The following is a 144179-nucleotide window of genomic DNA, read 5'->3' on the forward strand; positions in this document are numbered from 1 at the left end:
TCATGAAGCTGACTTCGATCCATCCTGCTCTGACCAAACCAAAAGTAATGTTTCTCTTTTGACTTAACATCTCTTTTATTTAAAGTGGCAGGATGGGAAAGGAACACTGAGTTTGGTGACAGACACACCTTGTATGGTTTCACTTTGCTCAACTCTAAAATATGGTTAGACAGTACATACCTTTTGGGTGATTGCTATGAAAAATAAATGAGAATTAACTGTGTGTATACATAAAATACTTAGAGTAGGGAAACATCAAATGATTGTCTGAACACTTACTGCTTCCTGCCTTGTAGTAGAGCTATTTACTAACTCCATGAAAGCTGAGGACCAGTTACTTTGTATTGGGCACAGGTTCTCCAAAACAGGGAATGAATTGCTAGGCAAGTAGATGCCAAATGTTGAAATCAGATAGATAACTCTCCCTCCTTCAATCTTGTTTATATATTAATTTAATTGGTAATTTTTCATAGAGCAAAGAAATTTAGTCAATCCCCCATATCTTGATTATTTAAAAAACTAAAACTGTAGCATTTGAATTAATGTTACTGTACTTTCTGTGTTTTGTGGTCGATTCCAGTTTGAGTTATCTTCAAAACAAGGATAAATTATTGAACACTTTTGCATGACCGATACTATGCTAAGTACTTTATAGATCTTTTCATTTAGTCTTCATAGCCACTGTGTGAAATAGGTGCTCTTTATATTTTAGAGATAGGAAAAACTTCTCGTATTTTATAGATATGAAATGAGTTCATGATTACATAGCTAAGAAGTAATATCTTCGTAAACTAGATTTTTTTTCTGCTTCAAAGTATAGTATAGTGCAATCATTAAAATCTTTAGTTTCACATGACCAAAAAGTAGTTCCATTTCTATTTAGTGCTAGCATAAGATATCAACGTGTTTTCATCCTTATAGAAGTCCCTGCACGAAAAACTGAAATGAGTTGCATGTAGGCACACATGGTTCTCAGTGTCTTAATGGGTGAACTAGACCATCTGTGCAATATTCTTGCTTGTAGTCTTATGAATGGAAGTCTATTCTAGTTAATAATTTGTTACCTTGAGTGCCTTCTAGTATTTTAAAAAATCGCTGGGGTTTGGAATAGACTCATACTGAATTCTATGCTATCGTGGAGTCCATGGTGGTCTGAACATGTTGGCTAGAGTTTTTCAGATGATAAAAAATAGGAAATGAACCAGACTTTTGTCTAGTTTTATATTCTCTTGAGACTTCATAATGCTTCATTTAATTGGACTGTTTTTTTAGTTCTTAAAATGTTGAGTGGTAATCCATTTTTATTGTAATTTCTCTCTCTCTCTCTCTTTTTTTTTTTTTTCTTTTGAGATGGAGCCTTGCTCTGTGGCCCAGGCCAGAGTGCTGTGGTGCCATCTCAGCTCACTACTACCTCCACCTTCCGGGTTCAAGTGATTCTCTTGCCTCAGCTTCCTGAGTAGCTGAAATGAGTTGCATATAGGCACACAGGTGCATGCAACCAGGCCCAGCCAACTTTTGTATTTTTTTAGTGGAGATGGGGTTTCATCCTGATGGCCAGGCTGGTTTCAAACTCCCGGCCTCAGGTGATCCACCCTCCTCAGCCTCCCAAAGTGCTGGGATTACAGGTGTGAGCCCCCTGCCTGGCTACTGTAATCTTTTAGAGCAGGTTGAAATACCTTAAATCTTTAAATTAGTTGGCTCAGTAGACCCTGGTAAACAGTGGCTTTTGTGTTTCAGGCTGCAGTGTCTGGGTCAGTGCAAGCTTCAGATAGATTTATGGAAGAGCTCAGGGACATATACAGATCACAGAGTTATAAGACAGGGAAGGATCTCTAAATCCCTGCTCTTATTATTCTTTTGTTCTTTTCTGTTGTCAGATTATAAATATCATTTCTTAAAACTGGACAGAAATGGAAATGTTTACTAGCCTTATTTTGTGAAACTCAAATGCAATCAAGTTCCAAAAGATGTAGGACGCAAGATAGGATGAGTTTGCTTGTTTTTTGGATTTGAAGAAATTATTTTTGTAGGTCCATCGGAATTTTTTTGTCATCTTCCTGATAGAGTGAACATTTACATGATTTTTATCTTCTGGCAAAAAGCTTGAACAATATTGCCTGGTAAGTAAATAAGAGTAATATATTTCATTATACAGAGAATGATTGCCAAGTTGATTTTTGTGATTTTTCCACCCAGTTTTGAAAGCAACATAATCAACTCTTATTGTGGAGGTAGTTATGTTATTACTTTAAAAATATATAAGTGGAGTACACCTGTAGTCCCAGCTACCAGGGGTGGTGGGAGGCTGAGGCAGGAAGATCTTTTGAGCTTGGAGAAGTCAAGGCTGCAATGAGCTGTGATTGCACCATTATATTCCAGCCTGGGTGACAGAGTGAGACAGCCTGTCTCTTAAAAAAAAAGGGGGGTATTTGGGGTAGGATTCATATTGGACATATATATATAGGACAGTTGTAGAAAAATATCAATTTTTTAGTGATTTAGCTTTTGATAGTTCCGTCTATGGCAAATTTTTCTCCTTGAACATCTTGGCTTATAATACAAGTTTAGGAAAGCATAGTAAACTTTTTTTGAATTCTTGAGAACATTATATACATGTGACTGTTTTCCTTTAGAATGACTGCAAACTCTGAACCCCCTTATTAGATTAGATTTAGGCTATTATGATCTCTTTGGGACATTTATTCTAAAGGAGCTCGAAGCTATAATGGCCTCTATTTTTCCTGGGGATATACAGCAGCTTAAGATCTTCTCTTTCTGGAACTTACCCTAGGTGCTCTATTTTAACTTTCAGATTGGTTCATTTTTGAGTTAGTAAAAATAAAAAATCTCTTTGTATTTGAATTGTATTTTTGTTTTGTAATTCTTAGGGTTGACCCTGACAGTGCTTTGCACAGTGATCTTCAGATTGTAAAAGAAAAAGAAGGGATAGGAGACATTTTGCTCAACTTATCTTTTAAGGTAAGAAATTGTTATGGGACTCTATATCCTCCTAATGGAGGTGTATATTTGTACAAGTGTTTGGAAAACAACTTGGTAAAGGGAAGATACTCATACCCTATGGTTCAGGAATCTCGTGGATGTATACACCACAAGAAATGAGTACGTAAGCATTAGGAGACACAGGAATCTTCAGACAGTATCGTTTATAATAGCCCCAAACAGAAAATAACCCAAATGTTCATTCCAATAAAATGGAGAATTATGGTATTCATAGAATGGCTTACAGCTATGTGGGATAAGATAGGCGAATCTTGAACACTACGTTAAACAAAAGAGACCAGACCCCCAAAACCTAATTTGTACAATTTCCTCTATATAGAGTTCAAAAATAGGCAAAATGTTGTTTAGGGCATACATTCTTAGTAGAGGAAATATTGCCTGCAGTGGAGTGAAAACTGGTCCTTAGAGTGAAAGAAAATCTTACCTATTATAATGGTCTGCTGCCCTCCAAAGGGACGTAAACATAAATAGATATACAATATATCTGTGGTGTTAAAATTCCATGGGGCATGGGGGTAGAATTAGGAAGAAAACTTCTAAAAATGCTTCTTAGGGGGACAAAAATGAAAAGAAAACTGAGAAACACTCTTATGGATTCATACTTGGGCAGTAAAACTATCAAGAACAAAGAGGTGGTTACACACAGGGTAAGTAAAGAAACTGTTTTAGAATAAATCTTGTGACAGCAGAAGAGAATATGAGACACACTGTGCTCACAGAGCCATCGAGGTGGGAGGTAGGGAGGTGTGAACTGAAAGGTACAACTGTGGGCTTCTTGGATAGCGGCTGTAATATATTTCGGGACCAGGTTGGTGGGTATTTGGGCAAATAATTTACAATAACTTAAGCTATACCTTAAGGTATATTTTATGTACTTTTCTGAATGTATGTGTTATATTTAATAAAGTATTTTTAAGATACTAAAAATAAAGGTTACCAAAGAATAACAATGGAATCTAGAAAAAATGTTAATGATCTAATATGAAATCTAGATAAGATATAATGGTTTAAAATCTATGGCTATAGGAAGCATATTCATGAAAAAAAACAAAGACATAAAAGAATACTTTGTTGTACTTACTCCAAGGATGATAGTAGTTTTCTAAAAGCTTCTTACTTAGCTTTTTTGTGTGTGTATTTTTGCTTGGGGATATATCTTATGATTGAATTTTCTTGAAATGACCCTAATGTAGTATTTTCTATCACTTTTGTTATCATAGAAACTGTTGTGGTTGTCAACTGGATTGTCTTCCTAAAGTATGAATCCGGTATATATTGATTGAAGTTGTTAATGGCTACTTCTTTACGGATTCATATGGGGGAACGAATGAAGCACCCAGGCCTACAACAAAAAGCAAAACACAAAAAAAACAGGAAGGTATCTTTTTTTTTCTTAATCGTTAAATTATATGTCCAAGCGCGGTGGCTCAAGCCTGTAATCCCAGCACTTTGGGAGGCCGAGACGGGCGGATCACAAGGTCAGGAGATCGAGACCACCCTGGCTAACCCGGTGAAACCTCGTCTCTACTAAAAAATACAAAAAACTAGCCGGGCGAGGTGGCGGGCGCCTGTAGTCCCAGCTACTCGGAAGGCTGAGGCAGGAGAATGGCGTGAACCCGGGAGGCGGAGCTTGCAGTGAGCTGAGATCTGGCCACTGCACTCCAGCCTGGGCGGCAGAGCCAGACTCCGTCTCAAAAAAAAAAAAAAAAAAAAAAAAAAAAAAAAGAAATAGAAACTTTGGCTGGGTGTTGTGGCTCACACCTGTAATCCTAACACTTTGGGAGGCCGAGGCAGGCAGATCACTTGAGGTCAGGAATTTGAGATCAGCCTGGCCAAGATGGCAAAACCCCATCTCTACCAAAATACAAAAACTTAGGCAGATGTAGTGGCATGTACCAGTAATCCCAGCTTCTCGGGAGGCTGAGGCAGGAGAATCTCTTGAACTCAGGAGGCAGAGGTTGCAGTGAGCCGAGATCACGCCACTGTGCTCCAGCCTGGGTGACAACGATAAACTCCATTTAAAAAAAAAAAAAAAGAAAAGAAAAAGAAAAGCTAAGTATGGACTTAATTTCTCTGAGGTTTAAAGCTGCAAAGGTTGCTCTTCATGAAGTAGGTGGGATCTCAGGTGGGCAGTGAAATGTGAGTGGGGTTTGGTCAGCTGGTGGAGGTTGAAGGAAAATTATTTACGTAGGTGAAAAGGAAACACAATCAGGTATCTAGGAAAGAGAATGAGAGATTCAGAGTATACGAGACCAGTTTGAGCTATAACACAAGGAGGGTAGGATTCATATAGAAGAGTTGTAGGAAATAGTGCTGATGTAATATCTTGTACTCAAACAGTTCTGTGAATTGGTGACAGATTTTATTTCTAGTAAGTAAACTATTACCCCGGATATTCATCTTTCTATGTAAGTGGTTGAGAAACAGGGGAGTAACAGTAAAGAAACTGTTTTAGAATAAATCTGGTGACAGCGGAAGAGAATATGAGACACACTGTGCTCACAGAGCCTAGAAGAGTGTGACAGTAGTTGAGGGCCACGCTGTCATCTTAGAGTGAAGTGAGGAGAACCTACGTTGGTTTGGTAGTCCTAGGAGTGGAAGGAGGAATGAAATGTGAAAGCTCATTGGAGGCAGAATCAAAATGGCTTGGTCTTCATAGTCAACTATTAAGTGAGGAGGAGGAATTATTGGCTGACTTAGGAAGAAGTAAATAATGTGAAATGCCAATAAAACACAAAACTTGCCATTTTAGTCAGGGTAAAACTTAAGCATTGTGTGATTCTAGATAGACTATTGAGCAGTTTTCTTCCATTTATTTTATATCCCATATCTTTGAGCTATAATCCTATGTCTTTTTTTTTTTTTTTTTCTTAGATGGAGTCTCGCTCTGTCGCCCAGGCTGGAGTGCAGTGGCCAGATCTCAGCTCACTGCAAGCTCACCTCCCAGGTTTACACCATCCTCCTGCCTCAGCCTCCCGAGTAGCTGGGACTACAGGCGCCCGCCACCTCGCCTGGCTATTTTTTTTTTTTTTTGTATTTTTTAGTAGAGACAGGGTTTCACCATGTTACCCAGGATGGTCTCGATCTTCTGACCTCGTGATCCGCCCGTCTCGGCCTCCCAAAGTGCTGGGATTACAGGCTTGAGCCACCGCACCCGGCCTAATCCTATTTCTTTATTTCATAGCCAAACATTTTCTAAATGAACAGCTCTATTGTGATACAGTTTTCATATGATAAGCCTCACCCTTCAAAGTGTACAGTTCAGTAGTTTTTAGTATATTCAGAGTTATGCAGCCATTAGCACTACCTAATTTCAGAAACTTTTCATCTCCCCAAAAAGAAACCCTGTACCCATTAGCAGTCACTCCCTATACCCATATCCCCCACCATTGATCCTGGCAACCTGTGATCTAATTTCTATCTCTGTAGATTTGCCTATCCTGGACATTTCATACAAATAGAATCATACAAAATGTGGCATTTTGTGACTGCCTTTTCTTTACAGTGATTAAAAATCAAATGCCTGAAGAGGCTAAGCTTACCATAGTGTTTGCTGTACAACTTTGACAACTGAGCTTTTTTAAACTTGAAAATATTACTGTGTCTGTATATGTGGCATATTATACTTAGATGACCCTTACTTCGATTATTAAAATTTTTTTCCCTAGTATTCTTGAACTGTCTCAATATTTAGCAGGAACCCTTTGGAGACAAAGAGCAGTAAGAATTTGGAACACATATTGACAAAATGAACGTAATTTAATACAGTAGTAGAGTCAACCACTTTTAGGTGTTGATGCTGCTGATAGTGTATATTAAGGAAAAGTTTACTTATCTTAGTTTTTGTGGAAGTACTAGAACTACTTCTGTCTTGTGTTTAGATTTCAACCAACATTTGCATAGGTATTATGTGGTTGTACAAATGTACTTTCTTTTGACCTGAAAATGCAAAAACTTCCTTTCCCCACTTTCTGAGACTCTACAACTTTAAAGGAAGAGTGGGGTTCTTTAAAGGAAAGGTGGTGATGGTTGGATAATGGGTAACAATGTCTACCGTATGCTTTCTTTTCTCAAAACAAGTTCCTGTCTACCATCAGCATTTCCAAAATTTGAAGATTAAGTGTGGTATTAACTCATTAACTAATGACTAGACTTTGAGCAGTTGTGGAACCAGAATCTCAGTGAGTGCCTGGATGTTCCAATTCTGTTAAATCAATGAGCGCACATTATATACAATACTCTCTTAGCCCAGTGGCAGATTTAAGGAGTGAGAGATAGATTTCTATGTTTCAGAAATCAAATATACAAAGAATAAACATTTTTAATCCCGTGATTCTTTGCTCGAGTTTAATTTTTTGGAGTGTCTTTCTTTTAGATTTTCTTTCCTTTCCATTAAACTTTCACTTTGAAAGCTCCCAGGGTTTGGGCAAAGCAAATGGGAAAGACACTTGCTTGGATTCTCCAGGGTAATGGAGTTAAAGAGGACTTCTTTCCCTCATTTTGTTATTGAATAATGTCATGATAACAATTATTAAGGTGAATGGTCTACAGTAGAAGTTTTTAGATGCCTTCTCTGCAAAATAATTTGGGTTAGTCAATGCAAGGATGCCTTTGGTTATCTGGAATGGAAGATGTGCAGGCTACAGGGTCTTGGCAAGTCTTCTGGGGGGAAATAACAGTATTTGGAAGGGTAGGAAGCAGAAGGAATCTCAGGCAAGGGAAAGGTGTGGGCCGAGACCTGGAGGATAGAACAGTTCGTGGTGGACTTAGTGTCCACATAGACCTAATCAGTGGTCTTAGCTTTTGTGTTTTCAAAATTACCACAGTTTTTGTTCTAAAACGATCATTCCCTTGATTTTATTTTAGGCATGCTATTTGTGTATTTTGAAATTTAAAATAACATTAGGAGAATTGAAATTGTTTTGTTTGAGAAAGAGTTAAAAGGTTAAAACATATTGATCTAAATAATTTTCTAATGGGAGATTTGGTACATCCCTAGAAGTTGTCTTTGGTTCAGAGACCTAGAAAGGACTTGAGGAGTCCCAGAGAGGAACTGCATGGTCTGAACCGTTTGATTCTCACAACAGAATGCATAAAAACAATTTGAACCATGAAACCATGCAGATGTTCATATTTTGGATAGGGTAAGGTCAGTGCCATTGTCAGAGGAAAAACTCTTGGCCATCACAGGATGGGAGAGAAACTTTCCATTGTAAAGAATACTCAAATGCCATTTAAGGAAATGGGTTCTTCTGCCCCTATTCTTTGGAGTATTTAGGGCCAAGTTCTTAGTTTTTGAGATCATCAAAATTTCAAAGTATTCTGTTCTAAGCCATTTCAAACAATTGACTAGAATTTCAGAGCAATTACATGAGAGTGATAACATGAGAATTTTTAAATTAGCCGTAGTCCTATATCCCTAACAAGTATGTTCATGCTTGCATGTTCTCTTCTGATCTTTACTGTGTGCATACTTTCTTAGTAATGGCAGTAGAACTTGTTTAAGCAGGAATAATTCTCGAGATAATTTTGTATGTTTCCTTTTTTCTTTTTAAGGTATGTATTGGGTGGAGGAGCATTATATATGGAACTTCTCACAAAACAGGTGATTATTTTCTTATAATACTCAATTTTCACCCTCAATAGAGTGTTTTGATTATGTAAGTTAGATCATAAGTAGAAGGTTCTCTTAAAGACATTTTAGTGTTTTTGTTTGTTTGTTTGTTTGTTTGTTTTGTAGCTCCTACTTTCAAGAATGAAAAAGGTAAACCAGTAAAATGACATCGTACTTGGTGCTGAATCTATGCTTGGATAGGCCTTAAGAGTGACCTTTATTTAAGGTTCTAATTTGTTCATGTTGAGCACTTAGAACATTGGTTTATTGTTTTTTGTGAGATTCTGGAAATGTTCCAATTTTACTTTTTCCCCTTGACTCCAGACTTTTTAACACTGATCTGCTGCTGTTAAGTTATATGCCATTTTATTAGGGCTTCTCAAGTGGGAATCAGGAATGCTGCTGTGTTCTAGAGATGTTTTGTTCTTCCTGTAGGGCTGAAGCAGTGCCTACTCAATAGAATCAGTCATCATGCAAATAAATGCCACCTGAGTCAAAGGCAAAGCCAGTGTGCAGCTTGGAGCAAAGAAGTTACTTTTATTAAGAATTTTATAATATATGCACCCAATACAGGAGCACCCAGATTCATAAAGCAAGTCCTTAGAGACTTACAAAGAGACTTAGACTCCCATACAATAATAATGGGAGACTTCAACACTCCACTGTCAACATTAGACAGATCAACGAGACAGAAAGTTAACAAGGATATCCAGGAATTGAACTCATCTCTGCAGCAAGCAGACCTAATAGACATCTATAGAACTCTCCACCCCAAATCAACAGAATATACATTCTTCTCAGCACCACATCGTACTTACTCCAAAATTGACCACGTAATTGGAAGTAAAGCACTCCTCAGCAAATGTACAAGAACAGAAATTATAACAAACTGTCTCTCAGACCACAGTGCAATCAAATTAGAACTCAGGACTAAGAAACTCAATCAAAACCGCTCAACTACATGGAAACTGAACAACCTGCTCCTGAATGACTACTGGGTACATAACGAAATGAAGGCAGAAATAAAGATGTTCTTTGAAACCAATGAGAACAAAGATACAACATACCAGAATCTCTGGGACACATTTAAAGCAGTGTGTAGAGGGAAATTTATAGCACTAAATGCCCACAAGAGAAAGCAGGAAAGATCAAAAATTGACACTCTAACATCGCAATTAAAAGAACTAGAGAAGCAAGAGCAAACACATTCGAAAGCTAGCAGAAGGCAAGAAATAACTAAGATCAGAGCAGAACTGAAGGAGATAGAGACACAAAAAACCCTCCAAAAAATCAATGAATCCAGGAGTTGGTTTTTTGAAAAGATCAACAAAATTGACAGACCACTAGCAAGACTAATAAAGAAGAAAAGAGAGAAGAATCAAATCGACGCAATTAAAAATGATAAAGGGGATATCACCACCGACCCCACAGAAATACAAACTACCATCAGAGAATACTATAAACACCTCTACGCAAATAAACTGGAAAATCTAGAAGAAATGGATAATTTCCTGGACACTTACACTCTTCCAAGACTAAACCAGGAAGAAGTTGAATCCCTGAATAGACCAATAGTAGGCTCTGAAATTGAGGCAATAATTAATAGCCTACCAACCAAAAAAAGTCCAGGACCAGATGGATTCACAGCTGAATTCTACCAGAGGTACAAGGAGGAGCTGGTACCATTCCTTCTGAAACTATTCCAATCAATAGAAAAAGAGGGAATCCTCCCTAACTCATTTTATGAGGCCAACATCATCCTGATACCAAAGCCTGGCAGAGACACAACAAAAAAAGAGAATTTTAGACCAATATCCCTGATGAACATCGATGCAAAAATCCTCAATAAAATACTGGCAAACCGGATTCAGCAACACATCAAAAAGCTTATCCACCATGATCATGTGGGCTTCATCCCTGGGATGCAAGGCTGGTTCAACATTCGCAAATCAATAAACATAATCCAGCATATAAACAGAACCAAAGACAAGAACCACATGATTATCTCAATAGATGCAGAAAAGGCTTTTGACAAAATTCAACAGCCCTTCATGCTAAAAACGCTCAATAAATTCGGTATTGATGGAACGTACCTCAAAATCATAAGAGCTATTTATGACAAACCCACAGCCAATATCATACTGAATGGGCAAAAACTGGAAAAATTCCCTTTGAAAACTGGCACAAGACAGGGATGCCCTCTCTCACCACTCCTATTCAACATAGTGTTGGAAGTTCTGGCTAGGGCAATCAGGCAAGAGAAAGAAATCAAGGGGATTCAGTTAGGAAAAGAAGAAGTCAAATTGTCCCTGTTTGCAGATGACATGATTGTATATTTAGAAAACCCCATTGTCTCAGCCCAAAATCTCCTTAAGCTGATCAGCAACTTCAGCAAAGTCTCAGGATACAAAATTAATGTGCAAAAATCACAAGCATTCTTATACACCAGTGACAGTCAAACAGAGAGCCAAATCAGGAATGAACTTCCATTCACAATTGCTTCAAAGAGAATAAAATACCTAGGAATCCAACTTACAAGGGATGTAAAGGACCTCTTCAAGGAGAACTACAAACCACTGCTCAGTGAAATCAAAGAGGACACAAACAAATGGAAGAACATACCATGCTCATGGATAGGAAGAATCAATATCGTGAAAATGGCCATACTGCCCAAGGTAATTTATAGATTCAATGCCATCCCCATCAAGCTACCAATGAGCTTCTTCACAGAATTGGAAAAAACTGCTTTAAAGTTCATATGGAACCAAAAAAGAGCCCGCATCTCCAAGACAATCCTAAGTCAAAAGAACAAAGCTGGAGGCATCACGCTACCTGACTTCAAACTATACTACAAGGCTACAGTAACCAAAACAGCATGGTACTGGTACCAAAACAGAGATATAGACCAATGGAACAGAACAGAGTCCTCAGAAATAATACCACACATCTACAGCCATCTGATCTTTGACAAACCTAACAAAAACAAGAAATGGGGAAAGGATTCCCTATTTAATAAATGGTGCTGGGAAAACTGGCTAGCCATAAGTAGAAAGCTGAAACTGGATCCTTTCCTTACTCCTTATACGAAAATTAATTCAAGATGGATTAGAGACTTAAATGTTAGACCTAATACCATAAAAATCCTAGAGGAAAACCTAGGTAGTACCATTCAGGACATAGGCATGGGCAAAGACTTCATGTCTAAAACACCAAAAGCAACGGCAGCAAAAGCCAAAATTGACAAATGGGATCTCATTAAACTAAAGAGCTTCTGCACAGCAAAAGAAACTACCATCAGAGTGAACAGGCAACCTACAGAATGGGAGAAAATTTTTGCAATCTACTCATCTGACAAAGGGCTAATATCCAGAACCTACAAAGAACTCAAACAAATTTACAAGAAAAAAACAAACAACCCCATCCAAAAGTGGGCAAAGGATATGAACAGACATTTCTCAAAAGAAGACATTCATACAGCCAACAGACACATGAAAAAATGCTCATCATCACTGGCCATCAGAGAAATGCAAATCAAAACCACAATGAGATACCATCTCACACCAGTTAGAATGGCGATCATTCAAAAGTCAGGAAACAGGTGCTGGAGAGGATGTGGAGAAATAGGAACACTTTTACACTGTTGGTGGGATTGTAAACTAGTTCAACCATTATGGAAAACAGTATGGCGATTCCTCAAGGATCTAGAACTAGATGTACCATATGACCCAGCCATCCCATTACTGGGTATATACCCAAAGGATTATAAATTATGCTGCTATAAGGACACATGCACACGTATGTTTATTGCAGCACTATTCACAATAGCAAAGACTTGGAATCAACCCAAATGTCCATCAGTGACAGATTGGATTAAGAAAATGTGGCACATATACACCATGGAATACTATGCAGCCATAAAAAAGGATGAGTTTGTGTCCTTTGTAGGGACATGGATGCAGCTGGAAACCATCATTCTTAGCAAACTATCACAAGAACAGAAAACCAAACACCGCATGTTCTCACTCGTAGGTGGGAACTGAACAATGAGATCACTTGGACTCGGGAAGGGGAACATCACACACCGGGGCCTATCATGGGGAGGGGGGAGGGGGGAGGGATTGCATTGGGAGTTATACCTGATGTAAATGACGAGTTGATGGGTGCAGCACACCAACATGGCACAAGTATACATATGTAGCAAACCTGCACGTTGTGCACATGTACCCTACAACTTGAAGTTTAATAATAATAAATAAATTTAAAAAAAAAAACAAAAAAAAAACAAACAAAAAAAAAGAATTTTATATAAATTATAAGATATATTACTTTGTGGACCTTCTTCCTGCCTTAATTCTTTTTGAGGTAATTCATTTCATTTTCATTTGGCTTGTTTTCTTTTTGTTACAAAGATGATCTATAGAAAATATAGAAGTATAAGAAAATTAAAGATACTAACTGATAATCGCTTAATGATATAGTATCTGATTGTTTCGTCTTTATTATATTTACTGTAGACAAACATTTCTACAGTTGTTAATTTATTATTGGTATGTATATTCTAGTAAAAGTTATATGTACTTTGAAGTTTTACAAAATTGAGTTCATGTTATAGAATTAATTCATGATGAACTTTTATGTGCTAGGCACTAGTCTTTTTATTTATTTATTTTTACTTCTTTTCCCCCTCTGTGCCTATGCTTACCAAGTCTTTTTATTTTTTACTTTTTATTAACTATTTCAATCCTCTTAATAACTTAAAAATAGGGTATTATTAGTATCAGCATTTTATGGATGAGGCAACTGAAGGTAGGTAACTTGTCCAAGGTCACAGGTGGCAGATCAAGGATTGGAGCCAGACAGCCTGACTGCCCTAGGCCCCACCAAGAGGAGCTGAGAGCAAGCCATGAGGCAGAAGGATCTTGGTCAGGCTGGTTTTCTGTTCAGTTAACATGAAACGCGGGCTGTAACATTAATTCTAGGACATTACTGAAAAAGCTTTCCGAAGCCAGAGGTGTTTTTTTTTTTTTTTTTTTTTTTTAACCATAACCAAGACTTTTTAGCAAAAGTTTGATTTTGTTTAAAGGCAACATGGTGCTCTAAGAAGCTTCCATTCACACTCTTATGGAGGGATGGTAGTTGAGCTAAATAGTGAAATGCTGCAGCACACGGCCTTTAGGGCAGCTTCTGACCTATTTCTATGGTCAGGAAAGACACCTATCTTTCCCTGCTGCCCACAGCCTCCAGCTATTCACCTTTAGAATTTCCTAGTCTGTGATCACATTCCAATGAGAGATCTGCTTTGTTTTTTCCAGGGTAGCAGGAAGTGAGTCACCACCTGTACTAAGCAGTCTAGTCTTCTGTGTATAAATGAGTAAGGTTGGGGAGCCAAATTTGAGAACCTTGTGTAATCCTGAGATTCTCCAGGAGAATCCAAGAGCATGTTAGGATTATGCATGGTGGTAAAGTGGTCTCATGTTAGTTGTATCCAAAGCTCTCGTCAAAAGCAGACACAGATACTTTTTGCAGGAAGGCATCTCTAACTTAAGCCTGTAGGATTCCCAAAGATTAAAAGCAGGCAATTATGAATTCAGTCAAATGAATTCATGATTCATTCAAGTAGTCAACCCAATGTATTTGAGAATTGTCAGAAACAATGAATAATATGTTTCCCAAAGACTGTAGGTTTGGAATTATCAGATACAGAACACAGACTTCAAATATTAGAATTGTGAGAAAATAGTTACATGTGAAATCTAATACAAAAAAAAGATGAAGTCATAAAATTGAGCAAGCAGTAAGACCACCAAAAACGATGAGGGGTACCTGAAAAGAAAATGGATGAAATAGAACTTACAGAAATAAAATATATAGCTGGGTATGGTGACTCATACCTGTAATCCCAGCACTCTTTGTGAGGCTGAGGTGGGAGGATGGTATTAGCCCAGGAGTTGGAGATGAGCCTGGGAAACATGGTGAGAACCCTTTTCTACAAAAAAATACCCCACCACCACCAAAAAAAAAAAAAAAAAAAAAAAAAAAAGCTGGGTATGGGGGACATGCCTATAGTCCCAGCTAGCCAGGAGGCTGAGGTGGGAGGATAGACCAAGCCCAGAAAGCCAAGGCTGCAAGTTTGTGCCACTGCAGTCCAGCCTGGGTGACAGAGTGAGACTCTGTTTCAGAATACAATGAAACGAAGAAATAAAAAATGTGATTGTTGAAATAAGAAACTCAGTGGATGGATTAGACATCAGAAGAAAGAATTAATTGGTTAGACAATTATCTCCCAAAAGTAAGTCAGTATGTTACACAGAGAGGCATGAAGATAGATGATAGGGCAGAAGTTGGTGGGTTGAGAGGGGAGGGAAATCAGAATGAGGTCTAGAATATGTCTTAGTGGAATCCCAGGAGGAAATATTAAAATTATATTGGAAAGTGAGAGAAATAGAAGTTCTAAAGGTGATAGAAGGAAGTCCACATGAATCAGTCGCAACAAATGTAAATGGACTAAAGTTACCAGACAGATGGAACTAATAAAACAATATCCAACTGTTTTAATTGGTCATATTTAAAATATGAGGATATGAGAAGATTGGAAGTTTTTATAAAGGAGAGAGAGTGATAAAGATATGCCAGTATACATTAACCAAAAACAAGTGATGGAGCTTTGGTATCAAACAAAATAGGATTTTGGAACAGAAAGCATTAGTAAGAACTTGATGCTAAATGACTGTTAATTAGGAGGACGTGGCAAGTTTCATGTTTTATGTACCTGTCAAAGTAGCCTCAAAATACAGAGGAAAAACTGATAAAACCAGAGGGAGAAATTGACAAGTCTGCCATCATATTTGGAGATTTCAGCATACCCTGCTTACCATAAGTAAGTTACACAGAATGCCTATATGTAGATTTGAATAACCAGTGAACGGATGTGGTATAATGGACAAATACTGACCTCTGTACACAATAATTAGATTTTTCTATATTATTCTCAAGCACATGTGGACTATGGGAGAAAGATTATATATTAATCCATAAAGCAAGTCAGAAGATTTAAAAACAATTGGTACGATTCACGCCATGTAATTTATAATTTAAATATAAAGCAATTAAGATTAGAAGGCGATAATGAAGAGATTAACAACAAGCTCCATTAATTTGGAAAGTAACCACCCTGGTAATGCATGGTTTTAAAAAATCCAATGAAATTTTAGAATGCTTAGAATTGAACCATAGTTAAAATACAAAACTTCGGTCTATTCCTGTCTCTCGCCCTCTCCCTCCCTCTTCCTATCTGGAGCATTCAAGAAGCTAATCTTTTTCAGTGAAGGACACCCCAAATAATGAAAAATAGAAAAAGAACAGATGTCATTCTCTGATCTTAGTTAAATCTATAAGTTAGTAACAAAACCAGAAAACACATGTTGACTTGTGGAATTTTAAAATTTATGCAAACAGCCCTTAGGTCAAACAGGGATATGAAATTAAAACTGCAGAATATCTAGGGAATAGCAATAATGCAATCATTACTGATTAGAGACTGGAGGAGAACTCAGAAGAATGTTCATTGCCTTAAAATCCTTATGTCATGAAGAAAAGAATGAAAATGAATTAAGCCTCTAACTCATTCTTAGAAAGGACAGTCAACCTGAAGGAAAGCAGAATGGGGAAATTATTAAAGATATACAAGTAGAAAGCAGTGAGTTCAAAGAATAGGAAGGGCTAAATCCCCAGTACAGTAAATCCTCTGCAGAAACATTTCTTTAAACTGGGCTTTGAGTACCTTGCTACTGATAATTGAGAAAGGGAAAGGCCAACGTTCTTATTTTCTCCTCGTGTTTTGGGTGGTGAGCAGTATGGTTTGGAAGTGACTGCTTTACAATCATTTGGGAGCTTCAGGGTATATGTACTTTCCATATACAGTTTGTTTCTGAATCTTTTATTTTTGTCCTTTTTGTGAAAATATGGACTGATTAAAGAACACTTTTTCATTAATGTTAAGAAAAGCATGTTACTACACGTTTTATATCTTAGGTTTTTAACAGCATTATGGCAGGGCTTTACTATTTTAAAGAGCTCTTAGAAGTTGAAAAAGACTACCCTGTAAAAAATGGCAGAAGTGGCCAGGCATGGTGGCTCACGCCTATAATCCCAGCACTTTGGGAGGCCGAGTTGGGTGGATCACCTGAGGTCAGGAGTTTGAGATCAGCCTAGGCAACATGGTGAAACTCCATCTCTACTAAAAATATAAAAAATTAGCTGGGTGTGGTGGCAGACGCCTGTAATCCCAGCTGCTGGGGAGACTGAGGCATGAGATTGCTTGAACCCGGGAGGCAGAGGTCACAGTGAGCCAAGATCATGCCATCCCACTCCAGCCTGGGCGACAGAGTGAGGCTCTGTCTCAAAATAAATAAATAAATAAATAAATAAATAAATAAATAAATAAATAAATAAACAAAACCCTCAATGAGCTTGATAAACAAACGGAAAATGAAACTTACTTGTAATTAGAAGTTAACCAGGAGCTTTCAAAAACTTATTAGTTGACAACGAAGTCAAGAAAAAGGGAGAATCATGCATGTGATCCGTAATAGTAAAATATATAAAAACCAAGGTAAAATTAGAAATAGAGGCATTTTCTAAATTAAATTCAAGGCTGCCAGATTAGAAGGACAATATCGATATAATACAACCTCTTTTCCGTTAATGTTTAAAACTTGTCCTCTATTGACCTATAAATTTGCCCCACTGATGAAATGGAATCTGAAAGTCAGGATACAGATACTGTGGGAAGAAAGATAAAATTGAACTTAATTATAGTAACAGTGTAGTCCCTGGACCAGGCCCAAGGAAACAAAACAGAAGCATACTCAACTAGGATTAACAATTTATTTAGCAAGGAGTGGAAGGCCTATTGTAATCAAGTGGTTTTCAGTCACTGGAGTACATGGGATCACCTAGAAGCTTTTCCACACCCATACTTTTCAGGTATTCTGATTTGTTAGGCCTGATCCAAGGCCCAATTCTTATGTTTCTACTTGTTAATTTGCTATAGGTAATTCTGATATATGCAAAGACTAAATACTAAGAACAATTCCTTGAACATGGTGACAACCTCTACCTGGAATAGTCCAAATCCTAATAACCCTGATTCCTACACCAACAATTCCCAGACTGGTGTACTACAAAGTCTTGTGAGTGCTCTTTGAAAAAAAATAAAATCATGGCCATATAAATTCATTGTTCTGAGAAGTCTTATTGAATTTACCAAGCATTTCCCAAATGTATTAATTTGTTACCTCTATTACGTGTATTTATGACATTTTTAACCTAGTAACTATTAACAACCCCAAACTTATAGAAACAATGCCCCAAGGATGTTTTGTGATGTTGCTATTATTCTAGTGGAAATGTACAGAACAGTCATAACATGTACTCCATTTATTTATTTATTTATTTATTTATTTATTTATTTATTTGAGACAGAGTCTTGTTCTACCACCCAGGCTGGAGTGCGGTGGCACAATCTCAGCTCACTGCAACCTCCAACTTCCAGGTTCAGGCAATTCTCCTGCCTCAGCCTCCTGAGTAGCTGGGACTACAGGTATATGCCACCACGCCCGGCTAATTTTTTGTGTTTTTACTGGAAACAAAGTTTTACCATGTTGGCCAGGCTGGTCTCAAACTCTTGACCTCAAATGATCCAGCCACCTCGGCCCCCGCAAAGTGCTGGGATTGCAGGCATGAGCCATCATGCCCGGCCTTCCATAAGGCATTTAAAGGCACTTCCAAAGGCACAATCAACAGACTTGCCAAAGGTCAGTGGCAGGATCTCTAGACTCAGACCCGCCTTCAAATTCCAACTCCCCACAACCCAAAGCCAATCAATTGTCCTACCAGAATAACATCAAATAGCAATTAGCACGTGGTCCTCAACTTCTCCAGATCAGCTCCTAAAAGATATCTACTGTTAACAGGGGAAATATTGCGAACTGAAGTCTTTAACAGATAACATTAATCAAAAACATTCTCATGGGTAAATGATTATATATAAAATATGTTTCTCACCAACAAAAGCCTCTATAAATTTCAGACTGATCTGATGACAATTTAACTTATTTTTTAAATGCATAATTATGTCAAATAAATGCCATTACAAAGGCCTGAATACAATCTCTGAGTCTGAGGTCCTCCCCACTTTCTCCTCCATTTCACATTTGATTATACATATATTTGAGAGAACGTCACTCATTATTTGTTTTAGGAGTATTACTGGATATCTGATATTTTGGATATTATTGAAAGTAATTGATTAGAAGTCAATGGTACTGTTTATACTAAAAGAGTAGGATCCTCATCAGTAGATAGAGGCATATAAGTATAGTCCATACTACATCTACGAAGTGTCAATATCAGGCAGTGGCTTTAAAGCCAAAGTGGTGGTTGGATGTAAAGTGGAATTTTAATTGGTGAAGGAGGCAGATAGAAGATATTGGTTCAATAATAACATGAAGTCCATGAAAGCCTGTGGCCATAAAGAATGTTGAGCCATAGAGTCCATCAGAGATAGTAAAGGGGGTCTGGAAATATTCAGAGACTTGTAGAAGAGTAAAATAAATACTTAAGGTAGTTGTGATGGATAGTGCTTGAAGTATTTGCTTTTGACTGCCTTCTGTCAGGCTGTCTACAACCTTGAAAGTTTCTTGAGGACGAGAATCAAGTCTTTTACAGCTTCTAGCATGCCTCTGTGTACCCAACAGGTCATCAATAAATAATTTGTTACCCTACTTCATCATAAACTATAGGACATACTTAGCTATATAGGACGATGTGATTTTGTCACACCCAACCTATGAGTGGAGAATAACAGCACTGAATCTGTTTAAAAACAACACTCCCTATTCCCTTTTCACGTTCATAGTATATTTGTTTGGTTTCTAGTAATGTTGGTTCTATCCATATGTTTTTAGATAATAGTACACACTGTGTTGTGCCTAAGTAAAATTATACCAAGAATTTTATGGGGGAAAAGCTAATGCACTGCTCTTAGTTTTGATTAAGATTTTAGATGTTTGAAAATATAAACTCAGGTATTGGACAGTGAAGGGTTTTATTTTGGAGGCTGGAGGAGATTGAAGTGTTGGGGTAAGACTGATAGGCTCCTTTGGCTACTTGTGCATGGGGGTGGGGAGAATATGCAAGTTTACGAAATCTTGTAAATTTTCACAGAGTTTAGTTTTGTGACTGTACAATAACTGGAATTGTTTTTCCTAGGTCTCAGTGGAGAAATGTAAGCTTTGAGTTTAGCATCCTGTTTACTGTGTTTTGGCCAGGGTTTTGCAAGATTTTGTGGAGAAAATTATATTGCTTTCCTTATCCTGTTTGTAACATATATGTATATCAATATGCTTCCTTGTGTTTTACTATGGTAAAATTGCATCTTACATATACAGAAATAAGTCTTTTAGAGTGAATTTAAAGAAATCTTTACTCTGAGGTGGCAGCCTTTTCTAATGGACTGTATGTTTAAGCCTTGTTAATACATCACACTAGAGCCCAGCATGGTGGCATGTGCCTGTAATCCCAACCACTTAGAAGGCTGAGGCCGGAGGATTTCATGAACCTAGGAGTTTCAGACCAGCCTGAGCTATGTAATGAGACCCCATCTCAGTCAATCAACCAATCATTTACACTAAAAAGATCAAGATGTTTCTTGCTCTTTTAGAATGTCTTTCCCAGACATTTGTTAGAATGTCTGGGTATCTAAAACATTGAAAAGGGTTTATGACAGAGTTACAACAGTTCAAGGTGCTGAAATCAGACTCTTCTCAAGAAGCTCATGAGCAGTCAAGGGAGATGGATGGGTGAGCAATGTGACATGTGACAAGTGAGGTAATAGAGATATGACTAAGATGCTATCTAAACAAGAAGAAAGGAGTTATTCGTAATATGTGGAGGGAGTGCTAGGGAAAGATTTCTCAAATGAAGCTGGCCAGGCCTGATGGCTCACTCTTGTAATACTGGCACTTTGGGAGGTGGAAGTGGGAGGACCCAGGAGGATCTAGAATCTGTCGACCTGCCTGTCTCTGTATTTGAAAAAAATCAATAAATAAAATGCTTAAATGAAGTGATATTTGAGCACTCTAGAGCACCATATAAATATAGGACGAATGTATCCTGCTCTATTTGAATTAACATTTTTTGAAATTTTATACTTCAAAAATAGTACATATTCACTGTTGTGAAATTAGAAAGAATTGATACACAAGGAGGGCGGTCTACAAAACACTCCATAGATCCACCATACTGAGACAATGCTTAATGCTTTGATGGATCTATTATATACTTTCTATGCATATGCGTGTATTATATACATACATGTACGTGGTTAAATAGAAATGTTTCTCCTTGGTGTTCTGTTTATCCATTTATTGTTATGAAGTAAATTCCCAAAGAGTACATTTGCTTTGCCCAAGGGAGTCTTTTGCTACATACTGCTGTATATAGTGAAAACTAAAAAAGGGGCTAACTTTTCAGCCTTGTGACCTTGCGGTGATTCAAACAGAGGCTTCATCAAAGGCAGATTCAGAAATGAACTTGGTGTGTGTGGGTGGTTATGCTTGGCATTGTTGTTTGTAATAGTATGATAGGGATGACTTCAGTGTCCACCAACAGGGAACTGGTTAAGTAAACTGTGGTATATCCAAATGATGAATACTGTGCAGTTGTAAAGAAGAATGAGAAAGACCTATGTACTCATGTGGAAGAACTCGGATATATTGTGTGTGTGTTTTTTTTTAAAGGAACAAGGAATGGTATAGTATGTATTGTACGCCACTTTTTCTGTTGAGGGAGAAGAGTAGAATAAAGACATGTATGTATTTGCAAAGATAAATTCTGAAATGATATATAAGAAACCAATGAAAAGTTTTTGGCTATGGAAGGAGAGTAAGACTGTGAATGGGATTTTGCCACATACTTTTATAAATAGCTGTATTTAAAAATTTTCTGAACTATGTATTTGTACATATGACCTTTTTAAAAATAAACGAATGAAGGAATGAAGTAGGATTATGAGAAAGAGATAAGAAAAAAGGATCTAAGGGGCTGCCCATGTTTTTAGTACCCAGTGAATATTAATACATAACAATAGCAGCAAAAATTGGAAGAGTAGCCCCAGGAGGGTAGGGAGTCAGCCTTTCCTTTGTCTTTTCCTCAATTTCATATATTTAAAAAAGTACTCTGAGAACAATAAAACAATTTGAAACAAAAATGTCTCCAGATCTCTTAAAGTAAAGGAGGATGGGGCAGCTTTATGTAGTGCACTTCCCAACAACGGGCTGATTTACCTCAAGAGGCAGGGATTCCAGCCTACATGGGATACAAACAGGAAAAAAAATAAGAAAAAGAAAAGAGATTTAAATATAAATAAATGAAAATAACACTTCTCCCTGATTATAAAGGAAATCATATTCTTTTCATGATAATTTGGATGACAAATATTAAGAAAAATCTTTAATTTGCCACTCAAAGCATTCTGGTTTGTTGCTTTACATACTTTTTTATGCATATAAACCTTTTAAAAAGCAGAATCGTAATATATAGTCTTTTGTCACTTACTATATTTTGGGCATATTTCTGTGGCAGTAAATATATCCTGGCATCATCATTTTTAATAGCTGGATATATATTGTTAATCATTGCGATGCCAGAGGTGAATTTTCTTCTCTACACATTTTAATGGACTCGAGCAAGCATTTTTGGACCAAATTCATAGAAGTAGAATTTCTGGAGGAAAATAATTTTTAGGGTTTTTAATAGAAATTTTCCAATTATCCTCCAGGAAAAGTGACTCAGGTTATACTCCCACCAACAAGGACAGAGCTCCAGGTTCCCCCTTCCATTTGTCATCTTTGTTGCCTTTATACAGGAAATCTCATTGTTTTCATCACATTTCTTTGATTTCTAGTGCTTTTGAATCTTTTCTATATGCCTATTGGCCATTTTTATTCTTGAGAGAAGTGCCTGTTTCTCCTTTGCCAATTTTCTGTTGAAAATCACTTGTTTTTTTTTTCTGAGTAATTTTAAAAATTTCTTTACAGACTGAGGATACAAACCTTTTATCTGTCATTGAGGTTACAAAAACTTTCTCCCAGTAAGTAGTTTGTCATTTCACTTTTTTCTTCCTCCTTGCCTTGCCTTGCCTTTCCCTCCCTCCCTTCCTTCCTTCCATCTTTCTTTCTCTCTCTCTCTTTCTTTCTTTCGTTCTTTCATTTTTTCTTTCTTTTGTTCATTCTTTCATTCTTTATTTTGTCTTTTCTTTCTCTTTTCTTTCTTTTCCTTTTCTTCCCTCCCTCCCTCCCTCCCTCCCTCCCTCCCTTCCTTCCTTCCTTCCTTCTTCCTTTCCTTTCTTTTCTTTTCCTTTCCTTTCACTAGCCAAGCTCCAGAGTCACATTTCACTTAATTTTTATCTGCCAAATTTGAAAACATTTTAACTTAGTGATTTTAGTGTAAACAGGAGCAGGAGAGAATGTATTTAAGTCTCGCTCTGCCACTCAGGCTGGAGTGCGGTGCCATAATCATAGCTACTGCAGCCTCGAACTCCTGGGCTCAAGCAATTTTCCCACCTCAGCCTCCAAGTAGCTAGGACTACAGGTGTTGGAGATGTGAATTCGCTATGCTGCCCAGGCTAGTCTTGAACTCCTGACTTCAAGTAATTCTCCCACCTTGGCTTGCCGAAGTGCTGGGATTACAGCTATGAACTACTGCTCCTGGCCGAGGGTTTAGTTTTGTTTGCTAGTGGTGTTCTTGGTATCTTTTCATATTTGAGGCTTTGGTGCTAGTGTTGAAGTATTTCACTCACCATCTGAGGTTTACAGGACTTTTGTTTTAAAATTGAACAGATGGAACTGTTTAGTTCTGCATCTTCGCAGGTACACAAAATGTGCCTACTGGGAATCTGCTTCATATCCAAATAAATAATACAGAAATAATACACCAAAATTTTGCCTGGCTTTGAAAGAATGGTGTATTCTGGTTTAATTCTATGAACTTGGTGAAAAAAATGAAGGTGAAAAAAATTTCAAAACTTAAACTTCCTGTTGAATGCAATTTGAAAATATTGCCAGTGATTCCACTTTTCTTCTCTAGTAAGTTTGGACATTCTGATCTACTTGGTGTTTTATTATAGAACTGCTAGTGTGCCTGAGACTTACATTGTGAAGACACTTTTTAAAAACTTGAGATGTAAGAGGCTGTAAATGGTTTTGTATGAGATCAGGTTGGATGAGAACTGATAATTGTAAATATACATTTTAGACTTAATCTCTGCTTGCCACTTGTTTTCTTACTGAACTCATAAAAATAAAACACACTGGATGGAGGGTGAGTAGGAAGGAGATTTATGGGTTTTAATTGCATGTCATTGTTTCATATCAAGACAGAACATATGGTATCCCTGGCTTTGGATCTACAGAAGGAAACACATTTTTCTACCTGCTGTATGCCAGAGGTTCTTGAACACCTGGAGGGATTACTGCAGACAGATTGCTGAGCCCTACGCCAGAGTTTCTGATTCACCAGGTCCAGGGTGGGACCTGAGAATTTGTACTTTAAGGTGTCAGGTGCTACTGGTGCTGCTAGTCCAGAGACTACATTACTGAGAACCACTCTTGTCTATTAACTGTAAATCATAGAACTCTAGAAAAAAGCTTAGTTTGGTGTGGGATGAGAAGCACACGGGTTATGGAGAAAATCATGAAAGATTCAACCCTTGATCCCAGCCTATTATGGAATTCAGGTAACAAGCAATACACAGTGACATAACACAGTTCTTAGTTTTCATGGTTGCAAGTCACAGCCAAGTATCAAGTGAGAAATTCAGTTTCATTTGCAAGGCTTAGAGAGGCCAGGTGAGTCTAGAAAAATGGGCCTTGTATTCATTTTAAATTGGTAAAGAGCTTTAAGTGCTCATTAAGTTGAAAGCTTTCTGTTCTTATTTTTTATTTTATTTTATTTTATTTTTATTTTATTTTATTTTATTTATTTTATTTTATTTTATTTTATTTTTTATTTTATTTCTTTTGAGTTGGAGTCTTGCTCTGTCGCCCAGGCTGGAGTGCAGTGGCGTGAGCTTGGTTCACTGCAAACTCCATCTTCTAGGTTCAAGTGATTCTCCTGCCTCAGCCTCCCAAAAAGCTGGAATTACAGGCACCCACTACCACACCTGGCTAATTTTTGTATTTTTAGTAGAAGTGGGGTTTCTTCATGTTGGCTAGGCTGGTCTTGAACTCCTGACCTGAGACAATCCACCCACCTCGGCCTCCCAAAGTGATGGGATTACAGGTGTGAGCCACTGCACCGGGCCCAAAAGCTTTGTGTTTTTAAAGATATTAGACATGTTTCTTATTTTTAAAAAAATCTTAATAATGTAGGAGAATAAGAGAAACGTTTTTCCAAAAAAGAGAAATCATTGTGATTATTTTATCTTATTGGAATGTTGGATATTATAGTCTGCTTCATTAATCATCAAGCATGCTATGGATTTTCCATTTTTATAGGGTCGGTATCTCAGTTAAGGTAATACTGGTAATTGTTGTATTCCATTTGAAGATGAAAAATATAGGCCAAAATCATAGACCTTGCATAGAAGCTGGATAATGAAGACAGCTCTGGAAGAACACATAGATACACACACACAGACACACATATGTATAAAGTGTACCCACATATATTTTTTAAAGTTTATTTTTTACAGTTTTAAAGTTTTTAAAGCAAAAGCCAGCCCCTCCCCTCTCCCAGAGTGGGTGGCCCTGCCCCTCTCTCCAAGTGGGTGGGGACAGTGGTTGCATGGGCAGCTTTAGCATTGTGATGCCACAGGTCCCTCTGGACACACTGCTGCTTGACCACGCCTCCTTTCCCTCTCATCTTTCTCACTGACCAATGGGCTTGGAACATTAAGGCCATGCCCCTATTCTGCATTCTCCTGGGGCCCTGGTTACGCCTCTCTGGCTCAGTCGCACAGCTGCTAGGTAGGTAACTGGAGGCATTCAGCAGTGCTCACTGGGATTTTGCTGATGTGGCCCCAACCCCGCCTCCCTCCCCACCCTGCGATGTCAGAAAAAACACGACAGGACAAATTGGCTGCAGCAAAGAAAAAGGTAAAGCGCACCAGGTCATGGCCCCCAACCCAACCACAGATCCCCTCCGACAACAAGACCGTTGCCAGAGTCCATACCACTCCTGAGGCACACCAGACTGTGCCCCCCAACCCCTGCGCCTCTGGGTTCCCCCAACCAAAGTGTTGTCAGTCAGCCCCACACCTTCAGCAAGCAGCCCAGTCCCTGCCCTTGCCAATCACCCCAGCATGACTTTGGGTGGGTGACTCCTGGGGCTTCCTGCTCCATACTCAGCCCTAACCTCCTGCCGCCCCAAGCCCAACCTCCCTGGGCTCTTTGGGCTTGTGTCTCCCAAGACCTGGGTCCCCCAGCCCAAGGCCCCACTCCACCAGTCGTCCCTGGGTGACTTTGGGCTGGTGACTTCTGGGGCTCCCTACTGCAGACTCTGCCCTCGCCTCCTGCTGCCCCAAGCTCGACCTCCCTGGGCTTCTTGGGCTGGTGTCTCCAAGGACCTGGGTCCCAACCCTGTGTTTTCCTCCCCCATCCTGGAGTAGCAACTCGGGCATCGCACTGATGTGGTCCCCTCCCCTGGGAGGAGTGGAATCTAGTGATGTCACAGTCCCCCTAGGAACTGTCATTACTGCTGCAAGACTGGTCTTTGATCTTATGCCCCAGTCCCTAAGTGTTCTCACCCCATTTCTGGTTCCTCTGGTCGCAGCACAGATTTCCAGCTGGAAGGAGAATGGGGATTATGGGACCTAGGAGCAGGAGGTTTCAGGCTGCCTTACTCCCTTAACGTAGACATTGACAGTGGGAAAAGCCTACACTTCCCCCATGAACTCAAAATGTTGACAGTATCTCAGGGTGGCAATGGGAGAACGGGTTTGGTTTGGTTTTCTCCCAGGCTTCTACTTTCCAGAGAGACTTTAACATTTTTTTCTGAGTTCTCCACAGTTCTGGGACCAAACTGCCCTTCAGTCAGTGGTCTCTGAAGTGAGATTTGCTCATCTTCTGTAGAACAGATCTTGGGAAACTGAACTTGACAGCTTGAATCTTCTTCATATCATCTCAACTTGGGGTACTTTGAGTGCCACAGGATAAATGTGGGAGATCTTTCTGAAGCATCCGTTTCCCTCAATTCTCTTAAGAGAGAAAAATCATTAATGTACTTAGAGATGACAGTCACATAGGTTTCTAAGAGAGTATACCAGACTTCTCTCTGAAATGAGACTTGGATTATCTTCTTTCTGATAAATTCCTGGATTTAACAAAGAAGCTGCCTTCTGCCATGAGGACACATTGATATAAAAGTTTGAGAGGTACTGGTGCACTTCTTCACACTACCAGACATGTGAGGATGTATGACTCTAAACCACACAGAGTGCGGTTCCTGCCTACTTAATGTTTACTTTTCTACCTCTGCCTCTGGTTTTGGTCCCTGGCAGATGCTGATTCATGGCAAAACCCCAGAGCTTGGAGTCAGAAGACAATTGAGTTTAAGTTCCATTATTGTCCCCTCCCCTTTTTTGAAGCCATAATGTCCATTCCTCTCAGTCACTAAGTGATTGTGACAACACCTTGTACAGTTGTAGGTGGCATTAAATCAGATGGTGTATAAGAGTATTTTGCAAAAGCTGTTAAAGTAAAGGAGGATGTGCCTGTAGGGGCTGGTGGTTCTCATGAGTATTACTGCTCTTCTTTCCCACAGCTGAAAGAGTATCAGCAGAGGAACAGCCCTGGTGTTCCGGCAGGAGCAAAGACAAGAAAAAAACTGGAAGTAGCCCTGAGACAACCACTTCTGGTGGTTGCCACTCACCTGAGGATGTGAGTCTTGGCTGACCAGGCTCCTAGGGACAGGAGTCCCAAGGGGCAGTAAAGGGTAATTGTTGAGATTGCTGGGTACTGGTAGAGAATTCTCGGTTTGAATCCTGCCTCTCCGTCTGCTAGGCGTCTGATTTTTGGCAAATTGCTTGAGCTCTTTGAGCCTGTCTTTTCACATCTGTAAAATAGGGGTAGTAGTGTTTGACTTCCATTTGTGAAGTTGAAATGAGATTCCTTATTATTGTTGTTTTTATGTTAATCCTTAGTACATGGCCTGCTGTAAACAGCCAGTATACTCAGGAAATGGTCATTGCTGTTTGATTTTCCTCATCCCCAGTCTCAAGGGGAAGCTGGGCCAATGAGTACAGCCACTTGCCATCAGGCTGTCCCTTTAGGGTCACAGAAGGGGGCCCAGTGTGGTGAGGACAGCCCCAGGCACTAGAAATAATAGAAGATCTAACTTGCCACCAACTTGCTTGGTGATGACAGAAAAATCACTTCTTCCTGTGGACCTCAGTTTCCTCCTCTGTAAGATGATATTGGAGATCAGTGTCTTTCAAACTTGTTTTTTAGCTACAGCCCCCTTAGTTCAAGTGAACCCTTACTCAGAAGTCTGGTTTTTTTTAATGGATGTGGAGGTCTGGAGCTCTACCAGATTCATCGCCCATGTCCTGGGCCTGAGGGAGGGGGTCCAGTGAATGTATTAAGAGCTGCATTGATCAGGTGACTCCACTCTGTGACTGCATCGCTCAGGGGACTTTTCCATCTGTTTGTTCCTGCCCCTTGCAAGGCAGCAGGTGGCCATTTGGAAAAATGGCACAGGCCATGGTTTTAATCTCCTCTGCTCTTCAGCAGAGGAACCCACATCTTCCTCCTACCCTGACTTTCTTGTTTCTCTCTAAGCCACTTCTGTCTTTCTCCACTTGCCCTTGTTTTTCCCTTGTCACCTCCTGTAGATTCAGGACATTCTGAATGTGCTAGTGTCCAACCTTCACCATTCCAATGGGGATAGCGCTCCCCTATTGAACAAGTGGAAGATGAGGCAGTGCCAGGACCCCTCTCTGGCTTGCTGTCTCCAGCTGTGCATGCCCCTGAGGCTTCTCTGGTTTGGGGGACACTTTACCTCTGGCTTATTTTATGTTGCTGCCATTAACCTTCAGCCTGTTTATGGGAATAACGTACAGAGCAGGTATGTGGGATTTGGGGCTGCTTTTCTTTGTTTTTTTTGTTGTTGTTTTTTTTTTTTTTTTTTTTTTTTTTTTTTTTTTTTGAGACAGAGTCTTACTCTGTTACCCAGACTGGAGTACAGTGGTGTGATCTCAGCTCACTACAACCTCTGCCTCCTGGGTTCAATGATTCTCTTGCCTTAGCCTTCTGAGTAGCTGGGATTACAGGCAACTACCACCACACCTGGCTAATCTTTGTATTTTTAATAGAGACGGAGCTTCACTATGTTGGCCAGGCTGGTCTTGAACTCCTGACCTCAAACGATCCACCCGCCTCAGCTTCCCAAAGTGCTGGGATTACATGTGTGAGCCACCATGCTCGGCCCCTTGCTGTTTTTTACTTTCTTGATATCCATAACTGTTTCCCATGTCAGTTTCTGTTTTTCTTTTGAATTTGTCATTATTACTCCTGCATCATCTGTTACCCTGAAGGATCTGGAGGTAAAAGGCCCTGGGCCGAGGTGCGGTGACCCTGCAGGCCAGCCCTCCAACCTCCTCTCACAGCAGAGGCTGGGTGCCCCTCTACCAGCTGAGACAACCCCCACACACCCCAGCCCTAATGATTGTTCTCTCTACTTCTCCCTGCAGTCCTCCTCCAACTCATCCTCTCTATATGCGCCTCAGAGCCGGTACCAAGAACTAGCAGTAGCCCTGGACTCAAACTCTGCGACAATCAATCACCTTAATGAAAACATAGAATCATTGGTAAGAGTCCAGTGGGGTCCCCTGATTCCATGCTGCCAATCCTAGTCTTTAGTTTACCCATGGGGCCCTGAAGAAAGGGGCTGGGGGCCCCTGGTACCAAGGGCAAATGGGAAGCTGGAGCACCCAGGCCTCACCTGGAGGGACTCCAGAGCAAGGAGCATGTAGCATGGCTCTTCTGTCGCTGCCCTCTTTGCCGACTCTCTGTTCTCCAGACACCTCTGCTCCAGTCCTTGCCACACACACCCTAGGGTTGTCACCTCTCAGGGAAGCACTAGCCTGACTGGTTGTCAGGGGCCCTGTATTTCTGCCCTGACTCAGTCCTGAATTTGCTCTTTGAGTCTGGACAAGTCACCTCTCCTCCTTGGGCTCGTGTTTCTGGAGGAGGTAGAGCATCAAAGGCCTCTGTTAGCTCTGAGAGTCTGAGATTTAAAGGCCCCTAGAATGGAAACCTCATGGCCAAGGGCTCCTGTCTGTCCTTTTCCATCCTATATTTGCCATGGAGAACTGTACCTGGCCCGTATGTGCTCAGTAAGCGTTGAATGAACGCACCTTTCTAAATAACAAGCTGGCAGAAGGGTGGGCTTTTCTCAGACTCCGTCTCTGGAGATTTATGTTACTGTCCCTTCGAGAGAATCCAGATTCAGACTTTGAGTTCTGCAGCTGTGGGCAAAAACCAACAGAGACCCAAATCATCTGTCCTTGAGAGCTTGAGGAGAGTTGACCAGTTCCTGTTGCCATTGGGTCTGAGAACGTTGCCTTTAAAATGCATTCCTGGCCCCTGCCTACTGCTTCCTGGTCTGGGGAATAGAGTTGAGGGGGCCACCCTCAGTCACCTGAATCTGACTCTCCCTGCAGAAACAACAGAAGAAACAAGTGGAACATCAGCTGGAAGAAGTAACATGATTTCTTTGTTTGCTCACAACATGGCTGCTGGGTTTGAGGGGCACTCAGATGTAGAGGCTCCAGTCTCATCTCACCCACTCCCAGCCTGGGGAAGAAGGCTCACCCCTCAGATTCCATCCCATCCCCATAGGGTCCCTGATAACTTAGTCCCATGAGTGGACCTGTCCTGGGGCATGGGTGGCATTCTGGGGGCATGTCTCTTGCTGTGCCGTCTCTGCTTCCCATGGTAAGAGCTCTGTCTTCCTCTTCCTATAGGAAAAGAAAGCAAACAATGAAATACACAAAGCGCAAATGGAGCAGTTAGAGGTGAGTGGAGGGTGGGGAGTTTTCTCCTGTCCTTCGGAGAATGTTTCTTTCCTTCTGTTTCAGCACTTTCTTGAGTTTTCTCCCAAAAGTTCAATTCCAGACAATCAACATCCTCATGTTGGAAAAGGCAGACTTGAAGACCACCCTTTACCATACTAAACGTGCCGCCAGACACTTTGAAGGTAGGAATCTGGGCACCCGGTCATCCTTCAACCTGGCACTTTGACAGGTCTTTAGGAGGAGTCCTTTTGGCCCCATCTCAACTTCTGTCATTACAGAAGAGTCCAAGGATCTGGCCAGCCGCCTGCAATACTCCTTGCAGCGTACTCAAGAATTGGAGTGGGCTCTCTCTGCTGTGTCTACACAGCAGCAGGAAGAGGACAGGGTGAGTCCAACCAGCTGTCCCGTCCCCTGGCAGCCTGGCTTGCCAGATGGAGGAGGGAGCCTAAAGCTCCCTTCTGCAGGATGCAGTGTCCTGCCCAGAAGGCAGCAGGATCATTTCAAGCTGCTTTTGTGTTTGGTTGTTAGAGGCAGCCTGGGGCTGAGTCAGCTGCTGTGGGTGTGTTGGGGGCACTGTGGGCAGTGAGCACTGGACACAGAGCTCAGAGACCAAGTGCCTGCCCTGCCCTTACCTGGCTGTGGCCTTGGCCAAGTCTTAGGTGGGGTATTGGATACTTGTACTGTGAAGGTACGGAAGAGTACCTTTAGTATGTTGCCATTTCTATAGAGAGAGGAAAGTGTTCGTGTATGTGTGTGTGTGTGTACATACTATGATAATGTACATAAAACATGTCTGTAAGTGTTTGTAAAAAACTCAGGAGAGAGTAACAAGGTGCCTGGGACGACACTTCCCTTCTGTACCTTCTGAGTTTTGGACTATGTGAATGTATCATCCTTTCAAAAAGCAAACAAAAGATTAATTTCCCCTTTCCTATCTGTGCCCCCACCCCCAGCAAGAAAAATGGGCTTAGAGAATTGGACAGACCTGGGTGTTCAAATCCCAGCTCTGTCTAAGTGATCTTAGGCAAGAACTTAACTTCGAATACTCCATGCTTTTCATCTACACAATAGATGTTTTCCTAGTAACTGTCTCATATGGTGGTAGTGAGGATTAAATGGGATTGTTAGCATGGTACCTGGTGAACTCCGTAAAGTTTCAAACAGTGGTAGTAACAACAGTAACAACAATGGCAATATTATCTGATCTCTCTGGGCCTGTTAGCCAGCTGTAAATTCGATCTTTCTCTGTCCCTTCCAACTTTACTGAGTTCTTTTAAAAACCAGGCCATGGACTTGGAAATGCCTTGATCTTTACAGTCCTCGAGCCACAGTGAAGCAGTCCTCCAGCAGCAGTTACAGCAGTCCACAAAGGAGCGGGCACTGCTGATGCAGGTGAGGCTTTGCAGAGGAGGGATGTGGAAGGATGATGATCCCCACTGGCCAGGAGCAGGTGAGGACCAGTGACAGCCCTTCCTAACTTCTGTGCCCATCCTTGGAGGTGACAGAGTCACTTAAACAAGTCCAGCTAGAGAGAGATGAATATGCTCAACATATAACAGGAGAGAGGGCCCGGTGGCAGGAGAGGATGTGGAAAATGTCGGTGGAGGTGAGACCTGACCCTTCAGCCCCCACCTTAGATAGGTCACTGGATCTTTCTGGGCATCTGTAAAATGGGACTAGTACAGCCAGACGTGGTCATGGGTCTGGGCTTTGTGGAGGTGGGGGCAGAGAGGGAGATGGTAGCTTGTCCAGCCACCAGCCCCTCTCTCCAGGGCCCTTCCCCTCTGTGCTTTGGGCAGGCTTGCACATTGAAGGAGGAGAAGCATGACATACATCGGATACAGGAGCTGGAGAGGAGCTTGTCCGAATTCAAACCCCAGATGGGTAAAATGGGACTGGTGTGATGTGGGAGCAGGACCGGCATCAGAGGACTGTGGGGGTGGCTTAGAATGCCCCAGGGAGGTGGGTGGATGGAAGGGCTTTGAGGCAGAGGGAACGAGGTCTGTGCCAGGAGACTGCAAGTTTTGTCATCTCCATGAGCCTCAGGGTCCCCATCAGCAAAGAGGGAGGAGTGCCCATTGTCAGCCACCCACAGTGCTCTCTATCTGAAAGTGGCTTGGAAATTGGCTACCATCAGGTGCAAGGAATCATTAGCAGTGAGGCCAAGTTTGGGAAGCCTGAGAGGAGCTGTGCATCAAGAAGAGGGTTTTATTTTTTCTTTTTGGGTAGGGGGGTGGTGGTTGGGGAATCCAGAGGCCCTTATTGTCTGTTTCCTTTCTCAGCTGAGCCCCTGTCCCCAGCACCCCCAGCAGGGACTTCTGAGGTGAAGCAGCTACAAGATGAGGCCAAACACCTGAGGAAGGAGGTGGAAAGTCTAGAGGGAAAGCTGCAATCCCAGGTGGAAAACAAACAGGCCTTGAGTCTCCTGAGCAAGGAACAAAAGGAGAGCTTTCGGGATCAGGAGGAGAGGCTCTGAGAGCAGGAGGAGAGGAGGGTGCGGGAGCAGGAGAGGGTGCGGGAGCAGGAGAGGGTGCGGGAGCAGGAGAGGGTGCGGGAGCAGGAGAGGGTGCGGGAGCAGGAGGAGCAGAGGCTGCAGGAGCAGGAGAGACTGTGTGCGAAAAAGGAGAGGCTTCAGAAGCAGCAGGAGAGGCTGCGGGAGCAGGGTGAGAGGCTGCGAAAGCAGGAGAAGAGGCTACGAAAGGAGGAGGAGAGGCTGCGAAAGGAGGAGGAGAGGCTGTGAAAGCAGGAGGAGAGGCTGTGGGATCAGGAGGAGAGGCTGTGGGATCAGGAGGAGAGGCCGTGGGATCAGGAGGAGAGGCTACGAAAGCAGGAGGAGAGGCTCGCGCTCTCCCAGAACCACACGCTCGACAAGCAGCTGGCCGAGCCACAGTGCAGCTTTGAGGATCTGGTGGGTTGCCCCACCTGGGCAGCCTGCCCTCATCCGTAACCCTTCAGGCCTTTGTTTCCCCACCTGTAAAATGGGGCAGTGTAGCCCTTACATGACATGGTACTTCTAAAGGCACCTGTGAGCCAGAGCTCATCAGGCCCTGCTCTGATGGGTGTTGGGGAGAGGTGATGATTTTTCTAACCTGCCTCCACCCTTCCTGGTGATATGGGAGGCAGACACCAAGTTCTGGGTTCTCCAGCTGTAGTGGGTGGCCAATGATTGCTTCTCTCTGTCCAGAACAACGAGAACAAGAGCGCACTGCAGTTGGAGCAGCAAGTAAAGGAACTGCAGGAGAAGCTGGGCGAGGTGAAGGAGACGGTAACCTCTGCCCCATCCAAGAAGGGCTAGGAGGTGGGCACCAGCCTCTGGGGAGGGGAGGTGCCAGGCCAAAGGCAGCTCCAAGTGTGGGGTAGGTGACCCCAGAACCCTCCGGGGCAGCCCTATGACTGTTTCTTGCTTCCTGCCCTCTGACTTTTAGAGGTAGGTAGCCCTGGGTTCCTCCCAGCTCTGGACATCATTATCCCAGCTAGAGGCATGGATTCCCCCAATCACAGAGGAAGACACAGTGGTATAAGAGGCTCCTTATGCCAGGCAAGGTGGCTCATGGGTGTAATCCCAGAACTTTGGGAGGTCAGGAGTTTGAGACCAGCCTGGCCAACAGGGCAAAACCTCATCTCTACTAAAATTACAACAACAACAAAAAATTAGCCAGGCATGATGGCACATGCGTGTAATCTCAGCTACTCAGGAGGCTGAGGCATGAGAATCTCTTGAGCCCGGGAGGTGGAGGTTGCAATGAGCTGGCATTGCACCACTGCACTCCAGCCTGGGCCACGCATGGCACTCTGTCTCAAAACAAAACAAAAAAGCCTCCTTGGATTCAAACTGGATTCCAGCCTCCATTCCACTGGTCACCATTCAACTACTTTTCATCTCTAAGTCTCTGTTTCTTTAACTTCAAAAGGAAGTTAGCATTTTCCTTACGGAGGTGCTGAGGATTAAATGAGAGAATATATGGAAACATTAGGCATGTAGTACACTTAGCAGATGGTGGTTGGCTCCCTCTGCTTTTCCACCAGTCTGTGGCCTACAGTTTAAATGGTGGGAAGAAGGAGATGAGATTTGAGGCTGGGGGAAGAGGCATGGGGTTCTTGGCAAGGGAGGCAGTCTCTTAGGCCTGGAGCAAGGGGCCAGGGGCCTGGGCAGGTGACAGAGCCCCACAGTTCCCTTGCTACCCTATTAATGGGCCCAGAATCTGGAAGCCAGCCACCATGTGCCCTCATGCCCAGGGTCTTCCTGCAGGTGAAGCTGAAGAGCCAAGAGTCTCAGAGTCTGCAGCAGAAGTGAGACTAGTACCTGCAGCAGTACCTGGCCAGCTATCAGCAGCTGACCTCTGAGAAGGAGGTGCTGCACAGGCAGTTACTGCTGCAGACCCAGCTCATGGACCGGCTGCAGCAGTAGGAAGCTTGGGGCAAAGCGGGGGCTGAGATGGCCTACCAAAAGTTGCAGGAGACCCAGGAGAGGGAGTTGCAGAGGATGGAGCCCTGAGGGGGATGACCTGGCAACCTCCGTGCCTTCTCAGTCTGTTTTCTGTCCCCTTAGGAGTGCCTAGAAGCTGCCAGCCAGCAGAACCAACAGCTAGAGACCCAGCTGAGCGTCATGGCTCTCCCTGGAGAAGGTACAGGAGACCACTCAGAGGAAGAGGAGAAAGCCCCAGGAGGAAGGGACTGTTAGCAGCATAGGATTGAGGAGTTGGAAGAGACCTTTAGAATAGCTGGTCATTATGCCAATCAGGTGTTTGCACTAAGTTCGTCATCAATATGGTAACCTTCTGGGAGCAGGGGGCCACCAGGTTGCCTAAGGACGAGTGAACTGGCCCAGATCAGAAAAGGAGCAGGTCAGAACTCCTGCACCAACCGGTAGTGGGACTGTGCCTGGGCAATATAGCAAGATCTTGGTTCTTAAAAGGGAAAATTAAGAACAGCAGCTTATTCCCCTCTGGGGAGAGGCTGGCTCAGGGTTACGCAGTGAGGGTGGGGACAGACGTGGGCCCACAGTACTTCCCTTGTTGGGTTGTCTGAGGATCCCTCTGGCCACCTCACCACAGGAGATGGAGGAGGACATCTGGACAGTGAGGAGGAGGAGGCGCCTCGGCCCATGCCAAGTATCCCACAGGACCTGGAGAACCAGGAGGCCATGGTGACCCTGACTTTCCCTGCCTCCCCTTTGCCACCTGCCTCTGTGGTCCCTCCCAGACTCCCTTATGCTCTTGGTTTCCCTGCCTTCTGATTTCTCTGGGACCCTCACCCTTTCTGGGAGTCAGTGGTCAGACACCATTTCACCTGTGACCAACAGGCACATTCTCTGAGGCCCCAAGGGAAGGGGCTGCACTTCACCTCCCTGCCCCATTTGTTGTGTGTATGCCCCTATAAGAATACTCACCTCTTGCCTTCAAGTGGCATTCTTCAACTCCACTGGAGCCAGTGCCCAGGAGGAGCAGGCACGGCCATGTGGGCAGCGGAAGGTGCAAAGGCTGTGCTGCCCACACATGGTTTACCTGGTGGCCTCGGCTTGGAAGGAGCCAGAGGCAGAAGCCCCAGCCCCAAGGACTGGGGTTGAGTTTGTGTGTGGGGAGAGCTACTGGGCCCTGAGGGAGGCCATGGAGAAGGTGAAGGTGAGTGAGTCCTGGCATGGGCCAAAAAATGTGGAGGCAGGACAGGACAGGTCACTCTCGAGATGTGACCCCATTATTTTGGCTCCAGAGCGGCTTTATGGACCTCCCGAAGGAGAAGGCGGATGGGAAGGAGCAGGTGGAAAAACTAGAGCTTGGATTCATCCAGCTCTCTGAAGCAACAGACGGCATGAGTGAGCGGGAGACCAGGGCACGGCAAGGGGAGCTGCAGGGCCACTGGAGGGCCCCAGCCTCTGACCCCTGTCCTCTTGCAGGAGAGTACATCACAGTATATGAGATCCAAGGGGCAGTGCCAAACACGTGGCACCAGGATATGGAGGATGTCATTAGGCTGGCCCAGAACGAGGAGGAGATGAAGGTAGGGAGTGCAACACCTCTACAAGGGTGGGGTTGGGCATGGGTGGTGCTGGTGCCGCCTCCAGCTCCAGTGTGGCAGCTGAGCACCCCTCCATTCAGGTGAATATGCTGGAACTGCCGAAGCTGGTGTTGCCGCTTGTGGGCGACCACGAGGGGCATGGCAAATTCTTCGCCACTCCCCAGAACCCTGCTGATGAGCCCGCTCCAGGGGCTCCAGCCCCCGAGGAACTTGGGGCTGCTGGCAAGCAGGGTGGTGAGTAGAGCCCTCAGGTGGGGTGGGCAGGCAGGAGCAGGGGAGGCTGGCCCTGCACTGAGATCCCTGCCTCCCTCTCTCTGAAGATTTTTGTGAGGTGAGCCTGGACAACAGCGTGGAGCCCACACCAGGAGAGGCCAGGAAGGGTTCTCCCCATGACAACCCCACTGCAGAGCAGATCATGTACCTGCTTCCTGTAATGCAGGACACCCAGGAGCACCCAGGCTTGGCCACCAAACCCTGCATGCCATTCTTTTACCGGGCATCCGAGAACAGGGAGATAAACATCATCATCATCTAAGAGCTGGTCAAGAAATTGAAAAACAACAACAACAAAAAGTTATGGCGTTAATCTAGTACACAATTCATTTACTTCATCTGAATGTTAGAGCCACTCATGTTTATTTGTGTTTCTAATTTACAGTTTAAATTTATTTGTAGAAAGTTAGGGAGAGTGGATCTTTCCCTGATGTTCACTCTCGCATCCTTTAGCATTTTTGTTTTTTAATTTGATAATTGTAAGTCATTAACTCGCATATCGAGTTTGCCTTTACCTGGTGGGAGTTCAAGCACACAAAGGCCCACTATTTGTGCAAAATTATTCTTGCTGGTTTGGAATAGGCTGCCATGGTTTTTAAAATGTTTTTGCAGCATGTATGTTCATTACAGAATTCAGATAAAATTTGCTTATGTTCTGATATTATGTTTGATCGAATCCTAATCACAGTGAGCTCTTCATTAGCTCAATATATGGTTTGCCCTCAAGTGCACACTGTTTATTACTTTGTAATATGCCACTGTGAGTAGTGATGTTTACAGTTGTTTAAAGGCTGAGAACTGGAAACAGCCTTTCCTCTATTTTCTGTGTATTGGGGATGGGAGTAATAATATTTGGGGGAGCTTTTTAAATCTCACAGAAGAGGAAAGTGGCCTGCTTTGGCAGGTGCGCGCAGGATACAGTGTGTTTCCTTCGTTCTGGTGCCAAGAATGAACGCGGTACTATGGTAGTTCCCTCAGGATTTGTATGTGCTCTGGGCTCATGAAGATATTGCATTATGAGCTGTGGCCGTTGTACTCTTTCTCAATGACCTAAAAAGGGATTATTTCTGAGGAAGGAAAGGCTCCCATCTTTGACTGTGGGTAGGGAAAACCTTTTCTAGCTTAGCGCATTTATATCTACAATACATTTTAAAATCAGAGTCCATGTTACCTATTTCAATCACATGACTACAGGTCCCATCACACAAAAGGGCACTGGTTGGCATTCTTCTTTATGTAATTAGTAAAGATCATAAGAAATCCTTTCAGAGTTTAAATGTCCCTGGAACAGGCATACAGGCTTTAGTCAAGAATGAATTCTAGTGAAGGAAAGCTGTGCGACACCTGGCATTCCTCTATGTTCATGGAGCTTTTTTGAGGCTAGAATATTGATTTTACCATCTAGACCTCTCTGGCTAATACCTTTTCTTCAACCACATAGGTTACTCTCACATAGGAATTTACTTCTTTTCCTTGAATGGAAAACACTTAAAAAATAACAACCATTATTATAAACCAATATATGTGAGAGTACTTAGTTGAAGCAAAAAGAAGTTTTAGTAGACAGTATTCTACTACATTTGAAAATCAAGGAGATGTTTATGCAACTTAAAATGTGTACAAACTGCAGTGCAATCTACTGTTTGTGAATGTCAGAGTATTTTGAGGAAAAGTGTCTATACAATTACAGAGTTATATTTCCTCACAAAGTTCTTTATGAAGAGTGAAATATGTTTTTATACCTCTCAGTTTCAGTTAGAGGCATATTTTGTGTCATACTTATGTTCATGTGCCTGTACATGATGAATGAATTATTTCAGTCGTACATTGCCTAAATAATAACTTTATGATGCTTGGGAAAGAACAGCTAAAACTTCATGAAGTTCTAATGTCTCTGTTCCAAAATACGTCACATTATTAGAATGTAGGGATACATTATTAGAATGTATGCACACTCCCTGGGGTGGGCATTTCTAGTTACTAGACCGTCTCCATTTTTAGCATTTGGCATCCTCATGATACTTTTATAAATATGACATTAATAGGAGAGCAATAATACAATTTTACAGATGGAATAACAGATTTGCCTGCATTCACTGAAAGAGTGCAAATACTGGGTGCTTGTGACTTCAACTGACTCTTCCAAATTGTATGAGTTTATCAGTTTATTAGATAAGTCCAGTTTCAGAATGATAAAGAAAAACTGTTAGACCAAATAATGTGGTTAATTAGCAGTGGTACGATTTCTTGCCCGAGGGTTTAAAATAGACTTAAGGTCCTGTTCTTACCTTCTATTTTGTGAACTTGCCGCTTTTGCATTATTTGAGTTCACTTGAAAGACAGTTACTTTAAATCCATTTTAAACCCTCGGGCTAGAAATCGTACCACTGTTAATTAGCCACATTATTTGGTCTAACAGTTTTTCTTTATCATTCTGAAACTGGGTTTACCTAATACATTGATAAATTATTTTGAAGGAATTTTTATAGTTCCAGTCACTTCACTTTTACCCTGACACATATAAATGACTAGGAATGACCTTCAGATCGCATTTAGCATCTGTAACCAATCTGACAATAATGTGTTCATCAGGGACCTATGGATTAAATCACATATTGGCATATTTAAGCTGAATATCAGCCTGGAAAATAAATGCACTATATTAACTGAAATACCACTCTTTGTGTAGGTATTTTGTCATATGTTTAAGACAAAGCTAAAAAGAGTAGAAATCATGTCACAATAACTTAAGTCTTTCTTCAAAGTGCATGCAGTCTTTTGCAATACCTCATTCAGCAAGTATTTGTTCTCTTCTTCATTCAGTATAAGGCAGCTTTCAATTTGCTTAGAAGGCAACATTAGAAGGTTAGAGTTCATCAGAAATACAGAATTTTAAAATGTGAGTTCAACTGAATAAATTTTAATTTCTGTAGGAAGTAAAGAATCAAAATACCTGTTAAAAGATTGCAATATATGATAATTATTTTTAAAGTATCTGGCTGAACTTGATAGATTTTCTGAAAATGAATAAAATCAGTTCTAAAACCAAAGCTGATTTTTAGAAAATGTGAAAATATAAATCAGCCCTATCCATAATAGTTTCTCCAAAACTTTATCTTACAGAGTTACTTTAAAATAATATAACTATTCAAAAATGTAACTGCTATGTTAATGTTTTGAAATAAGTTAAAACATTTTAAAATATGAATACTGTAGTTTAAAACAAAGAAACTGGGGGAAGAAAAAGTAGAGAAATAAAGTCCAAAGCTTTATTTGCCAAGTTTTCTTAGAATGACTTTTAACCAATTTATGAATTCTTATTAACAGAATGTATAATGGAAACACTGAAAGACTTTTGTCTAAAGTGGCATTATTGACTGCTATCATGATATACTGTAATGTAATAAATTATGAAATTGTTGCAAAGTGTTGTTTTTGCCTTAAAATTTTGTGTATCTTGAAAACCATAGCATTAAAAGTATTGAGACTGTGCAAATGCTGAGCACACTTGGCATGAGATCATCGGTTTTTATTTTTACAAAATTGTAACTATGCAAGTGTATTTATTAAAAGAACACAAACTGAAATCCCGAAGTTATGGGAATTAAAAAGATTGTGCGGTAAAAAGTTATGAGATAAAAAATGCTGTGGAGAAGTTGTGGCAAAAAAAAGTAGAAAAAAGTTGTATGAAAATTTTTTTAAAAAAGTTATGAAAAACAAGTTACGGAATTTCAAAAAACATCATGGGATAAAATTAAAAACAAATAAAAGCAGGCCCCTATCAGCATAAGCCTGGAGAAGTGGGTCTGGAGTCTTCACCCCGACCATGTACCAACCAACCCTTCCCAGTTACCCCTTTAACATTAGGGTAGCAAAACAAGACCCCTGTCTAATGGAGGGAGACAAACAGACCCTTTCCCATGCTGACCAGGGCTGAGTCCTTACATTTCTGGATGGTGATGTTTGTTATTTAGGAGCAGAGGCTGGTGGAGCTGGTTTGTTTGGAGGTGGTCTGATGGCCTCTCTACTCTCACCAAAGGAACTTTTCCCTCAGGGGGGCTCCCATCTTATTCACAGAGGCAGCTGAGGCAGGACAATGGGGCTAACTGTGGACTAGGTGAGGGCACAGGCTGCTGGGGTGGCCCCCCTTCCCCAGTGTACATACAGTATCTGTGTAACATTTTGTATATTCCTGGGGTAGGGCCACCCCCTGTATCATGGAGGTTGGAGCTGGCATATGAGGAGAAGGTTCTAAGCATTTGTGGCTGGGAAACTTATTTATTGCTAGCATAGTACAGAGGAAGGAGGCAGGGATGGGGTTGTGGGTGATGCGACTCCTGTTTTTTTTGCTTTTCATTTTGGAATAAATGGATTTGGCCATACTGCTCGGCCTGGTGTGTTCCCGTTTCCCTCACTGGGTCCTGCAGTTTGTCCCACTGAACGAGGAGCCCCAGAGTGTCTGAGCATGTCCAGCTGGGCTGTTGGGGACCTTCCAGGCCTGTTACCTGTATGCTGCCTGGTGACACCTGGTGGATTTCACGGGGACTGCCATGGTGCCTATGGGGCACAGTCCGGCCCTGACAGCCAACAGGCTCAGAAGCCTGATCTAGCAGTAGCCGGGAAGACAGATTCCAGCACCCAAGGCCACTGACTTCCATCCACCCCAGGCATCTTCCTTTCTGTCCCCTTGCCTCCCTCTCCTGTCTGCACCTGGTAGCCTGTTGTGTCTGTCCCTGCAGAGTGCTGGCTACCCCGCAGGCTCCTCCAGGCTGAGTTCATGGCCATGCCCGCTAATGGCCAGAGTCAGCTTCACAGGATAAGAGTCAGCTAAGCTCCAGGGGCTTTCCAGGAAGTGTCCCTTGGAAAGGCTGTGGCCTTTTCACTGCTCCCAACAGCATCCTAGAAATGGCTTGGCCTTTTCCCTCCCCTGAGCTGCACAGAGAACACAACCAGCACAGGCCACATTCCCTGTCATCCAGAAACAGGTTTGATTCTCAGCTGATGGACAGCAGGACTGGTAGAGACTGTCAGGCCACACGGCTGCCTGCACAGCACCCCCATGCTTGGTAGAGGGTGGGAGGGATGGCGGGGGCTGGCTGTCCACAGGCTGGGCATGACAGGGAAGCTCACTGGAGGTGGCGCACTTTGGAGGGGCGATGTCAGGGGATAGCTTTCTCTTCTTTGGCCACAAGACTTCAAAAGGACAGCACGGGGACTGATTCCTAGTGCTAGAAGCAAGGTGATCGGCCACGTGTGTGTGTGTGTGTGTGTGTATATGTATATTACTATTTATAGCTATTTATAGAACAGGGCAGGGGCATACCACAGAGGGGGCACAAGTTTTCAGCAACGGTCACACCTGGAAATGTCAGCTCAGCACTACAACAGACTAAGTCACAGATGAAGGCTTTGGGACTGGGGATCCACTGTCAAGTCACAGGACACCCGCACAGGCAGGCTTGGAAAGGGAGGCCTCTGAGAAGAGAGGATCTGTTTAGAGGTCAAAGTGGGGCCCGTTCAGCGGGCGGTTGGAAAGAAAGCAGAGAGAAAATGGATTAAAGAAAAGCCAGAGCTGGTGAGGCAAGTGCAAAGCAGTGGTATGCTGCAGCAGCTGTGGGAGGGCTGGAGAGGGAAGGGCGCAGGTTGCGGGTGTGGCAAGGTTCCTGGAACACAGGGACTGGAAGGGAAAGGGGAGGAAGATAGAGGGAGAAGCTGAAGCTTCTTAGGCGGTGCCTGGGGGCTGTGTCAGCCGTCTCCACCCAACAAACGCTGGCCTCTCCCAAGGCACCCAGGCAGTGCACCCATAGTTCAGACCAATGCTCAGCCCTCTTGGGTTTCTCCCTTCTCTGGTCACCCTGTCTTCCAGCCCACGGCTCTTGGCCACCTTTTGCTTGGGGAGCCCCACCCAACAGCCACCAGGCTTGTTAGAGAAGGAGTGCTGCTTGGACCAAAATGGTGAAGCTATAAGGGATGGATGACTGGAGTGAGTGCCAGAGGCCCCTCTGTGTGGTCTGAAAGCCCAGGGTCCTCTGAGGGGACACTGGGGAAGGCAGGGAGGGCAGGCAGCCAGATGCCACTGGCCATAGACTTATAAGTCTAAGAGGGGAGCCTCAACTGGTTGGTGGAGGGGCTGCAGGTTGCATAGGTGAGGCTGGGCCCTTCCTGCTGGGAAAAGCGGAAGAGGGAGAGTCCATGGCAGGAAAGGCAAGTGAGTTCACTAGGTGGAGCTCAGCTGGGCCAGCAGGCACTGTGGTCCCCTTGGCTGAATAGCACAGGCGGCCTCTAGGAGCAACAGACCAAGGTGTGTGAGCCCACTGGCCAGTGGTAATGCTTCAGTGGGGGCCAGGGACCCTGCCTTTGGTCACACGCTAGCAGCTATGATGGTACCTGGGAGAGAGGGAAGGGGGCTGTGTGTCCTTACCTGGCCTGTGGAGTGTGTTGTGGGATGACCGTGTGCATGGGACTCTCACCTAGATCGCCACTGGAGTGCCGACAGATAGAGAAGGTGGGACCCTGACAATCACCCTTGCTCTGCAGTGGATTCGGCTTTCGGCACTCCCAGGGAGGCTGGGAGCTGGATACCCTGCCCTGGCAGCTTGACTCAGACTGCACGACAAGTACGGCATGCCCAGGATGATGTTCCTAGGCTCAGTGTGTGGGTCAGGAGCAAGTCAACAGGCCCTGCTCCCCACCCCTTGGAAGGGACTGCCACCCTTCTGACTTAGTTCTGACTAAGGCCTGGGAAGCCATGACTCAGAGCATGGGGCCCCAGAGTCTCTTTGGGCCAGCCGGGCTGCTGCAGACAGATAGGAAGCACGTCTGACGCTCCTCCAACCTCAGGCAGCACAGCGGGGCTGGGACTCATGCTAGCTTGCTGAGCGACTTGCTTTCCTGCGTGAACTCTGGCAGGCTGCCCTCTCTATGCAAAGTCACAGCTGCGGCCTGCTTGGGGCCCTCTCCCTCTTCCACCTGCTTAGGGTGGCCTGGAACTTGGAGGTGGGCAGTCAGAGCCTAGGAATTGACTGTGTCATCAAGGCATGTGCCCTTGGGCCAGTTACTTCCTCTCAGAGCCTTAGGCTCCTCCTCTGAGGATGGGGTGTGTTGGTGTGAAATGAGGTGAGCACGTTGAGTTGGGGAGCAGCAGGACACGCACCAGCAGGCAGCCACCCTGGCCATGCTCCCTCCTCCCAAGTCCTGGGACAGATGCTCATTGCCAAGGGGTTCAGCCTCTGATATTGTTTCTTGGTCTCAGTTCCTAAGGAGTAATTTATTTTTCTTTTCTTTTCTCTCTTTTTTTTTTTTTTTTTTTTTTTTAGATGCAGTCTCCCTCTGTCACCCAGGCTGGAGTGCAAACGTGCAATCTCAGCTTACTGCAACCTCCGCCCCCGGATTCAAGCGATTCTCCTCCCTCAGCCTCCCAAGTAGCTGGGATTACAGGTGCCCACCACCGCACCTGGCTAATTTTTGTATTTTTAGTAGAGATGGGGTTTCGCCCCATTGGCCAGGCTGGTTTGAAACTCCTGACCTCAGGTGATCTGCCTGCCTCAGGCTGCCAAAGCCCTGGGATTACAGGCGTGAGCCACCGCACCCAGCCAGGAGTGATTTTCAGTGGTGTCCACTCCGTCCCCAGCATACACCCAGCCCTGAGTGGCTGTGGCTGCCACATGCAGGCTCCAGGGCCACACTCCTCTTTTGTCCAGGGATGTCATATGCTGGAGAATAGAATGTGAGAGGTGACCCCTGTAGGCTGCAGGGTGACCTCTCTGAACCTTAGTGTCCCCACCTGGAGAAGGGGTGTAACACCTTTCAAGGGGAGGGCTGAGGAGGAAATTGTCAACGGCTGAGTCCAAGGCTCACAGACAGAGGGTAGGGTCAGCTCCAGGGCTGGGCCTGGGCCTGGGAGGACAGTGTCTGCCCCTTCCCCAGCCTCCTGCCCCTGGCCAGGACAGGATCCTTTTGAAAGCACATTCATGTCCCTCTGTTCCCTGCTGTGGGCACCACTGTCTGGCTCCATGGGACTAGATTTTATGGGAGGGGAAGGGGCTGTGGGTGGGCAGGTGCCTGGTGTTGAACCGTCAATCAGCATGGTAGGAACCTGTTGCTGGGGCTGGTGGTGGGAAAGGGGCCAACCTGAGGCAGTGGCAATTAGCCCGGCCCTATCTCTGGGCACAGAGATGAAGGGACACGTGGGGACACAGTAGGGCACAGCTGGCCAGCCTGCTTTTCCCCTCTCTGCCCGCTTTTTGCAGAAGATTCAACAGATAGAATAGACAGGGCCAAGGAGGTGCCCGTGGGGGTCCCAGTCCCCAGTACTCCAGGGGGCAGTCCCTGCAAGTGACGAGGTGGGCCCAATCCCTGTGTAACAGGTCTCTGAGGACCACAGAGTGGGGCCCCAGGGGAGGCTGGGAGCCTGAGCTGGAGGCAGGTAGCAAGAAAGGGCCAAGCTGTGCCCCTGCCCAGAAGACCTTCCTGCCCCCAGAACCCCACCCTCTGCAGACAGGCCTCTTTGGGCAGCAGCCACCCAGCTTCCGAGGACCAGATACCATGCTGTCATGGACTCGATTGCTGCTTTGCCCCCTGTAGACCTGCCCCAGAGGAGCAGGTGAAAAGCCGCGCCTACCGAGGTGCTGCTGCAGTGGAGTTTTGGGCAGAGGGGTTGGGGGAAGAGTTTCTGACTTTTAAGATTTGCCAAATCCAGGAGGAAGTCACACTGTGATAGATGTTCAGTTATGTAAAATAATAATAAAGGTTACACAAACTGTTAGAATAAAAAAATACTTTTTTTTGAGGGGGAGGAGGTTCCCCAGCCTGCCGCTGGGTAGGGAGAGGGTTAGCACCATTAGGGCGCAGGGGGCGAGAGCTTCTCCACAGCCCGTTGTGGGCACTGAGGTCTGTCGGTTGGTCTGTGCATCCTGGCAACGTCAGCGGTGGGTGGTGACCCACTGATGGCCTCAGGAGGGGGTACCATGGCTGGGCAGAGAGCATGAGCAGCAGCACTGGTGTGGATGGTGGACAGCTGGCAGCCGTCCAGTAGGTACAGCGTCTCACAGAACCCGAAAGACGGGGTCCCGCTCACAGTCTGGAGTCAGGGGACAGAGGGGCATCAGAACCAGTGGTTTACAGTACCCAGAACCTGGCTCCCCACTCCAACCTCCTTTAGGAGGCTCCAGCAGCTCCCCACCAAGCAGAGATCCCCGGTTTTTGGAGCAGCTCCCGAAGCAGAGTTGCAGGTCTCCAACTGTTGCTATCTCTCTCCCACCTACTCATGGCCAACCCCATGACATGAGAATGGGCACTGCTGGGCTGAGGTTTCTGGAGGAAAGGTCCTGAGACCCCACCCTGACCCCTTCACATGCCCGTGAAAGGGTCTGCCCAGGGCGATGCCCTGCCACCCCATCTCCATCCTTGCTCATCCCTGGTGTTCCCCAACAGATCCTGGCACAGAACTGTGGTCCTGGGGCCTCCTGCCAGCCTGCAGCGGCCTCTGGCCCCAACTCCCCCCACCGCCCCCTGCCCCAGTGCATCTGTCCTGCCAGGCCTCCGTGACTACCTCCAGCCACAGGGACTGTACTCAGCCTTGGGTTCTGCGTCACAGGGTCCCATCTCCCAGACCAGCCTCCCACTTCTCAGGTGGGCCACAAAGCCTAGAGAGAGTGGGCCTTACAGGCTGTCAGCGGAAACCAGGGACTGAGCCCAGGCCCACTGGGGAGGGAGGCCGGCTGTGGGCTGTGCTCGTCAGGGCTGAGGCTTGGCTGGGCCCTCCTGCCCCAGGTTATCAGAGCTATTCTGGGAAGTGGCTTGTTTCCAGCCTCCTGGCCTTGCTCCTGATGCCACTGCCACTGCTGACAGCCCCCAACTGCTGCCCGGACCCTGCTTACTCCAGCAGACCTCCCTGGGGAGGAGGAGCAGGAGGGCAGCAGACATCCCCCAGGCCCAGCAGAGGGCACGAGGCAGCAGGCAGGGTCCTCCACCAAAGCTCCAGGCAGAGCTCCAAAGCACACATCTGTAGGCTTGCATCTTGGTCGCCCAGGGTGACTTCAGGCAAGCTGCTTCACCTCTCGGGCTTGGCTCCCTCCTCTGTCAACCCCACCTCCACAGCAAACGGATGTGGCCATGCTGTGTCACTGCAGCGACCACACACTCTGGAGTTTCCCGGCTTTCCACATGTCCTGCCAACTGTCCCACAGACCAGCAGGACATCCTGGGAATTCCGGGTCTCAAAGTCCAAGACACCTTCTCAACCGCCCCTCCACTGTTCACTAGTGGCAGAAAACTCCTCACTTAGGACAGCTTCTAGTTCAGCCACCTAACCAGCCCCCATTGCCCACTCCCTGCAGCCCACTCACACCCACCCCTGGGAGACCTTGCAAGCCCAGAGCCTCCTGGGCCATCCGTCCTTGGTTCTAGGCCCCCAGGTGCTTCAGTTCCTGTTCTCTGCCCCATCTGGTCCTCACCCCCAGGGATCATAACCACCCCACCACCTTGGCCCTGAAAGTGAGAGACACGGCACCAGCACCCAGCTTAGGAGACACACAGGAGTGCTCTGAGATGCTGGCTGGGTGCATGCTGAGGGCAGGCAGGACAGGGTGGGTGTGCTGCCTGAGATAATGGAGTTTGAGGCAGGAAGGCCACCCTTGCCAGAGGCAGGGTAGCGAGGCATGGCAGGGGCCACTCTGAGCCCGAATGAGGGCTGCCCAGGAGCCAGCACAGGTAGAGAAGTCTGTATTGGATAAGGGGAGAAGGCAGACCGGGGAGATTGCAGGGGGCCCCGAATGCCAGCTTGAGTGCCCTGGCTAAGGCCTCTGTCCTAGGGGCAGAGAGTAGACAGTCAATAGCACAGGGGCCGCAGCTCCTCACACCACAGCTTCTGGATTCCTTAGATTGTCAGGGTCGGTCCCAGGCCCTCTCCCTGACCTTGCAATTGGGGATGACAGTGACTTTGGGGGAGGGGAAAAAGCCGCCTTCCCTGAGTATCACCTGGATGCCCACGCAGTGCTGGGCCCTTCATGCCCAGACCTCATTTATGCAAGGATGGGGCTTGGCGGCCCCTTTCTTCAGCACATGAAGGCCCTGAGAGGGAAATGGAGCCCAAAGCCACTCAGCTGGTGAGGGGAGCCTAGGTGAGACTCCAGGGCCACCCTGTTTCCTGCCATCAGCACTGCTGAGAGCGGCTGGGATTTCAGGAAGGAAGTGTGTGAGTGTGTGTGTGTGGGTGCGTGTATGTGTGGGGGGGTAGGCGGGGGGGTGGGGTATCCAGAACCACCTCTAGCTCAGGCCCTTCCACCAGGACTCAGCTGGCCAGGAAACCCCCCACCACTTGGATTATCAGGACCCTGGAAGGGAGGCCCTTCCTGCGGTTCCATTGCTCACTCTAGGCAGTCCTCTGGCTGGGGAATGGACAGGCCAGGGCTGGGGACAGGGACTCACCCAGGCCCAGTTTTCACACAGCCTCAGGGACATCCCTGGTCTCACTATGGGAAGACAGAGACCCAGAGGGGAAAAAGCTTACCCAGGTTCACACAGCAAATCAGGTGCCAGGGCCACTCCCTCTACTCCCCCGAGGTCAGACAGCTGCCTTCGGGATGTTGTGTGACTGGGACTCCCCTTGACTGACTCCCAGCACAGCCCAGCCTCCGGCATGGCATCCTGTGGCATCAGGATTTTCAGTGGCCACGTGGCTCCTGAGCCCAGACTACAGATGGAGCCAGCCGGTGCCGTGGATGCAATGGTTTGACGACCCCATTTCCCCATCGCCCTCCCCGCCCCACCTCACTTCAGCAGAGATCCTGGGGTCAGGGGACTCACAGTGAGGCTTGACAGGCTCACAATCCTTGGTGCCACATGGCTGGGAGCTCTCAGGCCAGGCCTCGTGGCCACACTGGTCGCTGTCTTCCTCGGGCAGCCCCGTCTGGGTGTTGACACACTTGATCAGGCACCGCTGGACACCACTGCCACAGGGGGCTGAGCACTGGGGAGAGTGGGGGAGGAATGAGTCTCTCCAGGGCCAGCCCTAGCAGTGGGGGCAGTGACACCTCCTCTGGGAAGCCATCCCTGCGCCCTGTGCCTGACAGGCCTGCCCTTGCTCCCAGCCGCCCCCTCAGTGCCTCCTGGAGGACCTGGTCCCACCCCTAGAACCCACTTGGTGCTGGAACCCCACTCTCACTTGTGGGATCGGCTCCTGAAGAGGGGAGGGGCATGAGAACAGTGGGACAGCCCTCAGGGCTCCTGGGCAGTGAGCCCCTCACACGGGACACACCTGAGAGGCCTGGGCAGGGGCCCCAGGATGGAGCCCTGACCCAGCAGTGGGCAGAGACGTGGGCAAGACAACGCTGTGCCTGAGGGACAGAGGACCTGCAGCAGCCCATGGGCAGGAGGGGAGGAGACAGGTTTCACAGCCAGGGCCCAGCCCACCAGGCTTCATTGTTATCAGTCCTAAACGTGCGCTGTCTGTGCCAGTGTTGTGCTGTGCCTGGTCCTGTGCCTCATTACAATCCTTCATTTAATCCTCCCGACCCTTGTCTCCTAAGCTGTTCCAGTTTTACAGATGAGAAAACAGTGACCCAGAGTCACTGGGCAGTCTGTTCAGGTAAAGCAACCTGCCCAGAGTCACTCAGCAGCCAGTGGGACAAAGACTCAAATGCTGGCCCAGCTGACTCCAGGACCCAGTTCAGGGCCCAAATCTGAGATGCCTGAACACCTGAGTTCCAAACAGGCCTGGCAGAAGGTGTCCTGCCCATCTGAGGCCCCTCTTCCACCCCCTTCTGCCGCTGGCCTTTGCTGGGCTCCCTTATAACCCCAAGCTCGTCATTCCCACCTCAGACTTCATACCTGCTATCCCCTTGATCCCTGTCCTTGGCATCACTGACTCCTCCCTCGGGTCTCAACCCCAGACCCCTCCTTGTAAGGCCTTCCCTGACATCACAACACACGTGCCCTTTCCTTGTCTGTTTCTCCCTGGCAGGTGTGAGCACCAGTGGGCGGGGCCTTGTCCAGTCACTGCTGCATGCGCAGGGGCCACAGAGAGCCTGGCTCACAGCACACACTCAAAAGATCCTTCACCCAACCCAGGACCGACCAGGTGCCACCACGCACTTGCTCCCCACCCCTCCACGCAGCCCGGCTCACCCGGCCCCAGGGCCCCACCACCCACTGCGTGCAGGGTTGGGTATTTCGGGGCCCTGTGGTATTGGGTCTCAGTTGCCTCATTGCAGAGGCCTGGCTCCAGGCAGGTCACCAGATGCTGCTGCTCACCACCACCACAGGCCTCAGGGCACTGGGTGGGCAGGGAAGGAGTCAGGGACAGCCAGGGTCTGAGGGCATCCCCTCCCCCCAACTGAACCCCCAGGCCTCACCTCCCTCCAGGAAGAGGTGTACCAGCTGAGGCAGGGCTGGGCCCCGCAGGGCCTGTGCGCAGGTGGCTTGGCAGGCCCGGGCTGACAATGGAAGGGCCGCAGCAGCTGGAGGTCCCGTGTGTCCACACACTGTACATCCCGCACTGAGGAACCTCCGCCGCAGCTGCGGGAGCACTGGGGACCGAGAGACGTGTGGGGACACGTCCCCAGGTGTAGGCCCACAGGCGTGACCCCATGAGGCATGTGGCAGGAAAGACATCAGGCCCACGCCCCAGCCCTGGGCAAGTCCCTGAAAAGCCCCAGCAAGAGGCCAAGGCTGGCAGGACCCAGGCAAAAGGTGGCGTGGCCAGGGGCTGCCAGGGGCTGGGACAGACAGAGAAAGGGAGGAACAAAGGCAAGCTGGTGAAAGATAAGTCCAGATGGGGTCAAAAATACAGAGGAAAGGAGACAGGCCAAGCCAGACACAGATGAGAAGATTCCCAAGAGATTCGGAATCCGGTGCAATCTGGTGCACAGACGTGCAGCCTGGAGCCCTCCCCTGTCCTGCTGCTTTTGGAACACAGGCCGTGGGGAACCAGGGCTCCACGCCATGCCCTGGGAATGCCTGTCCTGGCTCCATCCTTATGCACCTTACTCCAGTTGCCTGAGTGCCAGGTGGCACAGGGCTGCAGGTGGCAGTGACAGGCAGGCTGGGGCTGGCCAGCGGGGGCACAGTCCTCATTCGGGCCAGAGCTACAGCGCACCAGCCTCCAGATGGCACCCAGGCCGCAGGTGGTGGACACTGCAGCGCAGAGATCCATGAAAGCCAGGCAGATCCCATCCCCGCTAGGCCTCCACAGTCAGGAAACTATCCACCTAGGCTAGTGAGACCTCAGTAAGACAGGGCACTCTTCTGGGCCGCAGTTTCCTTATTTGCAAAATAGGCTCCTCCACCCATCTCCCAGGAAGACCATGAGAATGAAAAGTCAAATTCCCCCAGCAACCAACTGTCCCTGCTCACATGGGACAAAGGGCCTGTGTTCCAGTGTCATTGGTGCAGAGGTGGGGGAGGGGGCCCTGAGGGCACCCCTGACCAGCTGTCCTGACCAGCCTCGTTGCTTCCCAGAGGCACCAGGGAAGGAAGGCTGGGTCCTGGGACAAGCAGCCAAATCGCTGGCTATTGATGCGCAAAACAAGCCCTGTGGGCCTCAGCCTGCCCCTTCCCACCCCCAAATTAGGGATCTGAACAGAAGCTTGCTTCTCCTGCAGTGACCATCTGGGGACCCAGGGAGGGGGCCCTGGCCAGCTTCTTTCATGCAGCTCAGATGCCTGCAGGCCACTGTCAAAGGAGGGTGGAGCCACTGAGGGCAGAGCCAGGTGGCAGTGGGCTGAGCCCAGCCTGGAGGAGCCAGGCCGAGCCTCAGGGAAGCTGCTGCCTGCTGGGCAGGACTGGGCCTGGCAGCCATGCGGGGACCCTCCCCATTCACAGCTGTCTGAGCCAGTTGCATCCTGGGGTGGGCTGTGCTGCCAGAGCGTGCCTGCCACTGCCTTCCCTGAGGCCCCCTGTGCTGCCCAGAAGTGGGCCCCGAGGTCCCCTCATTCCCCTAATCCTGGGAACTCCTGCCCCAAGAAAGGCGAGACAGATGGCACCTGTGTCCCACTCTGCTCATTTTCAGATGAGGAAACAGTCACCAAGGTCCCGCGCAAATTCCCAGCCCACCCAGCCCGCATCACTTGCCTGGCTCCAGTTTCCTGCTTGCCAGCTAGCGTTCCTGACAGCCAATGGGTCCGTGGGGGAGACGGCTTCAGCCAGGCTGGGAGCCAGCGGCTGGGTCTCAGGGGTTCTGTGGCTGTTGGCGGGGCTGTCCCAAGCGGGCGTGGACAGTAGCCTAGAGCTCAGGGGCACCTCAGGGCTGAGGGACTCAGGCTGGCCCTTGGGTCCTGGGTTCAGGGCAGGCTCAGGCGTGTGCCCGAGGCCAGTCAGGGTTGTGGGAAGGAAGGTCCCCCACACTGCCACAGTCTGCAGGTCCCATGATCCTGGTCCTGGGGTTGGGAAGGTGGGAGTCCTCGGCTCCAGGGGGCTGTCCCTGCCCTTCATCTCTGGCAGAGGGGCTATGGCGGGGGGAGGGAGGGGGAGGAGTCACCCCAACAGTGGGCCACAGTTCACTGTCCACAGGCCCCAGGCCACCCTCCAGAGCTGGGTCCCGGGCCACAGTTCACTCTCCACAGGCCCCAGGCCACCCTCCAGAGCTGGCTCCCAGGCCACAGTCCCTCCTATCCACAGCTCTGTCACGTCAGGACTAGGAGAAGAGTGGGTGCTGCCGACCAGGAACAAAGGGGGCAGTGTGGGGCTGGGTCTTGGAGGCAGGTGGGGTGCTCTGCGGCCCTCAGGTTCCTCATCATCCTTGAAAACCTCGTTGGTCCTGTCCCTCCATGGAGGAGGCAGCTGGCTCGGGCTGTCCTTGCTAACTGGGAAGTCATTTTGGCTCTCAGGGGCGGCAGGCATCTGCAGGCCATCAATGGAAACCCTGGGCCAGGGCAGGCTGGGGAGCCCAAGGTCTGGGGCCCCTATGGGACCTTCTTCCTCAGGCAGGAAATTGATCAAAGGGTTCCCAGGGGTCTGCTCTGAGGGTGGTGGTGGCTGGGCCAAGGGCTAGGGGACCAAGATCCCGGTGCCCCCTCCTCCTTGGCTGCAGGAGGCTCTGTGGTAAGCACGGGGCTACACATGGAAGGCACAGCAGGATGGCTGTGTGGTCAGGGAGTCCGATCCCCTGTCCACTCCAGGTCTAGATCGGGCTCCTCAAAGGGCCCATAGGACAGATCCTTGTGGAAGTTGATTAAATTGTAGTCATAGTAGAAGTCGTCCACAAACACGGGCCCTGGCAGGTCCAGCTCTAGGGCCTCCTCCTCAATGGCGTTGCCCATGGTGGTTGGCTTGAGTGATGAGGCAGGTGAAGGGCCTGGGGCCAGGTGGCGCAGGATGAAGTTAGCCTCATTGAAGAGCTCATGGCTGGAGGAGCCGCTGCCTGAGGCTTCAGGGCCCAGTGTGTCCGGGGGCCACCGAAAGGGTGGCAGAGAGCAGGTGACTTCGCTGGGTGGCTGCTGGGCCTCGACAAAGGGACACCAGGACACCAGTGTCATTGGTGCGAGGACATTTTGGTTCTGAGTACCCTCCCCACATGTCACTGAGCACTGCAGGGGAAGCCAGGGTGAGGGGCTTAGGCTGGGAGGCAGGGTGCCAGGGGACGCTGGGGCATGACTGGGTAACCTGTCGACTGCCCTATGTCAGGGTGGCAGAGACCCCAGCCAGCCCTGTCCAGCTCAAGGTCATGGCTGTGGACATGCTTGCCAGGGGCTTCCTGATCCCTGAGGCTTTAGAGTCAGGGGCTGGACCCTGGAATGCCCAGGCTCCCTCCCACCCACGAGGGCTCCAGGAAGGCTGTCTGCCTACCTGTAGCCAAAGACCAAGGGTGGAGCTGGAGGCGGGCCCCCTCCTATCCCACACTCACCTGAGACCAGTTCCCCACAGCCCAGGTGGCCGGACAGGGCACATGGCAGTTTCAATGGGTTTCAGTAGGGGGCTGGGGAAGGTGTTCACAGGCGGGTGGCTCCAGGGCGCTCTGCTTATCCAGCCCCACAGTGCGGATGCAGAGCACGGCCTGGCTGGAGAGGTCCCCAGGCCCACAGGAGCTGGAGCACAGCTGCCACTCACCTGCCCACCACCTGGTGAGGGCACATGGGTGGCATCACTATGGCATCAGATGAGTGGCATCAGCAGGCTCACCAGCAGGGAGGGCCAGGCTGGGCTTCCAGAGTTTGGGCAGAGCTGGGACTGAGGCCAGTGGATGATTCTCCACAGCTCCAAGCCCAGTTAAGTGTCCTGCCCTCAAAGCTTGGTGACATGGCACAACCCCTCCACTCCTGCCACCCTCCCCTCAGGGAAACTGAGTGTGACCTGAGGCCTACTTCAAATCCAGGGACCCAAAGAGGAGGACCACAGGTGTCCAGCTGGCCCAGGCTGGGGTGAGGGGTGACTGGGGGCTGGGGCTTCAGCTTTGGGAAGAAAATGAAAGCCCGGCTCCCTCTGCTCCTCCCCAGGGCCTCTGGGGACCCAGATGTAGAGGGCTGTGGCAGACCAGGACGCCTGGGGGTGGGAAGTTGGTGGGACAGTGGGGGCGGGCTCACCTGGCAGGGCAGGGCTGCTAGCTGCACTTCCTCTGGCGGTCATTGGGCCAGCCCCGGGGGGCAGAGTGCTCTCCGTCCACGGGCCCTGCCTGCCACTCTAAGCAGTACACACTGCCTCTACACACCTAGGGGCCATGGGACTCAGCCTGGGACTGACACCCAGGTGCCCACCACCCAAGACCCAAAGACACCCTTTCTGCCAGACCCTCCCAGCGCCTCACTGCCCATGTCAGGATGAAGGCAGACCTCCACCATCGCCTCCTTGCTGTCCTCCTGGTTCTCACTCACACCCTCTCCTATGTAGCCTCCCCTCTGACTGCCCCTGGACGGGTGGCAGAGTGTGGAAGCAGACCCTCTGCTTCCTAACTGAGATGCCTGGACAGCTCATTTGACCTCTCTGAACCTCAGCGTCCTCCTCTGGGAAGTGGGAGCAACAATCCTGCCTCCTCCAAGCCCTGGAGGGAGGACTGCGTGTGTTCTTGCATGTGCAGGCTCGGCCTGTGCCCCGCACATCCTAAGAGCTCGATCCATGCCAGCTGCTACTAGCATGCAAACCCAGTCATGGCGTCAAGGCCGTCCCACCGTCCACACCCTTCCCAATGGCTCAGAGAATATCTGGAAAAGAAATTGGGCAACAAGGGGCAGCCCCTGCTCTCCACCCCTGTACCAACCTTGGCACTGCTCCTGTCCTTCACACCATCTGCCACTGCCCATCCTGGGGCCTTTGCACGGCCATGCTCCTCACCTTGGACACTCACTCCCATACTGCCTGTTGAGGCCCAGCCACAGGACCCTGTCTGCAGGTGGCTCTGCCTTCTCAGCTCCACCCCCACCCTGTGGTCCAAAGAGTAAGTTGTCCCTCCCCTGAGCTGCCAGTCCCACACCTGTCCCCCTCTTTCCTCACCAACAGATTCTGATTTTGTTCAAGGAGCAATGAGACCAGCTGAAAACACACCCCACTGCCGCTCCCTTGCAACTATGGGGGTTTGGGACACAGTCCTGGCTGGGGAGTAAAAGGCACGAGTCCCTCACTGGGAGTCAGCCCTTTCCCCTCTCTTTTTTCCTGCCCGGTACAGGGTAAGAGCCCTGGAAGGGAGGACAGCATCTGTGACAAGCAGGAGTGAGGGGAGGCTGCTGTGGCAAGGATGGTGTGGCTGAGGGCCAATCAGCTCCAGGTCCTGCCACCTTGGACTGTGCACCTGGGACTTCCTGCCTGAGGCAAAGAACCCCTGTCTGTTCCAGCTACCATGGGGCACTTGCCTCTGCAGACACTCCTAAGTGGTCCCCCTGTGAAGCAGCCAATTTGCTGAAAGACAATTCCCAAATGTCTAATCCTGCAAATGTATGTGCTGTTTTTCACGTTTGTCCAATTAAAGACCTGCTATGTGACTGTGGGCAAGTCTTCGGCCACCCTCTGGGCCTCGGTTTCCTCCTGTATAAAGTGGGGTTGGGGCTGCCTCTGCAGAGGGCTGTTGAGAAGCTGGGACAAGCTTCAGGCATGACTGGCACTGACTGGAGGGACTGCTCCAAGTCTCTAGCCCATGACACCAGCATCCTAACGAGCCCTTGCGTCCTCGGCCTCCCTCCTGGTGGCAGTACCCCAGCCCGGATCTAAAGAAAGCTCCCAGGGCCTCAGCCAGCTGAGAGGTCTGACCGAGCACAGCTCCTGAAACCCTCTGCATCTAGGCCAGGGTCACTGGCCCCCACCCAGCTCAGACCTGGAGGTCAGGAGGCAGGGAGGGCCACAGGCCAGTCTTGGATAAGCACAGGGCCCTGGGTGGGGCTGGCTGTGAACCCCATGCCTGCCACGGGTGGCCTCCTGAAGTGAAGATTAGCCAGGTAGTGCCTCAGGTCTACGGTACCACTGACCTCTGCGTCTCAGCAGATCTTCACACCACCCCGCTTAGATGGGGAAACAGAGGCCCAGAGAGGTGAACTCACTCACCTCAGGCCATCCCTTCAGTGCTGGCCCATCCTCCCAGCTGCCCCCAGTCTCATCTCAGACCTTTGTTGTGCCTCTGAGGCCACCAAGCCCCTCCCGCTGAGTGCCCCCTACAGACGAGCTGCAAGACTGAGGGCCTGGCCTGCAAAAACTGCATTTGCCCTTGACTACAACTTTACTGGATGGGCACTGCTGTTATATAGATGGGGAAACAGAGGCCCAGAGAAGGGGTGAAGAGGGAATTCGAACTCAGAGCCATCTAAGGTGCAGGGCTCTTCCCCACTGCCCTCTCCTGCCTCCTTCCAGCCAGCAGCTGCTTTGCCATGTGGCCTCTGATGAGTCTCTCCAGTCTCTGGACCTCAGTGTCCCCCTCTCTGGAAAGGGGTCAGCAGTGGGGACCCTGTCAGCCCCCAGAACACTGCTTGAAAGTGACTCAAGGTGGCCTGGACACTCGGACTGACCATTATGAGGACACTTCTAAGAGCCAGAGGCTGGGACAGAGCCAAGCTCCTGCAATCGGCTGACTGCTTGGGTCCCTCTGTCCCATTACCCAGGGCACCCTGGGCCCCACACTCACGTAGGCTGCGTGCACTGCTGCTCGGCGTTCTGTATGCCCAGGCCACAGCTCCGGGAGCAGATGGACCAGGCGCTCCAGCCGGACCAGCCACCATCCACCGCCTCGGGCCGGAAGCCCACGGGTACGCACTCCCCATTGAGACACCACTACTGTGACAGATGGAGGTAGAGCCACCCTCCCTACCCCCCAGCTTATCAGTCATCCTCACCCTAGTGAGAACAAGGTGGGTGGGAAGGCTGAGAAAGGCACAGAGGGGAAGGATGGAAGGTGAGAGAGACCCCCTCACAATCATCACAATCATCTGTGACCCAGGCCACAGGGAGGAGCTGAGCAGGGAGTAAAACAGCCCATGTGCTGACTCAGCTGAAGACACCCTGGGGAATCATGGAATCAAGCCCTGACCCCAGTGCCTCTGCTTTGCAGATGGGGCCTTGGGAGGCAGAGAGTGCGGGGCTCTGCTAGAAGCACAAGCAAGACTGTGAGCCGGGGCTGACCCCAGGGCCTGGTTACAACAGGTCTGGCATCTCACACACCCACCGCCGGGACTGGGGACATCCTCTACCTTATTCTCCCCACACCGGGTGCCGTACACAGCTGCATTCAGCTTGGAGTGACAGGTGGTCCCCACAGAGCACCAGATTGTGTGGCAGACATTCTGCGAGGAGGAGGGCATGGGCCATACCCTCACCCCCCCCAGTTCCACCACCCACCCTGCCCCCTCCCTGTCCCCAAGGGTCCCCTGGGCAACCCTCCACGTGGCAGGGGCCCACAGACCCCCAGAGGTCCCTTCTTGTGTGCCTGCTCCCACCTTCCTCCCCAGACCATGTGGTGGTGTGGGGCGCCCAGGGTTGTGCTCCTCAGAGCCGTCCCCAGCTGTCCCCACCTCTCCGGGCCCAGCCCCTCCTCTGGAAACACTCCCGTTAGAAGATCACTTCAGGCAATCTTCTCCAGGATAAATAGACCCTCCCCACTGGGGTTCCTTTTCCCTCTTATGAGCCAGCTCCAGAGAGGCTAAGGGACTTGCCGGAAGTGTCACAGTTGGTCCATGGTTGACCCAGAATTCAGAGCTGGGTATGTGGCTGCCCATCCCTGTCCTCTCCCACAGGCCACCTGATGTCTCACAGTATCACTCGGGGGCGCAGCCCAGGCCAGGCGAGGTTACTCCCAGGCTGGCATCCACGGGCTGGTGAGAGCTGTCCCCTAAGCCCTCCTGCCAGGTCCCCACACCCCCACACCCACATCGGCCCCACTCACATCCATGTCCTCGCAGAAGGCAGAGTAGGCCCCATACTGGAGGCGGCACTGGTGGCTCACATCATAGAGGACGTCAGGCAGCACTGAGGGGAAGTCGATGATGTCCTTGGCAGGAGGGTCGTCTAGGCACAGGCCCTACCCACGGCTAGAGATGGGACGGGAGGATGGAGGGGCGCAGCCTGTGAGACCCATCGGAGAAGCCTCAGTGGGGCCGGGAGAGGAGAAGTGGGAGGGGGCACAGAGCCCTACAACTGTAGGAAACTCCAGCCTCCCCACTTGGTTCAGCTGATCCTCCAACCACAGCCAGCAGCACAGGCCCTCCCGGCCTCTCTCATCTCACCTCCTGGGCACTCCAGCTGGCTAAACAACCCCAACCCCAAATCCCAGCCCTCTGCACACACTGCCAGGGCCCTTTCCTCAGAAGGCCTCCTGGACCGCCAAGCCCTCATGTGGCCCTGCTCTCTGACCCTGCAGCCTCCGTCCCTGAGCCCAGACCCCGGAGCCAGGCCCGACAAGGATCCAGAGAACATCACTTCACAGTTGACACAACAGAGCCTCCGATGGCCCCACACAGGCAGAGACCTCGGGTCGTCTGTGGAAGGGTGAGGTCTGGAAAGCAGCCCCTCCCCTGGGAGAGAGCCCAGGGCAGCCATGCCTGTCCCCCGAGTTGTTCAAGGGTCAGCTATACTCTTATATTTGCATTTAAAACTGGCACTGCACAAAAAAAAGATGAATGATACAATTTATGCCAATAATTTAAATTTAAAACTTTTTCTTACTTAGAACAACATTAAATAGCAAATTAAAAAACAAAACAAAACAACAAAACCCACCAGAACAGTCTGGGCATGGTGACTCATGCCTGTAATTCCAGCACTCTGGGAGGTCGAGGTGGGTGGATCACTTGAGGTCAGGAGTTCAAGACCAGTCTGGCCAACATGGCAAAACCCTGTCTCTACTAAAAATATAAAAATTAGCCAGGCACTGTGGCACACACCTGTAGTTGCACCCACTCAGGAGGCTGAGGCAGGAGAATTGCTTGAACCCAGGAGGCAGAGGTTGCAGTGAGCCCAGATTGTGCCATTGCACTCCAGCCTGGGAGACAGAGTGAGATTCTGTCTCAACAAACAAACAAACAACAACAACAAGAACACCAGAACAAATGAAGAGAACATGAAAAAATGGAGAAAGCTTCGTATTTCAGTTCCCTTAGTGGCCCCTTCTTCCTGCCTCTCACTGGATCTTGTGTCCGGCCCTTGCCTCCTCCAGCCTCATTTCCTATGCAGCCTTGGCTCCCATAGCCTTGCTCAGCGTTCTGCCATTCCCTGAAATCTTTCCCACTCCTTCACGGCTGCAGGCCTTTCTCAGGCTTCCTCTACCAGGAATGCCATTCTTATCCCTTCTGCACATGTGTGAATTCTCGCTCCTCCTCCAAGTTCAAGCTCAAGTGTCCCTTCCAGGAGGACATTTGGGATGCCAGCACCACATCTTTGCCAGGTGCCCCTCTGCTTCCCTCTACCCCGGCTCTGCAGTATGACTGTCTGCCTCTCCCCCATTAGACCCTGACCTCACAGATCAAGACCTTGTCCCTCTGCTTCCCTCTACCCCTCCAATGTGACTGTCTGCAGCTCTCCCAGTAGACCTTGACCTCGTGGATCAAGGAGTAGGGGCCCGGTGCTAGAGGACTAACTCAAGGTATACTGGCGGCTACAGTGGGACCAGGTCGGGGGAGCGGCGTCATACAGGAGCTGTGGAGATATGATGAAAGGCCGTTTCCCAACGGGTTCACAGTCATTGCCGCTTCCATCATGCTGAATGCCAAAACTGTGTGAGAGCACAGGCCCCAGAGGCGGGCGAGCTGGCGGGAGGCTGCCAGCCTGCCCTCCCCTGGAGACCCACAGGGCTGGTTCTGCCACCCAATGGCAGCAGCCTTGAGAAAGTCACATTCCCTCTCTGAGTTTCCTTAATGTAAAATGAGGGTATGACAGCTAGGATCCCAGGGGCTCCTGCTCTGGCCTGAAATGAGGGCCAGGGACCCACAGCAGCCCTGCCCCTGCCTGGGGGCTGGCCAGCAATGGCAAACCAGGTGGCACAGATGGGGGCCCGTGATGGCCCCTGCAAGCTCACTGGCCTCAAGAACAGTCTGACAGAGGTTCCCACTCACAGGTCCTTGTCCCAAGGCTGTGCACTTGAGTTAAGGGATCTGAGCTGCTGTGTCACAGAAAGGTCTCCAGAGACCATCCTTGGGAAGGACACGAGAAAAATTATTTCCTGAGCATCTACTATGTGCCAGGGGCCATGCTAAGCACTTTCAGAAAAACAGTCTCACTCAGTTCTCATTATTACTCCCAGGGAGGCTCAGAGAGTCTGAGGAACTAGCGAGCGTAACACAGCCAGGAAATTGCAGTACTGCGGCAGGTTGTTCTTTCTGCAGTCATAAGCAGCTTTAAGGTCCTGCAGGCACAGCCATCACCCAGGAAACCCAGACATCTGAATGGATGACCCCAACAGCTTTGACCACAGAACCCTCTGGGAGCCTGCCTTTGAAAACTTGCTGGACAATCTAAGATGCTGCCATATTCGCCAGCTCAACAGCCCAAGCACAGGTTGCTGGAGGCCTGTGAAGGCAGGAGCCTCAGGCAGCGGTGTCAGATGGAGGGAGCCTTGGACGTCACTGAATCCAAACCCCTCAATCTATGGGAAGCACACAGAGGCCTAGAGAGGGCAGGCACTGGCCCAGGCCACAGAGCAAACAGGAACAGGGACAGGGATCGAGAGTAAAAAATACAGCACTGAGGGAAATGGGGAGGCACAGCCAAAGACCTACGATGACTTTCTGGCCCATCACAACTCCTCTTTAGATAAGACTCCCTCCAGGCCAGTCCCAGAGATGCCCAGGCAGGCCTCTCTCCTGCTTTACAGGGAAGCAGCCTGGTTGTGGGGAGGGGACACTGCAGGGACAGCACATGGCCACAGTCGGGGCTCCTTCTCCAGAGAGCTTCCTTTCCCCTGTACTTTGTGACCCACAGGCTGGATACCCGGTGCCCCCAGGCTGGGAGGGTGAAGCTCAGCTCTCAGTGTAGCAATGGGGGCAGGCATGGTACCTGTGCCCAAGCTCGTGGGCTACAGTGAAGCCCAGTGGCAGGCCTGTGTCCTCGTTGATGCTGCAGCTGCAGTGCGGCAGGCATATGCCCGCCACGTGGGACAGGCCCAGGGTCTCACAGGGCCGGTTCATGGCTGCACACAGGTCCTTCCTGCACAGGCAGAGAAGTGGCCTTCAGGTTAACCTGGCTCAGTGCTAGGCCCACCTGAGCGAAGGCCAGGGAAGGCCCGAACTGATTCCAAGCGGAAAGGATGTCCCTCCCACCGTTCTGTGGCATGAGGCCAGCACAGTGGCCACGTGGGAAGCAGGTGCTCTCATTCACACACAATCCACTAGGCATCTCTTTGGCCCTTGGGAGCACAGACCCGCACAGAACAATTTTGGTTACTATCCAGCAGGGGTGCTGACAGAAGCTGCCAGAGTCCAGCAGAGGGAAAATAACTGCCTCTGGACAGATCAGCAGTTGCCAGAGGTTAGGGGAGGAGAGAAGGTGGCTGTGACTATAAACTGGTAGTACAAGACATCCTTCTGATGAGACAGATCTGTATCTAGACTGTGGGGGTGGGTAGGTGAACCCACAATGATGAAACTGCACAGAACTGAATACACACACATTCACACAAAGGGCAGTACGTGTGGAACTAATGATATCTGAGGAAGTCTGTGGATGGTATCAGTGTCAGTTTCCTGGTTGGGATACTGTGCTCTAGTCATGCAAGATGTTACCACTGGGGGAGATGGATGAGGGCTATACATGCCCTCTCTCTATTATTTCTAACAACAGCATGAAGATCCACAATTATTTCAAAATAAAATGACATCCCCGAGTGCAGACAGAATCCAGCCTTGGGCCAAAGGTGCGCAAACTCTCCTCAAAATGGGGCTCCCTGAGAGCATGGCCCCCTCCTCCACCAGGGCTTCTCCCGCAGGGCCGTGAAGCACCTCCCTGAGATGTAGGCTCCCACCCTCCTGCGGCTGGTGGTACCTGCTGAGCAGGATGGCGGTGTCATGGTACGGGGGGTGGGCATCCCTCTTCATGTTGATGCTTTTCTGCCACTCGCAGAAGCTCTTCAGGGTGTTGTCTGCATGGTGTGTGGTCTTTAGGTCCTCCTGGGAGCAGAGAGAATGACTGCTCATGCCTCCCCTGAGTTCCAAGAAGGTCAGGCCTAATTGTCCTCCGTACAAAGGCAGGAGACAGAGGCCTAGCAGGGCAGTGGGAGGCCCACAGGCACCAGTCCAACTTCTGCCCTGACCACCCCTCCTGTAGGAACCTCCTGCAGGGGACCTGGGACCTGAGAGAGGGTCCTTCAGGAACCAGGGGTTGGCAGGGGACACGGTCCAGGCCAAGGAGGCCTTCACTGTGCCCTTCCGTACAGAGCAGCACAGGTCATGGTGCAGGAGGGCTCTGGCAGCCAAAGCCATTGCTGGGCACCATGGGACCACATGACCACTCACCTCTTCATTTTCCAGAAGGACCAGGCGCACAGTGGTGATGTGGATGTGGTTCCCAATGCTGGGGTCATGAAACAGGCCAGCCACCTGCCCAAGAGATGAGGGGGTCAGGCTGTCACCAGAATGAAGGATACAAGGAGCCAATGCCCACCCAACCCACCCTCCCACCCAGGGCAACGCACACCCATGCTCACACACAGGGACGCTCACACGTTGGACAGGTGATGCACGCTGCACAGTTGGACAGGTGATGCACGTACACCAATGCATGAGTGTCCCCATACCTCACACACACTACCCCAACCCGGCAGCCCCAGGACCTGAAGAGGACAAGAGACCTCCAAAGCCCCTTCCCAGACCACAAATCTTTCCTACACCACAGACAGGTAAGCTCGGTATCAGTCCCCAGCAAAGTGACTCCAGAGGACCAGAAGTGGTGAGGGTCTGCTTGGCCTGCCTGAGGACTCACCCACGCTGTATTCTGAGTCAGGGCTAGGGACAGCTTAGTACTACCACAAAGGCCTTCCCTCAGCATGTATAACCTCACTGTCTCCCAGGAGCTATGGGGGCAATACAGGCATCGAGAGATGTTGGAGGGAGGCAGGGTCTTAATTGGCTGATCAACTCAACCAAGCAGCATTGGTTAATGGCCCAAGGTCAGTGTAGGGTGTTTCAACTGGATAAATGATACCCAGGGAAGCCCAGCCCTGTTCTGCTGCAGGCCTGGAGAGCATGCCAAGGTGTGCAGTGTTTGTGAAGGTAAGATCTGGAGGTTACAGGTAACCACAGGCTCCCGGTGAGCTGAAAGTGTGACAAGAGCCCCTCGAAAAGGGCTTGTGACCTCAGAGAGCAAGAACAGAATTGGGGGTGAAAATGGGGTGAAACTGGCTGGGCATGGTGGCTCACACCTGTAATCCTGGCACTTTGGGAGGCCAAGATGGGGAGATAACGAGGTCAGGAGTTTGAAACCAGCCTGGCCAACATGCAGAAAACCCATCTCTACTAAAAATACAAAAAAATTAGCCGAGTGTGGTGGCATGCGCCTATAGTCCCAGCTACTCAGGAGGCTGCGGCAGGAAAATCAGTTGAACCAGGAGGCAGAGGTTGCAGTGAGCCGAGATCGCGCCACTGAACTCCGACCCAGGTAACAGAGAGAGACTCCATCTGAAAGAAAGAAAGAAAGAATGAAAGAGAAAGAAAGAAAACGGGGTGAAAAGGGACCTGTCTTGCTATCCTTGGGAGAAACCCACCCAAGTTCTAGGACTCAGGTCTGAATCTAGCATGGGGAGAATGATGATAAATTGGAGTCTGTAGGTGGCGTTGGTAAAGAAAGGTGTGGCTATCCTGAAGATGGCTGTGGGTCAGATAGTGCAGTAGCCAAAAAAATAGCTGCAGCCAATCTTGATTGAGCCTAACATGTACAGTCCCTGTGCTTGGAGCTTAGCATGCATTATGTCATTTAATCTTGTTACTTCTAAGGTAGGCACAATTATCCTCATTTTACAAATGAAGTAACTGAAGCTCAAAGAGAGGGTGAAGCTGGGCTCGGAATTCAGGTTTTGCTATTTCAAAGCCCCTGCTTACTTCCTAAATTTGGGGAATGCTGCCTGCCTATTCTGTTGGAAATTCTCAACGCATATTTATTTTGAAGGCTCTGAGAAGTCCTGTAGTAAAGAAGTCTGTTTTACCTTTTTTTTTTTTTTTTTTTTAATGATACAGGGTCTCACTTTGTCACCCATATGGAGTGCAGTTGCATGATCTCGGCTCACTGCAGCCTCGACCTCCTGGGCTCAAGCAGTCCTCCCACCTTAGTCCCTCAAGTAGCTGGGACGACAGGTGCGCACTACCATGCCTGGCCCGTTTTACTTGTTTTAATCCTGTGTGGCCAAACTTATTCAACAGCAGAATCTTTTTTCATAGTACGCTACTGGCATTCTTTGGAACACATTCCCTGAAATATTCCTTGGGAAATGCTATGATGAGACAGAGTCCCCAAGTGCAGGATCATGCTCTTCCACATCCATCACTTTATCCCAGGTAGAGCGATGGTTCTCAACAAGTCAGTCTTAAATAAACATCTGATCCCGAGGGAACATCTGTTCCCCATCCTTCTGGCCCACCCTGACCCAGGGCACATGTCTCCAGGGTCTCTCCTCAGCAAGTTCTCTGGGGCACTAGGAACCACACAGGGATCAGAGGCCAGGGGCCTGAATTCCCCTCCTGGCTCTGCCCCAGACCTGTGCTGTGTGGCTCTGCCTGGTCACTTACCTTCTTTGATCTTGAAATTCCCTGACTAAAAATAGGAATAAGTTGATCTGCCTCACAGGGGGACCTCAAAGGGCAAATGAAATGGTGGACATAAACACAGTAAGTACTGTGTCCATGGGAGGGGAACTTCTGGGCCTGACAAAACTGGCTACTGGGCCCCTATCTCCCCGTGTCACTTCTTCCCACCCTGGGGGGTTAGTACATCCCAACACAGGCTGACCCCACCCTCTAAACCCCAGCCAGGGGAGGCTGGCCAAGACCCAGCCCAGCTGGCCCTACTGGGCCTGCTCCCCTGACCCAGGCTGCGCCAGATCAGAAGAGGAAGCACATCTAAGAAGCTGGGGAAACTGAGGCCAAGAAGCATACCTCTGTGGATATGTGCTCCAGCAAATGCAGTACCAGAGCTGTGGGCAGGTTGAGATTGGCATGCCAGCCAAGCATTCCCCAAACCCTAGCAACCCTTAGCAGGCAGCTCCTCACCTGGACTGGCCAGCACTGCTGCTGCTCTGCAGAGGAGGTACTGGGTACCACACTCCAGGTCCCAGTAATAGAGGTTAGTTATTCTAGGGTGGGAGCAGGGTGGTGTGGGGGAGGGAGGTTCCTGGCTAGTGGCCCTGTTGGAGCTGGGCATGGCTCACCTGGCCTGGGCACTGGGGGAAGAATGGCTGGCAGAGGCAGGTGCCATAGGCTGTGGGGCGGAGGGAGCAGAGGCAGGTTGAGTCCCAAGGTGGGAGAGATAGGTGAGTTTGAGCGAGGGAGGTCGGTCTAGGGGATTGACTGGGGCAGGCCTGAAAAGCAGAGGACACAGTCTTGTGGCACAATTAAGGGCACAGGCTATGGTGATGTATCCGTCTGTCTATCTGTGTCCTCTGGTCTAAGGAGCACTGGGCATGGGGATGTTAAGAGGGGCTTCTAGAAAGGCCCCTTCATGTCCCCAGGCCCAGCACCCACCCGAGAACTGGGAGCAGAAGAGCATACCTTGCACCCCACAGGTGCTTGGAGCACTGGAATCTCCCCACTGTGCCAGCCTCTCCGGGGCCTGATGCTTGTACACCACACGGGCTGGGCGTGGCTGGGCCGGGCCGGGCCAGGGCAGCGGCGAGGGGCTCAATGAAGTAGTCCTCATTGGAGAGCTAGAACACACCTTCCTGGGGAAGAAGCACCAGGGTCACCCAGGGAGGACTGGCCCTCAGCTGCTCTTCCTGCACGTCCCAGAGGCCCATCCTGCCCAGCTGAGCCCCCACTGCCCACACCACCTGTGACTGCCCACGGACACTCTGCACTTTCCTCCCTCTGGGCCTTTGCACACTCTGTAGCCTGCACCTGGAAAGCCCTTCTCTGCCATTTCACATACAGCCAAACCTTCAAAGCAGAGCTCAGAAGGCTCCAAATCTGACAAAATGCTGTCTTCCAGAGTCCTAGACAGCCATCCTGAGTGGGGAGGCTTGTGCCCAGGCCTCCAGGCTATTCTCCATCTCCTCTGCATGCCAGCCATTTCCAGCACTGTGCTCCCTCCCACATGGCCAGGGCTTCTGACCTTCCCTCTATCTCCCTAAGGGAACAAATCACTCCAAAGCATCTACACCCACACCCGAGCAGAGGAGATGCTCATGGCCACCAGGACACCCTGTTCTCTGGGCCCAGGGCCGCCCAGAGAAGGGAAGCTGGCAGGAGTGTCTTGGACATGTCCGCCAGCATTCAGAATCCACAGAGGGGAGGGGCCCTGGGAAGCATCTTTGATGCCCACTACCTCCTGAGGAAGCTCAGGGCTCCAACAGGGAAGAAGGTCTTACGTGCCTCGGACTTCCCCTCGTAGGCACTAATTCTGCTACTTGGGTCACACAGGACCAGGGAGCCTGGAGGGAGGGCTGGAGAGTGCATCAGCTCTTCGGTCTGGAGACCTGGATATGAATGTGGAGTGCCCCCCTTCCACCCACCAGTCACTGAATGACTAGGTGACCCCGGGCAAGATCCCCTCTGAGCCTGTTTCCTCATCTGTGAAATGGGAATGATGCCCTGTGTGCACAGGTGCTGCTTAGGTTCAACAACATCAACTGTACATTAAGGGACAGGCACAGGCTCCATAAATGAGAATACTGTGCAGGGCAGATGGGCCTTCAAAGGTCCAGATGTTGTGCAGCTTGTATTTGGGCTGCCCTGTCATTAGGCCCTGTGCAGCCACAGCCCACAGTTTTTGCCTGAGCAATCTAAGCTGAGGGCCTCCTGGGAACAGTGGACGCTGAGAGTGTGCACACATCCCCTACTCCTCCCAAACCCCCACCCTCCAGAGCTGGGAGAGTGGGGTTGGTCACCTGAACACGAACAGAAAGGGGCCCTGCTCCGCCTGGAGTGGAAGCTGCTCTAATCAGCCCCAGTCAGGGAGCCATTAGGGCTGCAGGCAGTAGCCAGCACCACCCTTCAGCCAGACCAAGCCAGGAAGCTGAGGCCTGCTTTTCCCGGAACGCTGATCTGGGCAGAGGGGCTGAAAGCGGTTCCTCACCACACCCTGCAGAATGGCTACAGGGTGAGGGGTGGCTTTCCTGGAGAAGAGCAGCCTAAAGGGACCTGTGAAGGAACAGTCACAACTGATGCCCCAGGGAAGAGAAGCCAACTGCTTTTTCAGTTACTTAGTCCAGTCAAACAGAGGTTCTCAAAGTGGGATCTCTGGACCTGCATCTTCAACATTACCTGAGATGGTTTCAGAAATCCAAGTGTTTGGGTGCCACCCCAGACCTACCCTGCAAACATTCTGTTTAAACAGGGACTGCAGGTGATTTGAGCTTATAGTAAACTTATCTTTTCTTTTCTCTTTCTTTCATTTTTTTTTTTTTTTTTTGAGTGCCTGGGGTCTCGCTGTGTCTCCAACTGAGCGCCATCATCACACCCTACATCCTACATCCTTGAACTCCTGGGCTCAAGTGATCCTTTGGCCTCAGCCTTCCAAATAAGTGGGACTACAGGTGCACTACCACCCGGCTTTCACGTTAAACTTTGAGAACTGCTGTCCTAGAGATCAACGAGGCCTGCATTGTCGCTCCCATTTTACAGGCGTGAATACCGAGGCTGGCAGAGGAAAAGTGCACTGGGCAAAGCCACCAGACAAGTGCGTGGCCAGGCTGGAGCCAATCTCCACATCCCACCACCCGAGACTGCCCCGAGTATACATGTCCCAGTGCACTCAACAGGCTGTTGCAGGCGCTGGTGGCCGCCAGGCCACCCTCGAGCTCCGGGTCCTGCACCTCCCCAAGCAGATGGCAGGCGGGGGTGTGGGCCCAGATGTGCCCGCGACCCAGGCCGCCAAGCCTCAGTGTCTCACTCACAAAGCCGGGCGCCAGCAGGTGTTGATTGGAGGTCAGGTTGAAGCGCAGCTCTCAGCCGCAGTATTGCAGCTGGTAGAAGGAGGGCGCGTCTGGGCGCACAGACACATTCCCGCTTGCGCAGCGTGCGGGGCCACAGCTCACAGGACAGGAAGGACCCCCAGGGGTCCACGCGAACCTGGTGCATGATGTCCAGTGCCGCCCTGGCCTTGGTTGCACGTCCTGCAGGGAGAGAACCACAAACGCCTAGGCCCAGGGCAGACCCGGGTCCTTGTTGGTGACCGGGGACCAGAGTGGAGCGGCCAAGAGGGGGCTGCTGGAGTCAGAGTATCCGGATTCAAATCCTCGCTGTGCTGTCTACTAACTCTGCTTTTCATCTTTCCGTGCCTCAGTTTCTCCATCTGGATCGTTGCAGTAACTTCTTTTGTTGTTGTTTGTGTTTTGGGATTTTTGTTTGCTTGTTTTGAGACAGTCTCGCTCTGTCGCCCAGGCTAGAGTGCGTGGCACGATCTCGGCTCACTGCAACCTCCACCTCCTGGGTTCGAGGGATTCTCCTGCCTCAGCCACACCCAGCTAATTTTTGTATTTTTAGTGGACACAGGATTTCACCACGGTGGGATGAAGTTGTTTATAGATGTCAGTTATATCCAGTTTATTAATGGCGTTGTTGAGTTCTGTTAAGTCCTTGCTGATGTTCCGCCTGCTGAATCTGTCCATTTCTGATAGAGACGTTTATAGGTGTCAGTTATATCCAGCTTATTAATGGCGTTGTTGAGTTCTGTTAAGTCCTTGCTGATGTTCCGCCTGCTGAATCTATCCATTTCTGATAGAGACGTGTTGAAGTCTCCTGCTATGACAGTGGATTCATCTGTGTTTCCTACACTTCTATCAGTTTTTACCTCAGGGTGTTTGATTCTCTGTTGTTAGCACATACACGTTAATGATTGTTTTGTCTTCTTTGAGATTGGATCCCCCTTGTCATTCTGTAATGCTTTGACAGAATCTTTATCCTTGCTAAATTTCCTTGCTTTGAAGCTGCTCTGTCTGAAATTCATATAGCTAGTCCTGCTTTCTTTTGATTAGTGTTAGCATGGTATATTTTTCTTCTATTTATTTACATTTAATCTATATATTTCTTTATATTTAAAGTGAGTTTCTTGCAGGCATCATATAGTGCACAGTTAGGTATTGTTTTTGGTTGACTCTGACAATTTCTGTCTTTTAACTAGTGATTGACCATTGACATTCAAAGTGATTATTATATCAATATAGTAAGATTAATATCTACCATATTTGTTACTGTGTTCTATTTGTTGTTCTTGCTTTTGTTTCCATTTTTGACTTCTACCCTGTTTCCATCTTTTGTGGCTTTAATTGAGCATTTCATGATTCCATTTTCTTTCCCTTCTTAGCATATCAGTCAGTTATATTTCTTTTTGTATTGTTTTCCCTAGGGTTTGCAACATACATTTACAACTAGTTTAAGTTCACTTTTAAATAACACTCTACTGCTTCACAAGTAGAGTGAGTACCTTATAATAACAAAATTGTCCTAATTCTTCCCTCCTGTCCCGTGTATCATTATTATCATTCATTTCACTCGGATACAAACATACACAATAATTTATATACTAAAGATATATACATAATCAAATATATTATTGCAAATTGTTATATTGAACAAATGATCTGTTTGATCTATTGATCAGTTTGATCTGAATTGACCTATTAGATAAATTAAGAATAAGAAAAATAAAAGTTTTCATTTTATCTTAACTTATTCTTATTCCAGTGCTCTTCCTTTCTTGATATACATCCAAGTTACTGACCTGTATCATTTTCCTTCTTCCCAAGGAAATTTTCTTTAACATTTCTTTCAAGGCAAGTTTACTGGCAACTAATTCCCTCAATTTTTGCTTGAGAAAGTCTTTATTTCTCCTTCACTTATGAAGAGTAATTTCACAGAATATAGAATTCTAGGTTGGTGGTGCTTTTTCTTCCCCTCTCTCAACACTTTATTTCACTCCATTCTCCTCTTGCTTACATGATTTCTGAGGAGAAGTTGGGTATAATTACTATCTTGACTTCTCCATAGGTAAGGTGTTTTTATTCCCCTCTGGGTTCCTTCAGAATTTTCTCTTCATCTTTTGATTTTTTTTTTCTATAGTTTGTCACTTAGGTGGCTAGATGCAGTTTTTCTCTGGGTATTTATCCTGCTTGATGTTTTCTGAGCTTCGTGGATCTGTGATTTGGTGTCTCATATTGAGAGAAATTCTTGGCCATTATCGTTTTAAATATTTCTCCTGTTTCTTTCTCTTCTGCTTCTGGAATTCCCATCACATCTATGTTACATCATTTGCAGTTGTCTCACAGTTCTTGCATACTCTGTATTTTTTTTTCAGTCTTTTTCCCCTTTTCAGTTTTGGTAATTTCCATGAGATATTCTCAGGCTCAGAGATTTCTTTCCTCAGCAAAATGCAGTTTACTAATAAGCCTGTCAAAGGCATTCTTCATTTTTGTTACAGTGTTTTTAATCTATAGCATTTCTTTTTGGTTCTTTCTTACCATTTCTATCTCTGATTAAACTGCCCATATATAGAGAGCATATATACTAACCTGTGAATGCTGACACACACATCTATTTTTTTTTGTATCTATGAATTCATACTGAAACCCTGGACACTATTTCAGCACCATAGGATTCATTATAATCCACATCTTTTTAAAAATTATTTTTATTTTATTTTTTATATTTTTATTATTTTATTTTAAGTTCTGGCGTACATGTGCAGAATATGCAGGTTTGTTACACAGGTAAACGTGTGCCATGGTGGTTTGCTGCACCTATCGACTCATCACCTAATTATTAAGCCCAGCATGCATTAGCTGTTTTCCCTGATGTTCTCTCCCACCACCTTCCCCTGACAGGCCCCAGTAAGTGTTGTTCCCCTCCCTGTGTCCATGTGTTTTCATCTTTCAGCTCCCACTTATGAGTGAGAACATGTAGTATTTGGTTTTATGTTCCTGCATTAGTTTGCTGAGGATAATGGCTTCCAGCTCCATCCATGTGACTGCAAAGAACATGATCTCATTCCTTTTTATGGCTGTGTAGTATTCCATGGTATATGTGTATGACATTTTCTTTATCCAGTCTATCATTGATGGGTATTTGGGTTGATTCCATATCTTTGCTATTGTGAATAGTGCTATCTGCATCTTTTTCTTATTTGTAACATTTCTCTGATAGAAGCCTGGCTCTCATTATTTACACCATATTTTCACAGTTCAACCCTATTATACCCATAGTTTAGAATTGGTAACACATAACTCTGTCAGAGAAAAATTTACAAACTAGAGTACAGTGTTTACATACGATCATTTTTGTCTTTAGCTTTATAGTAGCCAATCTGAACGGTTGTCCAAAGTTACTTAGGTAATCTCCTTTCTTCACAATCCCACATCCTGGGTGACAGTTTTTATAATTTATATACTGTGAAATTAACTTGGTGGATTCTAATGGTTTTGACAAATGCAGAGTTGTGTATCAACCACCAATTTCTTAGTTCCTCTCCATCCCAAATTCTTTTGTCCTGCTTCTTTGTAGTCAATTGCTCCCACCCCCACCCCCAGCAATCATTTACTATTTTCTGTCCCTATAGTTGTGCGTTTTCCAGAAATTTATATAAATGGAATCATATAACATGTAGTCTTTTGGATCTGGCTTTTCTCACTTATAAAAATACATTTAAGTTTTATGCATGCTGTTGGGTGAATCAACAAATGTCGAAACAACAAAATGTTGTTTGTTCCTTGAACTGGCTTTATATATGGGTAGATGTTCACTCATTTACCGGTTGAAAGACATCTGGCTTGTTTCCAGTTTGGGGTGATTATAGATAAAGTTCTATAAACATTCATATACACATTTTTGCATAAACCTACCTTTTCACTTCTCTTTGATGAACACCTAGAGGTGAGTTTGCTGGGTCATATGATACATGCGTGTTTATAAGAAACTGTCAGACTGATTTCCAAAGTAGCTGTACCATTTTGCATTCTAATGAACAATGTGTGAGTGGTCCAGTTGTCCCAGACCCTTGCTAGTACGTGGTATTATCAGGTTTGTGTGTGTGGTGGTGATTTTTTTAAAGCCTTTTTAGTAGGTGTGTAGTGGTATCTTAGTTCAGCTTTTAATTTGAACTTCCATAATAACTATTGACGTTAAGCATCTTTTCATGTGCTTCTTCGCCATCTTTTCTGGGTTGAATTGTGTCTATGAATAGAATCTTATTGGAAAATGGAGTCGTTGCAAAAGATCAAGTTAATTTGAGGTTATCTGGATGGTCCTTAATACAATGTGACCAATGTAGTCATAAAGAGGGGAAATTTGAAAACAGATGCATGCACACAGGGAGGATGCTGTGTGAAGATAAAGGCAGAGCCCCACAACCAGCCCTGCCACCACCTTGATCTTGGGACCTGTGGTCTCTGGAACTGAGAGATAATACATTTCTATTGTTAAAGCCACTCTGTTTGTGTACTTTTCATAGTAGTCTTAACAAATTAATACATTATCTGTATATCTTTTTTGGTGAAGTGTCTGTTTAGAACTTTTACCTATGTTTTTGTGGTTTGGTTTGGTTTTCCTATTGCTTGCTTACTGTCTGTAAGCAACTCCTAGCCACATTTCCTTCTTAGTCATTATAGTTCCATGATGGCTATAATAAAAGAAGTCTTGGCCAGGTGTGGTAGCTCGTGCCTGTAATCCCAGCATGTTTGGAGGCCGAGGCAGGTGGATTGCTTGAGGCCAGGAGCTCTAGCAGCCTGGCCAACATGGCAAAACTCCATCTCTACTAACAGTATGAAAATTAGCCAAGCGTGGTGGCATGCACCTGTAGTCCCAGCTACTTGGGGGGCTGAGGCAGGAGAATCGCTTGAACCCAAAAGGCAGAGGTTGCAGTGAACTGAGATCACACCACTGCACTGCAGCCGGGCCGACACAGCAAGACTCCATCACAAACAAACAAACAAACAAAATAAATAAAGAAAAGAAAAAGAAGTCTTAACACAGATCTTGATGGGATGGGAAAGTACCCTTGGTCACCCTAGAGAGCATCTATCAAGCTGTGTGCTGTGTTTATGAGAAGGCTGGGGAGGGATAGTATGGATGAAAGCCCTGTGTCTGTGATACAGGATGAAAATCTGCAGTTGCATGCAAAAGAGCATTGAATAATAAAGGAAAGAAAGCAAAAGCCTTAACAAAATGAAGGAGTTCTGATGTTTTACTGTACACTGCAACCCTTTCAAAAGCATGTTATCAGCATGTTTTTAAACAGCCTTTTTGAAGTTACTAACTCATGATTGCAAGGTTCACTTTCCTCGACTCCTGAGCTTCCAGAGGTCTCCCCTCCACTTCCTGAGTATCATGAGGATCCTCTCACACAGCGATTCTCAGAAAAGGCCTTATAGTTTTGTATAAAATCAAGCCTGCAAACGTGAGATATTCAGAAGCTGGGATGTGGGTTTTCCAGCCTCTGAGTGAACACCTCCCTCCTGCCTTGAAGGGCTTTTAAGAAACTTTCAAAATAGACTTTATTTTATTTTATTTATTTATTTTTTTTGAGATGGAGTCTCGCTGTGTTGCCCAGGCTGGAGTGCAGTGGCGCGATCTTGGCTCACTGCAAGCTCAGCCTCCCGGGATCACACCATTCTTCCTCAGCCTCCTGAGTAGCTGGGACTACAGGCACCTGCCACCATGCCCGGCTAATTTTTTTGTGTTTTTAGTAGATATGGGATTTCACCATGTTGGCCAGGATGGTCTTGATCTGCTGACCTTGTGATCCACCCGCCTCAGCCTCCCAAAGTGCTGGTATTACAGGCATGAACCATCGCGCCTGGCCTAGACTTTATATTTTTAGGGCAGTTTTAGATTCACAGCAAAACACAGTGGAAAACACAGAGTTCCCATATGCCCCTCCCCCCACACATGCACAGCCTCCCCCCCATCAACACCCCCAGCCAGAGTGGTACGTTTGTTATAGTAGAGGAACTTACATGGACACATTATCACTCAAAGTCCATAGTTTACATTAGGGTTCACTCCTTCTATTGTCTGTACAGTTTTTATTTCTGTACAGCCTTTATTTCTAATACGTCTGTGGTCTTATTTTACACAACAAGTTTTTCCAGAGAGATAGGGTGGAAATGGGATGGGACTGGGGTAGAAATCTACCAACTTTTCTCTCTGTATTTTCCTCCTTCCTTCATTAGATTTATCCAAGTTTGGCATAGTGGAAATTCCTTCTAGAATCTGGCCGTTTGCTAAGTAATATTAGTAGTTTCCAGCCCTGCTAAAATGTTTTTTTCTGTGAGTTCTCACATAGCATTTCAAGAAGACCTAAGAGGAGAATGAATCAGGGATTGCTAGCTGTCCACCAACATAGCTTGGAAGTTCCTTTAACTCTTTCACAGAGATAGAGAGTCCCTCTGTACCTATTTCTATGCTGTCCCCATCTTCTCGTTTTTCTTGGCAATTTCCTACTTATCTTCCAAGACTCAGCTCACCTGTCTATCCTCTCCATAGGAAGACTTTCCTGAACTCCTAGGCTGAATGTCTTACATTGTTCTCTGTTTCAATCTCTATTTTCACACCTGTTTACTGAGTGCTAGATTATGGGGAAACACCATTATTCATCTTCAATCCTTATCCCATGGCAAATTGCCTCTGGAAACTCTAGTAGATGTCTTATTAAGGGTGACCTTTGTCCTGGGAGGAGACCACCCCCATTAAATTACAGAGGGATTTGAATATCCAGCATTGGAATATGGGACGGGATGACAGAGTGCTGTAGTGTTCCCTTATTTTTAATTCTGATTATACATTATTGTTTTGTATGTAAAAAGTGAGAACATCTACTTATGTATAGGTTAACCTGGACAGGACTTTATTAAAATGCTCTCTTTAAAAAAAATTAGGTACAGAAATGACTTCTTGAAAATCCATTCCTTTTATTGATTTTATTAATGTTGCATAGAAATATAAAGTTTCACACACCATACTTTTACTAATAAATGTAAATAAGAACAAATTACTTTTGAACAATTAAAATAACCAAATATTGATGATTTTCAATAGAGTATATTTTGAAATAATTTTGAAGCCATGAAAGACTAAAATTCACTTTATGTTAAAATACATCATATTCTCTCATAATGTAATTATTTATTTTTTTTAAAAAAGGAACCACCCAATAAGAGTTTAATTCATTAGGAAATTTTCAGCATTTCTAAACGCAATAGAGTGTTTCTACTATACTTCCTGGCATCATTCCTTTCCTTAGCACTTATCTTCACACTGGAAGAGGTGAACCAGGTGATTATGCCCCCTGCGGGGGCTGGTTCTGCCTCTGAACAGTGACTTGGCATGGCGGTTAGGTTCAAAATTACCTACATTTACCCTAAAGATTTCTTCAGAGCTGTCAGTCTTCCTGAAACTTCCTAAAACTACCCTAGCAAATACATTTTCCTTTCTGCAAATACTGTTACTCAAACCACTGTATTTACCCCATTCCGAGCTTTCCATTCTCTGTTAACAATTTCTCAGGTGCTCATGAAGTTGTAAAGGACAAGACTCCTCTCAGAAGCACATACTACTCAGAAGCTCAAAGCAAATTAGGTTAGTTTACAATCCTTGCTACAGGCCAGAAAATGAGGATTGAGTAAGTAATTTTCCTCATTTGAAAAGGAGAAAACAAGTACAAAAAGAGATTGAGTGATTTTTTTTAACAATCCTCTACACTTATACTTGTACTTTAAGGACTAAAATGTACCATATCGTCTGATGCTCAAAACAACTCTTTTTGAGAACAGACATCATTTTACAAATAAAGACACCGAGGCTCAGAGATGTGAGTCATTGTCTATAATACAAGTAGAAATCCATATTATTAGAACTTGAACTCAGGCTGGGTATAGTGGCTCATGCCTGTAATCCCAGTGCTTTGGGAAGCCAAGGCGGGATTCAAGAGCAGCCTGGCCAATATATTGAACAGCCTGGCCAATATAGCAAGAACCTGTCTCTACAAAGTATATTTAAAAAAAAAATAGTCAGATGTGGTGGCACACCCTTGTAGTCCCAGCTACTTGGGAGGCTGAGGTAGGAGGATCACTTGAGCTCAGGAGGCTGAGGCTGCAGGAAGCAGTGATCATGTCACTGGACTCCAGCATGGGTGACAGTGAGACCCTGTCTCTAAAAATAATAATAATTAGTTAGAACTTGAACTCAAGTCCTTTGATTCCCAGCACACAGAGCCTTTCCTTGCTACACCACAGTGCCTCTTGCTAACCTGAACATGGTGAGGAGCAGTGCAGCAGTCTGTATACCACTAACCAAAACTTGACTCAGTAGATGCTATGTAGATGCACGGAAGTCTGAGTAAAATGAATCCTATTATCTTGGAAGAGGAATTCATGTATCATTTTCAATGTTGTTCTAGATAATCCTGATGTGCTTGATAAATAACAACTGGTATGTGAATAACCATAAGATTGCCATAATTATAAACAGAATTGCAAATGATAATAGACTTGGGACAAGCTACTAAGCAATATGTTAAATATTAAAAGAGTTCACATGGGAATGTATATTATTGAACCTCCTGAAATGCATATTAAAGAACGATCTTGATTAAAGTATCAATACAAAATGGTTTTAAGATTCTGAGTTTTTATAATACAGTTTCCAATTTTCTTGTTTAAAAATATAAAAAATGATTTATTATATCATAATTTTTTTCACTCCAAAAATTGAGTCTTCTCTTGGAAAAACAATTACTTGTTAGTGGATATCTTCTTCAAAGAGATAAAATGTTTATCCATTTCTGCCAAAATGGCCAACTTTTGTACTAAATGATCAAGTTACTGATGTTTGGATGAGAGAGGGCACCTGACTCAAGAATAGGCGACCTTTAGGCCAGCAGAGACCTTGAAGACAAACTGACAGAAAAGATGAGCTAGATCAAGCATTCTTATTCTTGTAAACCTAAAATTGAAAGTAATGAGTGAGATAGAAATGAGAGAATTGAAAAGGATGCCAGGAGGTAGTGCTGAAGAGCCATGGAAAGCTGAAGTTACATTCAAAACAGACCTGTAAAGAAACAGAAATGATAACTAGGCAGAGGCAGCCAGTTAGTAAAGTGGCAATCAGAGCAGATGAGCGAAGTGAAGGTGCTGTGAGAGAAATCATGTAGCTCACTGCGGAGATGAAGGGAAAAGCTCTTCCTTGAAGCTCCCTGGCACCTGATAGTTTTCCATTTTCAGTTCACCTGAAGCTTTACCAGAGTCTTTTTTTTCTTGAGGTACCATGAGGGAATCTCTCTTCTTTGCAAAGTAAACTATAAAAGTATAACACCATTTTTCACTAGCTAAAAGAAATCACAGATGTTATTAAAGATCTACAGTTCCACACAATCATATAGGGAGAATTCTTGCTACCACACAAGAGAAAAAAGATTTTCATTGTAAGAGAGTAAACAGAAGACATTATTTTCCCTCACCAAATCAGCTTTGGTTTTCAAAATGGAAGCAAGAATTTGGACACTGAGAGATGGATGTAATAGTGTACAATAGTATGAATGTCAGTTCTAGCTAATTGCAGAAAATTGATTTTCTCCCCATAAATATGCCTATGCTCATATGCCTGGAATACTTATTATCTCTTCTGGAATATTTATTGATAACATTCTAGCAATACCTTTAAAACACCATAATCTTTATCATGTGTTTTTAATGTTTCATGATACTTAAGGAAAAAACAAACATTTAGTAATTTGCTGTTTAATTTCCAAATATTTGGGGATTTTTCTACATTTTTTTCTATTATTGATGTCTAATTTAATTCTGTTATGATCAAAAACACACATTGCATGATTTCAATTCTTTTATATTTGTTAAGGTTTGTTTTATGACTCTAAATATAGTTTATCTGGATGAAGCTTTCATGTGCATTTGAAAAGAATGTGTATTCTGTTATTGTTGGCAGAAGTGCTTTACAAATGTCAATTTGGACAAATTGTTGATAGTGTTGTTCAGGTCTTTATATTCTTACTTATTACCTGTCTATGTTCTACAGATTACTTAAAGAGAGTGTTGAAGTCTCCAACTACAAATGCATATTTTTATATTTCTTATGTTAGTACTATAAGTGTTTGCTGCTTTGTATATTTGAAGCTTAGAATCTTGTGTTTGGGAAGTGGAAGGTGGGTTTGTGGTGGTTTCTCTGTTGTCCCAGTCCAGCTTCAGTCTTAGGCAGGCCCTGTGCCCCTGGGTCTCAGAAGCACGGCTCTCTTAGTGCACCTGCCCCTTCACTTAATGTAGTAGGTCTCTAATTGTTGATCTCAAGACAGTTTCCTGTTCTATCTTCATTTTCAAGGTTCAGTTTTATTTTGCTCCTTGCTGTTGTTTTTCTTTATCTTTCATCAAGTTGCAATACATCTTCACCTATTCATTGGGGCTGTCACAGTGATGCCTCTCCTGCAGTGGATATTTATCCATTTTTGTTCTGTAGGTTAGAGGCATCCAAATGGAGCTTCCTGCTTTTTTTTTTTTTTTTTTTTTTTTTGTAACAACAACCATTCTTCTCTCCATACCTGCACTATGAAGAAAACTTTCTGTGGTCTCCAGCCTTTCTCCCAACCTTACTGATGATCACACAGTGAACATCCATAGGGAACAGTCTATGAGTCGTTTTGAACTGCCCCTTTAGTGTCTGAAGTTCTCAGAGCTTCTATGCTCTCACAGTAGCTCACACTCAAGTCTTTAGCAATTAAATATATAAATTAATTATTTTATACACTTGTGTAACAGCTACTCTTCATTCCATGCCCAGCTTTGGGTGAAACAGTGCTTACCTCCTGTCTCAACTGGGTGGAAGTTGTTTTTCGTTAAATGTCAGGCTAATTGGTTAACCTGTGATCTCAGCTTTCTAAAGGATTCATACACATTTATGATTTCATAAATTAGCTGGCTTTTTCTTATTCTTATGTTGGGAATATACCCTTTCTGGCCTTCTGCATCCTACACAGAATCTGAAAATTCTGGATTTCTTTAAGGCGAGGTTTAAAATTACACCTTGAATTCTACAAATTCAATTTCCTTTACAGATATAGGGCTATTTTGACTTTTTATTTCTTCTTGAGTTACTTTTGTTAAATTGTATTTTTCAAAAAATTTATCCATTTTATGTAAGTTGTAAATTATTGGCATTTTAAAAAAATAATATCTTTTAATGTGTGAAAAATCAATCTTTGAGTTTTAATCACAATATTTTGTTCATTTACACTTAATGTAATGATCTAGCTGGGCTTAAGTTGACTATATTGCTATTTGCTTTTGATTTTTCCCTCCTTTGTTCCCATAACCCTTATTTCCCACCTTCTTTTGTATTAATAAATGGCATTTGTATTATTCCACTTTACTATTAGAATTTTTTCTATATTTTAAAAATAAAAAATGAACGTTTGACTTATTATGAGATTTTTCTGGCTCAAACGTAAATGGATATTTTTGCCACTTCTAGCATGGAAGAACCTGTAAGCAATTTAATTCTATTTAAATCCGCTTGCCTTTTGTACTACTGTTCTAACATACTTTACTTTTATATTTGTGTAAAAACATAATATAGTAATTTTAAGTTGTCAATATTATTTTATATTTACCCACATATTTACCCTGTGTGCTTCATCCATTCCTGCATTTCATGCTTCTCTCTGGAATAAGTTTCCTTTTAACTGAAGAAGGTCCTTTAATACTTTCTGTAGTAGGTATCTCAGCTTTTCCTTTTTTTGTCTGAAAACATTTTTACTTGGCTTTAACTTTTCAAGGCTATTTTTACTAGATATACAATTCTCAGGTTTGCTGGCTTTAAAATTCTAGATCCTTCTCGCACCTTTAGCACTTTTAAAGTGTCATATCATTGTCATTTAACTTCCATAGTTTGTGTTGAAAAGTCACGTATCATTCCGTTTAAAAGTCAGATATAACTTTTTCTTTTTGTAGATAATGAATAGTTTTTCACTTGCTACTTTTAAGAATTTATATTTACTTCGTTTTCAGAAGTTTGACAATAGTTGTCTAGGATGGTTTCCTATGTGTTTATTTTGGAGTTTGCTGAGCTTCTTGAATCTGTGGGCTGATTCTTTCAATTTTGGAAAAGTCTTGACCATTATCTCTTCAAATATCTCCCGATTCTTCATAGGCCTCATAACGTTTTACTATGTGCTGGATGTTGTGTATAAGAGAATCATAAAAACTAAAATCAATGTTATTTTCAACAGGAGACAGTTCACTCTTTCCTATGTTAGAATATGGGGGAGATCACCTCATTCTTACCAGAATCTGAGCTAGATCAGTGCTCAATGGCACCTTTAGTTAGACATAGTCTTACTCTAGTTTCAAATGTCTCAAGAACAAGACTCGAGGTGTGTTCGTAGTAAGGCCCTCATTCTAGTGGAGCTTCGTCTCCTAAGCATTTACTCCCAAATAAGACTGTGGGATATTCCTCTGGAATTTTTCTGGCCCAGTCTCCCAGCACACCATGCCCCCTCCCCTACAAACACTCAGTGAATGTCTCACATTGAAAACCAGCCATGTATCTGGGGCTCTTTTAGATTTCAAATAGTCCTATCAGCCCAAATTCGAGTGTTCCACTGCTTTCTTTTTCCTCTACTAGTTTATCTGCTTATGCCAAGCTCAATCGTCAGCATAGGCCTAGGACTTGACAAGTGTTCCCAGAGAAGTAAATGGCTGGCCATATCAACTCACTGAGGAAGGGCTCCTAGCTCTCTGAAATTTTTGTATTTTGCTTCTACAGCTGTCTGATGTCCTTCCAAGAAGATTTTAAAAAATCTATACTTATGTCAAGTCCCCTCAGCCTGGCACTCAAGGTTCTTCCCAAACTGATCTCAATCTACTTTCATGGAATTACACCCCAATCTCTCATCCCTGAAAATTTCTGGTCCTCACTATGCCTACTGAATAACTGTTTTATTTTTCTGATTCTATGCTTTTTTACTCATTTCATACCAGTTTTCAGAATATCCCTCCTCTTTCTACATATCAATACCGACTAGTCTCTGATGCATTCCCAGAATGGCCTGAAGTGATAACTTACCAAGTATAAATTCTTGAAGCACTGTTTGCTCCACTATTTTTGTAGTAAATAATGTCTTCCCCTGAGGATATCTCATTTTGGTGTCTAGTATGGCAATTTCATTTTTCATGCTATTGCTTTTTAAATTCTCAATTATAAAGTTTCTTTTTATATAGTCAATTTTATTTTTAAATAAACACTGTATATATTTAAAATGTACTTGGTCTTTAACATGTATACACACACAGTAAAATGATTACTAAAGTGAGAAACATATTCATCTCCTCAAGTAACCTGTGTGTGTGCATGTGTGTGCGTCTGTGCGTGTGTGTGTGTGGGTGGTGTGAGCACCTGAAATCTATTCTCAGCAAATTTCCAGTATACAGTACAGTATTATTAATTATAGTCATGATGCTGTACATTAGATCTCTAGATTTACTCATCCTATACAACTTCAACTTTATACCTCTTGCCCAATATATCCCCATTTCCCCCACTTCCCTGCCCCTGGTAACCATCATTCTATCTTCTGCTTCTATGTATTCAACTCTTTTAGATTTATACATTATTATGCATATTATTACATAATATATAATAGATGTGTACTATATATATGTTCATACAAATATTTACACATTTATTCATTCATTGATTGATGCACATTTAGGTTGTTTCTTATCTAGATTATTGTGAATAATGCTGCAGTAAATAAAAGTGAAGATATTTCTTCAAGATACTGATTTCATTTCCTTTGGGTATACACCAGAGAAGTTGCTGGATCACATGAAAACTCCATGTTTAATTTTTTGAGAAAACTTCATATTGTTTTCCATATAGCTATACCAATTTACATTCAAACCAATAGAGTACAAGGATTGCTTTTTCTGCACATCCTCACCAACACTTGCTATCTTTTATCTTCTCTATAACAGACATCCTAACAGGTGTGAGATGATATCTCATTGCTGTTTTGATTTGCATTTATCTGGTGATTGGTTGAGTATCTTTTCATATATCTATTGGCCATTTGTATGTCTTCTTTGGAAAAATGTTTATTCAGGTACTTTGGTCAATTTTTAATCCCCTCCTTTTTGTTTTTGCTATTGTCTACGTTCCTTATTTTTTAAAATATTAACCCCTTATGTGATACATGGTTTGCTCATATTTTCTGCCAATTCATAGGTTCCAATTTTCTTTTGTTGATTGTTTCCTTGCTGTACACTTTTTAGTTTGGATGAACTCATTTGTCTATTTTTACTTTTGTTACCTGTGTTTTGGGAGTCATATCCAAAAAAATCACTGGCAAGGTCAAAGTCAAGGTCATTTCCCATGGTTTCTTCTAGGAATTTTATGGTTTCAGGTCTTATGTTTAAGACTTCAATTCACTTTGAATTGATTTTTGTTTATGGAATAAGGCTCCAATTTCATTCCTTCCCATGTGGATACTCAGTTTTCCCCATACCATTTATTTCATTTATTTGAATTTCAGATTCAGGGATTATATGTGAAGGTATATCACTTGGGTATATTACGTGACGCTGAGGTTTAGGCTTCTAATGATTCCATCACCGATTAGTGAACACAATACCCAACAGGTAGTTGTTCAACCTTTGCATGCCCCCCTCCCTCTCTCCTTTTGGAATTTCCAGTGTTTATTGTTTCCATCTTTGTGTCCATGTATACCTAATGTTTAGCTCCCAGTTATAAGTGTGAACATTCAGTATTTGGTTTTCTGTTTCTGTGTTAAATTGCTTAGAATAATGACCTCCAGTTGTATCCTTGTTCTTGAAATAACATGGTTTTATTTACTGTGGCTGCACAGTATTCCATTGTGTATATACACTGCATTTTTTTTTATATGATTCACCATTGATGGGCACCTATGTTGATTCCATGTCTTTGCTATTGTGAAAAGTGCTATAATTAACATACAAGTGCAGACAGAATGATTTATTTTTCGTTGGTTATACACCCAGTAATGAGATTGCTTGATTTAATGGTAATTCTACTTTTAGTTCTTTGAGTAATCTCCAAACTGCTTTCCAAAGGGGCTGGACTAATTTGTATTCCCACCAACAGTATCTAAGTGTTCCGTTTTCTTGGGACCCTCACCAGCATCATTTTTTTTTTTTTTTTTTTTTTTACTTTTTAAATAATTGCCATTCTGACTGGTATGAGATGGTATCTCATCGTGGTTTTCATTTACATCTCTCTGATGATAAGTGATGTTGAAAATATTTTCATGTGTTTGTTGGTTACTTGTATGTTTTCTTTCAAGAACTGTCTTCTCATGTCCTTTGCCCATCTTTTAATGTTATCTTTTCTTGATTTATTTAACTTATAGATTCTGCATATTAGTCCTTTGTTGGATGCATAGTTTGTGAATATTTTCTATTATGTAACTTGTTTGTAACTTTGTTGATAGTTTTTCTTCCTGTGCAGAAACTCTCTAATTTAAGACCCATGTGTCAATTTTTATTGCATTTGCTTTTGAGTACTTAAAATATAAATTCTTTGCCTAAGGCAATGTCTAGAAGAGTATTTCCTAGGTTTTCTTTTAGGATTTTTATAGTTTGGGGTCTTACATTTAAGCCTTTACTCCATCTTGAGTTAATTTTGGTATACAGTGAGAGGTAGGAGTCCAGTTTCATCCTTCTGCATATGGTTAGCCAGTTTTTTCCAGCATCATTTATGGAATAGGGAGTCCTTTCCCCATTGTTTATTTTTGCCAATTTTGTTGACGATCAGGTGGTTGTAGTTGTTTGGCTTAATTTCAGGAGTCTCCATTCTGTTCCATTGGGCTATGTGTCTATTTTTGTACCAGTACTATGCTGTTTCAGTTAGTGTAGCTTTATAGTACAGTTTGAATTTGGGAAATGTAATGCCTCTGGCTTTATTCTTTTTGTTTAGGATTGCCTTGGCTATTCAGGCTCTTTCTGGGTTCCATACAAATTTTAGAATAGTTTTTCTCTAATTCTGCAAAAAAAAAAAAAAAAAAAAAAAAAAGAAATTATATTGGTAATTTGTAGATTGTTTTGTGTAATATGACATTTTAAAGATATTGAATCTTCCTATCCATGATCATAGAATGCTTTTCCATTTGTATAGTTTATGATTCCCTTCTTCTTACAGAGATCATTCACCTCCTTTGTTAGATGTATGCCCAGGTACTGTGAGTGTGTGTGGCTATTGTAAATGGGATTATGTTCTTGATTTGATTCCCAGCTTGAAGATTACTGGGGTATAGAAATGCTACTGATTTTTGTGCATTGATTTTTTTATCCTGAGACTTTGCTGAATTCATTTATTAGGTCTAAGAGTCTTTTGGTAGAATTTTTAGGGTTTCCCAGGTATAAATTACATTGTCAGTGAAGAGACATAATTTCCAACACTAGCATTTCCAACACTATGTTAAATATGAGTGATAATAGTGGACATCCTTGTCTTGTTCCAGTTCTCGAAGGGAATGCTTCCAGTTTTTTGTCCATTCAGTATGATGTTGGCTGTGGGTCTGTCATAGATGGCTCTTATTATTTTGAGGTATGTTCCTTTAATGCCTAGTTTTTTTTGAGAGTTTTTATCATGAAAGGATGTTGGATTTTATCAAATGCTTTTTCTGCATCTACTGAGATGATCATATGATTTTTGTTTTTAATTCTGTTTATGTGGTGAATCACATTTATTGATTTGCATATGTGGGACAATCCTTGCATCCCAGGAATAAAACCCACTTGACTGTGGTGAATTAACTTTTTGATGTGCTGCTGGATTTGGTGTGCTAGTATTTTCTGAGGATTTTTGCATCTGTGTTCAGGTACAATGGTCTGTAGTTTTCTTTTTTGTGTTTCTGTCAAATATTGGTATCAGGATCATACTAGCTTCATAAAGTGAGCCAGGAAGTAGTCCCTCATCCTCAATTTTTTGGAGTACTTTCAGTAGGGTTGGTACCAGCCGTTCTTTCTACGTCTGGTAGAATTCAGCTGTGAACCCATTAGGTCCAGGGCTTTTTTTTTTTTTTTTTTTTTTTTTTTTACTGATTCAATTTCCTTACTCATTATTGATCTGTTCAGGATTTGTTTCTTCCTGGTTCAATCTTGGGAATTTGTGTTTCCAGGAATTTATCCATTTTCTCTAGACTTTCTAATTTGTGTACATAGAGATGTTCATAATATTCTCTGAGCATCTTTTGTATTTCTGTGGGATCAACTGTGATGTCACTTTTTAATTTTTGATTGTGCTTATTTGGATGTCTTTTTTTGTTAATCTAGCTAGTGGTTTATCCATCTTGTTTATCTTTTCAAAAATGAACTTTTTGCTTCACTGATCCTATGAATGGTTTTGGGGGTCTCCATTTCATTCAGTTCTGCTCTGATTGTAATTATTTATTCTGTTAGCTTTGGGTTTGGTTTGTTATTATGCTGCTAGTACTTTTAGTTGCAAGGTTAGGTGTTAATTTGAGCTATTTCTATCTTTATGATATAGGCATTTAGCACTATAAACTTTCCTCTTAACCCTGCTTTTGCCACATTCCAGAAGTTTTGGTATGTTGTGACTCTATTTTCATTTATTTCAAATACTTTTTTTTTTTTTTTTTCCGAGACAGAGTAATGCACTGTTGCCCAGGCTGGAGTGCAGTGGTGCGTTCTTGGTGCACTGCAATTCCACCTCCCAGGTTCAAGAGATTCTCCTGCCTCAGACTCCTGAGTAGCTGGGATTACAGGCACCTACCATTATGCCCAGCTAATTTTTTGTATTTTTAGTAGAGATGGGGTTTCACCATGTTGGCCAGGCTGGTCTCGAACTGCTGACTCTGTGATTCACCCACCTTGGCCTCCCAAAGGAGGACAGTGAGAGTATCTTCCCACTATGACTTCTCTTCAGCTGCATAAGTGTTCTTAAATAGGTTATCTACAAAACCTGCAGTACAATCATACAGCGTATGGAAGTAGAACCTTGGCTCTTAGTGTTTTTGTTGTCTCATGCCTGAAAACCTGAAATACAAAACATCACCTTTGCTGACTAAGAAAGTTCAGTAGTGAGAATGCCAGAGGAACTCAAAATTCATTATCCTTGAACTATAACCATAGGAGTGGAAGTATCGGAATCTACAGGAAACTCAGGTCATGGAAAGCTAGTAGCGTTAGTATAAGTGTGTGTGTGTGTTGTGTGTACATGTTCCCAGCATCAGGGGACAACAGTATTACTGGTATATTTCTTATGGATCTTGTAGAAAAAAAGAAAATCTTAATACGATTGTATAAGAGACCAAATATTGTGGCTCATGTTTGTAATCCCAGCACCTTGGGGGGCCGAGGCAGGTGAATCGCAAGGTGAGGAGTTCAAGACCAGCATGACCAACATGGTGAAACTCTGTCTCTACTAAAAACATAAAAATTAGCTGGGCATGGTGGCTCGTGCCTGTAATCCTAGCTACTCAGGAGGCTGAGGCAGGAGAATTGCTTGAACCCGGGAGGCAGACGTTGCAGTGAGTCGAGATCGTGCCACTACACTCTAGCCTGGGTGACAGAGCAAGACTCCACCTCAAAAAACAAACAAATGAAAAAAGACCAAATTCATCTTCATCAATTATTCTTTATGTCAAATTTTACACAGTACATTTTCTCCTGTGCATATCAATCTATATCAGCAATTGCTCTATGCTACATTTAATTATACTTCTTCAGCATTCACATAGTCTTCACAATTTGTTCTTTGTGTAGTATGCTATGTGCTCAAAGATTTAAAAAACAGAAAAAACATTTTCTTGACCTCCCTAATGGGTAGGCTTATAGATGAAAGTATACTGATATCGTGCACTTTAGTTACCTGTTGAACAGGTAGGCATGAAATTTAAAGAAAAAGTATGCATTTAACTATTACTTAAATCAAGTATGAATCATTACTTTGATTATTGATGGTATCACTCTTACAAAAGTGTTTTATATTAGGACATATCCATTCAGCTATTTTACATAACCAATGGAAATAATGTAATCCTATATATGTAATTACATTATTAATAAAAAGATATAAAAATAATACCTACTATCATAAATCAAAATCAAAATAAGCCTAAAATAGCCTATTTTTAGGCCAGGTGCAGTGGTCACACCTGTAATCCCAGCACTTTGGGAGGCTGAGGTGGGTGGATCACTTGAAGTCAGGAGTTCCAGACCAGCCTGGCCAACATGGTGAAACCCTATCTCTACTAAAAGTACAAAAATTAGCCAGGTGTGGTGGCGGATGCCTGTAATCCCAGCTATTCAGGAGGCTGAGGCAGGAGAATTGCTTGAACCCAGGAGAAAGAGGTTGCAGTAAGCCAAGACTGCACCACTGTACTCCAGCCTGGGAAACAGAGTAAGCCTCCCTTTTTGGACCAGGCGCAGTGGCTCATGCCTTTGATCCCAGCACTTTGGGAGGTCGAGGTGGGTGGATCACTTGAGGTCAGGAGTTCGTGACTAGCCTGGCCAACATGGTGAAACACCATCTCTACTAAAAATAGAAAAAATTAGCTGGGTGTGGTGGTGTGCACCTGTAATCCCAGCTACTTGGGAGGCTAAGGTGGGATAATTGCTTTAACCCAGGAGGTGGAGGTTGCAGGGGGCCAAGATCGTGCCATCGCATGCTAGCCTGCGCGACAGAACAAGACTCTGTCTCAAAAAAACCCCAAAACCACCACAACAAAAAAACAGGTTTCTGGAAAGAAACACATACATGGCTCAACTCATACTCCTCTAAGTCAGTTGCCTGCAAAGGGAAAGTATTCTCACTCTTCCACCATGCCAGAATTCTTAGAGGAGCAGGACCCCATTTGGCACCGTCTATCATGGAGTAGATAAGCCTATCTAATTCTGAGGTTCAGTATCAGGAATCACCTGCTTACAGATGAAAGCTTCATTCTCTATTTTGTCCTTTATCAGTGTAAAAGTAACATTGTGCTTCTCCATCTGGTAACTCTTTTGCTTTATAGGTTGGTTCAGGACTTGAATGGAGAAAAGCATTGCTATTTATTTGACCTCAAAGATCCCAATACTCTTGGAAGCATTTCAACTTTTTCTAGGATGGGAAGAAAAGAACAATGCCAACTAAAGGTGACATGAAGTGACAAATGTGACATAATGCTTGTTTAATGGCATCCTTTGTTTTTCATGTTTTGAGACAGCGAAAACTAATAAAGTAGATGACTTTGGATGGGAATGTGGGTCTTTTACCTCTCAATCAGACAAATGGTCTATTTTCTTTTGTTACTATACAATACTATTTTGCCAAAGAGAGAAATGTTCTTTCCTGAGCCATGGAGGCTAAGTTTGGCAGCACACCAAAATTATAATTTGATATTAGATGTTAAAGCTGGAAGTGAATTTTAGTTTTTGGCTCCTTCATTTTTGAAATGGCAAGTTACCTTTATAAGTCGGGACAGTGTCCAACTTTCCTTTTTTAACTTGTTGTCTCTCCAAAGGCCGGACTATTGCCACAGGCTGCACTTTGTATGAATTAAAATCCCGCTTGTAGGTAATACCAAGATCAATCTTCCCTTGTTTTGGTTTATATTCTTCTGGCACATGGCGAGGCTGTTTAAATATTTCATAAGGACGATAATCCAACCTGAAATATATAAATTTGAAACATAGCCTCACAAGTTCTTTTATTTCTAATTATTTCAATGAAGTATGGAAAATGCCAAGGCTTTTTTTTTTTTACTTGGAAAGTCTGAGAAGATATTAAAATGGTAATAGTTGATAAGCTACTTGAAAAAAGTAAATGAATTTTCATAAGGTCCTATCCAGTGACTAAATATCTTGAGAAAAGTAAATATATCAAAAATTCTAGTTTTGAAAACATCATTACAATAGATCTCAGTTAATTGGATCTTCAGTAAACACTATCCTCAAGTAATTGATTTTTTTCTAACCTGGAAGGAAATTTCAGGTAAAATTTACTAAACCTGAAAAGTTTAAAAAATATATTCCCCGAGTCCACTTTGTCAAAGTCCTCATTCATCCTACTTAAAGTCTCCAGCAAACTATTTTGGCATACTTTCTTCTTTTTGAATTCATGCTGTTTTCTCGCTTATTGTTAAATGATTAGTAACTCTGGTCTTTAGACATAAATCACATTCAGATTATAGATGTGAATGTTCCTCATCTTTGGATCTCCCAGAATTCCTTGTCATGGATGGATGCCACTTGGTAATGCAGCCAACCTGGGCACTATATAACATTATGTGACAGAGGTAGTACTGCAGACACTGAGGTAAAAACTGAAGAATGGAGAACACCACAAACTTAGACTGATCAGACTGCCTACGTCCAAATCCTGGCTCTGTCATTTACTAGCTGCAGGACCTTGGATAACTTCATTAACCTGTTTATGCCCCAGTTTCTTTATATATAATATGGGACAATAATATCTTCTATCTCACAGAGTTGTTTTTAAGGATATACACACACATTTTTAAGACTGCTTGGTACATAGTAAGATCAATATGGCAGCCACTACTGTTACTACCCCAAGACTTCATGGATTGCATTTTTCTTCTGGACTCTATTGGCACATCACTCATTTTGTGATTAAACTATCTTGTATTAACCAATATTTGTTGCATATGTCTGTAAGTTCTCCAAAGAACCCAAACCCCTCACTGAATTCTTCTATTCACAACATAACTTCTTAGACTAATTAACTGTTTTCTCACCCACTCCAATACATTTCAATCTGGTTTCCAGGACTGCCACTTCCCTAATACAGCTCTAAGGTTCACTATGTCTTCCATGTGATTAAATTCATCAAACATTTTTAATCCTCATCTTACTTGACCTCTCTAGCAGTAACTGACATTATTGTCCACACTGTCTGTTTCTAGGAAACTTGCTCTTCCTGACTTCCTGATTATTTCTTGCCAGTCTCCTATGCAACTTCATCTACCTTTACTCGGTCATTATATACATGTTAGCATTCCTCAAGACTTAGACCTACCTACACATACTTCTTTTCATCCACTGTTCACTCCTGAGGATAACTCTTCTACTCCCACAGCTTCGATTACTACCTAGATTGAAAAAACCCTCAAATTTACATCTCAGCTTAGACCTCTTCTCTGAGCTCCATACCAGCATCTATGATGGTCTCTTGGATATTCAGTGGCAACTCAAAACTTAATATGTCCCAAATCAACTCGTTATTTCCCCTTAATAAATGTGGTCCTTTTTGCTTGTTCTCTATTTAAGTGAATGCTATCACCATCGCTTCAGATGCATAGTCAGAAATCTAGGACTCACCCTTCATACGCCAATTCTCTCCCCTATCTAGTCCGTCATCAACTACCGTCAATTTTGCCTCATAAATCTCCCTCAAATCTAACCACTTTTCTCCACATCTGCCACTACCATAATATGCAAAGTTTTTGCAACAGCTCATTTGAATCACTTTAATAACTTTCAAAACTCATTTACCCACATCCATTCTAGTTCTCCCTCCAATCTTTTCTCCACATGGAACCTGAGTAATTCTTTCCCATGTAAATCTGATCAGGTCATTCTTACCCTTATCTCCCTAGCCTCTTCCTTAACTTCCTTCCTCCCCAACTTCACCCTCTACCAAAAAAACAAAGCAGAAAAACCTTCACGGCTTCTTATTACTGTAAAGACATAGATGACACTGAACATGGCTTAAAGGCTCTGCCTGGTCTCCTTCACTAGCCTCAGCTCTCACCATGCTTCCTCTTGCTTTCTCTGCTCCAGCTGGCCCTCTTTGATACTTTTCTCCTTTCCCTGCTCCTTCCTGCTACATGCTACTCTCTCTCTCTCTGCTTGGAATGCATTTCCTTCCACCTCTTAATCCAGTTAATTTAACATCCTTCAGGTTTTGACTTATTTTTCTTATTTCCCTGATAAAGTCAAACTCTTGTCCTGGATGTCAAGGTACCTGTGCCTATCCTTCATAGATCTTATCACTGTTGCAATTTTAGACTTATTTTGAGTAATGTTTTTGATTGCCATCTCTAATAGGTTGCAACATCTGTCAGCACAGAGATCATGACTGCTTTTGGTCACCACTATATCCCAGGTGTCTAGTATAGTGCTTGATGCTTAATAAATGCTTAATAATTTTTTATTTAATGAATGAAGAGTAGTAGAAATCACATATCTCTGCCTCCCAAGACATGTCAGTTGTTCTTTGCTCTTCCCAAATACTAACTAGAGGGGAATAGGCTAAAATGCAGTCAGGAAGTGAGAGAATCAGGAAGGGAAAAGCAAAGCAAAAGCTTAGAACTCTCAGTTTCTCTGGATAGACTAGTTAAGTGTTAGAAAGTATACCTCCAAACCCAAAGCCGCTTTCTACGTAGTAGTAGAGGGTGAATGCAGTCTTATTCATCTGATATATCCTGAAACATTTGATGTGTCTAGAAACCTACTCCTTCAGGGCAGGCTTCCTGCCAACTCTGGCAGTCATTTAAGTGAGCTGCAACAGGACTGCTATAAGGGATCCAAAATCTTGTACAAGTTCAGACACCTCTTTACACAGTCACTTCCTGTACTATACAAAGGTACAGAATGCTTCTTTGTTTGTACAGATAAATCCACTTTCTACTGCATAGTCACCACAGTCAACATGAGGGAGTCAAGCAAGAGTTTCAAGCTCCTAGATTATGACTCTTAGAAATACTGCTAGTTTCCCAGTGAAAATATAAAGAAAAGATCCAATGTCATACTAAGTGAAGAGATGACAATTTAAGCAATGAATATTTTAGTTTTATTGGTATATTTGGACCTTTGGGACATTTCTTGCTTTTTTTTTTTTTTTTTTTTTCCAATTATTAAGACTTATTTGAATAAGTCAACTGGGGAAATTCAGAATTAAAAAGCAATTGCCTTTTAAAAGAAAGATATGGCAGGTTAAATTTTCTCAATTTCTACATTTAGAACTGGTTAAAAGCAAAATCTTTGTTCAATAAACACAAATATTGTAAAATTTATTTCAAATCTCTAATATGAACCATTAAGGCATTAAGAAAGAAATATTAATAAAGTGAAGAAAAAAGAGCAACCATTCCCATTTAATCAGTCTCAACCGGTTACTGAATTTCCTCATCTCACTTATAATCCATAATTATCTTAGTTATTTATCTGATATTTTCATATCTGGACTTTCCCACAACACGATAAACAACAACAGTAAAGCAAAGATCGTCTCTGTTTTATGTTCCATGTCATCCTCAGTGAGCAGTCCAGTTCCTGACCTACTGCACTGAATCAGTGGCAACAGAATCACTAGCAATGCTGGTTAAAAATGCAGTTTCCTGAGACCCACTCTATTATCTACTGGCTCTTTTAGATGGAGACCTGGAATCTGCAATTGTAACACTTCTAGATGGCACTACTGCACACCAAAATCTGAGGACTTAAGTAAAATCTTCCATCTGTGGAAGAGCCATACACCTACACAAGTAACTAGAGTCACCAAAGTATTATTACTGCAAGGAATGCCTGAAATGTTAAAAATAGAAATATTAGACTAAAAGTTTGAAAGTTTAAACTATAATAATAAAAATAAATAAATAATAAAAAAAGAAAGTTTGTATCTTTGCTATATAAGAATGAGCTGCATCTGAAATGAAAATGGCTAACACCAAAATCTAAAGCTGTTACAGAGCATTTTTAAAACTCTAAATTATAGAAATATGATGTACAAGTCACTAGGAAGTAGGAACTTCAACTTGTGAAAGGAAGATAAATCTTGGGGCCCCAAAATCACTAAGCTAAGGGGAAAAGTGAAGCTGGGAACTGCTTAGGGCAAACCTGTCTCCCATTCTCTTCAAATCCCTCTGCTCACTGAGATAAATGCATATCTGATTGCTTCCTTTGGAGAAGCTCATCAGAAACTCAAAAGAACGCAACCATTTATTTCTTATCTACCTATGACCTGCAAGCTCACTCCCAGCTTCGAGTTGTCCCGCCTTTCTGGAACGAACCAATATTCATCTTACATATTTGTTAATTGATGTGTGTCTCCCTAAAACGTATAAAACCAAACTGTGCTCTGACCACCTTGGGCACATATTATTGGGACCTCCTGAGGCTGTGTCACCAGCACGCACCCTCAACCTTGGCAAAATGAACTTTCTAAATTAACTGAGACCTGTCTCAGATATTTGGGGTTCATAAACTTATTGACATTTTTATACTTAACACCAAGATTGTACCTTGAATATGGTATATACATTAACAGTTTAAATAAAATAATGAGTAAATATAATATGTAATCCACCTAACTGACAAAAATACAGACAGATCAAAAAAGGTCAGTCCAAATGAAAAGTATAGGCTTAAGATTTGTGTTCATCACTCACTGAACAAATATTGGGTACCTACTATGTGCTAGTAGGCATTGTTACTAGTTTTCTAAAAATAGAATGCTGAGATAACAAAAGACTTATTTCCTGCTTTCATGAAACACTGAAACCAATCTAATGATAAATAATAGGAAGGTGCTTTGGGAGCTTACATAGAACAATTTTACCTAATCTGAAAACTGGATGAAGTGTCAGAGAAGGCTTATTCAAGTGATAATGTAGTTGAGATCTACAGATTGAATGAGCATTAGCTAAGAGAGGGAAGGAAAATTGCAGGTAGGGAAAATCGTATCTTGGAAGACTCTGAGATAAGGGAAATCTGGCACTTTCAAGGAAATGAAAAATGGCCCATGGGATGGAGCATAAAAGTGAAAAGGGCACTACAGTGAAAATGAATTAGGGAATTAAGTAGTGAGCAAACCACGCCTCTACATGGTTTTGATAAGGATTCTGGTTTGTGTTAAACACAATGGGAAAGTTTAAGAGTATTTTAAGCAAAGAAGTGATAGGGTTTGGTTTGCATTTTAAAATCATTTGGGCAGGCTGAAGTATTGAAAACAGATCAAACTGCAAAAACTAGAGTAGATTCAGATATTATTATAAAGTGACTGCATTCTTCTAGGTCAAGCTTGTCCAACCTGCAGCCTATGGGCTGCATGCGGCCCAGGATGGCTTTGAATGAGGTCCAACACAAATTCATAAACTTTGTTAAAACATTATGAGATTTTCTTGTGATTTTTTTTTTTTTTTTTTTTTTTTTTAGTTCATCAGCTATGGTTGGTGTTACTGTATTTTACGTGCGGCCCAAGACAATTCTGCCAATGTGGCCCAGTGAAGCCAAAAGATAAGACACCCTGGTCTAGGTGGTGGTAACAGTGGAAAGTAGATAAATACGAGATATTTTAAGAAGTTAAAAAAAAAATAGAACTTTTTATATCCCTTTTTTCTTTCACACTTTGTCAACCTAACTTAATTCGTATTTTTCTGTTTTTTTTTTCAAGTTGTGATTTAACTAGTGTGTTGCCTATCAAATTGGTTCAACTTAAATCAACTAAACAGTAATTTAAATAGCTAGAAAACTTTATTGACACCAGAAGAGTTGGGAGAAAAATAAGTAAAGCAAATAGTTACTAAATATTTACTTAAATGTAGTTATTCCTTCCATTTTACCACGGCATGCTCGAATTTCTTGCTTGGGTTTAAGACTCTGAGCTGGAAGAACATTGCCATACATAGGATATTTTTCCAAATATTCAGTTGTAGGGCAAAACACCCCAGAATTTTCATAAATCCTTGTGATTCCATGTGGACAATGATGTCGCTTGTGCGAAAAATCAATGGAAAGATTAACCTCAAAAAACATTTTGTGTTGTAATTGCATTTTAATCAGAGACTTCCAATAAACTCACAGTTTCTAAATTCTAGGGCTTTACTGAAAAAACAAAAACTGGGCTGGGTGCAGTGGCTCACATCTGTAATCCTAGCACTTTGGGAGGCTGAGGCGGGCAGATCACAAAGTCAGGAGATCGAGATCATCCTAACTAACAGGGTGAAACCCTGTCTCTACTAAAAGTACAAAAAAAATTAGCCGGGCTTGGCGGGTGCCTCTAGTCCCAGCTACTCAGGAGGCTGAGGCAGGGGAATGTAGTGAACCTGGGAAGCGGAGCTTGCAGTGAGCCAAGATCACGCCACTGCACTGCAGCCTGGGCGACCCAGCAAGACTCTGTCTCAGAAAAAATAAAAACAAAAAAACCCCAAAAACTGTTTCCTCTGTAATGGTGTTTACAAAAACAATCTATAAATAATGGTCTATCCCTATGTGGTGGAAGCACAGCAATTAAGTGTCTCATAACAATTTAGTGTCTTGTTACACTATAGAAGCTGAAAAACTAATAGGGAATTCCCCAGGCTCTTGCAGAAAGTTTCCACATACAAATTAGGTTTCACTTGCTACATGTATTCACATGATACTTTGACTCAGAACAGAGCTACATAAGGAGAGAGTCAAGGCATAACATTTATTTTGCTTGCATGAATGTAATAAAGGCAACAAGAGATGGGAGTTAGAAGTTGTTAGGTGGCATCTTGATTTGCGAGCTGGTTTCCTAACTTGGCAGCTTCTTGACCATGGAAGAGACGAGTGATTCTGGAGTCTACAGCTCTGTTGCAATTTTCTGATTATGGCAGAGGCAGTGGCCTCTTGTCAGCCCTGTTCTGTGGTAAAATTTTTGGAAGTTTTTCCTGGAAGCTTATTTTGAAAATGATTTCTTAAGTTCTTCCAAATGACCTACATATATATATACTCCTTAATAAATTCCTTTTTCCCTAAACTAACAAAAGGAGGTTATGTTATCCATAACTAAGAACCTTGACCAATATATCATATAAGCTAATAGCATACAGTTATTTAAGAGAATGAGGGTGACCTTTACATGGTCACTGGAAGATGGTGAGATTGTAAATAGTAAAAAACTGGATTGTAGAATAGTGTGCTCAGCATATTCTCTTTTTTGTTTAAAAAAAATAAAATCGATGCAGGCCAGGCGCAGTGGCTCATGCCTGTAATCCCAGCACTTTGGAAGGCCGAGGTGGGTGGATCAGGAGGTCAGGAGAGCTACTAAAAATACAAAAATTAACTGGGTGTGGTGGCATGAGCCTGTAATCCCAGCTACTCGAGAGGCTGAGGCAGAAGAATTGCTTGAACCCGGGAAGCGGAGATTGCAGTGAGCTGAGATTACGGCACTGCACTGCAGCCTGGCGACAGAGTGAGACTCTGTCTCAAAAAAAAAAAAAAAAAAAAAAAAAAAAAAAATCAATGCACATGTAAAACAAGTCTTAAAGAACATTTGTTATCTGTGGAAGATAAAATTATGAAGGTGTTTTATAATATAGATATTTTACAATATTATGGATTTTTATGACACCTCTTGTGTATTTATTACATTACCAAAAAATAAAAATAAAACCCTTAAAAAACAAAACAACCACAACCAAAAACAAAGAAAAAGTAAAATCACACCATTCCAAGGGTAGCCCTCAACATAATGAAGACCGAATTTCCTAACAGTTGAATGAGAAAGGAACTTGCGTTGAATGTAAATTAGGAAAAAAGTAAAAATTGTCTCCTGCACACCAGTCTGCAGAGTCATACACCCAAAGTTAATTTGTTGATATTTTAATCTACTTTTAATTACGAACTGTGTTTATTATGAGACTATCAAAAAAACTGCTTTCCATCAACATGCAGGTGTTTTCTTTGAAGGGGATTACAAATACGAAGGGATTGACACGTTCATATTTACTTAGCAAATAATGATCTAATCCCTGGGTCAACAGTGAAGCTGAGGAAGGAGAAGACTGTTTCTAGGTGATGGAAGGTTGTTAGGCAGGACTCAGTTGGATTCTAGGTTTCAGGGTGGGGACTACTGTACTGCCTTTTCAGTCAGGCGAATCCCAAAGAACTGCTGCCTGGACGGGAATGGGAATATGGTCTGGCTGGGAGGACAGAAAGCAGATGAAAGAAAGTGTGATATGGGTTGCAGACTCAGGGCCTTGAGCACTGTTCTTTCTCATCTTTGTGGTGACGGATGACGGGGTGGAAATGCATTCTCCCAGTCGGATCACATGCCAGTACTCACCAGTCTTATATCCCGTCGCTGCTTCACATATATTATTTACTTTGCATCCTTGATTGGGAGTCTCAGGGGCTACGAAGAAACGTTTTACCCCCAGGTAGCCGGCGGGTGCGGAGCGAGTATTAGTGGAGCTTATGAGATAAGTGGGGATGTCGCCGCGTCCTCGTCCCTTGATCTGCGGGGGACGGCCATTCTCAGGGTTCCCGAGGAGTCGGCTCCCAAGCCCCGGCCCGCCACTACACCAGCCATTTCCTACCCGCAGGTACAAATCTGACACAGACACCAGCTCCTCATGCTCTTGGCTCCCATGCCTTACTCCACCGCGCCTCAGCACTTGCGGCTTCTCCACCCCCACACCGCCCGCCGTAGTCAAGGCAACAGAGGGATACCTGGTGACAGACCCGGCGCCGGCTTCCAGTGGCGCCAGAGGCGCGCGGGTGAAAGGTCGAGCGTCAGCCGGCCCCGCCCCCTGGCGCGCTGGCGTGCCGGACCCGCAGAGATCTCTGCGTTTCGGAAGCTCTTGATGTGGCTGCGACCCGAGAGGAGAAGCTGGGCTCGTGGGGTTGCTGCCGCCGGTGAGTGCGGGCTCGCTCTGGGGACTGGCATCCTCCTCGGCCAGCCTCTGGGCGGTGCTTGGAGGACCCCGCTAGCTGCGGCTCTGAGGCGGGAACCGGGGCTGGGGCCGAGCGCTGGCTGGGAGCTGTAGTCCCCGGAGTGTCGATTCCAGTCTGGGGCCGGGGCGGTGGCATGTCTGTGTGGACCAGCGATTCTCAGAGAACGAATCCGGGACCCTGCCGAAATGAAGGGCATGTAGTGTAGAGGTTTTTCCTTTTTATTTAGAAAGGAATGAAAGACCAGCAGTGCACCTGCTTGGATAATAAGCACGTGACCCAAAACTTTGTTCGGGCTCCGTGGGCAGGAATAAAGCTGGGTATTCGACCTGGCGCAAGGACTAGCGAGAATGTCAGAATGAGGGACTTGGGGGAAGACTGAAGAGAGAAAGGGAGCATCTTCTTCAGCATCTTCTCTCCCTCCTGCATGCAACCCTTCCTGTACGTGGTCATTGGCCTGGAGAAGTTTACCCGAGTACTCCTCCACCGGCAGGGTTACTGGTGTCACTGTGCACCCAGCCGCCTCGAGCTGCGTGATTCATCGCAGCCTTCGGATCCGGAAGGATGAGCAAACTCCTTAAGTGTAATCGTGCCAGGATGTTGACTTTAGTGCTCGAACGGGACTTAGGCCTAGGTGGTGTGTCTCATCAATAAACATTCACTGGGTTGTTTAAGGGGTTTGAGAAGCCTTGCCACCTTCTAGCGTTTATTATTTTTTTCTTTTGCCCCGACCTTTAGCCTCTGGGCTAATACTTACTTAATTTTTAGTCACAGGAAATAAGTAACCATGGTACTTAACAGTTTGGATAAGATGATTTATCTCCAGAAAAACACTGCCAACATCAGGAATATTTGTGTTTTGGCTCACGTTGACCATGGCAAGAATCCTTTTTAAAAGTGCTTGTTTTGATAAATAAGGGAAGTGTGTCTCTGTATGTCTCAGTGGAGTGAAGCTGTGGGAGCTGAGAGGTGTTTGCTAAGAAGCGAGTCTTCTTTCCTTTAAAAGTTTTCTGTGATGTTAGGGAAGCCTGCCTTGCTATAAAGCGTTTGAAATGAACACAGTTACGTAGTGAGTAGCATTCTTCTTTGTAGTATGTCATGTTGTTTTTTAAACCAGAACTTGAATTTTTTGTTTTTGAAATGGCTTTAAGTTGCTTGACAACTTTTCAGATGAGGGTGATTAGATCCACAGGGTTGGAGATGATTACAGCAATATAGAGTGCTAGCATCTGTGTCCTTCTAGATGATATTCTGTTCAAAAGTCTAATAAATCTCTTTTGTCTTTTGTCACCTAGCATAGGTAAATTGAAAATCTTTACTAAACCAATTCTTCTGACCAGATTTTAAATCTATAAGTATGATCCATGACCCCTTTTAAGAAAGACATGGATTTGAATTGATGTCCCTATTTTATTTAACAGGAAAAACTACTCTGACTGACTGTCATATCTAGCAATGGAATCATCTCCAGCCGCCTAGCAGGCAAGGTATGTTCTAATTTTATAAATACTTGTCGCATTTCAGTATTAGCTGTCAACAATGTAATGAACCATTTCCTGTGTTCTTTAGCGATCCAAAAGGGTATAAAACATTGTTCTTGCATCTAAAAGCTGCCAATCCATTTTGCAAGATTAAATTGCTGACGAGAAAATAGTTACTTCTATATTGCTTTGTATTGCTTTATATTAATATTTTATAAGTGCAAAAGTGAGTTTTTGCAACAAGCAAATGATACACAATTTTGGAAGCTTTACCAGAGTCTTTTTTTCTTGAGTTACCATGAAGGAATCTCTCTTCTTTGCAAATTAAAGTATAAAAGTGAAACACTATTTTTCACTAACTAAAATGAATCACAGATGTTATTGAAGGATTATAGTTCCACACAATCATATAGGGAGAATTCTTGCTACCACACAAGAGAAAAAAAGATTTTCATTATAAGAGAGTAAACAGAAGCGAATCTCTCTCCCTCACCAAACCAGCCTTGGTTTTCAAAATGGAAGCAAGAATTTGGACACTGAGAGATAGATGTAATGGTGTACAATAGTATGAATGTCAGTTCTAGCTAATTGCAGAAAATTGATTTTCTCCCTCTAAATATGCCTATGCTCATATGCCTGGAATATTTATTATCTGTTCTGAAATATTTCTTGATAACATTCTAGCAATATCTTTAAAATATCATAATCTTTACCATCTGTTTTTAGTTTTTTATGATACTTAAGAAAAAAACAAACGAGAACAATCAATGCTGTCCACATTATCTGGCAGCTCCATTATTGCCGTTAGATGTTTCCTCAGCTTACTTTTTATGTCTAGCCACTAAAATCTATTTAGAAAGTTTATTCTCTTCTGAATAGGTTTAAGTCCAATAAGTGCCTGCATGCACTTGCGCACTATTTGTATACATAGTGCCAACCCCATTTTAATATAGTGAGCTGTTCTAGGTTCTTCTTTGAGGACAAAAGTCTTGAGTTGCTTATGCTAGTTCTTTTTCCTGGTACTTGGGAATGCTCCCTGTGGTGTCTTGTGGTACCAACGAATTGGAAACTACTTTCAGAAAGTCAGGGGACATCATCCTGGGCCTCAGCTTTTTCAATCTACATATCACCACTCGACTCCCATGGTTTTAATACTACCTGTATGCTGGCGACTCCCAAACTTGAATCTTTACTTCAGACCTCCTTTCAAACACCAAACTACATATTTATCTGCCTACTAGACATCTTTATTTGGATGTCCCTCAGATAAATGAAAACCTAGCATGCCCCAATTGATTATCTCACTCAGACTCACATTCCCCAGAAATAACATATCAACAAAGTTTCTATTATAAATTTGGCATCTCAGGCTAACATTCTGTTTAATTGACTTTCTCTCCCTCATTTCCGTCTCTCCTTTTCAAGTAGTTTTCAAATACTGTTGATATTACCTTCTAAATATTAATTTCTTCCTCCTTGAAGCAAACATGGAATGAATGGCAAACTGATAAAATTGTCAAAAATAAGAAAAAGAAAAAAGAAGAAGTCACAATGTAAAATAAAGATCTATAAGGTCTGTAGTGCTATTCTCTTTCATTCTTGGTATTTGTAATTGGTGTCGTCTCTCTTTTGCTTTAACTTTATTATCTTTTAATAGAACCAATTTTTGGTTTCACTTTTTTCTCTATTGTTTTTCTGTTTTCAAATTTATTGATTCCTGCTGTTATCCTCATTTATTTCCTTTTACTTTGCTTTGGATTTAATTTGCTCTTATTTTTCTAGTTTTATACAATGAAGGTTTAGACTGATGATTTAAGACTTTCTTTTCTAATATGAACCTTAAATGCTATAAATTTTCCTCAAAGCATTACTTTAGATGCATCTTTCAGATTTTGATATATTTTCATTTTCATTAAATTCAAAATATGTTCTAATTTCTTTTGTTACTTTTGCTTAAAACCACTAGTTATTTAGGAATTTGCTGTTTAACTTCCAAATATTTGTGTATTTTCCACCTTTTTTTCTATTATTGATGTCTAATTTAATTCTGTTATGATCAAAAACACACATTGCATGATTTCAATTCTTTTATATTTGTTAAGGTTTGTTTTATGACTCTGAATATAGTTTATCTGGCTGAAGCTTTCGTGTGCACTTGAAAAGAATGTGTATTCTGTTACTGTTGGCAGAAGTGCTTGACAAATGTCAGTTTGGACAACATCGTTGATAGTTTTGTTCAGGTTTTCATATCCTTATTCATTTCCCGTCTATGTTCTATAGATTGCTTAAAGAGAATGTTGAAGTCTCTAACTACAAATGCGTATTTTTTATTTCTTATGTTAGTACTATAAGTTTTTGCTTTGTGTATTTGAAGCTTAGGATATTGTGTTTGGGAAGTGAAAGGTGGGTTTGTGGTGGTTTCTCTGTTGTCCCGGTCCAGTTTCAGTCTTAGGCAGGCCCTGTGCCCCTAGGTCTCAGAAGCAGGGCTCTCTCAGTGCACCTGCCCCTTCACTTGATGTAGTAGGTCTCTAATTGTTGGTCCCAAGACAGTTTCCTGTTCTTTCTTCATGTTCAAGGTTTAGTGTTATTTTGCTTCTTGTTGTTGTTTTTCCTTTATCTTTCATCAAGTTGCAATACATCTTCACCTATTCACTAGGGTTGTCAGAGTGATGCCTCTCCTGCAGTGGATTAATGCTTTTGTTCTGTAGGTTAGAGGTATTCAAATGCAGCTTCCTGCTTTTTTTTTCTTTTGCAACAACAACCATTCTTCTCTCCATGCCTGCACTATGAAGGAAACTTTCTGTGGTCTCCACCTTTCTCCCAATCTTTCTGATGGTCACACAGTGAACATCCATAGGGAAGTGTCTATGAGTCGTTTTGGAATCCCTCTTTAGTGTCTGAAGTTCTCAGAGCTTCTATATTCTCACAGTAGCTCATACTCGTCTTTAGCAATTAAAGATATAATGAATTATTTTATACACTTGTATAACAACTAGTCTCATTCCATGCCCTGCTTTGGGTGAAACAGTGCTTGCCTCCTCTCTCAACTGGGTGGAAGTTGTTTTTCCCTAAATGTCAGGCTAATTGGTTAACCTGTGATCTCAGCTTTCTAAAGGATTCATACACATTTATGATTTTGTAGATTATCTGGCTTTTTCTTATTGTTGTGTAGGGAACATAGTATTTCTGGCATTCTGCATCCTACGCAGAATCTGAAAATTCTGGATTTCTTTATGGTGAGGTTTAAAATTACACCTTGAATTCTACAAATTCAAATTCCTTTACAGATATAGGGCTATTTTGACTTTTTATTTCTTCTTGGGTTACTTTTGGTAAATTGTATTTTTCAAAAAAAGTTATCCATTTTAAGTAAGTTGTAAATTATTGGCATATTTTTAAAAATAATATATTTTCAATGTGTGAAAAATCAATCTTTGAGTTTTAATCACAATATTTTGTTCATTTACACTTAGTGTAATGATCTAGCTGGGCTTAAGTTGACTGTATTGCTATTTGCTTTTGATTTTTCCATTCTTTGTTCCCATACCCCTTATTTCCTGCCTTATTTTGCATTAATAAATGGCATTTGTATTATTCTACTTTACTATTAGAATTTTGACTTTCTATATTTTAAAAATAAAAATGAATTTTTGAACCTATTATGAGATTTTTCTGGCTCAAATTTAAATGGATATTTTTACCAATACTAGCATGGAAGAACTTAAATGGATATTTTTACCAATACTAGCATGGAAGAACCTGTAAGCAATTTAATTCTATTTAAATCCTCTTGCCTTTTGTACTACTGTTCTAACATATTTTACTTTTATACTTGTGTAAAAGCATAATATAGTAATTTTGACTTTATGTTGTCAATATTCTTTTATACTTACACACATATTTGCTCTTTCTATGTACTTCATCCCTTCCTGCATTTCATGCTTCTATCTGGAAGAAGTTTTCTTTTAACTGAAGAATTTCCTTTAATGCTTTTTGTAGTAGGTATCTCAGCTTTTTCTTTTTTTGTCTGAAAATGTTTTTACTTTGCTTTAATTTTTCAAGGCTATTTTTACTAGATATACAATTCTCAGATTTGCTGGCTTTAAAATTCTAGATCCTTCTCGCACCTTTAGCACTTTTAAAGTGTCATTTCATTATCATTTAACTTCCATAGTTTCTGTTGAAAAGTCATGTATCATTCTGTTTAAAAGTCAGATATAACTTTTTCTTTTTGTAGATAATGTACAGTTTTTCACTTGCTGCTTTTAAGACTTTATCTTTACTTGGTTTTCGGAAGTTTGACAATAGTTGTTTAGGGTGGTTTCCTATATGTTTATTTTGGAGTTTGCTGAGCTTCTTGAATCTGTGGGCTGATTCTTTCAATTTTGGAAAAGTCTTGACCATTATCTCTTCAAATATCTCCTGATTCTTCGTAGGCCTCATAACATTTTACTATGTGCTGAATGTTGTGTATAAGAGAATCATAAAAACTAAAATCAGTGTTATTTTCAACAGGAGACAATTTGCTCTTTCCTATGTTTGAATACAGGGGAGAACACTTCATTCTTGCCAAAATCTGAGCTAGATCAGTGCTCAGTGGTACCTTTAGTTAGACATAGTCTTATTCTAGTTTCAAATGTCTCAAGAACAAGACTCGAGGTGTGTTTGTAGTAAGGCCCTCATTCTGGTGGAACTCTCTCCTAAGCATTTACTCCCAAATAAGACTGTGGGATATTCCTGTGGGATTTTTCTGGTCCAGCCTCTCAGCACACCATACCCCCTCCCCTACAAACATTCAATGAATGTCTCACATTGAAAACCAGCCATGTATCTGGGGCTCTTCTAGATTTCAGTTAGTCCTACCAGCCCACATTCAAGTGTTCCACTGCTTTCTCTTTCCCCTACTAGAGTTTCTCTGCTTATGCCAAGCTCAATCCTCAGCATAGGCCTAGACTTGACAATTGTTCCCGGAGAAGTAAATGGCTGGCCATATCAACTCACTGAGGAAGGGCTCCTAGCTCTCTGAAATTTTAGTGTTTTGCTTCTACAGCTGTCTGGTGCCCTTAAAAGAAGATTTTAAAAAATCTATACTTATGTCAAACCCCTCAGTCTGGCAGTAAAGGGTCTTCCCAAACTGATCTCAATTTACCTTTATAGAATTACACCCCAGTCTCTCATCCCTGAAAACTTCTGATCCTCACCATGTCTACTGAATAACTGTTTCATTTTTCTGGTTCTATGTTTTTTTACTCATTTCATTCTAGTTTTTAGAATATCCCTCCTCTTTCTACATATCAATACTTACTAGTCTCTGATGCATTCCCAGCTTGGCCTGAAGTGATAACTTACCAAGTTTAAATTCTTGAAGCACTGTTTGTTCCACTAATTTTCTTCTGAATAGTGTCTTCCCCGATGATATCTCATATTTTTGTCTAGTATACCAATTTTGTTTTTCATGCTATTGCTTTTTAAATTCTCGATTATAAAGTTTCCTTTTATATAGTCAATTTTATTTTAAAATATTGTATATATTTAAAATGTACATGATTTTTAACATGTGTATACACGCACAGTAAAATGATTACTAAAGTGAAAAACATATCCATCTCCTCACAGTAACCTTTGTGTGTGTGTACATGTGTGTGTGTGTGTGCATGTGTGTGTGTGTCTGTGTGTGGGGAGCACCTGAAATCTATTCTCAGGAAATTTCCAGTATACAGTACAGTATTATCAACTATAGTCATGATGCTGTACATTAGATGTCTAGATTTATTCATCCTATACAAATTCAACTTTATAACTCTTGCCTGATATTTCCCCATTTCCCCCCACTTCTCTGCCCTGGTAACCATCATTCTGTCCTCTGCTTCTATGTATTCAACTCTTTTAGATTTATACATAATTGTGTATATTATTACATAATATATAATGGAATATATGCGTACTGTGTATATATATATTCATACATATATTTACACATCACAATTTATCCATTCATTGATTGATGCACATTTAGGTTGTTTCTTATCTAGGTTATTGTGAATAATGCTGCAATAAATAAGAGTGGAGATATTTCTTCAAGATACTGATTTCATTTCCTTTGAGTATACACTAGAGAAGTTGCTGGATCACATGAAAGTTCGATGTTTAATTTTTTGAGAAAACTTCATGTTGTTTTCCATATGGCTATACCAATTTACATTCAAACCAACAGGGTACAAGGATTCCTTTTTTTCCACATCCTCACCAACACTTGCTATCTTTTATCTTTCCTGTAATAGACATCCTAACAGGTATGAGATGATATCTCATTGTGGTTTTGATTTGCATTTATCTGGTGATTGGTGATGTTGAGTATCTTTTCATATATCTATTGAACATTTGTATGTCTTCTTTGAAAAAATGTTTATTCAGGTGCTTTGGTCATTTTTAATGCACTTTTTTTTGCTATTAAGTTTCTTATTATTTTAAATATTAACCCCTTATGTGATACATGGTGTGCTCATATTTTCTACCAATTCATAGGTTCCAATTTTTTGTTGATTGTTTCCTTGCTGTATAGACACTTTGTAGTTTGGTTGAACCCATTTGCCTATTTTTACTTTTGTTACCTGTGTTTTGGGAGTCATATCCAAAAAACCACTGGCAAGGTCAAAGTCAAGGAAATTTCCCATGTTTTCTTCTAGGAATTTTATGGTTTCAGGTCTTGTGTTTAAGACTTCAGTTCACTTTGAATTGATTTTTATTTATGGAATAAGACTTCAATTTCGTTCCTTCATATGTGGATACTCAGTTTTCCCAATACCATTTATTTCATTTATTTGAATTTCAGATTCAGGGATTATATGTGAAGGTTTGTTACTTGGATATATTACGTGATGCTGAGGTTTAGGCTTCTAATGATTCCATCATCTGATTAGTGAACACAGTACCCAACAGGTAGTTGTTCAACCTTTGCATGTTCCCCTCCCTCTCTCCTTTTAGTATTTCCAGTGTTTATTGTTTCCATCTTTGTGTCCATGTATACCTAATGTTTAGCTCCCACTTACAAGTGTGAACATGCAGTATTTGGTTTTCTGTTTCTGTGTTAAATTGCTTAGAATAATGACCTCCAGTTGTATACTTGTTCTCAAAAATAACATAGTTTCATTTTTTATGGCTGCATAGTATTCCATGGTATATATACATGGCATTTTCTTTATATGATTCACCATTGATGGGCACCTGTGTTGATTCCGTGCCTTTGCTATTGTGAAAAGTGCTACAATGAATGTACAAGTGCAGACAGAAGGATTTATTTTCCTTTGGTTGTATACTCAGTGATGGGATTGCTTGTTTGAATGGTAATTCTACTTTTAGTTCTTTAGTTTAGTATAGGTTGCAGTCAGAAGATGTAATGCCTCTGGCTTTATTCTTTTGGTTTACGATTGCCGTGGCTATTCAGGCTCTTTTTGGGTTCCATGTAAATTTTAGAATAGTTTTTCTCTAATTCTGCAAAAAAAAAATGATATTGGTAATTTGTAGATTGCTTTGTGTAGTATGACATTTTAATGATATTGAATCTTCCTATCCATGATCATAGAATGCTTTTCCATTTGTGTAGTCTATGATTTCCTTCTCCTTGTAGAGATCTTTCACCTCCTTCGTTAGATGTATGCCCAGGTACTTTGAGTGTGTGTGGCTATTGTAAATGGGATTGTGTTCTTGATTTGATTCTCAGCTTGAAGATTATTGGTATATAGAAATGCTACTGATTTTTGTGCATTGATTTTTTTATCCCGAGACTTTGCTGAAGTCGTGTATTAGGTCTAGGAATCTTCTAGCAGAATCTTTAGGGTTTCCCAGGTATAAATTACATTGTCAGTGAAGAGATGTAATTTGACTTCCTGTTTTCCTATTTGGATGCCTTTTCTTTCTCTTGCCTGATTGCTCTGGCTAGCACTTCCAATACTATGTTAAATATGAGTGATAAGAGTAGGCATCCTTGTCTTGTTCCAGTTCTCAAAGGGAATGCTTCCAGTTTTTTGTCCATTCAGTATGATGTTGGCTGAGGATTTGTCATAGATGGCTCTTATTATTTTGAGGTGTGTTCCTTCAATATAGTAGTAGAATAAATAGGGCCAAAGTTGCGACATGAGCAAAGGCAGAATGTTGTGAAGATACATGACTTTTTCAGAGAATAACTGTATTATCAAGTGTGCCTCTCTAGACCAAAATTGAAAACTCACATGCTGTTGGCAAAACCCAACCTGCAGGTGGTTTTACCCTGCACATCATTAGACATTGTGGAATGCTTTAAAGCCTTGCTAAAAGGCTTTGTCATATTTTTTCTTTAAAAATATATATATTGCTCTCTCTCTCTATATATATAAATATATATATATATACAGCTTTCCTCATTTTATTGATGACTTACTTGAACTAATATAAGAATCTTGGGCCAGGTGTGGTGGCTCGCACCTGTAATCCCAGCACTTTGTGAGGCTGAGGCAGGTGGATCACCTGAGGTGGGGAGTGGGGAGTTTGAGACTAGCCTGAGCAACATGGAGAAACCCTGTCTCTATAAAAAGTACAAAAATAGCCAGATGTGGTGATGCATGCCTGTAATCCCAGCTACTCGGGAGGCTGAGGCAGGAGAATTGCTTGAACCCAGGAGGTGGAGGTTGCGGTGAGCCAAGATCACCCCATCGCACTCCAGCCTGGGCAACAAGAGCGAAACTCTGTCTTAAAAAAAAAGAGAATCTTACACAGCATATGAGCAGTTTTCTCACTGGTTAAAGGCATAAGCCTCCATTGGGAGACAAGGCAAAAGTTTAAGCTCTGAAACTCTGTAGTTATGCGACCTTAAGTATGCTACCCATCCTCTCTAAAGTTTATTCTTCTTCTTCTCAATGAAGAAAATAATGCATATTTCATAAAATGTTTAAGGGATTAAATGTGTTAGTACATTTAAAGTCCTTAGCCAAGAGCATGGTATGTAGTAAGCATTCAAGAAATAGCTGCTCCCATAATGTAGGCTCCCGTTTCCCCTTCCCACCATTTTGTATATTATGCACTTTTAAAAGACTCTGAAAAACTGTAATAGCAAAGCACATAGCGCAGTGTCTATTACATGGTAGGTTGTCAACTGTTGGTTTTCTGTGGTTTATGAAAGAGCAGATAAGGTGAATAATCCTGGAAAATTAGAAATATTTGGCCTAGGTCGGGCGGGGTGGCTCAAGGCTGTAATCCCAGCACTTTGGGAGGCCGAGGTGGGTGGATCATGAGGTCAGGAGATCGAGACCATCCTGGCTAACACAGTGAAACCTCATCTCTACTAAAAAATACAAAAAAACTAGCCGGGCGTGGTGGCAGGCGCCTGTAGTCCCAGCTACTTGGGAGGCTGAGGCAGGAGAATGGCGTGAACCTGGGAGGCAGAGCTTGCAGTGAGCTGAGATCGCGCCTCTGCACTCCAGCCTGGGCGACAGAGCGAGACTCTGCCTCAAAAAAAAAAAAAAAAAAAAAAAAAAAAAAGGAAATATTTGGCCTAAATAACAGATGACCTAAGAGATAAGATTATCTCTTTCTCAAAAACTTGAGTTAGGAATTCAGACAATAGTCAATAAAAGTTCTAGGAGGACAGTGTTTTCTAATAATGATATGTGAGCTGATCTGAAATGGACTGCCTCAGGAGGTGGGGAATTTCCTGTCACTGGATAGAGAACTAATTTATTACAGAGAGGGTTCAAACACTAGATATAGGTTACAATTATCCTTTCAGCCTGATAATTCTGTCGTTATAGCATTAGAACCCTGGGTGTTTTAACATCTCAGTTTCTCTGTTATAAAACACAATGTTGGTGTTAACCTGTAAATTCAGGTTAAAATTCTGTGATTTTTTTTTCTTTTCATTGATTTTTTTCTTTATGGAATCCTCTTTATTTACTTGAAGGTACAACTGTAACTGCTATGATGAGGATGATGCAAAGGCAGCAACAGATGCGCAGGAGGTAAGTATATGTATTACAGGATAATAGTTGACTAAGAATGCACACTGTATGTTCATATTCATTAGAGAGTAATTTTTTCTTTGAGACAGTGTCTTGCTCTGTCACCCAGGTTGGAGTGTAGTGGCATGATCTCAGTTCACTGCAACCTCGGCCTGCTGGGTTCAGGTGATTCTCCTGCCTCCGCCTCCTGAGTAGCTGGGATTACAGGTGCATGCCACCACACTCCACTAATTTTTCTATTTTTAGTAGTCAGGCTGGTCTCGAACTCCTGACCTTGTGATCCGCTGGCCTCGGCCTCCCAAAGTGTTGGGATTACAGGCATGAGCCACCAGGCCCAGCCCAGGGAATAATTGAGTAGAAGTTTTCAATTCTGAAAGATTTGTGAAAGACATTCCAGTAAATATTGGATATCTATTTACATTTAGAAAGGGAATCTTATCCAAAATACTTATCAAGAACTTTCTTATTTATAGTAAGCTTATTTTCTTTTCATTAATGTAGTCACATAGCACATTTTAGCTTTTGGTAGTCTTGCTTTCAAGATCCCTCCTACCCCAAGGAGAACAGTAGCGAACAGCATTTGTTAAATGGCTCGGTTGTTTTTTATAGGCAGTATCTTATTTAAATTTTTTTAAACATTTTTGTTCATCAAGAAGCTCTAATGATTATAGGTGAGCTGATTTGGAATGGAGTATCTCAGGAGCTGAGAAATTCCCTATTGCTAGACAGGGAAATAACCCACTACTATAGAAGGGATCTGAACACTAGGTGTGGATTAGATTCTAAAGCACTTTTCATTCCTTTCAGTCTGGTGATTTTGTCGTAATTGTAGAACCCTGGAATTTAAGAGTTCCTGCATTCACCCATTCCATATTGAAATTCCCAAGTTGTCCCAGAAATATTCTTTTCAAATGGTTTTCCTAGCTAGGATACAATCTAAAACATGGTTTGCATCTGTTTCTTATTGTTTTACTTGTTAACGTATCTTCAAAATGTATTTCTAATAAAAATATCATATATAGAAATGAATATATATGTAACCTAGTCTGTCATATTGTTAGAAGTGAAAGTTTTGTCTCTCCCTTTTTAAAAAGACTGGGAAATTTGGCCCCACATGGTGGCTCACACCTGTAATCCCCACACTTTGGGAGTCCGAGGAGGCGGATCACCAGAGGTCAGGAGTTTGAGACCAGCCTGGCCAACATGGTGAAACCCTGTCTCTACTAAAAATACAAAAACTAACTAGGCATGGTGGCTTGCACTTGTAATCTCAGCTACTCAAGAGGCTGAGGCAAGAGAATCACTTGAACCCAGGAGGTGGAGGTTGCAGCGAGCCGAGATTTCGCCACTGTACTCCAGAGTGAGACTCCGTCTCTAAATAAATAAATAAATAATAAAATGACTGGGAAATTACATTTTGTAACTATAAATGATGTTTCACAGATCTTCACAATGTTTGGGTCTATTTAAAGGAGAAAAAAATCCCTACAAATTCCAATGTTGGCTTAAATTATATTCATTATAATATTATTTAAATATGTATCTAAACAAAAACCAGCTGTAAACTCTTATGCTCTTGCACAACTCTACAACCAAACCGAGAGAGCCACAAAATCAGTGAAATGCAAGTAAATGTTAATTTGGTAGATACTATTGTTGGGCTTTTAAAAATGTGTTGTTACTGTACTGTTAAATGTCATGAGATAACTTGTTCCCCCACCAATTTTCTTTTCTTTCTTAAATGATGTCCCTTAAGTCATATCCCACTTTGTATATATTTCTATATTTCCAACATTAATTTTTATGATGCATTATTTGATTTGCCTAAAATGTATTATGGATATATGTTCTTATCACCTTTTTTTTCCTCCATTAACCTGATGTAGTTATCTAGCCAGATGTGCTGTTTATCAACAAAGAAAATATGTATGGGTTATCCTTGACATCACCGGGTCTTTATTTGGATGTCGGTAGAATCCTTTTCTGAGATCTATAGGGAGGGTGGGTTATGTGCATAGCTTTTGAGCCAGAGTCTAAAGTTTAGATTCTCGTCACTAAAATAGATTATTTTTCTATTTCACATCTGTTGGACTAAACTAGAATCTTCTATAACTGTGGGAGTACAAAGAAATATTTCCTATCACTCCATTGATTGATTGATTGATTGATTAACTGATTGGAAGCCACGCCTCCCTGAAAGGATCACACCATTGCAAGCCTATCTGGCCTCCTCATCTTTCCCTACTCCCAAGCTCTGGCCTAGCATTTACTGGGAGTCATAGTCTGAAAAATTACTAGAAGTTTGATATATTTTGAAAAGATCCTCGATGGTGCCTTGACTGCCCTGCAAAAGATGCACCTGTGTTATAGAAAATTGTTGATTCATTATATTGTACCACAGTGCCGACAGCGGTGGATATTTGAATCTTCTTGTCCTCTAGACTAGGGTCAGCAAACTTTTTCTGTGAAGAATCAGATGGTATATATTTTTAGCTTTGCGTACTATATAATCTCTGTTGTGACTGCTCAACTTTACCTCTGCCCTTATAATGCTGAAGCAGTCATAGACTTAAATAAATAGGTGTAACTGTTCTGAGTAAATTTTATTTACTAGCTGAGAATGATGGCTCAAACCTGTAATCTTAGTGCTTTGGGAGGCCAAGGCCAAGGATCACTTGAGGCCGGGAGTTCAAGACCAGCCTGAGCAACATAGTGAGATCCCCCCATCTCTACCAAAAAAAAAAAAAGGGTTTTAAATTAAATTAGCCATTTAAAATAGCTTAAAGTAGCTGAGACTATCAGCACATAAGCATGTTGGTATGTGCTTATAGTCTCAGCTACTTGGGAGCTGAGGTGGGAGGACTGCTTGAGCTCAGGAGTTCCAGGCTGCAGTGAGCCATGATCACACCACCACTCTTCAGCCTGGATGACAGAGACCCTATCTCAGAACAAAAACAACAAAGAAACAAAACAGTTTTATTTACAGACAGGTGGAATCTGGATTTTTCATGCAGGCCAGAGTTCGCATACCTCTGTTAAGCAGTCAAGTTTGTAGCCTTTTCCCCACTCCCCAAACTGTTTTCAGGTCACCAATTGCATTTCTCATTCCAGATTTTGACATTTGATTGGAGAATTTGTCTTGCTCAGGCTCAGTGGCTCACGCCTGCAATCCTAGCACTTTGGGATGCTGAGGCAAGAGGATTGAGTGCAGGAGTTTGAGATCAGATTGGGCAATAACAGAGACCCTGTCTCTACAAAAAAAAAAGAAAATTTTTTTAATCAGCCAGGCATGGTAGTGCATGCCGGCTGAGGTGAGAGGATCGCTTGAGTCTGGGAAGTTAAGACTTCAGTGAGCCATGGTTGTGCCACTGCACTCTAATCCAAGCAACAGAGCAAGATCCTGTCTCAAAAAAAGAAAAAAAAAAGTTTTATTAGCAGTGTTGGTATGGGTTTTCTTTTTTTTTTTTTCATGTTGAATTTTAGTGAGAAGCAGTTTCAGGATTCTCAGATTAAATCAAGTTCCATAGCCTCATACATGTCAATACGGTAAGTGAGGGTTTTCATTTCATTTGGGGAATTTGACGGGCTTGAAAATATCAGTACTTTAGGGGAAGATAAAATGCCAAGCAGATTTTCCACATATTTTCAGATTGGCACAATTTTCCTGTTCATCAGCATTGTTTTGATACCTACCTGACTCTCTTGAAACAACATGGCTGTGGTTTTGTTTTGTTTTTTCCCTTGAGATGAAGGTCTCACTTTGTAACTCAGCCTGGAGAGCAGTGGCATGATCACAGCTCACTGTAGCCTTGAACTCCTGGACCCAAGTGGTCCTCCTGCCTCAACCTCCCCGTTAGCTGGAACTAGAGGCAACTTGAGGTGTGCACCACTGCGCCTAACTTGTGTTGGTTTTTTGAAGTGTTTCATTGTTGTATAATGCTGGATCATGTGGTTAGCTAATTATGTAGCTCAGAATTAGTATTTCTAAGCAAGGGAACAACTATAGGGCCAAGTAGTACTGTTATGTAGGCTTTAAAACATGGGAGAGAAAGAGGAGGCAAGGATAAAGGAAAAGAAATAACGTATGTGTGTTAGAACCCCTTGGATAGTGGTCACATTTAGTAGCATTTATTAATAGTTTTCTACAAATCAGGTACTGGAAATACTTTACCTTTTAAAAAGTCCATTCCCTCTAGAGATTTGTGGTATAATGGTAGAGGCCTTATATGAATAATTTTTACAATGTAATGAAACAAAACAAACCTAAACTAGATACATTGTTTCTTTGATAACAATATACTTTATGTATCTCTAAAGACAGACTCTTTTTACATAACTGTAATACCATTACAGTTGACTCTTGAACAATGCAGAGGTTAGGACACTAACCCACCCTACCCCCACAATGGAAAATCCACATACCACTTTTGATTTTCCCAAAACTTACCTGTTTTTATAGCCTCTTGTTGACCAGAAGCCTTCCCAATATCATAAATAGTCAAACATATTTTGTAGGTTACATGTTTTATTATACTGTGTGGTTTTTTTGTTTTGTTTTGTTTTTTGTTTGACATGGAGCTTCGTTCTTGTTGCTCAGACTGGAGTGCAGTGGCACGGTCTCAGCTCACTGCAACCTCTACCTCCCAGGTTCAAGCGATTCTCTTGCCTCAGCCTCCCAAGTAGCTGGGATTACAGGCATGTGCCACCACACCTGGCTAATTTGTTTGTGTTTTTAGTAGAGACGGGATTTCACCACGTTAGCCAGGCTGGTCTCTAACTCCTGATCTCAGGTAATCCACCCACCTCGGCCTCCCAAAGTGCTGGGATTACAGGCGTGAGCCACCATGACTGGCCTATACTGTGTTCTTAACAATGAAGTACGCTAGGAAATATTTTTAAAAATTGTGAAGAAGAGAAAATGTGCTTACTTTTCATTAAGTAGAAGTGGATCAGCTGGTTCCCGTGGCTCACACCTGTAATCCCAGCACTTTGGGAGGCCAAGGCAGGCAGATCGCTTGAGGTCGGGAGTTCGAGACCAGCCTGGCCAACATGGTGAAACCCCCATCTCTACTAAAAATGCAAAAATTACCGGGGCGTGGTAGGAGGCGCCTGTAATCCCAGGTACTTGGGAAGCTGAGGTAGAAGGATCGCTTGAACACGGGAGGCAAAAGTTGCAGTGAGCTGAGATCATGCCATTGCACTCTAGCCCGGGTGACAGAGTAATGCTCCATCTCAAAAAAAAAGTGGATAATCATAAAGGTCTTCATGTTGAGTAGGCTGAGGAGGAAAATACAGGCAAGCTTGGTTTTGCTGTCTCGGGTGGCAGAGGTAGAGGAGATAGAACGGGATTCAGGAGATGCAGGCACACTCGGTGTGACTTTACAGAAAAACCTTATAATCTGTTTTGCATTTTCATTTCTCTAAAAATGTTTCTGTATAGTAGCAATCCTCCTTCCATTTGCTTTAGTTTCAGTGCCGGTATAATAGAAGGGTCCATTTATAAAAGAAGTCCAAAGCAGTCTTGAGTAATCAGAACCCTTCTGCCAGATTGTCTAATGTCAATTCATTTTCTGGCACTGCTTTTTTAACATCTTCTTCCTCATCATCTGGCACTAGTTTGGAAGCAGCTCGTCTCCATCAAGTGGTCTTTTAATTCCTCTGGTATGGTGTCTGTTAGCTAACCCTTCACCTCCCACCTTTTTTTTTTTTTTTTGCCATATCCACAATCTCTTTCGTGATTTCCTTGATGGGCTCTGTTGTAGATCCTGTGAAGTCATGTGCTACATCTGGACACAGTTTTCTCTACCAAGAGTTTCTTGTTTCAGGCTTGATGATACCATGATTTTTTCTATAACAACAATGACGTCTTCAGTGGTGCACTCCTTCCAGACTTCCATGATGTTCTGTCGGGGTTCTCTTCGATAGCATTGACAGTCCTTTCCAGAGGCTTGATCTTTACATTTGTTTACATTTCTCTCAACTGTGAATGGTACCATATACATTCTGTAAGAGTTTGTGTGCATAAGTTTTGACAACTCTGCACTCTTTATTAATAGATTTATGTATATTTTATGGTAGTAAATGATAACATAGACTACATATGTTTTATGCATTCGTGACAACTCTTTTTCTTAATGTTGGTTTGTCTGCAAGTGTTTTCAAATTGTTGCAAACCTCCAAAAAAATTTCAATGTATTTATTGAAAAAAATCCACATGTAAGTGGACTCACAGTTTAATCAAGCACTTAGAGTTCACAAGTTTCTCACTTGATAATCTTGTATTTTTTATTTCAAGTGTGGTATAGTAGTAAGAATATTGATATTTATCAGCCATAGTTTTCCCTTTTGTAAAATGGGAATACTAATAGACACTGTAATTTGTTGAGTGCTTTTTGCCAGATGCCTTACTTTTGTCTATATCTTCCAAAGCAGCCCTAAAGAAAAATGGGCGTTGTTACCCTATTTTATGAGGAAAGACACTCATACACTACTAACTTACTCAAAAGTTACACATTGAGTGTCTAACAGGGCCATGCTTGTCTGATTCCATATGTTCATTCTATTATGCTCTTGTCTGTTACATAGGAATATTGTGAGGATCAAAGAACATGTGAAAACAAAGCCTAGTTACAATAATAAGCACACTAGTGCTAACTTGGGCAAAAGATAAGGATACAGAGCTAAGAGACTCCCAAAGGCAGGATGAGATTGGACTGGGAACTAGAAAACCATTTTGGACCCCTGAAGTCGTATTGTCTGCCATCTGTACATCATTCTCTTACAGCTCTTACTGCTGCTTTTCCTGTCAGTTACCACATAGCTCCAGGTATTACATGTTAACATGTTAACTGTTCCAGATCCATGTAGAGAGAACCAATCAGATTCATGGGGCATGATCATCAATACAAACATGGGTGTTGAGAGCTTACTCAATCAGGAAGGAGATCTTGGAGATCAGAGTTAGCTGGCTTCACATCATGGAAATTGTCTGACAAAACTGAAATGCCCTGAAATTTTAATTTTTAAAATATATGTAATGAATTGGTATATGATAGATAATTGTGGCTATTTAGTCTTTACCAAATGCTTTGTTTCTATCTTGTTCATTTTTATTTTTTATTTTTTTAAGAGACAATCTTGCTATGTTGCCCAGGCTGAACTTGAACTCCTGGGCTCAACCCTTCTGCCTCAGCCTCTTGAGCAGCTGGGATCATAGGCATGTGCCACTGCTCCTGGCTGTTCCATCTCAATCTTAGGATGTAGTTACTATTTTCATTTTATAAATAAGAAAATAGAAGCTCAAAGAAGATGGATAGTTTCCCCGAGGTCATCCTGTTAGTAAGTGGCAGAATAAAGTTACAAACCTAGGTTTTATTGGTCACCACCCACAGTGCCAGGCACTGGCAGTACAGCAGTGAACAAAAGGTCTGTTGGTTTGTCTGAAGCTCTCAACCTTGATTCTGCATAGACTCAGTGGAATTCCCAAGGTCACTCAACCAGTTAAGATCAGAGCCAGCTCTTCTGTTTGACCAGTATATTATTTTCACCACACTGTATCTGCTTCTCAGTCACCAAAAGCACCTGCTAAAATGATATATATAGACTGATTAGGGGACTTCCAACCTAAGATTGCCCTGGAAACTTAATTCTTTTTTTTTTCTTTTTTTTTTTTAAATTTATTTATTATTATTATACTTTAAGTTGTAGGGTACATGTGCATAACGTGCAGGTTTGTTACATATGTATACTTGTGCCATGTTGGTGTGCTGCACCCATCAACTCGTCACTTACATCAGGTATAACTCCCAATGCAATCCCTCCCCCCTCCCCCCTCCCCCCTCCCCATGATAGGCCCCGGTGTGTGATGTTCCCCTTCCCGAGTCCAAGTGATCTCATTGTTCAGTTCCCACCTATGAGTGAGAACATGCGGTGTTTGGTTTTCTGTTCTTGTGATATTTTGCTAAGAATGATGGTTTCCAGCTGCATCCATGTCCCTACAAAGGACACAAACTCATCCTTTTTTATGGCTGCATAGTATTCCATGGTGTATATGTGCCACATTTTCTTAATCCAATCTGTCACTGATGGACATTTGGGTTGATTCCAAGTCTTTGCTATTGTGAATAGTGCTGCGATAAACATACGTGTGCATGTGTCTTTATAGCAGCATGATTTATAATCCTTTGGGTATATACCCAGTAATGGGATGGCTGGGTCATATGGTACATCTAGTTCTAGGTCCTTGAGGAATCGCCATACTGTTTTCCATAATGGTTGAACTAGTTTACAATCCCACCAACAGTGTAAAAGTGTTCCTATTTCTCCACATCCTCTCCAGCACCTGTTGTTTCCTGACTTTTGAATGATCGCCATTCTAACTGGTGTGAGATGGTATCTCATTGTGGTTTTGATTTGCATTTCTCTGATGGCCAGTGATGATGAGCATTTTTTCATGTGTCTGTTGGCTGTATGAATGTCTTCTTTTGAGAAATGTCTGTTCATATCCTTTGCCCACTTTTGGATGGGGTTGTTTGTTTTTTTCTTGTAAATTTGTTTGAGTTCTTTGTAGGTTCTGGATATTAGCCCTTTGTCAGATGAGTAGATTGCAAAAATTTTCTCCCATTCTGTAGGTTGCCTGTTCACTCTGATGGTAGTTTCTTTTGCTGTGCAGAAGCTCTTTAGTTTAATGAGATCCCATTTGTCAATTTTGGCTTTTGCTGCTGTTGCTTTTGGTGTTTTAGACATGAAGTCTTTGCCCATGCCTATGTCCTGAATGGTACTACCTAGGTTTTCCTCTAGGATTTTTATGGTATTAGGTCTAACATTTAAGTCTCTAATCCATCTTGAATTAATTTTCGTATAAGGAGTAAGGAAAGGATCCAGTTTCAGCTTTCTACTTATGGCTAGCCAATTTTCCCAGCACCATTTATTAAATAGGGAATCCTTTCCCCATTTCTTGTTTCTCTCAGGTTTGTCAAAGATCAGATGCCTGTAGATGTGTGATATTATTTCTGAGGACTCTGTTCTGATCCATTGGTCTATATCTCTGTTTTGGTACCAGTACCATGCTGTTTTGGTTACTGTAGCCTTGTAGTATAGTTTGAAGTCAGGTAGCGTGATGCCTCCAGCTTTGTTCTTTTGACTTAGGATTGTCTTGGAGATGCGGGCTCTTTTTTGGTTCCATATGAACTTTAAAGCAGGTTTTTCCAATTCTGTGAAGAAGCTCATTGGTAGCTTGATGGGAATGGCATTGAATCTGTAAATTACCTTGGGCAGTATGGCCATTTTCACGATATTGATTCTTCCTATCCATGAGCATGGTATGTTCTTCCATTTGTTTGTGTCCTCTTTGATTTCACTGAGCAGTGGTTTGTAGTTCTCCTTGAAGAGGTCCTTTACATCCCTTGTAAGTTGGATTCCTAGGTATTTTATTCTCTTTGAAGCAATTGTGAATGGAAGTTCATTTCTGATTTGGCTCTCTGTTTGTCTGTTACTGGTGTATAAGAATGCTTGTGATTTTTGCACATTAATTTTGTATCCTGAGACTTTGCTGAAGTTGCTGATCAGCTTAAGGAGATTTTGGGCTGAGACAATGGGGTTTTCTAAATAAACAATCATGTCATCTGCAAAGAGGGACAATTTGACTTCTTCTTTTCCTAACTGAATCCCCTTGATTTCTTTCTCTTGCCTGATTGCCCTAGCCAGAACTTCCAACACTATGTTGAATAGGAGTGGTGAGAGAGGGCATCCCTGTCTTGTGCCAGTTTTCAAAGGGAATTTTTCCAGTTTTTGCCCATTCAGTATGATATTGGCTGTGGGTTTGTCATAAATAGCTCTTATTATTTTGAGGTACGTTCCATCAATACCGAATTTATTGAGCGTTTTTAGCATGAAGGGCTGTTGAATTTTGTCAAAAGCCTTTTCTGCATCTATTGAGATAATGATGTGGTTCTTGTCTTTGGTTCTGTTTATATGCTGGATTATGTTTATCGGTTTGCGAATGTTGAACCAGCCTTGCATCCCAGGGATGAAGCCCACTTGATCATGGTGGATAAGCTTTTTGATGTGTTGCTGAATCCGGTTTTCCAGTATTTTATTGAGGATTTTTGCATCGATGTTCATCAGGGATATTGGTCTAAAATTCTCTTTTTTTGTTGTGTCTCTGTCAGGCTTTGGTATCAGGATGATGTTGGCCTCATAAAATGAGTTAGGAAGGATTCCCTCTTTTTCTATTGATTGAAATAGTTTCAGAAGGAATGGTACCAACTCCTCCTTGTACCTCTGGTAGAATTCAGCTGTGAATCCATCTTGTCCTGGACTTTTTTTGGTTGGTAGGCTATTAATTATTGTCTCAATTTCAGAGCCTGCTATTGGTCTATTCAGGGATTCAACTTCTTCCTGGTTTAGTCTTGGAAGAGTGTAAGTGTCCAGGAAATTATCCATTTCTTCTAGATTTTCCAGTTTATTTGCGTAGAGGTGTTTATAGTATTCTCTGATGGTAGTTTGTATTTCTGTGGGGTCGGTGGTGATATCCCCTTTATCATTTTTAATTGCGTCGATTTGATTCTTCTCCCTTTTCTTCTTTATTAGTCTTGCTAGTGGTCTGTCAATTTTGTTGATCTTTTCAAAAAACCAACTCCTGGATTCATTGATTTTTTGGAGGGCTTTTTGTGTCTCTATCTCCTTCAGTTCTGCTCTGATCTTAGTTATTTCTTGCCTTCTGCTAGCTTTCGAATGTGTTTGCTCTTGCTTCTCTAGTTCTTTTAATTGCGATGTTAGAGTGTCAATTTTTGATCTTTCCTGCTTTCTCTTGTGGGCATTTAGTGCTATAAATTTCCCTCTACACACTGCTTTAAATGTGTCCCAGAGATTCTGGTATGTTGTATCTTTGTTCTCATTGGTTTCAAAGAACATCTTTATTTCTGCCTTCATTTCGTTATGTACCCAGTAGTCATTCAGGAGCAGGTTGTTCAGTTTCCATGTAGTTGAGCGGTTTTGATTGAGTTTCTTAGTCCTGAGTTCTAGTTTGATTGCACTGTGGTCTGAGAGACAGTTTGTTATAATTTCTGTTCTTGTACATTTGCTGAGGAGTGCTTTACTTCCAATTACGTGGTCAATTTTGGAGTAAGTACGATGTGGTGCTGAGAAGAATGTATATTCTGTTGATTTGGGGTGGAGAGTTCTATAGATGTCTATTAGGTCTGCTTGCTGCAGAGATGAGTTCAATTCCTGGATATCCTTGTTAACTTTCTGTCTCGTTGATCTATCTAATGTTGACAGTGGAGTGTTGAAGTCTCCCATTATTTTTGTGTGGGAGTCTAAGTCTCTTTGTAAGTCTCTAAGGACTTGCTTTATGAATCTGGGTGCTCCTGTATTGGGTGCATATATATTTAGGATAGTTAGCTCTTCCTGTTGAATTGATCCCTTTACCATTATGTAATGGCCTTCTTTGTCTCTTTTGATCTTTGATGGTTTAAAGTCTGTTTTATCAGAGACTAGTATTGCAACCCCCACTTTTTTTTGTTCTCCATTTGCTTGGTAAATCTTCCTCCATCCCTTTATTTTGAGCCTATGTATGTCTCTACGTGTGAGATGGGTCTCCTGAATACAGCAGACTGATGGGTCTTGACTCTTTATCCAGTTTGCCAGTCTGTGTCTTTTAATTGGAGCATTTAGTCCATTTACATTTAAGGTTAAGATTGTTATGTGTGAACTTGATTCTGCCATTATGATATTAACTGGTTATTTTGCTCATTAGTTGATGCAGTTTCTTCCTAGCCTTGATAGTCTTTACATTTTGGCATGTTTTTGCAATGGTTGGTACCGGTTGTTCCTTTCCATGTTTAGTGCTTCCTTCAGGGTCTCTTGTAAGGCAGGCCTAGTGGTGACAAAATCTCTTAGCATTTGCTTATCTGTAAAGGATTTTATTTCTCCTTCACTTATGAAGCTTAGTTTGGCTGGATATAAAATTCTGGGTTTAAAATTCTTTTCTTTAAGAATGTTGAATATTGGCCCCCACTCTCTTCTGGCTTGAAGAGTTTCTCCCGAGAGATCTGCTGTTAGTCTGATGGGCTTCCCTTTGTGGGTAACCCGACCTTTCTCTCTGGCTGCCCTTAAGATTTTTTCCTTCATTTCAACTTTGGTGAATCTGGCAATTATGTGTCTTGGAGTTGCTCTTCTCGAGGAGTATCTTTGTGGCGTTCTCTGTATTTCCTGGATCTGAATGTTGGCCTGCCCTACTAGGTTGGGGAAGTTCTCCTGGATGATATCCTGAAGAGTGTTTTCCAACTTGGTTCCATTTTCCCCCTCACTTTCAGGCACCCCAATCAGACGTAAATTTGGTCTTTTTACATAATCCCATACTTCTTGCAGGCTTTGTTCATTTCTTTTTCTTCTTTTTTCTTTTGGTTTCTCTTCTCGCTTCATTTCATTCATTTGATCCTCAATCGCTGACTTTCTTTCTTCCAGTTGATCGAGTCGGTTACTGAAGCTTGTGCATTTGTCACGTATTTCTCGTGTCATGGTTTTCGTCTCTTTCATTTCGTTTATGAACTTCTCTGCATTAATTACTCTAGCCATCAATTCTTCCACTTTTTTTTTCAAGATTTTTAGTTTCTTTGCGCTGGGTACGTAATTCCTCCTTTAGCTCTGAGAAATTTGATGGACTGAAGCCTTCTTCTCTCATCTCGTCGAAGTCATTCTCCGTCCAGCTTTGATCCGTTGCTGGTGATGAGCTGCGCTCCTTTGCAGGGGGAGATGCGCTCTTATTTTTTGAATTTCCAGCTTTTCTGTCCTGCTTTTTTCCCCATCTTTGTGGTTTTATCTGCCTCTGGTCTTTGATGATGGTGATGTACTGATGGGGTTTTGGTGTAGGTGTCCTTCCTGTTTGATAGTTTTCCTTCTAACAGTCAGGTCCCTCAGCTGTAGGTCTGTTGGAGATTGCTTGAGGTCCACTCCAGACCCTGTTTGCCTGGGTATCAGCAGCAGAGGCTGCAGAAGATAGAATATTTCTGAACAGCGAGTGTACCTGTCTGATTCTTGCTTTGGAAGCTTCCTCTCAGGGGTGTACTCCACCCTGTGAGGTGTGGGGTGTCAGACTGCCCCTAGTGGGGGATGTCTCCCAGTTAGGCTACTCCGGGGTCAGGGACCCGCTTGAGCAGGGAGTCTGTCCCTTCTCAGATCTCAACCTCCGTGTTGGGAGATCCACTGCTCTCTTCAAAGCTGTCAGACAGAGTCGTTTGCGTCTGCAGAGCTCTCTGCTGCGTTTGTTATTGTTTACTGTGCCCTGTCCCCAGAGGTGGAGTCTACAGAGACAGGCAGGTTTCCTTGAGCTGCTGTGAGCTCCACCCAGTTCGAGCTTCCCAGCAGCTTTGTTTACCTACTTAAGCCTCAGCAATGGCGGGCGCCCCTCCCCCAGCCTCGCTGCTGCCTTGCCGGTAGATCACAGACTGCTGTGCTAGCAATGAGGGAGGCTCCGTGGGTGTGGGACCCTCCCGGCCAGGTGTGGGATATGATCTCCTGGTGTGCCTGTCTGCTTAAAGCGCAGTATTGGGGTTGGAGTTACCCGATTTTCCAGGTGTTGTGTGTCTCAGTTCCCCTGGCTAGGAAAAGGGATTCCCTTCCCCCTTGCGCTTCCCAGGTGAGGCAATGCCTCGCCCTGCTTCAGCTCTCGCTGGTCGGGCTGCAGCAGCTGACCAGCACCGATCCTCCGGCACTCCCCAGTGAGATGAACCCAGTACCTCCGTTGAAAATGCAGAAATCACTGGTCTTCTCTGTCGCTCGCGCTGGGAGTTGGAGACTGGAGCTGTTCCTATTCCGCCATCTTGCTCCACCCCCCCTCTGGAAACTTAATTCTTATCTTGTCTCGTCTCTTCAAAACAGATGCCTCTTTTGTTGGTGACCTCAGATACACTGTTCAAAAGTACTCAAAATATTCATTCTTTCGCCTCACATTTGAGAGCCACCCTAGCATTTTAATGAGTTCAGCAAGCCAGCCCTGCATTTCTAAACCCTTTCCAGAAGTCCAACCTTACTTACTTTGATTGACGACATTGGCTTTCAAAAAATTACTATTTTTTTTAGAGGTGGGGGTCTCACTATGTTTCCCATTTGGAGTATAATGGCTATTCACAGGCACAATTAGGGTGCACTACTGCTGTGAACTCCAGGACTCAAACCATCTTCCTGCCACAGCCTCCTGAGTACCTGGGACTATAGGTGCAAGCCACCATGCCCAGTTGACATTAGCTTTATTTACTTAATATTTCCTCAGTAACCGTTTATGTCTTATTTGGCACCTGCGAAACCCTCTTCGCTGATTATACCTGTTTAAAGGTGTAATTTACTCCAAGTCACCTGCCTTTGTCCATGGAGTATTCAAGTTTCTTTCAGAATGAGATTTTGGAGGGTGATTATAGAAATATAAAACCAGGCCGGGCATGGTGGCTCACACCTTGTAATCCCAGCACTTTGGGAGGCCAAGGCGGGTGGATCATAAGGTCAGGAGTTCGAGACCAGCCTGGCCAACACAATGAAACCCCATCTCTATTAAAAATACAAAAATTAGCCAGGCATAGTGGCGCATGCTTGTAATCCCAGCTACTCAGGAGGCTGAGGCAGGAGAATCTCTTGAACCCAGGAGGTGGAAGTTGCAGTGAGCCGAGATCACACCACCGCCCTTCAGCCTGAGAGACAGAGTGAGACTGTCAAAAAAGAAAAGAAGAAGAAGGAGAAGGAGAAGGAGGAAGGAGGAAGGAGGAAAGAGGAAGGAAGAAAGAGAAAGAGGAAGAGGAAAGAAGAAAGAAAAAGAAATACAAAACCAACTATCTATAGTAGACAGTTTATTCCCCAGAAAGCTTTTTAGGCTGAAAATGTTTCTATAGATTTCAGAGTTCCTTCTGATAGCTAAAATTTGTTTCTGTATAACAACAGAGTAGTGCCCTATAAGCCAGTTCAGTGCACATTAAATGGCTGTACTTAGAATTATGAATCTGAGGCTTGTGCAGTGAGGCTGTAGCTCTCTGGAGTCAGTTGGCCAAGTGGGATTCCTGAGGACTGAGCAAACACACGCACAGCAGGATTTTGTCCTAAGTTTTCTTAGGCATCTTATCCAAAAACACCATTACTTGAATTTCCCAGCTTCGTTTTAGAGAGAGACTTCCTTGCTATGTGTACTCCCACCTCTGTACGTCACATCATTTTCTCAGAGGAAGTACAGCGTAAAATAATAACCAGCATTTGTAGGGCACTTCTTCTGGGCCTTCTTGGGCAAATAGACATTCTCATGGAATGATCTAAAATTGTTAAGTTCTTGCACTTGCTCTGAAGTCATTTATAATCTAATTTCTGGTCTTCCTGGTATGAACAAAGTTGTTTGCTTGTTAATAAATTCCTACCATATACCCAGAGTTGTGGTTTTTTTTCTATTTAGCTAGGGAAAACACTAAAGAGTTTTCTAATAAGGAAGAATGATCTGAGTGTCTACCTGCTTTGGAAAAGATGTCTGCTGTGGATAGGAAATGATTTTGTATCCAAAAATCCTAGTACTAATTTGGAGTGTTGTAAAGATCAGGGCAGTAAATGCTAGAGAATGGGATTAATGAAAGGTGATAGTGTTCTGCATGCCTTTGAATAATTAATTTTTACTACATTTTGACTAGCTTGCAACAAAGTAGGTTAAGTACTGTACTTTTAAGGAAGTCCGTGTACAAGTCTGTGCCTTACAATGCTCAAGTGGTTGCTCACTAACCAATGGAAATAAATGACTGTTGTTTCCACAAAATTGCCTCACAGATTCTAAATGCTGTCTCTGGGACACTGGATTCTGTGCCCTTCAAGATAAATTCCATAATCAAGGGCCTGGCCCTGAATATATTGGAGCCCAAAAATCTCACTGAAGCAAACAGATAACAGGCCAGTGAAGAATCGGAGACAAACACTCCTGGAATAGGAATCCACTACTCACCTTTATTTTAAATTGATATATAGAAATTAATATTATTAAAAAACGCACACATTTTAAGTGTTAAGTTTGATGTTTTGACAATTGTATACGTCTGTGTAATAACTACCAATAGAAGACATAAAACATTAAAATTCACCCAGAAAGTTCTCAAGTACATTTAAATCACCCCTGAGCACCTCCCCACTCCAGTGATCACTTCCTAATTTTTATCACTAAAGATTTGCTTTATCTGCTTTTGGATTATATATAAATGGCATCATATTATAATGTACTCTTTTGCATCTGGCTTCTTTCACTGATAATGCTTTAAAGACATCCATATTGTATGTTTCAGGACATTACTCTTTATTGCTGAGCAGTATTTCATTCTGTAAATATACCACAATTTGTTTATTCATTTTCCTAGTGAAGGACTTTTAGGTTGTTTCCAGTTTGGGGCAGTTATGAATAAGGATGCTATCGATGTTCTTACACAGACTTTTGTTTTTGTTTTTTGTGGATATATGTTTTCATCTCTCTTGGATAAATAACAGCAGAAAATTACTGGGTCATACAGTAAGTGCATGTTTATTAGAAACTGCCCTCTTCAAGGACTTCATGTCTAAAACACCAAAAGCAACAGCAACAAAAGCCAAAATTGACAAATGGGATCTAATTAAACTAAAGAGCTTCTGCACAGCAAAACAAACTACCATCAGAGTGAACAGGCAACCTACAGAATGGGAGAAAATTTTTGCAATCTACTCATCTGACAAAGGGCTAATATCCAGAACCTACAAAGAACTCAAACAAATTTACAAGAAAAAAACAACCCCATGAAAAAGTGGGCAAAGGATATGAACAGACAGTTCTCAAAAGACATTCATACAGCCAACAGACACATGAAAAAATGCTCATCATCACTGGCCATCAGAGAAATGCAAATCAAAACCACAATGAGATACCATCTCACACCAGTTAGAATGGCGATCATTCAAAAGTCAGGAAACAACAGGTGCTGGAGAGGATGTGGAGAAATAGGAACACTTTTACACTGTTGGTGGGATTGTAAACTAGTTCAACCATTATGGAAAACAGTATGGCAATTCCTCAAGGACCTAGAACTAGAAGTACCATATGACCCAGCCATCCCATTACTGGGTATATACCCAAAGGATTATAAATCATGCTGCTATAAAGACACATGCACATGTATGTTTATTGCGGCACTATTCACAATAGCAAAGACTTGGAATCAACCCAAGTGTCCACCAGTGACAGACTGGATTAAGAAAATGTGGCACATATACACCATGGAATACTATGCAACCATAAAAAAGGATGAGTTTGTGTCCTTTGTAGGGACATGGATGCAGCTGGAAACCATCATTCTCAGCAAACTATCGCAAGAACAGAAAACCAAACTCCGGATGTTCTCACTCATAGGTGGGAACTGAACAATGAAATCACTTGGACTCGGGATGGGGAACGTCACACGACCGGGGCCTATCATGGGGAGGGGGGAGTGGGGAGGGATTGCATTGGGAGTTATACCTGATGTAAATGACGAGTTGATGGGTGCTGACGAGTTGATGGGTGCAGCACGCCAACATGGTACAGGTATACGTATGTAACAAACCTGCACGTTATGCACGTGCACCCTAGAACTTAAAGTATAATAATAATAATTAAAAAAAAAAAAAGAAACTGCCCTCTTTTTCTCCAAAGTGGTTTCACCATTTTGTACTCCCATCAGTGATGTATGAGAGTTGCAGTTGCTTTACATGTTCGTCAACATTTACATTGTCAGTGTTTTTTATATTAGCCATTTTAGCACATATGAAATAACTGATTTTAATTTACATTTCCTTGATGATTAATGATGTTGAGTACTTTTTCATATGCTTATTTTTCACTTGTATATCTTTCAGGGAGTGTCTTTCATGTCTTTTCTGATTTTAAAGTTGGGAGTCTTTTTATTGTAGGTATTCTTTGTATTCTGGGTATAAATCCTTTGATGGATAGATATGCTATGATTTTTTTTTAAAGACTCTGTGTATTCACTTATTGGGATCTTTTTATGAACAAATTTTTTTGATAAAATCGACTTTATCAGTTTTTTATTTTATGGGTTTATGACCTCTAAGTCACAAAGAATATATTTTCTTCTAGAAGTTTTATGGTTTAGGATTTTATATTTAGGTCTATGATCCATCTCAAATCAATTTTTGTGAACAGAATGAGGTTTAGTTTTTTTCAACATGGATATACAGTTGTTTCTAGTAAGTCTTTAAACTAGTAAATCCTTCCCTTTTGTTCTTTTTCAAGATTGCTTTGGTTATTCTCGATTCTTTGTCATAGAAGTTTTAGAATTAGCTTATCTTGTTTTTCAAACTTAGCTGTGCTGGGTGAGCTGTGTTCATGACACTGCATTCCAGCTTGCGTGACAGCAAGACCCTGTCTAAAAAAAAACAAAAACAAAAAACAAACTGCTAGAATCTTGATATGGGGTTTTGTTGAGTCTATACGTCCATTTAGAATGAAAATTTTAATAGTATTGAGTCAGCTAATCCATGAACACATTATGTCTTGTCATTTATTTAGGTATTAATTTTTTTCTCAGCAATGTTTTGTAGCTTCCCTTGCATAAGACTTGCATATCTTACATTAGACTTTTTCTTAAGCATTTGATTTTTTAAATATTTTTAATTTTCTTTTTTTTTTTTTTTTTTTTTTTTGGAGACGGAGTTTTACTTTTGTTGGGTAGGCTGGAAAGCAGTGGCATGATCTCGGTTCACTGCAACCTCTGCCTCCCAGGTTCAAGCGATTCTTCTGCCTCAGCCTCTTGAGTAGCTGGGATTACAGGAATGCACCACCATGCCCGGCAAATTTTTGTAGTTTTAGTAGAGACAGGGTTTCATCATGTTGGTCAGGCTGGTCTCGATCTCCTGACCTCGTGATCCGCACATCTTGGCCTCCCAAAGTGCTGGGATTACAGGCATCAGCCACTGTGCCCAGCTAATTTTCATTTTTAAGTTGTTTGTTGCTAGCATCTAGAAATACAATTGATTTTTTGTTTGTTTAGAGTTGAGTCTCGCTGTGTTGCCCAGGTTGGTCTCAAACTCCTGAGCTCAAGGGATCCTCCTGCCTCAGCCACCCGAGTAGCTGGGACTTTAGGCATGTGCCAGTGTGCCTGGCTGATTTTTGTATGCTAATCTTCAATCATGTCAACTTGATAAATTCATTTATTCTAGAAATAGTTCTTGTATATTCCATACAGTTTTATATTAAATACATACACAACAGTCTAGTCTGCAAATAATGTTTTTACTTCTTTTTCTGATTTTCTGATTTTATGACTATTCTTCTTCTTCTTTTTTTTTTTTTTTTTTTTTTTTTGCCTTTCTGCACTGGCTACAATATCTAGTGCAACATTTAATGTGTGGTGAGCACAGACACCTTTCCTTGTTCTCTCAATCTTAGGGATAAAGGTCTTAATGTTTCATCACTAAGTATAATGTTAATTGTAAGTTTTTCGTAGACCAGCCCAAAGAAGTTCTTTTCTATTCCTAGTTTGTTGAGTTTTTATTAGGCAGGGTTTTAAAATTTTGTGAGTTGCATTTTTAGCTTCTAATAAGATTATTACGTATTTCTCTTTTTTATTTTGTTAAGTTGATATATTATAGGGGTTGGAAAACAAGTGGGGCCCATGGGCCAGATCCAGCCCATGGACAGTTTTGCTGTTGTTGTTTTAGAGACAGTCTTACTCTGTTGCTCAGGCTGCTAGGCTGGAGTGCAATGACTCGATCATAGCTCACTGCAGCCTTGAGCTCCTGGACTCAAGCGACCCTCCCGCCTCAGCCTCCTGAGTAGCTGTGTCTTCAGGTGCATGTCACCACACCAGGCAAATGTAAGAAATTTTTTGTGGGTCTTGCTGTGTTGCCCATGATGGTGTCAAACTTCTGGCCTCAAGCACTCCTCCTGCCTTGGCCTCCCAAAGTGCTGGTATTAGAGGTGTGAGCCAGCACACTGGGCTCCCATGGACTGTTTTTGTTTTTGTTTTCAGACAGGGTCTCTGTCACCCAGGCTGGAGTGTGGTGGCATGAATGTGGCTCACTGCAGCCTCAACTTTCTCGGCTCCAGCGATCATACTGCCTCAGCCTCCTGAGTAGCTGCGACCACAAGTGTATGCCACTACACCTGGCTAATTTTTCTTTTTCTTTTTTGCAGACATGGAGCCTTGATATGTTGCCCAGATTGATCTGGAACTCCTAGGCTCAAGTGATCCTTCTGCCTTGCCCTCCGAAAGTGTTGGCATTACAGGCATGAGACACAGTGGCCAGCCTATTGCAGTGGTTTTTTTCTTTTCTGTTTTTTTGTTTCTGTTTTTGTTTTTTTTGAGACTGACTCTTGCTCTGTCGCCCAGGGTGGAGTGCAATGGTGCGATCTGCAACCTCCACCTCCCAGGTGTAAGTGATTCTCCTGCCTCAGTCTCCCAAGTAGGTGGGATTATAGGCACATATCACCAAGCCCAACTAACTTTTATATTTTTAGTAGAAATGGGGTGTCACCATATTGGCCAGGCTGGTCTCGAACTCCTGACTTTAATTGACCTGCCCGCCTTGGCCTCCCAAAGTGCTGGGATTACAGGTGTGAGCCACTGCACCTGGCCCTATCGCAGTTTTAAATATACATGAGTTCTCTCAGCTTTTGTCTATCAGAGAATGTCCCTACTTTTATTTTCGAGGGGTATTTTAGTTGGATATAGGACTCTATGTTGACCTTTTATTTCTTCTTTCAGTATTTTAAAGAAGTTATTTTATTGTACTCAGGCCTCATTTGTTTCTGGTGAAAAGTCATTCATCATTTAAATTTTTATTTCCCTTTCCATAATGTGTGGTTGTTCTCAATGGCTGCATCTGTGCATTATATTTACTTTTCAGCAGATTGACTAGGATATGTCTAGGGATGTTTTTCTTTTTATAGAGTTTCTGATGAGTTAAACATATCTTTTATTTTCTAGCTAATCTGGCCTGTTGTTGTTGTTTGCTAGAGTGCAAGGTATATTCCCTTGTGACTTCATATCAGTAGTGAATTTCAGAAATAGGAGTTTATTTTTGTAATAAAAACATTTTTTTTAGGTCAGGTGCAGTGGCTCATGCCTGTAATCCCAGCACTTTGGGAGGCCAAGGCAGGTGGATTACCTGAGATCAGGAGTTTGAGACCAGCCTGGCCAACATAATGAAACCCTGACTCTACTAAAAATACAAAAATTAGCTGGGTGTGGTGGTGGTCACCTGTAATCCCAGCTACTTGGGAGGCTGAGTCAGGAGAATCGCTTGAACGTGGGAGGCAGAGGCTGCAGTGACCCGAGATCATGCCACTGCACTCCAGCCTAGGTGACAGAGTGAGACTCCCTCTGAAAAAAATAGAAAAAAATATTTTTGAAACAGGTTTCACTGCCACACTGGCTGTGGAGTGCCATGACATGATCATAGTTCACTGCTGGCTTGACCTTCTGGACTCAAATGATCCTCCTGCCTCAGTCTCTTGAGTAGCTGGGACCACAGGCATGTGCCACCATGTCTGGCTAATTTTTGTATTTCTTTGTAGAGTTGGGGTCTGCCCTTTTCTCCCACTGCCATTTTCTCACTCAGATAGGGACACTGAGGTCTAGAGGAAAAGTCACCTGTCCAAGGTCACAAATCTAGGAGGGGACCCAGCTCCTATCATGCCACCAGGACACCTGTCTACTCAGTTTTAAATTTTTTGGAGATAGGATTTCACTCTGTCAGCAGGCTGGAGTACAGTGGGTGAGATCACCACTCACTGCAGCCTCAACCTCCTGGGCTCAAAGTGATCCTCCAACATTAGCCTGTTGAGTAGCTAGGACTACAGGCATGTGTCACCACCACGGCCAGCTATTTTTAAAGTTTTTTTGAAGAGACAGGTCTCACTATGTTGCCAACATGGTCTCAAACTCCTGGGCTCAAGTGATCCTTTTGCCTTGACCTCCCAACATGCTGGGATTACAGGCATGGGGCACTCTGCTCAGTCCCATGTTATATTTCTATGGGACAGCTCTGGTCTGGACTGTGCCACTCTCCCTGGACCTGGTCCCATAGGGCTGGTCGGCAGCTACCCTACTTCAACATGGCCACCTGCATCCTCAGTGCCACAGGAGCCCCTGCCCCCATGAGGCAGTGCATGCACATTGTTGATCATGAGATGCATGGTGGTCTTGGGCATGAGACCAACCATGTGGTCACACACAGTCTTGTTGACAATGGCCATGTAGGAGTCCACCAGGTTCTGGGTGGTCTCCATTTGTTGCACCAGCTGTGGGTCCATGGAATGCATGAAGCTGTCGGAGCCATTCTCCTTGGCCTTGTGGGCCTGCCATAGAGAACACAAGGGCATCAGGATGGCCAGGCCATGCAGCCAGGCTCCACAAATTCCCAGGATCTCAGCCCCTCCAAAATATCTGGAACATTGAGGCGCAGAGAGAAGTGACTGTACTGAACACACACCCAGCTCCCTACACGCTCTAGAGGGTTTCAGGTCTCTGCATTTCAGGACCCCAGACTCCCCTGATCAAGCCTCATCTTAGTTCTCACTCTGGTACCCAGAATTTGCCTCCATTTCCCAATCCAGAAATTAGAAAAGAACATCTCCAGGTCCCTTGCTTGAAGTCCTGGCCAGAGCTGGTGCCAGGCTGCAGACGCCTGGCAGGAGGCAAGAGAAGGGCATACTCACTTTCCCCTTCTCCCGGGAGGCCCACGCACCAACATTGCTAATGCCACTGCCACTAGGCAGCACAGCCAAAGTAGACGCACACAGAGAGGAGAAGGGGAAGGGTTGAGTGAACCTGGGACACTGCACCCCAACTTTAATGTATTGTTGAATTCAATTTGCTCATATTTTGTGGAGGATTTTTGCATCAATATTCATCAGTGATATTGGCCTGTAGTTCTCTGTTTTGGATGCATCTTTGGTATTGGTATTAGGGTAATACTAGCCTTGTAGAATGAGTTTGGAATAGTTGGGTAAGGTCTCTAGTTTTGGAATAGCTTGAGTAAGGTTGGTATGAGTTCTTTAAATGTTTAGTAGAATTCAGCAGTGAAGCACCAGGTCCCAGGCTTTTCTTTGCTGGGAGACTTTTTATTATGACTTCGATCTCAGTATTTGTTATTGGTCTGTTCAGGTTTTGGATTTCATCATGGTTCAATCTTGCTAGGCTAGATGTGTCTAGAAATGTATCCATTTTTAGTAGGTTTTCCTATTTCTTTGCATATAGTTGCTTATAATAGCCACTACTGATCCTTTGAATTTTTGCAGTATCAGTTGTAATATTTCCATTTTCATATTTGATTTTATTCACTTGGGTCTTCTGTCTTCTTTTCTTAGTCTTAGTTAGGCTAAAAGTTTCTCAATGTTGTTAATCCTTTACAAAAACCAACTTTTCAATTCATTGACACTTTGCTTTCTTCATTTCATTTATTTTGCTCTGATCTTTATTATTTTTTTTCTTCTACTAATTTTGGGTTTGGCTTGTTCTTGCTTTTCTATTTAAGGAGCATTGTTAAGTTTTTTATTTGATGCTTTTCTACTTTTTAAAAGTAGGTGTTTATAGCCATAAACTTCCCTCTTAGTCTTGCTTCTGTCATGTCCCATAGGTTTTGGCATGTTGTGTTTCCATTATCATTTGTTTTAAGAAATGTTTCAGTTTCCTTCTTAATTTCTTCATTGACCCCCCTGGTCATTCCAGGGCATATTATTTAATCTCCATGTGATTGTATAGTTTCCAACATTTCTCTTGTTACTAATTTATAGTTTCATTCCATTGTGGTCAGAGAAGACATTTGATATTATTTTAATTTTTAAAAATTTTTAAAGACTTGTCGTTTGACCTAAGATATGGTCTGTCCTTGAGAATGATCCATATGCTGAGGAAAAAAAAATGTGTATTCTGTAGCCCAAGGGAGAAGACACCTGCCCCCACTCTGCTGCAACACACAGCGCTCTGCTCAGGGATGGGGCAGTGGTGTGCTGTTGTTATACAAGGAGTTCTGTCGGAGAGGGAACAGAAGTCTATTCTGTAGTGTTTACCATTTTCCATGGTGCAAATATTCCATGGCTCATGTCAAGCTGCCACCATCTTCTCAGCCTGAGCTTGTTTGTACTCACCCTTGGGAAGGCTATCCAAGTATTTGAAAGGAGGTGGGTGTGGTGATCTAAAGTGTATCTTTATTAGATACACTCCAAGCCCAGTTATGCTATGGTTCTTGCAGACTCATAGAGGAGCTACTTGGTGGTCTCAGATAAGATCTGGAAGAATTCTCTGGGCTACCAGGCAGTAGAAACTCTTATTCCCTACCTGTAATTTCTCTCCAAAAAAATTGTCTGTGTGTCTGTCTCTCTCTCTCTCTCTCTCTCTCTCTCTCTCTCTCTCTCTCTCTCTCTCTGCTGAGTCATTCGGAGCTGGGCCACTTGGGCTGACAGAGCATCCCTATGGCCACTACCACTGGGACGACACTAGGTCAGACCTAAAGCCAGCAAAGCACTGGGTCTCACTCAAGGCCCACTGTCAACACTATGTGGCTATTGCCTATGTTCACTCAAGGTCCTGGGGCTCTACAGTCAGTAGGTGGCAAAGCCAGTCAGGCTTGTGTCTTTCCCTTCAGGGCAACCAGTTCCCTCAGGCCCTGGTGCATCCAGAGATGCTGTGTAGGAGCCAGGGACTGGAGGCAAAAAGCTTAGAAACTTACCTGGTGCTTTATTCTATGGCAGCTGAGCTGATGCTGAAATCATGAGACAAAGTCCTTCCCACTCTGCCTTTCCCTTTCCACAGGCAGAGGAGCCTCGCCCTGTGACCACCACCACAGGCCCACAGGGAGTGCTGCCAGGCTACTGTTGATGTTTACTTAGGGCCCAAGGGCTCTTAAGTCACTTGTGGTGAATGCTTCCAGACCTGGGACTCACCCTTCAGGGCAGTGGGCTCCCCTCCAGCCCAGGGCAGGTCAAGAAATTCCGTCTAAGAGACAAGGCCTAAAATCAGTGACCACAGGAGCCTATTTGGTGCTCTGCCCCACTGTGGACAGGCAGGTACTTAAGCTGCAAGACAGAGTCCCTTTTACCTTTCCCTCTCCTTTTCTCAACCAGAAGAGGTCTCTCACCACAGCCACCAAAGCTGGGAATGTGCTGGGTCTCACCTGAAGCCAGCATGTCTCAGAGCCTTTTTCCAGGCCCATAGCAGACTACCTGGGTACCACTGTTGGCTGTGCAGGGTGGTGCAAGCATTTGGACTTGGGAAGAGGGAGGAAAAGAACACGCACAGGAAGGTCACAGTGTAAGCAACAGTATGGAGGTGGGAAAGGTCAGCTCATGGATAGAAAAAGTTGATCCAATTTGGCAGGGCCCACAGGGAGATATGGTGCGGTGGTGAGAGGTGGGCCACGTCAGAAAGAACCTTGAATGCCAGGCTGAGGTGGGAGGCATTTCCTGTTGTATAGAAGGTGCCATGAGGTGGTGGGGAGGGTAACATGATGAAAGGATATTTGGGAGGATGGATCTGGCATCGGTGATGGGTAGGGGTAAGGAGTGAACAAAGCCAGAGGCCAGGAAACTGGACAAACAGCCCAGAGTTCAGGCTTAGCTTTTTAAAGGCAGTTTCTACACTGAATTTCAATGTGGATCCAAGCATGCATGGGGTAGATGATTTGGAAAAGCAAAATCATTCCCATCCCATTACAACACAGTTTCCCAACTGAGCTCATCACCAGAGTCCTACAATGCAGACAGTCGAACTACCCCAAACTCTGTCCCTAGAAGCTGTGATCCAGAGGGAGCCCTTGTCCAACTGCAGCCCGAGGACACTGCAGCCTGAGCAGGACTGCACCTGTTCCCTGCCAGGAGCCTCATCTCTGTCTGGCCAGGCTTTCGCTTCAAATGTCCTCAACTTTGGCTTCAAAATCTGTTGGGTCAGATTCATGAGAGCTCTGGCCTCCTTTGGGTTAGGGATTTTTAAATAGTGTTTTCAAGCAGGCAGTAGATCAACTCTGCTTGCTTACTTCTGTGTGCATCTACTGTTCTCTGGCCCCAGATCTTCTTTTTCCTTGGTTTATCCTCTCATTGTGTTGCAGCACATCTTCCAGTAGCTTCCTGAGACAGAGTGAATGGAAGCCAAGCTTTCTGACCTTCACGTAGTTTAGAATGTTACTGTTCTACCCCAACTTCTGATTAATAGTTTGGCTGGATATAATGCTGTAATTTAAATGTAACTTCTCATCACATTAGGAAACATTGCTCTATTATTTTCTAGTTCCCAGTGTTGTTGGGAAGAAGTCGGTGCCATGTGGAGTCTTGGCTCTTTATATATGACCTGTCTTTTCTCTCTGGAAGATTTTAGGATTTTCTCTCTGTTCTTAGTTTTCTGAAATTTCCCAATTATGTGCCCTGTTGTAGATCCTCATTCACTGTGTTGGTCACTTGGTAGATTTTTTTGAACTAGAAAATCATGTCCTTCTATTACAGGAAGCCACCAGCAGGTTTGTGTGAGCTGAGTAATCACATTATTTTCTTCCAAGGACAAGAGGTATCAAGGCTCTGAGAACCTTACAAGTGGATGTGGGGAAAGGGTGCCTGAAGTGAATCCAACAAAACTGCTGCAGCACCCACTGAGCTCATGTCCTAGGGCCAGGCTCTGCCTGAGGACAGTAGACATGGGTGAGACCCACTTCCTGCCCAGTCCCATGGTAGGGCTTAGGACACACATGGTCCAGGAGGCCCCCAGCCCCGGGCTACCTTTACATGCACCTGCCTGCATGTAGCAATCAGTGAGCCACAGGACAACTTAGGGGAAAGGGCAGCTCCAGAGAGCAGGATAGGAGGGAGGTAAATAATCACGGAGTGGGGAGCGGCCTTGTTGGGAATGGGCAAAGGCAGGACCATATGTTTTGTGTGTGTGTGTGTGTGTGTGTGTGTGTGTGTGATGTGTATTTTGGAAAATGGAGAGAACAATTTGCCCCTTTTCTGGCCACTGCACCCCGTTTTTCATGAAGTTTTTCTTCCCATCATGTACTGAGTGTCTCTGTCTCCTCTAAATTCATATGTTGAAGCCCTAACCCTCTGCATGGCTGTATTTGGAGATGAGGCTTCTCAGGAAGTCATTAAGGTTAAATGAGGTCCTAAGGGTGGGGCCCTGATTCAGTAGCATTAGTGTCCTTATAAGACGAGACACTAGAGAGTGCAGTCACTCTCTGTCTGCACAAATACAAAGAAGAGGTTATGTGAGCACACAATATGGCAGCCAGCTATGGGACAAAAAAAGAGGCCTCAGAATGTAACCTACCTTGCTGGCACTTAGGTCTTGGATTTCCCAGCCTCCAGAACTGTGAGAAATAAGTGTTTGTGGTTTAAACCACCCAGTCTGTGGTATTTTGGCATGGCAACGTGAACTAATACATCTCCCCACCCTACTTCAACCACATGACACTAGAGGGGTTGGCAGTTTTAGTGTCCCAGCTACCCAGCCAACCCAGACCACACCAAGCAGAGACTTTCTTCTGGAGTTTTCTGAATAGGAACTAATGGAGGGGAGCACCATCCTTTGTTGGGGGCAAAGCCAGGAAGATGGAAGTCTCGTGCTACCAACAGCCTGACTCCAACCTTGTGGGGAAAGTTTCTCTGAGAGCACAAAACTGATCTGCAGACTGAGGTGGGGACAGAGATAAGGGAAAGAGCCTGCAAATGCTGACAGCACTGATGACTCTGAGACCAGGTATTCCTGAGGCCCAGCTGTTCCCTGCCCTGCAAATGGCTAACTTACTGACCAATGAACTTCCCTTCTTGCCTAAGGCAACTCAAGTGAATTTTCTGTCACTCACCCCCAAAGAGCCCTGACTGCAATGGCAGGGCATGGCAGGGCTGGGCTGGCTGTGGTAGAGGACAGTGTGGGTGGAATCAGCTGTGACAGGCACACAGGAAGTGCAGTTATCGAGTGGACTCTATGAGATCTTCCTCCAGCCCCGACTGTGAGCAAAGCTAGGCTCATACACTCAGTAGGTCAGAGTGAGCGATTTGGTCAGAGGTGCCATGCTCAGGGCCATCTTTCTATGAGTCAGACTCTTCAGCATCAAAGGCTTTGCCATCAGAGATAGTTTTAGTCATATCTTGGGTTCACTTTATCAATTGCTGTTCCCCTATTTTCAGGATCTTTACACTAGACTGCCCCACGTGGGTGTTAGGAAGCCATAGGCATCCTGGCCAGAAGCCCAGACCACAAAAAGGACTTCCGCCAGCCTGCCCCGGATTCCAGAGGGCAGGACCAAGGGGTGGTGGGAGGATCCCAGCCTGGGCAGTCATGACATGTCCACCACTCTTGATCTGTCTTCTGGAACTTTTCACCTCTCCAGTTTGGGTCCTGTTGGGGCACACATGGTAAAGACAATGAACGTCCATGTCTCCCGACTAGTTTTCCCATCAGAAGTGGTCGTTGCACCAATCACCCTCCTCCACTAAAACTGGACAGACCAAGGGCCACTTTCCTAATGGATGGGTCTTCTTGGTCCATCTCATGCTCCCAACAGAGTTCCCTCCCTACGATGGGAATGTGCCATGCCAGGAGAGCCCTCTTGACCCAGCCTCCAGCCAAAGCCAGTCCCCCTGCCAAGCAGGCCCTAAAGTTACACTGGAGGGTGACAGGCCTCACCTGGAAACTTCTTGTTGAATATTGTCAGTTTCCCACACAAGTGCAGCCTGGCAGTTTAATTCAAATTAAAAACAGGAGACTGCTGCTTCAGTCTCGACTGCTTGAAAATTAGGCCGTGTAGAGCTTTTGTTTACTGGAAATTGTGGAGTCAGACATTGTGCAGATTGGCCCAATAGCTACAGCAGGTACACACATAGGGCGCCAACCAAGGACAAGTGTGCACACGCACACATACACACAGCAGAAAATCGAGAAATAAACTTTTAATTTTAGCTGTCATGGCAGTTTTGTGTCATTTCCCCAAAATATACAAATTTTATTTTATGATTTAGTCTATTTAGAATTACTTAAGGAAAAGGAGATGTGAGTGCAGTGGCTCATATCTATAATCCCAGAACTTTGGGAGGCTGAGGCAGGAGGATCACTTGAGCCTGGGAGTTTGAGACCAGTCTGGGTAACATGGTGAAATCCCATCCCTATACAAAAATATGAAAATTAGCCAGATGTGGTAGCATGTACCTGTGGTCCCAACTACCCAGGAGACTGAGGATCCCTTGGGCCAGGGAGGTGGAGGTTGCAGTGAGCTGAGATCACATCACTGCACTCCAGCCTGGGTGACAGAGTGAGATCCCATGTGAAAAACAAAGAAAGAGAAAGAGAAGAGAAAAGAAAAAGAAGAGAAGGGAAAAGAAATAAGAGAAGAGAAAAGAAAGGAGAAAAGAAAAGAGAGGAGAGAAGAGAAAAGAGGGGAGGGGAGGGGAGAGGAGCAATGGGATCCTGATATCTGGTATGGGGAAACTTAAGTGGATACATCTGAGAACTTCGAACCTCCAGTTTCCACTCAGTGCTCTGGGCTAAAAGAAGTAGCCCCCTTTCCTTGCTAAGAGAAGGGCAGCTGTCCCTTGCCTGGAGACTAGGCAAAGAGCCTCCAACAAGGCCTTACAGCAGGATGAAGTGTGTCATCATTGCTACCCCACATTGACACCAGGCTATGGTCATTCCTCATCATGGCCCAAGGTCACAAGCACAGTCTGGTCTGGGAGAATGATTTTTTGCCAAAAACGTTGCAATAGCTTCCGAGTGTGTACTGGCAGAATCTGGGAGAGGAGGTGGAGGACTGGACATAAGGATGTTGGACCATGGGGAGACTAAAGGCTGTATACATGAGAATACACTGAAGTGGGAGCACTCTCAGGATTTAATGGCTTGGCAAGGACACCTGGGGCTCTAACATGCTGCTGCAGTGGCTCCTTGAAATGTGGATGGAACAGTTGCTGCAGGGAATTAGGTGGAGATTATGGAACTGCATTTGCAAAGCATCAAAGAAGCCGGAAAGTACAGGGAGGTAGGAATGTTGGAATGGTTCGTTATATGCCAGCAGATTCGGAATCCACCACTTAACTACGTGCCTTTGGAAACCTCACAGAAACTCCCCTCTCTAGGCTAACAAGGAAGGCACTAGTGAGAAGGGCACCTGAATCTTTCAGAGACTCAGGGCACTATCCTTTGTAGGCCAGGATTGACAAGAGGAGATGCTGCTGTGAGACCAGGCTTCGTGGTGTCAGTGGGAATGGTGGAAGGCCAGAACAGCAGATGCCAGGTGGTGGATGTAATTAACTTAATTGGTAGGAAGGCTAGAGTGATAACCAGGATGTGTTGACCTCCAGGGATCTGTTGTATTGGGTAAAAACTGATGGCATTCCTGGGGAGAGTTATATAGGCAGTTGACTAGGGTATTTTGTTGTTTGGAGATAGGATCTTACTCTGTAGCCCAGTTTGGAGTGCAGTGGCACAATCATCTCTCTCTGCAGCCTCAACCTCCTGGGCTCAAGTGATCCTCCCACTTCAGCGTCCCAAGTAGTTGGGATTACAGGCATGCACCACGATGCCTGGCTATTTTATTTTATTTTTTTTAATTTTAGTGAAGATGCGGTCTTGCTATGTTGTCTAGACTGGTCTCAAACTTCTGAGCTCAAGCAATCCTCCTGCCTTGGCCTCCCAAATTGTTGGGATTACAGGATATTTCCTGATTTGTATATTCAGGAAACAACAATAATAAGATCTGGCATGCAGAAGGCTGCAACAAAAAGTTACAATTTCCTACCCAGTTTTCAGACTGAGACAATTGAGACCTATAGCTCATTGATTGTAGGGGAGGCTGGGTATTCTTGGAAAAAGATCCTGCAACATTACCACATGGTATTCATTAATTATTCTCCAAAGGGATGTGGGGTCATTGATGAAAGTAGCTGTAGCTGATGAAAAGGGAATACCCAGACTGTTTGAGGGCCGTTTATATAGGATTAGAGCTGACCCTGACCCCAGAAGACCCACAATGCCACGATGTCCCCTCTCCAAAAGACTGAGGACGTGTGAAGATTAGGTAATAAATGGATCCCTGGATTAAGAGTCTGCAGCCCCATCTGGTTGTCATTTATCTGTCCCTAAATATGCAATTGATATAAGTATGCTTAGAAGGTAACAGAGCTCTCACTTTACCCCCTGAGCTGTAGGTATGAGCCACTATAGTAGGAAGAGCCCGGGGGAAGTCTCTGAAACTCCTTCTTCCCAATTCCAGGAGCAATGCAGTATTCCAGGTGGAATCACAGAGATTTAGCACCTCCCTCAACTGTGACTGTCAGCTTATGATAGTATTCTTACATTTCCCCGCCTGTCCCTTGTGCTATTCTCATCATCATTTTATTTCCACCTGTCATAAACCCCACAATATGTTACTACATTTGCCTCAATTATTTCTAGACATCAAAAAATGAGAAAATAGGATGTTTTCTATTTATCCATGTATTTATTATGTCAATGGTCTTCATTCCTTTGTGTAGATCCAAATTTCTATCTAGTGTCATTTTTCTTCTGACTAAAGAATTGTTTTGAACATTTCTCAGAGTGCAGGCCTGCTGATGATTATCCTGGCTTTTCTTTGTGTGAAAAAGTCTGCATTTTGTCTTTATTTAATTTTTTGAAAATGTTTTATTCCGTTTTTCTTTTTTTTCTTTTCTTTTCTTTTTTTTTTGTAGAGATGAGACCTCACTATGTTGATCAGGCTGGTCTTGAACTCCAGGCCTCAAGCAATCCTCCTGCCTCAGCCTCCTAAATTGCTGGAATGATTACAGGCACGGGCCACCACACCTAGCCTCACTGACTTCAACTGCTTTTAATCCCATATCTGCAGAGGTAACTATTTCATCTCTAGTCATTCTTTTTGTTTTATTTTGAGACAAGGTCTCACTGTGTTGCCCAGGCTGGAGTGCAGTGGTGCAATCACAGCTCACGGCAACCTCGACCTCCTGTGTTCAGGTGATCCTCCTGCCTCAGCCTCCTGAGTAGCTGGCACTACAGGTGTGTACCACCATGCCTGGCTATTTTTAAAAATTGTTTATAGAGCTAGGTCTCCCTATGTGGCCCAGGCTGGTCTTGAACTCCTGGGCTCAAGCAATCCTTGCATCTAAGCCTCCCAAAGTGCTGGGATTACAGGCGTGAGCCACTTCACCCAGCCAGTGTTTATTTTTTATTTTTATTTTTTTGGTCAATATATCTTCCATTTCTCTCTTCTCATCATGTTCAAACTTTTTAGCCTTCTTGAACATACGGAGCATATTTATAATATGTTTTTTAATATCCTTGTCTGCTAATTACATCATCTGTGTCATTTCTGGGCCTATTTCCATTGATTTATTTCTCTGCTGGTTATAGGCACAATTTTGCCTGTGGGTTTTTTGTTTGTTTGTTTGTTTTTTGGGACAGGGTCTTACTCTGTCACTCAGGCTGGAGTGCAGTGGTGGTGTGATCTCATCTCACTGCAATCTCTGTCCCCCTGGTTCAAGTGATTCTTGTGTCTCAGCCTCCCAAGTAGGTGGGACTACAGGTGTGCACCACCATGCCTGGCTAAGTTTTATATTTTTAGTAGAAACAGGATTTAGTCATGTTGGCCAGGCTGGCCTTGAACTCCTGACCTCAGGCTATCCACCCATTTTGGTCTCCTAAAGTGCTGGGATTACAGGTGTGAGCCACTGCACCTGGCTTTGAATCTTTTTTTATATGCTTATTGGCCATTTTTATTCTTGTGGGAAGTGCCTGTTTCTCCGTTGCCTATTTTCTGGCCAACCTCCAAAGTGACATTTCAGTTAATTTTTATCCTGTTGATTGAAAGCATTTTAACTTAGTGATTTTAATGTAAACAGGAGCAGGACAGACTATAATTATCTAGATCTTGCTCTGTCACCCAGGCTGGAGTGCAGTGGCATGATCATAGCTACCGCAGCCTCGTACTCCTGAGCTGAAGCAATTTTCCTACCTCAGCCTCCCAAGCAGCTAGGACTATTGGTGTGTGCCACCACGCCCAGATAATTTTAAAAATTTTTTGTAGAGATGTGAATTCACTATACTGCCCAGGCTGGTCTTGAACTCCTGAGTTCAAGTGATCCTCCCACCTTGGCTTGCCAAATTATTGGCAAGCCAAATTATAGGTGTGAACTATATAATTTGCTCCAGGCAAGAGCTCATTTTGTTTGCTAATGGGGTTCTTGGTATCTTTTCATATTTGAGGCTTTGGTGATAGTGCTGGAGTATTAAACTCACCATCCGAGGTTTACAGGACTTTTGTTTTAATATTGAACAGATGGAACTGTTTAGTTCTGCATCTTTGCAGGCACAGAAAATGTGCCTACCAGAACTCTGCTTTATATCCATTTAAAACAAAAAGTAATACAGTAAAACTTTGCCTGGCTTTGAAAGAAAAGAGTATTCTGATTTAATTCTATTAACTTGGAAGTGTAAAGGTGAAAGAATTCAAAACTTACATTTCCTGTTGAATACAATTTGAAAATATAGGCAGTGATGCCACTTTTCTTCTCTAGTAAGTTTGGACATTCTGATCTACTTGGTGTTTTATTATAGAACTACTAGTGTGCCTGCAACTTACATTGTGAAGGCACATTTTAAAAACTTGAGAGGTAAGAGTGTAAATGGTATTGAGTGAGATCAGGCTGGATGAGAACTGACACTTGTAAATACCCTTTTTAGACAGAATCTCTGACTGCCACTTGTTTTCTTAACTCATAAAAATAAAACACATCGGATGGAGGGTGGGAGTAGGAAGGAGATTTATGTCTTTTAATTACATGTCATTGTTTCATATCAAGACAGAACATATAGTATCCCTGGCTTTGGACCTACAGAAGGAAACATTTTTCTACCTGCTGTATGCCAGAGGTTCTTGAACACCTGGAGGGATTACTGCAGCACAGATTGCTGAGCCCTACTCCAGAGTTTCTGATTCACCAGGTCCAGGGTGGGGCCTGAGAATTTGCACTTATAAAAAGTTCTCAGGTTCTTCTGGTGCTGCTAGTCCAGAGGCTACATTTTTGAGAACCACTCCTGTCTACTAACTGTAAATTGCAGAACTCTAGAAAAAAAGCTTAGTTTTTTATGGGAAAAGAAGTACACAGATTATGGAGGAAGTCATGAAAGATTCAACCCTTGATCCCAGTCTAGTGTGGAATTCAGGTAACAAGCAATACACAGTGACATAACACAATTCTTGGTTTTCATGATTGCAAGTCATAGCCAAGTATCAAGTGAGAAATTCAGTTTCATTTGCAAGGCTTAGAGAGGCCAGGTGATTCTAGAAAAATAGGCCTTGTATTTGCCTTCAAGTGGTGAAGAGTGCTTATTAAATTGAAAGCTTTGTATTTTCTTTTTTTTTTTTTTACTGTTTTATTTTGTTTGAGGTGGAGTCTCACTCTGTCACCCAGGCTGGAGTGCAGTGGCATGACATTGGCTCACTGCAACTTCTGCGTTCCAGGTTCAAGTTATTCTCCTGCCTTAGCCTCCCGAGTAGCTGGCATTGCAGGTGCCCACCACCACAC

The 144179-nt window shown here is 43.6% G+C and overlaps 1 protein-coding gene, 1 long non-coding RNA gene and 1 pseudogene across 2 annotated transcripts; 1 reads left to right on the forward strand and 2 right to left on the reverse strand.

Annotated features, from left to right (window-relative positions):
• Positions 1-24727: 24727 nt before the first annotated feature.
• Positions 24728-40515, forward strand: LOC103231072 (golgin subfamily A member 6C-like; annotated as a pseudogene).
• A 4209-nt stretch (positions 40516-44724) lies between these two features.
• On the reverse strand, positions 44725-69248 carry LOC103231493 (A disintegrin and metalloproteinase with thrombospondin motifs 7-like). Its single transcript, XM_073012914.1, is given in 23 exon segments — positions 44725-45999; positions 46002-46060; positions 46062-46077; positions 48804-48966; positions 50124-50195; positions 50197-50271; positions 50351-50524; positions 50980-51131; positions 52064-52978; positions 52981-53614; positions 55186-55348; positions 57034-57179; positions 57596-57688; positions 58288-58409; positions 59978-60196; positions 61360-61541; positions 62376-62500; positions 62846-62929; positions 66089-66216; positions 66904-67164; positions 67523-67675; positions 68431-68649; positions 69158-69248. Coding segments are annotated over 23 exon segments (4296 nt in total). The 3' UTR covers positions 44725-45949.
• Positions 69249-83694: 14446 nt separating this feature from the next.
• LOC140710691 (uncharacterized) lies at positions 83695-97987 on the reverse strand. The gene is made up of 3 exons (XR_012091821.1): positions 97565-97987; positions 88977-89179; positions 83695-84550 (listed from the first exon to the last, which is right to left on the reverse strand). It is a non-coding gene; the product is annotated as an uncharacterized lncRNA (long non-coding RNA).
• Positions 97988-144179: the final 46192 nt, after the last annotated feature.

The sequence above is a fragment of the Chlorocebus sabaeus genome, chromosome 29 (assembly GCF_047675955.1).
Source record: "Chlorocebus sabaeus isolate Y175 chromosome 29, mChlSab1.0.hap1, whole genome shotgun sequence".
Lineage (NCBI taxonomy): Eukaryota > Metazoa > Chordata > Mammalia > Primates > Cercopithecidae > Chlorocebus > Chlorocebus sabaeus.